The following is a 144,179-nucleotide window of genomic DNA, read 5'->3' on the forward strand; positions in this document are numbered from 1 at the left end:
TATATATATATATATATATATATATATTAATCATCATTTATGAACTAGTGTAATTTTTAATTTATTTAGAGAACAACTTAAAGTTTTGGCTGAAACAAAAAAATGAAACAGTGTATGACTCCTTTGTGATGTCAACACCTGAGGTTCTTTACATTTATCTGAAAATAATACATGATTTCTTGCTGGTGATAGTTATATTAGACAACATGTTTGAATTGCCTTCTCTCTAGGAAGTTATTTAATATAACATTAAGCCCCAGTCAATTTTACTTTTTACGACTAATCAATTACTGTAAGTCATAAACTATTATGCAGCAATACTTTGAATTAGTTTTTAGGCAAACTTCTGACTATCATGGTCATTGTGTACTCCAACATTTACTGGAGAAGCAATATCACACCTTTTCAGATTCAAACATGGAACAAACCCAGAAGGTCTTAAACTAAGGAAAAGTAAGTAAGATTTATGGATAGGTTTGTCTTGAGACTTTTCTCTAGGTCTGTGAATACAAAAATTAGAAAAATGTCACATCTAACTAAGAAATGTTTATTTATCTTATTTCCAAATATACCCCTTTAAGAATAGTGGTGTTCTGTTATATCTACTGCACATAACTATATTTTGGGTAAATTAAATGGTGGTTCCTATTTGAATTGAAAAAACAATAAGGTTATTCATCTTTTAATTAGCTAAAATACAACCAGACATGTTGCTTTTCATGCTACATATTGACAACTTATATCTTCTATTAATGATAACTTTGATCAGCTGTTTAATGCTTGTGCACACATATGTTTCTTTCTTTAGGCAATATACAACAATATAGTTTATAATAAGAGAAAAAGCACAATGTGATGCTAACTTCATCTCTGGCAATTTAGTCCATGTTTTCTAATTGTTTTTTCTTAAGCAAAATGTGGATAAGGATCTTATTCAGCTCAAGTATAATTCTGTGCTTTTAATGAGCTAATAAATAGTAGTTAGAGCAATTGTAGACACTAATGACATTTTGAAGTATCATATGGAGTTTGAATTTTATTAAAACTAAAGATATGTAAAGTATGCATTGGACAATGCACAAAATTTTGTATATGTTAATTGTTAAAGTGTCCAACATTATGTACTAAACTATGAGTTAAGCCTTATCACTGTTACCACTCACTTCACCCCTAAATTTTATGTCACATGCGTGATTATAGCATTGAGATGTACTTTGATAAATAAACTCATTCTGTATTTCAAGATTTCATAAATCTCCTATTTGTCAGATAGAACTATTTCAAATACCAGGGGCAAAATTTCAGGTACAACTGGGTTTCAGCCCTTACAAAACATACAGGACGGGTTGCTATTGCTGAATGTGAGCAATAACTTCCATCATTTTCTGAAAGTCTTCCAAAGTGCACATCAGATCCCAAACCCTCATCAACTGCTGGTACTCAGTGTTCAACACAGCAAGCAAACACTCCCCATGGTCTCTGTGCACACCTTCATTTTTTGTGTGTGTTTCATCTGGGTATACACAGGCTACCTCATAATAATTTCCACTGTGAAAATAAACCGTGGCTGAAAAGTGGGCTCATGTTACTGTTTGTGCTGTTATTTAGCCCTAAAAGCAGTTTCCCGTGAAACAGCAGGGAAGCAGATGATATGATGAAGTGGGATGAAAAGCTTAAAATCTTAGGGGGTCATCTGTGTACCTCATGAGCTTATTTGCTTAAATTTTGATGAAGTAGCTAGATTAGATTGGTTGAATCTACTACAATCCATTTCAGTCTATTGGTTGAAAATGATATATGGTAATATTTCAGAAAGAAAATATTAAAAAAAAACTTCTATGGTGGGATAAAAGCCAAACAATAATAACAGGAAAGCATTAAGCAGTGAAACATATTTACTATGAAACAATCATTTTGAGGATGCTTTTAGACATCTTTACAAAGGAATGAATTGCCTACCTTGAGTACAATGATATTATGCAAGAGACAGCTCAGCTTGCTTATGTGTAGTTAGCAGCAGCTTGTATTTGGTCGTAATGCATCTATTTATTCCAATAATTTTGTTTCTGGAGTAATTTCAGTGATGTAGTACTTACTAGGATGCTTTTAAAATGTCTTTTTCTGTAAATGGAATCATGAGGCCAGACTTTCATAAGTAGATATTAAGAGGAAAATGAGGCAACGGAGAGGTGGCAATAACTCAGTACTGCATTAGGAAAAAACTGGCTGGGCTTGAGCAAAGGAGAGATGTTTTTCTGGTGGATCTGAAGCCCCTGGATGGAATGAAAAGGTAAATCCCCAAATCTGTTCTATAGATGAAAATGGAACTGATATGGAAGCTATAGTCTGATCACAGTCTCATGTAAGTGTGTCCTGTGTATACTACATGCTGACTAGCTGTGCTTTAAAATCTTTTGCACTCAAATTAACCTATAATTCTCATCTACGTTTAGCCATGTGGTTTGGTACCTTTACCCCGGTTGTACCTTGTCATCTTGCTTCCTCTGTATCTGGCTGGCAACTCCTTGCATTAAAATTTTTAAAAGAGCATAAAACACCAAAGTATAGACTGTAGTACAACAAAATAAAACAATTAAAGCATGTCTAATTATATATCCTACATATGTATAAAAGCAGATGCATATACATTAACCTATAAAATTACCTGTTAAAATTTCTGAATAACTGATCTTGTGAAATGTCCCACATTGATATATTTTCTCCTTGTCTCTTCTGCATTTTCCCTTCAACAAAAGTTTTAATTTTCATATAGCATGCTATATTACAAATTTTGGCCAATTGCTTAAATAATTAGTAGTTTTTCTTTTTTGAGATGAAATTGTTTCCACAATATTTAAAATATGTTGTTATAACTTTATGTTCTCAAATATACATTTATTTTCAAGCTTTGTAGCATCCAATCATGTTATATTTGCATTATATTTGACAGAAAAAAATGGTGTAGGAGTGATTGTTAATGAGATAGTCTATTGTAATGTATTTTCTTTTACACTAAATTTTTCCAAAGAAAGTTGTCACGATGGGTTCATATGAAGTAATTAAAGCCCCTCAGTTCCCTACCATATTTATGTCTCAGCTGTCTTGGTCACATAACCGGCTTTCTTTCTTTAAAAATGATTTCTAACGACAAAGCCTTCCCCAGCTCTTCAGATTGTTCTGGGACTCCAGTATATTATATTCATTGTTGTATCAGTCCAACAGATTTAAAGGAAAGGGTAAAATGGTGTTAGCAGATTTTGGCAAATGTATTATTAAGGAAAGGTTACTATACTGCTGCTGGAAGAGCAAGAATATCCCATCTTGTTCCACCTTGTAAAAACAAAAGCATACAGAAAGATTTCCCCATTGTACTCCAGCATGCTGAACCCACACAAGCTGCAGCACTCAGTAAGAATCCTTTCTAATGACTCCTACACAGTCAGACCGGAAACGAAAATCTCTTTAAGAATCCAACCTCATTATTCTCATTTTCTATAATTTAACAACTTCTCATATTATTCTTAATGGAAAAGTCATGCAATATTGAGCAGTAACTGCTGTTAATTTCCTGCTGTATATCATTAGCATTTTGGGGTTGCTGGTGGAGAATAATTAACATGTTCTAATTATCATACTGATTGTCTTTTTTAGCTTATGAGAATATAGTCATATCTTACAATGGTATGTTTTATTGTTTCCAATGATAGTATCCTGTGATAAACAAGACAAATTCTTAAAAAAAAAAAGGAAAAAGGAAAAGAGAGAATGTTTGATTCTCCAGTAGTAGATTTTCTAAATGGTTCAATTTAGAACAGAGTAAAGTAACTTTTATATTTCCTATCAAAAAAACATGGAGTCTTATTTCTGTAGCAGGACAATGCTATCTGTTTTTGCAAGGCGAATCAAGGTTATATTACATTATTACCACACAAGAAAATGTTTTCTTGCATCCCACTCAGATTGCATTTTTTATTCCTTCATATTTTTAAAGATTCATGCATAAAATGTACTATCTATATACTTGAAAGTAATAAAATCGAAGTTGTATTTCAAGGATGGTTAGTACATTAGAATCTTTCTGCAAAATTGTACTTTACCTATTTAATATATTTAAAATTCTTAAAACAACCAACTAAGATCATTAAAACAATATGGAGGAAAAAAATAAATAAAATTAATCTATATTTAAAAAATTCTTAATTGCTGGCAAAAGTCACACATTTTGTGACTAAAGAGATTTAGACAAGGCTAGGTGCCTTACTATTAAGGCCTTTTTTGGTGAAGGCTGTGTTACTACTGGACTATGCAATTCTTTGTAATGGCTGTACCATAGCAAACAGTATTCTTTCATGAAACTTACTTGTAGAGGCATGCAATTCATGCTCACAAATAAGTTCCATGTGGCTCCATGAATTAGTTTTCAGAAAGCCAAAACAGAGATAACAAAAAACAGGAATATAATCTAAACACAAAATTATTCTTCAATATTCCCTGTTTACTTGTGTTGTTTTAGAAAACACCTGAAGCTGAAATAGTAATGTAGATTATAAGAGAAGATAATGATAATTCCTTACCCAACTACCAGATAATATAAACATCTGTGTGTATAGCAACATAAATCACAATTGCTCAAATGGTCTGATGTATCACTAATATTATTATGTTTTCAAGTTCATAGTTCATTTGAATAGCAATGCATTATAAGTTTTACCAGTATTTGAGCTTTAGCCCTCATTGCAAGTGGAGGCAATAATAGCATTTAATTCAATGGATCAGCTAAGCTGTCAAAGTAGGGCATCAGGTAAAATGGTTGGCATATCTTTGAATCAGAGAAGTATGGTTTTACAAATAGGCTGGGAATAAGTTACTATATACCAGAATTGTATGTGTACTTAAGTAACCTTAAGGATGATGGCTGCATCATCCTCATTGAATTTTTCTTCTGCCTATAAGCTCTACTTTGCTGAACTCCCTTAGTTGTTTTGTTTTTTCTTTTATATTTTTTTTCTGATGCCAGATCTATGCATAATGCTAACAATTCCAAAGATAAAACACAAAAGTAACTATAAGCTAGACTGATATTCCTTGAATGACATGATAGTTGACTAAACTATTTACCAAGTAAGCAATTACAACCATTTGTTCACTAGTAGTTGGGAATTACTCCTTGCTGATTGGTAGAGGTGATGTCACAAAAGAAAGAAAGAAAGAAAGAAAGAAAGAAAGAAAGAAAGAAAGAAAGAAAGAAAGAAAGAAAGAAAGGACCTGAGGAGGAATGAGGTCCTAATTGTAAGGTGAAATCTCTGTGAACAGAGCACAGAAATGCACATCTTCAATCTCATATACTCAGTCTGTTGAGAAGGATCATAAGAGTTAGGCCTGCTGGGGAACTGATGCATAACCTCTGTTCTCTAGGGCTCGAGAGTTCCCCAGACATGGATTCTTGGTAGGATTTACTGTACAGGCATTAGTTTCCTCCTGTGGAACAGACCTTAAATCCAATCACAAAGTGGTTGGTTATTCCCAATACATTTATGCCACTATTGGACCCAGGGGCATATCTGCCTGGCCAGTCTTTACTGTAGCTTGCAGTGTTCACAGTTGGGTAAGCCTGTTAATGACTTTTATCTCACAGAAGCCTGAAGAGCACATTCTTAGACTGTGCAAGTTAGCAGACAGGGAAGAAGTTTCCTAATAATTACAAAGTTAAACTTGCAATATTCTGTCATCAGTGGATGATGGCTTCAGCAGTAGTCTTAGCATCAAATTCTGGTTGGAAACCAAGACCAATATCAATACCTTATTTTTAAGGAAAGATTTCTGGGACTCTTTTAAACAATAAATTGAAGGGAGATAAACTATGTCTGGCACTGGACATTTGCATTAACACCAGTGGCTTCTGGGAGTAGGATTTTCTCCCATATAGTGCAGGGTAACTGTATTTATGTTCTTCTTATACATGAACACTTTAGAAGCTTATGAATTAGCATTGGCATACAACTTTTGCAAACTTCCTTAATGCTAGTTATTCTCCTCCTCCTCCTCCTCCTCCTCCTCCTCCTTCTTCTTTACCCTCCTCCTCATCACAGTTTTCCCCCATTTTGTCCACTTTCTTCTTGATAACATCTTTAGTTTACCACACACCTAAGTCTAGGACATTAACACAGAAAAAAAAAGAAAGAGGAGGGTAAAATGATAGGAAATATGTCTGAAAAAATGGTGTGAGGAATCATGTAATTATCTACCTACTAAAATTACATATAATAATATAAGTATGTATATACATATATAGCTTATTTTTTCTATCTCAACTGGCAATGAGTCACCCAAGACAATACACTTTATTTTTTTGGTTGTTCAAGACAGGATTCCCCCATGTAGTTTTGGTTCCTGTCCTGGATCTTGCTCTGTAGACCAGGCTGGCATTGAACTCACAAAGATCTGCCTGGCTCTGCCTCCTGAGTGCTGGGATTAGAGGCATGTACTTTTTAACAAAAGCCCCAACATCAGGCATAGGAAGTCTCCTTTTGAGTTTTTGTTGGGGGATGTCAAAGAGACTCCTGATAACCTTATAGGCAATTGCTGTTTCATTTGTTTGTCTCCCAGAGGATGAAGGTAAATACCTACTGCTGAAAACACCATGTACTTTGGAAATGAGGCCAGTAAAATCACAGAGGACCTGAAAATCTTCTCCCTAAAGATGAACTTTCATGGTAACAGAGGGTGCCATGCATTCTTTCAAAGGAGAAAAACAATCTTAGCTATGAGGCTTATGAACTGAAACAATGGTCAGCATTATACCATATCCTTAAGAAATTGTATCATACCCTTAAGGGCGAAATAGTGGCATGCATATATCTGTGGTAATCAATAGCTCTTTAATTGGGCTTTTGTTAAGATCAACAAGAGGGAGAATATGGCTAGTGTTGGAAAACTAGCTAACGATCTAGGGCTCATGAACTCACAGATCCTGGAGGAGTAACTACAACCTCCACTTTGGTGTAACTCCAAACTACTTTCTTAATATTTATTTGCATTACCACAGGCACGCACAGGTCTCACTTGCCATTAAAAAAAAATGCCTTCTTACAACAGACAGGTAACACTACAAAAAACCCACAATGATCAAAATGTAGAGAACAAACGACCATGTGATGTCCATTGTGAACTGATACATCTTCAACACTACTCCTGCATCCAAAACTCAGAGATGATAGTAAAAAATGGGACTTAAAGTTTGTAAGATCCAGAGGAAATGGATGATTGCTCTAAAATTTCCTTTCCTAGAAATGTCAGAGAAGCTATATCCAAGAAGATTCACCTGGGGACAATGAGGACACCAGTAGCTGGTATAACTTTGACAGTGGCAACATGGGGCCTCAGATCTAGACAAAGAACTACAGGCAAGTAAGGAATGCTGAGAGAACTAGTCTTCCATAGGACTCACAAATTGATTATCCAATACAAAGTGGTCAATGATAATATCATATAAATGCAAGTGAATTTTTGTATTTCTATATTTAATGTATGGATTTTACTTTGAATGTGTATTTTATGGATAAAAATAGTATTTATATTTTAACAATATATATGTTTTATATATATATATATGTATATGTAATGACAATTAATGAAATAAAGCCTATGATTTTGAGAGTGATCAAAATGGGTAACTTGGGGGAGGGGATAAAAGGGAATTGGGGAAATGATATAATTACGTTTTAATTTCAAAAAATGAAAAAGATTTTGATCGTGTCCACTAGGAGTATAAGAAGCTATCTCCATAATTTTCACCAACATGACTGCCTAAACAGGAACTAAAAAAGGACAAGAAGAGGTATGCTAATGGGAATGACAGAGAGTTGAAGAGGCTTCAATTCTGTGCTAAGAACTACAAGCAACTAAGAAATCCCAAGAAAAGAATATGTAGTCATTCTCAGCAAAGATTACAACAGCTAATTGTCCAGTACCAAGTGGTCTGCTCTGAAAACATACATACAGGAAATATTATACCAACTGAGCAGATTCTGTAGGAATATCAATATATATTATATATGTTGTTATATATATAATTAATAAATAAAATGTCTATGAATTTGAAAGAGAATAAGGTAGTGTATATGGGAAAATTGGGCAGGTAGAAAAGGAAAGGGAGATGATGTAATTATATTATAACCTCAAAATATAAAAGAAATGATCTCAAATGAGCGCAGACCATCTCAAAATTAATTTTTAAAAATCTGGGAATGTCATACCTCAATGGTGTCCTGGGTTCTCAGTACTACTGAAACAACAGAAACAACAACCAAACAGTCCGAGTCTTTGATGGCAATGCAGCAAATAGATGCTGGATATCAAAACCATTTAGTAAGAACACAAGAAAATAGAAAACAAAAAAATCAGACTTCTGCGATGTTATTGGAATAATGTGGCTTGCTGTGGCCTGAAAAGAAAGCACCTACTTAATGTTTGAGATTAAGTAAAACACTGAATTCCTCAGCTTTTCATGCTCCTCTGGAATGACTAAGGAAAATATTGATTGCATTTCATGTTTTTACACATTACAGTGATATGACACACATAAAGTATTGATTTAGAGTTATCAGAGAATTATGCGGTAGAAGTTTTCATATTGAAATTATGTTTCTATAACAAAAATTGAAAAATATGATCAAAGATATAAAAAAGTTTAGCATTATAGAACTGCATAAATAAACTGTAACATTGATATAATAATGTAAAACCAAGCAAAACTTTTCAAAAATTCAGAAATTTTTTTATTTTGTTTTATAAACTTCTATTTATAAAATGGAAAAACAAGACAAAGGACATTGTTGTAAACTATGAAAAAACTTGAAGCAAGAAGAAGAAATAGAAAGAACCAAAGCTGGTCTTTCTTGAGTTCTTGCAATTTTCCCCTATTGTTCTCCTTGGCAAAGGTCAGTGTAGAACAGGCAGACAACACGCAGATGTGGCTTTCAGATTCTAATAATCAGCAACACAAAGCAAATTGTAGAAATGGGATGTGGAGTTGAAATACAACTTAGGAGTTGTCATGCATAATTACACTGACTTCACTTTAGTTAACAACATTAAGATATTAGTAATAACATAAGCAAAAAATAAAAGGACTGATATATTTAGTGTGCAAAAAGAAAATAACCATTGAATCAGCTGACAACATTAAAAATGCCAATTTTGAAGTTATGATAACTATGAGGTTTAATGTCAGTACGCAACTTATAACAAAAACTTTCTTATTGCAGGTACAAATCAATACTGTAAAATAGTTGATATCTTAACATCATACCATTTGAATTTTGCCAAAATATAAAAATTAAAATATCACATAGGTAAATGCAACAATTCTCAAAAATGTTTTACACAGGTGAAAAATGACTATAAATAAATAAAAAATTCATTAAAAAATAGCAGTTGAGCAAGCTATAATCCATAGGATCAAAGGATAGAGAGGGAAGGACTAGAGGGAATAGAACAGATAGACCTGATTAGGAAAAGGAAATAAAATAGATGTTTATGGATGAATGGTGGGGTGTCTGGAATGAGAGGTTCATGTGGGATGTGAAGAGGAAAGGAAGTAGTACAAGGGAATATGGGGAGAGACAACTGAAATTAGGGGACATTGAAGGGTTGTATGGAAACTTGATATAGTAGAAACCTACTACAATATATACCTACATGAAGATGATCTAAATGAAATTGCCAAATAATGGGGAGGTCAGAGACTTGACTGGCTATACTTTCTACCAAAATAATTTCTAGTACCAGATTTGGGCTACATCTAATTCAGTTTTTGGGCAAAAGGGACCTGCAGGAATCCCCACCCAATCCAGACTGTTGTCAAGACTTATAGATTGCTTTCCACAAACTGACAATGGCTGAGTTGCTGAAGACAGCATCTCCACAGCCCATTGAATATGGAGATGTCTAGCTGGTGCCTACCTAGATCGTTCATCCCTGTGTTCCAGCTTCTTTGTTACTGGAATGTGCACTGCATGCTCCCCAAAGAAAAATGTAAACATGGATCCAGCCACGGGTACTCTTCATGGGTACTGGTGTACTACTTGCAAGATGTACTAGAGCAACAGTGGTACAAAGCTGGTGGGAGCAACCAACCAACAACTGGTCTGACTTAAGACCCAGTCCACAAGATGGAACCCATGCCAGACATGGCTAGGGTGACCAAGATCCTGAAACTAGATATCCCAGGTACCCAGGGCTAAATCAAAGAGTACTGGTTAAAAAAAAAATGAAGAAGAAGACAGAAGTGGAGGAGAGGGAGGAGTATAAGGAAGAGAGGAGGAGGAGGAAGAAGAAGAAGAACAACAATGAAAAAGAAAAAAATAGTGATGAAATGGCACCTAATGATATTCTGCTTTACTCCAAAATGAGTATTATGTTCAGTCATCATCAGAGAAGCTTCTTCCTGCACCAGAAGGGGGCAAATATAGAGGCCTAAAGCCAGATCCCGCACAGAGTGAGAGAACTTGCAACACTCAGTCCTCAATGGGACATCTCCATCAAATCCCTCTCACCAGAGCTCAGGTAATCCCACAGAATGCAAGGCAGAAAGAATGTAAGAGCCTTAGGATCTGGTGGACACCAAGAAACAAGGACCTCTAAAGCAGCAGAAGCATATCTCATATGGAGCTGGAACTATCTTCAGTCCCGCCCAGGCCGGCAGCCACTCAGACTCAAATAAACACACAGACGCTTATATTATTTAAACTGTTCGGCCTAATGGCATAGGCTTCTTGCTATCTGGTTTTTATATCTTAAATTAACCCATTTCTATAAATCTATACCTTGCCACATGGCTTATGGATTACCAGTTTCTTAACATCTCATGGTGGTGGCTGACAGTGTCTCCCTGACTCAGCCTTCCATTTCTCAGCCTTCTCTCTCTTTGTCCCACCTATACTTCCTGCCTGGCTACTGGCCAATTAGCACTTTATTTATTAACCAATCAGAGCAAACATTCAGATATAGATATGATATGATGAAAGGATAGATTAATGAACCTACTTTTAAAGAGTAAAAACTTGTTTAGAAATGTTTTACATTGCTATGGATTTTAGTTTATTGATACAAGTTTAAACTTAATTTTGTTTAATATATATTTCTACTCTTGTTTGAGGTATTATGTTTATGTAACTCATTTAAATTTTAAAGGATAATTAAGAAATACATATTAATAATTAGTCTTCTATGATAGTCAAACTTGTAGCCATGTTAGTTAAGTTTTCTAGGCATACATAGATATATTTCAGATAGATAGGTAATCTTCAAACACTTTAAAGACCTACAGAGTATGGCATTTAAAATGTTTCAAAAGTTTAGTCTTTCTGGACAGAGAGACATATCTGCTCTTGGCATCACTGATTTACTTCAGAGAGGAGGATGGGTATCAAAGACACTCTACATGGAGTTTATCTTCTTTTTAGCAAAAAATAGCCATTTGGGTGAGAAACTATTCTTGCCTGGACTGCTTGATCGACTGGACATGCAGGACCCATAGGAAGGTGACCACTGAACTTCACTTGGCAAAATAGTCCTTCAGGTTCCTGCTTCACAGAGGAAACTGCTAGACATTCAGGACACAGAGAAGTAACTAAGAGACTCTAGGCTTGTGGGCTGAAGACAGATGCCCCAACTTTACAAAGGAACTTTGAATAGCTGTCCAGGCTGACAGCTGTCTCTGTCTACTCTCAAAAGACTCCTGAAAGTTGCTTGCATCCTTCTCCCATTTCTCAGGTAATATTATATCCTTCTGGGGTCTTTGATGTAGTTGAAGGCTAGATAGTTACAATTTTCCCTAGTTATGATCAAAGATAAATTAGATATGAAACCTTAGACTCACAAATATAGGATAGATAGAATATCTTCTTTAATTTTGCCAATACAAATAGACTAGATATTATAACTATAATTCTTGCTTGATAATTGTTTTGTTATATGTAATTTTACTATTTGAAAGTTAAAACCTTCCTTTTTGAAAAAAAGAAAAGGGGAAGTGCTGTGTGATGTTCTGTATTCTCTGAATGTGTTGCTCTGATTGGTTAATAAATAAAGTGCTGATTGGCCAGTATCCAGGCAGAAAGTATAGGTGGGACAAGCAGAGAAGAGAACTGTGGGAAAAGGAAGGCTGAGTCAGGAGATCCCAGCCTGCCATCCAGGGAGCAGCATATAACAGGCACAGAAGTAAAGCCATGGAATATATGGCAATATCTAGATTAACATAAATGGGCTGAGTTTAAGCATAAGAGCTAGTTAGTGGTAGGTCTGAGCTAATGGCCAAGCAGTTTTAAATAATATTGGCCTGTGTGTATTTATTTGGATCTGAGTGACTGCAGGCCCAGGCAAGACTGGAGATAACTTTAGCTACACTCATATGAACTCACAGAGACTACAGCAGCATGCACAGGACCTGCACAGGTTTCCAGTTTATGGCTTCCAGTTTAGTATTTTTATGGGAATTCTGAGAATATGAAAGAATGGGTCTCTGACTCTGTGACATGTCTTGGCCTCTTTCCTTGTTTTGTCCTGTCCAATTTTGATGTGATAGTTTCTTGTTATATGTTATTATATTTTATCTTGTTCTATTTTTTAAAATATATGAATGAATGGATACCCAGTCACTAGGGTAAAGGCCAAGGATGCAACTGTCATTTATACCTTCTGGGAGAGGGAATATCAACTTGCCCCAGTAGAAAGACACTGGGTATATCAACCACTCTAGCACAGAGTTCAAGTTAGGTGACCAGTGAATAATGGACAGCACAGTTTTTTTTTGTTGTTGTTGTTCATTTGTGTTTTTGTTTTTGCTTTTCTTCTCATTTTTTTTTTTATGTGTGGGTCACACACTGTGCACTCACATGATTTTATTTGGTTAGAATTTAGTGGATGGTTTTTGAGCTTTAAGTGATGATTTCATTTGTTTTCTAGGTTTCTGTTGCTCTGCTGTTGCATGGGTTTTTGATATTTTGTGTCCTTTTTGTTTTTTACTTTTTATTTTTGAGAAAGAACTTAAAGTTAGGTGTGTAGGGAGGAGAAGAGAATCGGGATGAACTTAGAGGTGGGGAAGAAAATGATCAAAATATATTTAAGTTTAAAAATTGTTGGAAGTAGCTGGGCGGTGGTAGTGCACGCCTTTAATCCCAGCCTTCGGGAGGCAGAGGCAGGCAGATCTTTGTGAGTTCGAGGCCAGCCTGGGCTACCAAGTGAGTTCCAGGACAGGCGCAAAGCTACACAGAGAAACCCTGTCTCGAAAAACCAAGAAAAAAAATTGTTGGAAATAATAAGAAATAAAAGATGTTGGTTCTCATCTACAAATAAGAAAAATATAGAGAGGAGCTTAGGCCACATTTAGTGCATAATAAACCTACAAGTATTAGAGAGTAATTAATAACTAAATACAAAGGTAAGTATTTATATGAAATCATTTCCTATGACAGATATTTCACATAACATTATTCAAGGTCTGGTTAACCTGATTGCCATGTGCACTCCCTTTGTTTGACTTAGTGTTTTTGTTTTGTTTTGTTTTGTTTTTTGAAGAAAAGAGATTCTTTTTATTTTTTTTTAAAGACTTTTTTTCTTCATTTTACATACCAACCACAGATCCCCCCTCCCTCTTTTCCCCTCCCCAGCCTTCCCTGCCCTTGACTCACCCCTATTCCCTGCTACCAAAGGGTAAGACCTCCCATGGGGAGTCAGCAAAGCCTGGTATATTCAGCCGAGCCCCTCCCCCCTGCATCAAGGCTGAGCAAGGCATCCCACCGTAGGTAGTGGGCTCCAACAAGTCAGCTCATGCACCAGGAGTAGATCCTGATCCCACTGCCAGGGACCCCTCAGTCAGATTAAGCTACACAACTGTCTCCTCTATGCAGAAGGCCTAGTCCAATCCCATGCAGGCTCCACAGCTGTCAGTCTATAATTCCTGAGTTCCTTTGAGCTTGGTTCTGTTGTCTCTGTAGATTTCCCCATCCTGATCTTGACCCCCCCACCTTGCTCATATAATCCCTCTTCCCTCTCTTTAACTGGACTCCCAGAGCTCAGGGGCTAGTCTCCAAAACATATAAAGAACTCAAGAAACTAAACATCAAAATACCAAACAATCCAATTTAAAAGTGGGCTACAGATCTAAACACAGAATTCCCAACAAAAGAATCTCAAATGCCAAAAGACACCTAAGGAACTGTTTTACTTAGTCTTCTTTCTCTTATAGACAGGGTATGACTGGTCTAGAACTTAGTATGTTCCTGAGTCATTGTACACTCTTAATGGGGCTTTAAATGACAAAAATATAAACCCGTTAAGAGATATAATTGATTCCTTTGGACTCATTAGTCTCACTTGAAAAAATATGTCACAAATTATTCAAGCTTATTAGTTCTTCCAATGTAAACAATAAGAAATGTGCTAATAACTTTAAGATAGAAAGGTTATATGTTCATGAATTGACCATGTGACTGGGATGAAATATTCACTGTGGAGCACGGTTATGTTCTTAGAGTACTCTATTCACTGAGAAACTTTTATGTGTTTTGAAACAGATTTTTTTTTTTTTTTTGGTTTTTCGAGACATGGTTTCTCTGTGTAGCTTTGCACCTTTCCTGGAACTCACTTGGTAGTCCAGGCTGGCCTCAAACTCACAGAGATCCGCCTGCCTCTGCCTCCCGAGTACTGGGATTAAAGGCGTGTGCCACCACTGCCCGAGTTGAAACGGGTTTTATGTAGCCTAGTCTGACCTCAAACTCACTATGTAGCTAAAGAAGACAATACATTTCTGATCCTTTTGGCTTCAGCTACCAAATTTGGAGATGATAGTACTGTTCCACCATGTGATGTTTTTTGTGGTTCTGGACATCAAATCCACAGCTTCATGCATGTTTGGGAAGCACTTTCTTAATTGAGCCATATCCCGAGCCCTATGATTATTTTTTAAAGATTATTTAATATTGAATGAAAAATTATGTGGCAATATAAGAAGAGTAGAGAAAATGAATCAAAATATTTAGGTATATTATGTGGGATTGTGACTGTCTTATTTGGTGTTTTATTGCTGTGAAGAGAAACATTATAACCAAGATAACTCCTATAAAGAAAGTATCTAATTGGGGGCTTTATTATAGTTTCAAAGGTTAGTCAATTGTCATTATGGTGAGGACCATAGTGGCTAGCACAGCGCTATACCAGTAGCTGAGAGATTTACGTCTTCCTCTTCAGGCAAGCAGGCAAATAGATAGATACTGAGCATGGCATGTGTTTTTGAAACCTCCAAGGCCATTCCTAGGGGCAGACCTTCTCCAATAAGACCATATCCCCTCCAGCAAAGCTATGCCTCCTAATCTTTCCTACATAGCTTACCAACTGGGGTCTCAGTATGCAAATACATGAGCACATGGGGGCCATTCTCATTCAAACCACCACAGTGAGGACACTTACAGGCACATCTTTTTAAAATCTTTCATTTTTATTTGTAAATGTTTGCAAAGCAAAGCAGTTACTATTACTGCTCACACAAGTCTCAATAATTAACATTTCATCCAATATTTATGAGCATGGGAAAACAAAATGTAAATGGATGTGTTATTTCCACAAAGTTATAGAAATAACATGACTATGATCTATTGAAACTTAAAACTTATAAAGTTAGTGTCAGTTTTCCTGTAACCTAAATAAAAATAAAAACAAAATTCTTCTTTGTTCTTAAGAAAAAAGACCTTAAGGAAATCTCAAACTTTGAATGAATTATGTGAATTATGGAGTTGCAATGGAGTACGTGACAATTGAACCCAAGGATTTGCACATGCCAAGTAAGTGCTATCACTGGACCATAACACAACCCTGAAAGATAAGTTAGGTAAATTTAATAAAAAGAAATTGGAATGAAATGAATCTTTACCTTAGAAGAAATTAAAACCATCTCAAATATAAAGTAGCTCAACTAAACAGATAGCAATGAAGGACTCACACTATGATGGTAAAGCCAATGTGACGAAATGATGGATACACCAGTGAGTGCTCACATTTAGATAGGGAAAGGGAGAGAATGAGCTTCCTGGGAAGTAGCTACCAGGGCATCAGAGGAAGCTGCCAAATTCTGTTTCCTTACTAGTTTAATAGGGCATTTGCTTAATTTATTAAATTATAGACTTATTTTGTGATGTTTCCATGTGTGCATATAAATATAAAAATATATAATTGAAATAGTAAAAACAATCCCAAAATACTTACTTGCTGATGATCACTGCTAAATTCATTTTAAAGGGAAATGATATCAGATATTACAAATCATTGGTGTAACTATCAAAATCTCTGACATTCGGGAACACTGAAAATTCATTTCAACATCCATCATTTGCTCCGCTCTTACATTTATTTGTTATCCTTGTGTCCATGGTGTGTTTGTATTTGTGTGTGTGTGTATGTGTGTGTGTGTGTGTGTGTGTGTGTGTGTGCAGATGCACAACTGCCATACTGCATGCATACAATCAGAGAACAATTGTGAAGACTCTGTTTTCTCCTTCTCCCATGAAGTCCTGAGATTCAACTCAGTTCATCAAGCATATGGAACAAACACTTTTACATGCTCTACCATATCAGCAGCCCCATATAAGGTATTTTAAAATGAACATTATTGTTCTCCAAATTTAATATTATATTTTAAGCAACAAATGAAATGTAAAATTCTATAATGTTATGCGAAGTATTTGCAAAACAATGCCAAGTTACAAGCAAGGAAAAAAAAAGATAACTAGACTGCTACTAACAACTCTATGGAGGCTACCTAGAAAACAGGACCCTAAGAAAGACATAGGGTTTGCCCAACAACAGAGAAATGGATGAGATCTACATGAGCAAAGTGGGCGTGAGGGGCAGGGGTGGATAATGAAGGGCAAGGGTCCAGGGAAAGAGAGCTTAGGGGAGCGGGAGATCCCAGCTGGATCAAGAAGAGAGATGGAGAACAAGGAAAAAGGGATCATGGTAAATGAAGACCCCATGGGAATAGGAAGAAGCAAAGTGCTAGAGAGGTCCCCAGAAATCCACAAAGATACCTCCAAAATAGACTACTGGCAATGATCAAGAGAAAGCCCGAACTATCTTCTCTGGTGATGAGACAGCCAAACACCCTAACTGTCGTGCTAGAGCTCTCATCCAATTACTGATGGAAGCAGATGCAGAGATCCACGGCCACACCCCAGGTGGAGTTCTGGGAGTCGAATCGGCGAGAAAGAGGAGGGATTGTATGAGCGAGAATTGTTGAGACCACGATTGGAAAAAGCACAGGGACAAATAGCCAAACTAGTGGAAACACATGAGCTATGAACCAATAGCTAAGGAGCCCCCAAAGGATTAAGGCCTGGATCAGGCCCTTTGGATAAGTGAGACAGCTGATTAACTTGAACGGTTTGGGAGCCCCCCCCCCCCCCCAGACAATGGGACCAAGACCTGTCCTTTATGCATAAGCTGGCTGTTTGGAACCTGAGGCTTATGCAGGGACACTCTGCTCAGCCTGGGAGAAGGGAGGACCTGCCTCCATTGAATCTACCAGACTGAGCTGAATCCCCAGGGGAGTCCCTGGAGGAGATGGGAATAGGGTGTGGGCTTGGGGAAGGCGAGGGGGTGGGGGTGGGGGTGGTTGGGGTGAGGGGTTGGGGGAGTTGAAGGAGGGAGGACAGGGGAATCTGTGGCTGATATGTAAAATTAAATTAAATTATAAAATAAATTTTTTTAAAACTGTGAAAAAAAAGAAACAGAGGTGAGAGAAACAGAGAAAAATGCAGGATAGACTCCAGCAGGCCTGGATCCTTATCCACCAGCCCCGAACTTTAGTCCATAGGTCTGTTTATAGCAACGCCAAGGAGTGGAGCGAAAGACCTCCCCCTTGCTAATACAGTCAAGTGTAGACCCTTACAAACACCTGGTACCCAGGCCCTTGGTCCAATCAACCTCTTGTGCAGTCCTGCTAGGTACAGTCACTGGGCAACCTTAGGCTACAACACTAGGCTGAGAATCACTGATACAGGCGATGCTCTTCAGGTTGTATATATCTTGAGTGAGGGGAGAAAGCCGTGGTGAGGATATTCTGCATAGACTCTCAACATCCATTCATGATCCAGAAGGGAAGGTTTCCCATGGGTCTGAGGCTAGAGTACTGACATGGTCACGCCCTGTCAACAGGATGCATTCACTTAGGAATTCATTCACTCAGAGTTTCCCACATGTCCCACAAAATGAAAAATTTAATTAGTACATGATGAGATAAAGCAAACATGGTAAATTTAAATATATGCATTATTTATTTATTTGTTTATGTGTTTGTATGTAGATGTGGATGTGTGTGTTGCAACCACTTGATTCTTTGGGTGAATCTATGCTCTTGTCTTTGACTACAGAGGTGATAAAAGGAAACTTCTTCATATCTTCCTCTATCTCTTTCTGTCTCATTCCCCTGAGATAAGATTGTTCACTGAACCAGACTCTCCCAATCCATGGGTACTTGGTATTGGAATTTCACATCTTCATTCTTGAACTGAAAGCACTTTCCTAACTAAATCGTATCCTCAGATACTATTTTTTTAATTCAATAAGACAAAATTAGTACTGAATTATGAAATATAGGCATATTATTTATTTTCCGTCAAGTCCATTTTTCTAGCATTTAAAAGGTACTGTATCAACTAACTTTCAATAGTTTCTTAACAAAGTTAGTTTTTTTTAGCCACCATACTGAGACAAGAAGGAGGTTGCTGTCATGTCACAAATAAAAACAGCCCCCTTTGCCAGGAAAACTAATTAGGGACACAGTGACTGCCCGATTACTTGGCTTAAACACTACTGTGCTGCCTCAGAGGGACCTGCAGATACAAAACCAATATGCAGCTTCATTTTTCATTAAAGTGTTAAGAACAGACAAAAGGGGTCAAACCACAGAATAATTCACTGCCTTATTCCAGCCATTACTTGACAATGCACCCCCTGTATCTGTTACTAATAAGTGCTTCTGAAATACCCTGGAGCAATCATCCATGAGTCATCTAAACCTTTCTTTATTCAACTGTTTTTTTAAGTCTGTATGTACTTCTTGGGGATAGGATTTCTCTTAATATGCTTGTCATATATTTCTGTGAGACACTGCTTTTAAGTAAATCTCATTAAGCAACTGAAAGGCACTTTAAAATCCAGGATTACAATCTAATCTCCAAGTCAATTCTATGATCTTTTTAAGGCACGTCTGGATTCATCATGGACACAAAGATAGTATGGGGGGATAGGCACTGTACCTGGTAACAGGTGCAGTTTATGGAAAGCAGTGCAACAAGACAGACCTAGCCTTATCTTTACTTTCCTGTAATCCCCAAACTAATACTCATATGGTAACAGCTGTGTCAAGCTTCAGTTCTTTTGGATTCAAACACTCAATATCTATTAAGTCATGTTCAATTATTCTTAATTAAATGATACACACACACACACACACACACACACACACACACACACATATATATATATATATATATATATATATATATATATATATATATGTATATTACCCATAGATACCTCTTAACCAAATTTAAGAATTCATACTTTCAGGCCTGTTTTATTTCTTAATAAGCCTACTCTCACCCCAAGAGTTTGTAAAATAGCAACAGCAAAATAGAATGAAACATCCAATCAGTTATTTGATGGCAAGAGGCTTATGGCCAAAGGTACAATATGACAAAACAGATCCTCTTTCCTTGCTCTTCCTGTCAATCTTTTGCTGATAAAAAAAATGTTTTTTTAAATTGATTTATTTATTTTACTTCCCAACCACAGTTTTCCCTCCTTCCTTTCCTCCCATCTCACCCTCCCAATATCCCCTCTACTCCTCTCAATCTACTTCTCCTTTTTTTTCTGTTCAGAAAAGGTCAGGCCTCCCATGGATATCAACAAACCATGGCATATCAAGCTGCTGTAAGACTAAACACCTCCCCTTGTATTAAGACTGAATAAGAAATCCGAGTGAGAGCAGTAGTGTCCCAGAAGCCAGCAGCAGAGTCAGAGATAGTAACTACTCACACTGTTAGGAGTCCCACAAAAGGACCAAGCTATACAACTTCAGTATTTATGCAGAGGGCCTAGGTCAGTCCCATGCAGGCTCCCTGGTTGTCAGTTCAGTCTCTCTAAGAGCTCAGGTTAGTTGATTCTGTGGTTTTTCTTGTGATGTCCTTGAGCCCTCTGGCTCCTATGATCCTGCCTGCCTTTCTTCAGTAGGATTCCACAAACTCAGCCTAATATTTGGCTGTGGGTCTGTGCAGCTGTTTTCATCAGTTGCTACATTAAACCTCTCTGATGACATTTGAGCTATGCATTAATCTATGAGTGGAATATCATTAGGCATCATTACATGAAAGATTTTTCTTTTCTCCAGTCATGTTTGATTTTATCTTTGGTCTCTAACACCTTCAACCTCTGGGCCCTGGTACTCCAGGGACTTTCAGGTGTGAACTCACTCTTGCCACATAGGTTGGTCTCAGGCTGGACCAGTCCTTGGTTGGGCATTGCCACAATCTCTGTGCTGCCCTTACCCCAGCACACTCCACAGGCAGAATAGGCTGTAGGTTGAAAGACATGTACTTGGGTTGGTGTCCTAATCCCTCCACGGGAAGAATTGCTTGGTCACAGGAGATGGCCACACCAGACTACATATCCCCTATTGATAGGAGTCTTACGCAAGATCATTCTTGCGGATTCCTGGGAGCATCCCTTGTACCATGTGTCTAACTAGCCCTCAATTGCTTCTCCTTTCTAATCATCTCTTTCAGTACTTTCCTGCTCCACTCCCCCCTACCAACTTGGTCCATCATGTTCCCACCCCAACCACCATCAGTTAAACCACAAAATCACTTCTCTTTTCCCTTCCCAGGGCAATCCAAGCATTCCCCCTTGAAGAGTCCTTGTTACCTAACCTTTCCCGGTCTGTGGATTGTAGAATTGTTATCATTTACTTCACAGCTAATATCCACTTTTTTTTTGTTTGTTTTGTTTTTCAAGACAGGGTTTCTCCTTGTAGTTTTGGCACCTTTACTGGAACTCACCTGTAGCCCAGGCTGGCCCCAAACTCACAGAGATCCACCTGCTTCTGCCTCCCAAGTACTGGGATTAAAGGCTTGCATCACCACAGCCTGGCTAATATCTACTTATATAGTATTACACACCATGTTTATCCTTCTGTATCTGGGTTACCTCATTCAGGATGATTTTTTTCCTAGTTCCTTCCATTTGCCTTCAAATTTTATGATGTCACTTTTTCACATCTAGGTAATACTCCATTTTGTGAATGTATGACATTTTCTTTTCTCATTCTTCAGTTGAGGGACATCTAGATGGTTTCCAGTTTCTGGCTATATCAAAGAAATCTGCTTCAAACATAGTTGAGTAAGTGTCCTTATAGAATTATTGAGTATGTCTGGGGTATATGCCCAAGAGTGGGATAGCTGGGTCTTAAGGTAGATCAAGGCCCAATTTTCTGGGAAATCACAATATTGATTTCCAAAGTGGCTGTACAAGTTTGCATTACCACTAGCAATGGAGAAGTGTTCCCCTTGTTCTATATCCTCTTCAGCATTAGCTTTCACTTGTGTTTTTTGATCTTAGCCATTCTGACATGTGTAAGATAGAATCTCAGAGTCATTTTGACTTGCATTTCCCTAATGGCTAATGTTGACTATTCCTTTAAGTGTTTCTTGGCCATTAGAGATTTTCTGTAGAGAATTTTTGTTTAGATAAGCACCCCATTTTTTAATTTGATTATTTGATTTTCGTTTGTTTGTTTGTTTTATACCTAGTTTCTTGAATTCTGTATATATTTTGGAGATCAGCCCTCTGTCAGATGTGGGGCTGGTGAAGATCTTTTCCCATTCTGCAGGCTGCCATTTCATCCTATTGATGGTATTCTTTGCTTTACTAAAGCTTTTCAGTTTCATGGGGTCCCATTTATTAATTGTCAAACTTGGAGTCTTCTATTCAGAAAGATGTCTTCTGTGCCTGTGCATTCAAAGCTTTTTCCCATTTCTCTTTTATCAGATTCAGTATATCTGGATTTATATACAAATAACGATAAATGACAGAGAGAGATATCATGGAAACAAAACTCTTCACAATAGCCACAAATAATATAAAATATTGTGCTGTAATTCTAACCAAGCAATTGAAAGACTGGTATGAGAAAAACATCAAGACTTTGAAGAAATTAGAGAAGATATGAGAAGATGGAAAGATATCCATGCTCATGAATCTGTAGAATTAACTTAGTTAAAATGGCTATCTTTGCAAAAGCAATCTGCAGATTCAACCAGAATCCCTTTAAAATCCCAAAACAATTCTTTACAGACCTTAAAAGAATAATACTCAACTTCATATGGAAAAAGAAAAAGCCCAAGATAGCTAAAACAAACCTGTACAATAAATGAGTCTGGACATATCAACATTCCCTGATTTCAAGCTCTCCTACAGAGGTATAGTAATTAAAAACCTGATGATATTGGCTTAAAGACAGACAGGTGGGTTAATGGAATCAAATCAAAGTATCACATGTAAATCCACACACCTATAGACCCCCAACTTTTTAAAAAAGAAGCCAAAATCATACAATGGAAAAAAGTAAGCATGTTTAGCAAACAGTGCTGGTATAATTGGATGTCACCATGTAGAAAAAAATGTATTGAGCTTTGCTGACTTGCTTGTTTGTTTCCTTTTCGTCCTCTTCTTTTTTCTTCCCCCATTCCCCTCCCTGTAGGACTCTTTCAGGAAGGATTTCCCTCAATACTTTTTTTTTTTTTTTTTTAACCAGAGAACTTCCCAGGTATATCAGGCATCAAAAAACCTGAAAACTGAAGAAGTGTTTCTCAAAACATCTCTACATTTAAATTATCTCCATGTTTACTTACATTGGAAATATTCAGAAAAATATATGCATGAGAATACAGGATTTATTTTATAAAGACACTGATAGTGCCAGAAGCAAAAAGACAACTTAGAGTTACTAAAGAATAAAATTGTTTCTGCAAAAGAGCAATAATCATAAAAGAAAAAAACTATCCTGCACAATTAATTCAAATAAAATACTTCTTTTTAAGGCCAGGTGGTGGGGGCACACACCTTTGATCCCAGCACTCGGGAGGTAAGAGCCAGGCGGATCTCTGTGAGTTCAAGGCCAGCCTGGTCTACAGAGCAAGATCCAGGACAGGCACCAAAACTACACAGAGAAACCCTGTCTCAAAAAAACAAAATAAAAAAATTCTTCTTTTTATGCCTATGACCAAATTTATGGTATCTAAGAGTATAAATATGTTGAATTTTTTCAAAGTAAAATGAAGTAACTCTGGAAGTTGAATGAATACAGGTTTTAGTTTTTCCAGTACTTTCAATTGTCCAATAAAATTTTTATTTATGTAGTGGTGAATGTATAGGCTATTATGATTATTTTCATGAAATCTCATTAAGTTGAGGCATTTTTTTCATAATCTGAGTTCAAAAGCAGAAACAGGATAAGTTCTTCCAGAAAAAAGTACTTTGAGGGAACTTGTGGAACATTGTCTCCATTGTGGCATAAGCTAAGCACAAGCAGTGAGCTGTAAGATGCTCATGGTGTCAACTTTCCTCATTGGGCAGAAACTTGGAGCCTAATTTTCAGAAAAAGAAATGAAAATGTTCTATGTATGAAACTGCATTTGCAATTTTGTTCTACATGAATAGAAAATAAATCAATTACACAGGGAAATTTTGTGAATCATTCTTTACTTGGAACTCAGAATACTCAAGAAATGAATCCTGAGCATATCAAATTGAGAAATACCTCCATTTGGATTCAAAAATCACACATAAATATAATTTTATTCTTGTTTGTTACTTACTAGGAAGATATAAATATTGTGAATTTCAGATATTTTCCTTTCTTCCAAAAAGAGAAAACAGCCTTATAATTGCTTTTGTTAACATGCTGTAGCCTGGCAGTGAATTCTCGTTTTTCATAGATGTGCGTGTGTGCGTGTGTGCTGCGTGTGTGTGTGTGTGTGTGTGTGTGTGTGTGTGTGTGTGTGTGTGTGTGTGTGTTATTTTGTCTTAATAGTGGTATGCTATGCAGAAAAGAGTCAAATTGTTTTATTTCCACAAAATTAACTCTAGTAAGTTGTGCAGTTGTTTTTGCACAACAACAAAAACTGTGATTTTTGAGTCCCAGTGGAAGTATTTTTCAATTTGATATGCTCAGGGTTTATTTTTCCAGTATTCTGAGTCCCAAGTAGAGAATGATTCACAAAATTTCCCTGTGTAATTGATTTACTTTCTATTCATGTAGATCAAAACTGCAAAAAAAAATGTGAATCACAATTAATATTTGATATTTTTTGGTTAATATCCTAGATAAACCACCCCCACAAAACAGGGGATTCACCTCAATATCAAGACACAAAAGTGGCTTGTGATGTCATCATCCTTTTAAACTTTATTCTTTGGGGATATCCCAGATACAAATTTCAGCACTATGAGAAACCTCTCTTTCAGTTGCAGACAGTACCTTTCAGCTGTGCCTCTTCATGGCCTTACTTTAGATCATGCATGGAATATAAGTTTTCAAGTCTCAAAAGGGTATTGATTTTATAAAAAAAAAAAAAAAACCCTATCCTCATGGTTACATAAATCCCTACCGACCAGTAAAAGACCCATCTAAAAATGTCAAGACTTTGAGGATTAGCCTCCTACAAATAGTGCACATGTTTGAATACATTGCTGGCTGATTAGATGTGGCAGTCTGCCAATGCCTAGCAGCATCCTCTAAGCTCAGCAAAAGGAAACTACCTCACTCCCCAGCAAGGCTTCCTGCTCTCTCCCTGCCCTTATCTGGAGAATGTCCCTGGGCCTGGAAAACTGACCTTACCTAAAAGCTGTCTCTAACCCTGAAGCCTGATTCATCTTTAGCTTGACCCTTGACACAGATCCCTGTCAAGAAGACTTATGCTAGGAGCTCTGCTATAGGACCCTACTATCACATACAAAGCCTTGTGATAGGAGCATGCCACTTAATGCAAATTAGGGTTTGTCCCCAGGCTCCTCAATCCTATATATTCCTTATACTCTGGAATAAAGTTGATCTGATTAAACAAACTCTGTCTCCCTGAGGCCTCCCTTGTCTATGCTCATGGGTTGCATACAAAGCTTTCTGTTGCTCCTTCTGCCTCTTTCCCTTTTTAGACTGATGGCTCACTGCCCAAGAGGGAAAGAGGACTGCCCCCACAATGCACAGACACATAGACACAGACACAGACACAGACACACACACACACACACACACACACACACACACACACACACACACACACACACAGGTTTCTTCTAACTCTTAGTCATGTAAATAAGTTTATATAATTGTGTACTATCACCACAATTTTATATTTGTTCCTATGTATTAAACTGTGCCCATAAAAATTTTATTTCTGGAAGCTAATCCTCAATGTGTTGACACTTTTAAATGTCTCTTTTAGTGATTGGTAGGAATCCATGTAACCCCAGAGGGTGGGGTCTTTGTATGATCAATACCTTTTTGAGACTTGCACAACATACGTGATTTAAAGTAAGACCATGAGGAGGCACAAGTGAACACCATTTCGTAGAATCCAAAGAGCTAAAGAACTCCAGACTCTGATTCTGTCTGCAACCTTGATCTTAGACTTCCAGTCTCCATGGTGGTGAGCCAGCTTGCTATTTAAGGTCTTTAGTTTGAAGTAATGTGTTAGCCCAGCATTGCTTGACTCTCAGGATGCTATAATAACCAAAAATTATATCCTGGTCCTAGGTTAACTGAGGAGAAAAAACAACCAAGCATATTTCATACACATGTAGACTGCAAGAACTTGCTGTGCATTTACAACTACTCAGAATGAACATACCTTTAAACATTTTATCTATGTCTTCCAAAATTCATTTTTATGTAATATTATTAAGGATGGCTGGCAATTCCTTATTATTTCATTTATCACTACCTCATATTAAGTTGTAGCATGAATCTTAAAGAGTCTTATTAATAAATCAAACCTGGAGCCAGGTATTGGGGTGAATGCTGGAAGATCAGAGAAGCAGAACAAGCCACAGCTACCTCGCCTTGCCAATCCTTCAGCTGGTACTGTTTCCTCAGACTGGAAGCTTCTGAGTCCTCATCTGAATGGCTCTTAGCTCAACTGTGCTGCTCAAAAGCCTAAAAGCTTAACCAGCCTAGTTCTTGGTTTTCACATCTTATATAACTTTCTGCTTTCTGCCCTCACTTCCTGGGATTAAAGGCGTATATTACCATGCCTGGCCCTTTCCAATGTGGCCTTGAACTCACAGAGATCCAGATGGATTTCTGCCTCTGGAATGCTAGGATTAAAGGCGTGAGTGCCACCATTTTCTAGCCTCTGTATCTAGTGGCTGTTCTGTTCTCTGACCCCAGATAAGTTTATTAGGGTGCACAATATTTGGGGGAATACAATACCACCACATTAAGTGAAGTTCATCAACTGAAATGCTGAATGGAGACTTTCTTTACTATTTCATTCACTACATCTGATACTGCTCCAGTTATGAAACTAAGCCTGAAAAGTGTCTGGAAACATAGTTGGTGCCTTCTGGGGTTCTCAGCTGTGATTTCAGAAGACTGGATCTCTAAGGTAAAGACATGGGAAGACTAAACAGGAAAGTAGCTGACCATAACAAGACAGGAAGACACAACTATTCCATAATTTAAAATAAAACATGTCCAATATAAACACCTTCAATTTTAGAAACACCTTAAATAAATAAGGGGATATAAGAAATCTAATGTGCAGGTGCGTTTGTTGGTCAAATGTTTGTTTTATGTGTTATTACGTTTGTTGTGTGTCACTGAAAATCTTAATTCTTATTCTACATGTAGGAGGATTTAGTTGAGATTGGACAGACTTTAGAACTTGAACATTAAGAGTATTATTGAGATAAAATTAAAATTTCTGAAAAACTTATTTTTTAAATAAAAGAACTATATGTTCTTACACTGAAATGGACTAATTACCTTACATTAAAATTTTTCCTTTGTTGTGTGTTGTAATTACTGCTGAACATTGAATCCAAGGTAAATGTTTATTGTTCATGGCTGTCACTGACAGTTATCAAAACTGTGCATATGAACTGGGGTCTTTGCTCACCACAAAAAATATTTTAAAATAAATATTGTAAAAGAGCGAGGGTAATTTCTGATAACACATGATTTTCAAAGATAATTTAAAATATTGCTTAGTCAAAGAGGTCTAGTTTTAAGTATCTTAAATATATAATCATAAAAATAAATGTTTTATCCTTTTTTGAAGTTTTTCCTCTGTTTCTTCTTCTCCCTAAAGTCTTCTCTAGATTCTCCTGCATCTTTGAAAGGAATATAGCCTGAGAGAGATTTCTTAATGCCCATGTTCTTTTTCTTACCTAAAATACCTTCCAGTCATTAGTAAAGAATGTGTAGTATTATGGTTGAACTTTTGGAAATTTTTTAAAGAATACAACATTTTGATCATGTTCATGCCCCCACCTGCACTACTTTTTTCAAGATACCCCTATGCCTCTCTACTTCCTGTGCTGTTTTTATGTCCCCTGTGTAATACGAATCTTAAAAGGTCTTATTAATAAAAAATAAATAAAAAATAAAATAAAAAACTTGGAGTCATCTATTGGGGTGAATTCTAAACAATCAGAGAAGCACAACAAGCCACAGCTAACCTCACTTTGCCAGTTCCTCAGCTAATCTTGAATCCTCAAACTGGAAGCCTCTGAGTCCTCATCTGAATGGATGTCAGCTGAACTGCTGCTACAAGCCTAAAAGCTTAACAGTCTCTAGTTCCTGGTCCTCATGCTTTATATACCTTTCTGTTTCCTACCATCACTTCCTGGGATTAAATGCATGTGTCCAATGCCTGGAGATTTCTAGTGTGGCCTTGAACTAACAGAGATCCAAATGGATCTCTGCCTCTCAAGTGATAGGATTAAAGGTGTGTGTGCCACCAGTTTCTGGATTCTGTGTTTGTCTAGGGGCTGTTCTGTTCTCTGATCCCAGGTAATTTTATTAGTGTACACAATATACTGGGGGATACAATATCACCACACACCACTGATTTATACATGGGTATAAAACTCTAAGGGTATAAAACTCATGAAACTAACACCAAGCATATTTGAAAAATTTACACACAAGTGCATTATTTTAGAAATTTTATTCATAATATATGTATATACTCATATATCATTATATATTGCATGTAAATATATAAATATTATTATATATTAATTTTATTATATTACATATTTTCATTTATTTATGTATTTTTATGTGTAATGATATTTTCCCTTTATGTATAAGGTGCATGCAGGGCTCAGAGAGGGCAGAAGAGTTACTTGAATCTTCTGGAACTGGATATACAGATGATAGTGAGATGCCAAGTTGTTTCTGAAAATTGAACCCTTCTCATCTGTAAGTGTTCTTAACAGCTGAGCCATCTTTCCAGCCTCTCTCTCTTTCTCTCTCTCTCCCTCTCTCTCTCTCTCTCTCTCTGTGTGTGTGTGTGTGTGTGTGTGTGTGTGTGTGTGTGTGTGTGTATTGTGTATATATTCTTTTTTTTTTTTTTTTTTTTGGTTTTTCGAGACAGGGTTTCTCTGTGTAGCTTTGCGCCTTTCCTGGAACTCACTTGGTAGCCCAGGCTGGCCTCGAACTCACAGAAATCCGCCTGGCTCTGCCTCCCGAGTGCTGGGATTAAAGGCGTGCGCCACCACCGCCCGGCTTATATTCTTATAATGTAGTTTGACTTAAGTTTCCTGGTATCAGAGATAATGCTGCTATCAGAAACCTTAGGCTGAGAAATAAAACACCCAGTACCAGGCATGGTATACCTCTCCTTCAGTTGATGGTAAGGGTTGTGATAGAGATCCACAAAATAACATAGTTTATTGACATTTATAATGGTTACTTACCAAAAATTTATGGTCAGATTCTATTTATAAAGGAACCACATACTTTGACTTCAGGTAATGGAGATATCAAGGTGTTGTTTATCACGAATCTCCCACTCTCCTGGCTATCTCTCATAGTACTAAAAGTTACTACTGGAGCCTGCTAGGAGAAAGTTCATAAAGTGTCCTACCCAACTGTGAACTCTGTGAGCTACAATAGTTGCTTACATATCATGATATGCCTATGGATTCAAGAGTGGTACAGACATTATGGGGAAAGCCTTCTGCTTTCTGATTAGATTTAAGGACAGCTCCACAGGAGCAAATTCATGTCTAGTGCTGAAAATCTGGCCAAGAAACTATTGTTGGGGAGCTCATAGACCCTAGGGGTGAAATTTCTACTATTATTTGGTTAAACAGAGAAAACATCCAACTGCTCTCTAAATGCATACTTGTGCCCATGCATTAGTGCAGCTCTGAGATTTAATCAGGGAGATTCTTTGTTCAGTGGACATGGTTAACACAGAAATTCACAATATGTGAATGCGCAAATGACACCTCTGGGCAGTGAGTTCTCCACCAGCAATGAGACATTGATATCACACTCTCTCACCCCAGGGTTCAGGCACAGTCTTGAGGAGAGGGCAGAAGAACTGTAATAGCCTGATATTGGTGAGGAACAGAGTGAAACATGGTCTTTTGGATGTGAAAGGATTGCTTCTCTCATGAACACACAGCCACTGTGGTTGCCTGCACAAGAACCACAGGAAATCAGACCTGCCAACTTTCCAGCAGGGAGTGGATAGGAGCTCACTAGACCCCATCCCTCATTAAGGAGATATTTAGAGTTGATGGCTTCTGAGAGCTAGTCAGTTTTGTTTAATGGCATGTCTCCTGCTGGGTCACCATGCTCCAGTAGATTGATCTAGTCACTTCTTAAACTGTTTTCTAAGTTCTGAGACCCAACTATGTTATCTGATTTTCTTTATCTGATTTGTTATACTGGAGAACGTTTCCAGAATTGACCTGACAAAAAATTACATATTTTTTTTTTCCTTTTTAAGCTGATTAACAATAATGATAATAATGGTGATGATGATAATAATAATGGACTTTCTTTCCTCTGAGATGTCTGTGTGTGTGTGTGTGCGTGTGTATGTGTGTGTGAAATAATCTCACACCTCATCTTGCTTTATTGTTTCCAGCTGTCAAGACCTTTTCCTCTTGTAGATGTCTGTCTACAGTAATGACTTGTGCAATTCACTATTTGTTTGTGATTTTTCAATTATTTCCAGAGACTTCTTAATTATTTTTATTATTTATGAAAAATTATCATAAGTTTTAGTTTATAGATATTTAAAAACTTATTTTTCCTTTAGTCTCAAGGCTAATGAGTCAGAAATAGGGGAACTGAATTTCAGATAGAATCTACGCAGCTACATTCAAGATGTTTATCATTAATTATCACTAACACATGTGTAGCCTAGCTTCTCTTGCAGACACACCCACCTTGTTTACAATGTATTTGATTATGTCCATAATAGATTGTTGCTGTATAGTTGTAAGTTTGAGGCTCATAATGATCTCCTAGAAGCAGTGGTGTTTCTCATGTTCATTTCAGAGTATGCTTATCTATTTTCTTTAAAGGAAGGAGTCACTCTTCCTGAATATTTCACTCCAGGATCAAACCATGAAGCTCTCCCTTTAAACTAAATTCAACTAATAAATTCTGTCCTTGGGTGGGATGTCTCATTTGCATGATTTTCACACAAACAAGGAAAATGTATATTACTGGATATGTGGGACAGGGAGTGACAATCTGAAGGACTGCTTCACAATTTGGTCTCACAACGAATGTTTTGAATTACTTCAATTATTTCCTTTTTTAAAATACAATTGTTGTCTATCTCTGAATTAGTAAAACATAAATAAAAAATATAATGAATCTTTATCCCAGATACTGCACAACTGTTTTTATATATGATATATTTTTATTATATAACAAATCTTGAGTTTCCATTATATGTTAATCAGTCACACAAAAGTTTATATTTAAAAATGTGTACACATACGTATTAGGAGGATTTTTGTCATAGTATATAATTGTGATATTAAAATTTCAAATATGGTTTTCTATTTAGTCATCTGTGGTGGTATTGTGTTCCCCAAAATATTGTGCACCCTAGTAAACTCATCTGGGGTCAGAGACAGAACAGCCACTAGATACAAAGGCTAGAAAGTGGTGGCACTCACACCTTTAATCCTAGCACTCTAGAGGTAGAAATCCCTCTGGATCTCTGTGTGTTCAAGGCCACATTAGAAATGGCCAGGCATGGGGACACACTCCTTTAATCCCAGAAAGTGAGCCTTTAATCCCAGGGAGTAGTGGTAGAAAGCAGAAAGGTATATAAGGCATGAGCACCAGAAACTAGAAGAATTTGACTGGTTGAGCTTTCAGGCTTTCAAGCAGCAGTTCAGCTGAGAGCCATTCGGATATGAGGACACAGAGGCTTCCAGTCTGAGCAAACAGGATTACCTGAGGAATTGGCCAGGTGAGGAAGCTGTGGCTTGTTCTGTCTCTCTGATCTTCCAGTGTACACCCCAATAGTCATCTTTTGAGGAAATAGTTACTTGCAACAAGATACCTTACACTTTCAATTACATTTCAATACACATATTTTATGTCATTATTTAGTGAGGTTTATCCTCCTATTTAGCATCAAACAAACTGTGACTTTATACTACATGTGGAACATTCAAAGAGCAAAAGGACCCAAGATTTGTTCCCAGAAATATACATACATGTGAATGAAGAACATAATTAGTTTGTGTCTTTATATGTATTCTCTCTGAATGATTAGGGAAATGACTGATAAATGTAAAACAACTGATGCACACATTTGCTTTCTTGTTCTCTATGGTATAAATTATCATAGCAGATTAACAGGATGCTATGTATTAAATTCCATGTTCTTTTTATTTTTTTTCTTTCACCACAATATATAAGAAAATAGCCTAAGGAGCATATTACAGTCAGGTGCATTTTTTTACTTTCTTGCCCAGTATTATTGTATTCTTTCCTTAAAAATAATACATTTGGAATTATATTTCTCTAATTAAAATTATATTTTATAAAATTTGATATATCAAATAAAATTTGAATTATCATATTAATATATATATAATAAATAATATTTAATCATTTTTTACTGTACTTATAAGTAGAAAATTATGTGGATTCTTTGATAGCCTCTGCAATGACAGTGATATTTATGATGTACAAAAGGGTAGATTAAGAATATATTTAGATTTTTAGGGTATTTTGCCTACTTATCTATTCCATTAAGAAAATGCTTCAGTAAGTATCGCTATGATTTTATTCCATTACAAGATTTAGAGTTGATGAACTTGGCTAGTGTCCAAGGTAAACTTAAGAACAGATACTCTGTATCTTTTACTATTCTATTGTGTATTCCAGTCACTCACTGCAGATTGACATAAGCTATATTTTTAATACACGGGCAAATCACTATGTGAATAAGAAATGTGAAATTCTGGAATAATAATCACTGAAATTGCTTCAAACATACTCTCTGAAATGCCAACAACAAAATACAATTAAAAAAACAGAATTAGTAAGACAAATGAGTGAAATCATTAAAGTTGGGCACTAATGCTAACCTTTCTTAAAAGAAAAATAGTAAAAGTTATGGCTTATCATGACCTTTTCTAAAGACACCACCCCAGGCATTCAAACTCCTTTGCCACCACAAGATTTATAACAATGGCCATCTTCAAGTTTCATCCACAGCAATTAATTACCTTTGCATTGAAGGGGTCAATAATTCTAAGTTATATTTTATTTCAATTTGTCTCTTATTTGAATATTTCATGTGGAATTATGCCAATTACTAGAATTATCTGGAAATACACAAATATGTCATTTTAATTCAATGATAAAAATTCGCAAAAATAAAAAATGGAAATATTGTTCCAATAGTACATCTTTTTTCTGCCAGTTTCTGAGATCTGACATAAGGGTTTAATTGTGGACAACCCAGCCACAACCTGAGTTGTTCCTACTTTGTGATGTTGTAGTTTTGTATCACATATAATTTATAATCCTATTTTAGCTGTTACATAATGCCTTTTATATTACTTCAATGTACTACTTGCTTTAATGTCAATAGCACTATATTTGGATTAGAGTCTAAGTAAGACTGATAATGATTCAGGTTTTGAATTGTTTCTTTTCTATTTATTTATAAAATAATTGGTGAGATGGTTGTGTATAACATTGTAGAGCAAACTATTTATATGCAACACAGATGTAACATTGATACTTTTCATTTTTATTTATTCTTCAAGGTATTTTATTCCATTTCTATTTAGGAATTATGTATGATAATCTCAAAATGTTACAGTTTTTTTTAAACAGCATTAGCTTCTTTTCAATTTTCCATTGAATGTCGAGGAAAAGTTATTATTACCTTAATATGCTGCAGTCTTCATAAATCTTATTATACTTTCTGCTAATTTTATTGCTTTTCATGTATTTACTTTGATCCAATTTCCAAAGCATTATGGAAACCAGGTATATTACAGTAATTCAATTTATAGTTTGATTATCTGCACCACTTTTAACTGTTTTAGTTTATTTCATTAACCATTATCACAGAGTTTATTATTGTTGGCTTCTCTTATTTTTAACTTTATTTTAATTAATATTATTTATTTATTTTCTGGTTTTTTTTGGAGGGGAGATTTCTCTGTGTATCCTTGATTATCCTCAAATCCCTCTGTAAACCTGGCTATCCTCAAACTCCAGAGATCTGTGTGTCTCAGTATGCTGCATTCTAGGAGTAAAGGCAAGTGCCACTGCTGCCCAGCTACTTTGTGTCTTAAATAGAGGAACTTTTTTTTTATACTCCTTCAATGAAGGCAATAGGATTTAATGTAATGTATTTATTTCCCAAATTTCCTACTATATTCAATAAATTTTACATGTAGATTTATTTTCAGAATATCTCTCACTGAATTTTGATGTCTTTTTTTTATACTTATGATTGGATATTACTGTATTTGTGACTATAAAGGATAAACAAGATGATTTTAAAGTTTAAAAATATAGTTCATCAAAATATAATTTTAATCTTCCTTTATGATTATTTGAAATCTCTTTATTATATAAATTTTAATTGAAATAAGTGGATGCTTGAATGTTTGTATGTAATTCTAGATGTGATTAAGTTTGTCCATATTGTGAAGATATGTGAAATCATATGCTTAAAAATTTACAGCAGACAGACAGAGTATGAAAACAGCATGATACAAGAGGAACACCAAGGGAATGACAAATAGTGGACCACAATTAAATTTTAAATGTACAATTAAAATTTCTTACATTTATACAAATTAACAATGCTGTTGTAAACCATTTTTTATTTATTGCTGCTATTCTTGAATCTTACAGGCCCCCAAAGTTCATGAGTTGGAGCCTTGCTCTACAGAGGGCTGCTGTTTGAAGATGATGTTGCCTTTCAGAGGTGGAGCTTAGTTGGAGGTTATTACATCATTGAGGGCATAGAACTGAGGGTAACGAACTTCAGTGTCTTATTCATTCTCTCTTTTGTCTCATGGTTACAAGATGAAGAGTTTGCTCAAATTACTCTCCTGACATATTGAACTACCTCACATGTCCTAAAACAACAGAGAGAACTGATCACAGACTGAAGCCTCCAAAATAGTGAGAGCAAACCTGCTTTTATATTTTTCATTTGGCTCTGGTATTTGGGAGACCATAAGCCAATTCTTACATTCATAAACTTTTAACTTTCAGAATAAATCTTTGAAAAACTATGGATCAAGAACTCTGTTTTCCTGATGTACAGGCTGAGAAACAAAGATATTTGAGGCTCCTTCAGAATTAGGACTTCAATCAGTTCGGTCTTGGCTGTGACACATTAAAAATTATATGATTGTATCCCCATTCATAGAGGGATAGTGTGACTGCTGAGAACAACAATGTGCAGGGAAATGATGGGGAGATTCATACCTACCTTTTATGTTGACTGAAAATTAACCTCTTTCTCAGAATGCAGAGCTGTAATTTCAGAAGTCTCAGTCGCCTGAGGTTGAAGTACAATCCTAATTAGTCTTATTAAATAAAAACTCGGAGTCAGATATAGGGGGTGAATGCTGAAAGATCAGAGAAGCAGAGCAGCCAGCCACCAGAAACTTCTTACTCTTTGGTATCTCAGACCAAGTTGGCAGGTATCATGTTTCTAGGAAACCTCATACTGAATGGGCAAATCCTGTCTTGAGGAATCCTCAGACTGAATGTGTGGCAAGATCCTGTCACCACCCACCTTATATTCCTGTCTGCAACTTCCTAGTCTTGGGATTAAAGGTATGTGAGCCACCACTGTCTGACCTCTATGGTTAACTAGTGTCTAACTCTGCCCTCTGATCTCCAGGCAAAATTGGTCAGAACATCAACAAAATATCATACGTGAAGTTGCCATATTGTTTGGTCATCTAATGTAGGAAGTCAAACTTTTTGAAAAATGCAAAGGAGATAAACTAGAAGTGTAGATGGTAGAGAAATTCTTGATAAACTTGTTTCTACTCCCAAATACTGCCTTGCTCTCTGTGTGGATAAAGACTCATGAAGCAAAGTTAAGCTTCCCTGTCTCTGCCCAGCTTCCCTGATCCACACACTTTGAAGATATATAAAGACATTAATAATTGTGTCAGGAATTTTGTTAACTAATAGATAAATAGGACTTTTCTGCTCTTTCCACATGACTTATGGCACAACTAATGTGTATATTTAATGTACTTTTAGCTTTAAAAATATATCAAACTTGATTCATGTAGGTATAGTCATAAAGTGCTTATTGTATAAAAGAACAATCATAAAATAAAAAACATATCTCTCAGTGTATGCTTAGCTTATCAATGTTTTTAATGGGAGAAGTATCTTAATTTTCTGTTTAAAATGTAAAAATAGCATTGTTTTCCCATTTTATCAAATTAACTATAATATCTTTAAAATACTTTATTTTTCTGACTTTTTGTTCCCTGGGATAACAGTGCTTGAAAGGGTATTCTTTCCTTTTCAATTCTTTCCAATTCAAAATTTCATTAATTGTCACTACTTTGCATGATTATTTGGATAAGTAAAGTATACTCAATTTGTAATGTTAGTTGTGCTGAAGTATCAACAAGCCTGAGCATTAATTAGGTGATTAGAAAGGTATTTGTTATGTATTTAGTTGTTATTCTATAACTGTATTATGTTATATTCATTGGTTATTTTTTCTATAGATTAAAAAAGTCAATGATTATGACATAGCGCTTTTCAGATGTTAATTGGACACTAATTATGCAATTTGGTTATGTAAGCAAAACCTAATTATTATTAAATATTAGAATATTTTGCATCATTCTAATTTCAAACTTCTTAGATTTTTCAGTCACATATGGGCACATATTCACAGTTTTTTTTAATCTATCATACTACTTTTATTTATTTACTCATTTATTTTTATATATGTTCAATGACATTCTTTGAATTCAAATGTCATGGAACTTCCCTGTATTTACTTCTACTCCACTGTAGAAGTTTACTGCAACAGACATTCAGTCCTTGACAGTATATTGCATTCTCTATTTCACCGTGTGGATTCTTCATTCTGAGCAGTTCATTTTTTAGGCATTTAAGCCTAAGTAAAGAAAATATAGAACATTTAATCTCTCAAAATATGAGCTTAAATCTAAATTTTACATCTGCAAACTAACAGAATATTTATGTGTAAATATACTATTTAACTCAAAGGTAAACAGTGAAGTCTATCTTCAATAAAGATTTGCAAAAATTTTAGTAAGTTATTTTTGTTAGAAAATTGATATTAGTCCAAGTTTCTAAGAATATATGAAACTCTTGCAATATTTTTTGAAGACTTTTTAAATCCACATTCAGGACAGACCAAAAACAGGAACAAAAATTTGGACAGATCTTAACAACCCATTGAGGTAGAGGTCCTGCCTTCTGTCTAAGTATCTCTTCAGTTATTGATACGGAAGCCAAGATTCAAGGTCCCTGGAGCTGGCCTCAAATGTCTGCCTTCCTTAAGAGCCAACGATGCCATCACTTCAGCTTTTCTTGCCAGAGCCTTTTGTTCCAAGAAGGCTGCAGGTCAAAGCCAAGAATAAATCTTGCCAAATGAATTCTTCATATTTTGGCTTAAAGGAACATGAATGCTTCTTCAGTATCATTGCCAAGATGAAAAAATCAGCTCCCAGTTGTCCCATGGTTTATCTTATTAGGCACAAAAGACATTCAGCTAGGATCTGGCCTGGTATGCTCTCCAAATAGGAAGTGAGGCAGAGATCTGTTATTGTTTTAGGATGTATTCTTACAGTTTGCATAGGACATTATGTGTTTGACAGATAGGACCCACAAACCCACCCTAAATTTAAACATCAATTTTAGAATATCTATCTCTTTCTATTTTATTTATCATTTCAAATATAGACAGGGTAGGAAATGACTGAAGAACAATTAGGTTGGGACCCATGTTGAGACTGTTATCTAAAATGTGTACCTGGGCTGCTGTGCATGCAGATAAATATTCTGACCTAAGCATTAGTCCTTCAAGGTGTGAAATGCAAATTTGTTCTACTGGGAAATGTAGAAGTTTGCTTAAACTCTAGATCTTCCTCCTGGTAGAAAATATCTTTATCATGAATTAACAATACAAAGCTGTTAACACTGAAACAGCATTAAGTCATGTTCCATGTTATTGAAAACTTACAGAACCCTCATAAATATATTCTTTCTACTATTTTCAATTTACTAATGTAGTGACAATCACTCTCCAAACAATGTTTTACATGTATTGATGCTAAGTGTGTGTTTTTTTTCTATTTGATAAAATGTAGTGATCAGTGTCAATATCTCAATATATTTGTTTACACATGATTTAATGTGATAGAAATATAACTCTAAAAGAATGTGTTTATGCGTGTGTGTGTGTGTGTGTGTGTGTGTGTTTGTGTATGTGAGTATGTGTGTGTACTTTTGAGAAAGAGGGATTTAGCACTGCATAGAAAGGATTTATCTATAGAACAGAGAGCTGAATGATGCAGAAGATGGAGTGTACAGTCTCTTCTCTACATCTGAGATTTTCTTTCAGAACTAGTACAACATGGGTCTTAAAATGCTCTCTGTCCTTAGGAAAGCCATCACCAATACCAATCATATAAGCTAAGAACACAATTATGTCAATGTAGAAAGAGTTTTTATTTTATTATAAAAAGTACACTACAAAATGGTTTTGTTCCACTTTAATATACTGATCACTCTTGAATGTCAGAGAATTAGTTATCCATTAGGAAGCAGAATCAAATAAGCAACTCTCTGTCATTGTACCTATTTCTCTTTAGAGAATAAAAAACATTCTGCTAATGATAGCTAATTAGTAAAGATGATATGTATAAGAGGTCAAAATTAATATTAAAGAATAACCTTATTGTCCACATAAAAATACCACTTACTTGACTTCTATGTAATTAAATTTTTGGCATACATTTTCACCTTTCTTAGATACAGACCACAAGATAATTCATTCTGAAGCCTGTGTTTTTTAGGATGTTACAGGGTCATGTGTAGATGTAATTCTAAACGGTCTTATTAAATAAGAAACACAGAGCCAAATAAAGAGTTAAAAGCCAAGAGATTGAGCAGTAGCCAAGAGCTAAGACCACCTTATCTCTGGGTTTTTAACTCTTTATTTGGCTCTGTGTTTCTTATTTAATAAGACTGTTTAGAATTACATCTCCAGTCATGGAAGGCTAAATACTTGTAATCTCTCTACTATTCATTTCTGTGGTATCTTTACTGATTCAATTACACTGTTTGAGTTGCAAGACCATAGAGATTTTGCATATTTATTTTCTACTTCATTACTAACATTTCTGCAGCAGACATACACTTCTTCACAGCAGATTGATTCACATGTGCTTCTTGTATTGTCTTTTCTACTAGAGTCAATTCCTTCTCAGCTTCAGCTGATAATTCTCTTGGACTATTTAATTATTTGTTCCCTTTTAGAGTATTATCCAAATTTTGTAGTCCATCTTTAGGTATTCCCATGATACCCAGTAAGTTGGAAATCTTTCTTAACAATTTTTGAAAACCATTAACAGTCTGCAATTGATCTTTCCTTAGCTGTACCTTTTGGGGTCTAAACTTTTTGTAGCTCTATCTTATATCCTAAGTAAGTAATAGAATCTTCTCTTTGTATTTTTTCAGGAGCAATTTGTAGTCCCCAGTGAGGCAAAACTGTTTTTACTTCTTTAAACAGTCTTTCCAATGTGCCTAACTTTGGATCAGCTAATAAGATATCATCCATATAATGATAAATTATGGATTGTGGAAACTTCACATAAATTATCTCCAATGGTTTTTGCACAAAATATTGGCACAGGGTAGGGCTGCTTAACATTCTCTAGGGAGGACCTTCCATTGATATCTCTTGACTGGCTGGGAATGGTTATAATTAGGTACTGTGAAGGCAAATTTTTCTCTATCATTTTTTTGTAAAGGTATGGTAAAGAAATAGTCTTTTAAGTCAATAACTCTTAAAGGCCATTCTTTGGGTAGCAGAGAGGGCAAAGGTATCACAGTCTGTAGGGAGACCATAGGCTAAATTGCTTTATTAATAGCTCTCAGATCTCTCAGCAGTCTCCAATAACCAGACTTTTTTTAAAAATAACAAATACAGGAGAATTCCAAGGGCTGGTAGTTTCTTTAATGTGTTGAGCATTTAACTGCCCTTTAACCAGCTGTTCTAAAGCTTGTAGCTTCTCTTTTGTCAAAGGCCGTTGTCCAACCCAGACAGGTTTATTAGTTAGCCATTTTGAAAGGTAAGGCTTTTGGTACTTCTGAGTGTTCAACAGCATTTGTGCTCTGTTTATGTACAGTCTGAATGGTTGATGACTTTTTTATAGCATGTTATAATATTATTCCTAGAAAGGTACATTAGTCTATATTCCCTTTCTGAGATCATAGGAATTTTAATCTGGGTATTCCACTGGTGTAACAGATCTTGGCCCCTAAGATTCACTGTACATTTGCCACATATGGCTTCAGCCTTCCTCTCTGTCCTTCTGGCCCTATGTATTCAACCCATATCAAACTCTGTTTTGTCTGAGATAGGGATCCAATCCCTAGAAATTGGACATCTACCCTTGAAGAGCCTAATTCAGATGCCATGATTTTGGTGTAATTATAGTCATATCCACACCTGTGTCTATCAGGTCTAGAACAATGCCATTAATTCAAATTCTAAGCTTTTGTCTTTGTTCATTTATGGAAGTCTGCCAAAAATATTCATTTTATTGTGTTCTTTGGAAATTTTGATTCATCTATCAGAGCTGTTCTATCATCCATTGCAGTACCACTCTTTACATTAGACACTGGGTTATTTAATTGTCCTCGAGAGGAATTTCCTCCACAGTGGCTGGAAATGTTTGGATCACATTCAATTTGGGGGCCTGGAAGAGGACTCTTGAGGCATTTCCCACTGGTAAAGGGTTGCCTTGTTTATCTATTATGGATCTGCACTCATTGGTCCAATGTCAGCCTTTGCCACATCTTTTACATAATCCTGAAGGTTAGGTTCTCTGTTTGGGTTATTTATAGAAGGAGTATTACTACTAGGAGCATCCTGTGTATAGGTTTTACTTATGAATATGATCTGGTATACCATACTTAAAACATTTGGTACCCCAGGGCTTTCTTCCACCTCTGGCAATTGCCTCTCCTATTCAAGCCTCATTACTATAGTTAAGAGACTTAACACTATTATTGTACTGAATCCATTCTTCCAAAGGATCTGATCTGACCTTTAATAGCATAAGTATTCTTTTGCATTCTGTATTAGCATTGTTAAATGCCAAAGACTCATTTAATATTTGTCTTAATTCTTTATCTGACACAGCTTTTGTTATATATTGTAAAAAATCAATGAAAGGTTCTTGTGGTTCCTGGAATATCTTGGTGTACATCTCAGTTGGTTTTCTTGACTCTGGAATTTTCCCCAAGCCTTTAGAGCTGCTGTATGGCATAGGGATATTGTATGCTCATCATAAATGGCTTATACATTCTTGTCAGTGAAACATTCCTCACCAAGAATTTGATCTTGGGAGATCTCAAAACTTCTGATCTTACTCTGTTGTTCCATGTTCCTAGCCTCCTCTTTCAACCAGCTTTTCCATTGCAACTGCTGGCTGTAGATGAATTTCTAAATGGTCTTATTAAATAAGAAATACAGATCCAAATATAGGGATGAAACCCTTAGTGACCAAGGAAATAGTGAGAGCTGCCAGCTAGCCTTAACTAACCACACTGCTGTAGCTTCCCAAGAGAGCTATGTCTTGTCTACCCAGGCTTTTATTGCCTTGCTGTTCTGTCCTCTCATTGGCTCTTAGCCCAGCTACTTCACTTCCTTGTCACTGCCTGTCTGTACAGACCTCCAAGAGTCCATGGTTGGTACTGGAATTAAAGGCATGTGTCACCACCCATGGCTGTTCCCTAGTATGTCCTTGAACACACAGAGACCCTGCCTGCCATGTGATCAGATTAAGGGCATGTTCTACCACTGCCTGACTTCTATGTTTACTTAAAAAATGGCTGGCTATGTCCTCTGATCTCCAGGCAAACTTTATTTATTAACATACAAATAAAATATCACCATATTTCAGCACAAATAAAATATCACCACAGCTGGCTGTATTCCAGAGTAGCTGAAATTGACTGATTCCAGTCATCTTGTATGATTCTTTTTGAGGTAGGCCATGTATTTAACATCTATCTTACAAATGTTGAGTATATGCCATCTGACTACAACTTTCTTCACATGTTTAAAAAATCTCTCATTGAGATTGGTTGTAATATATATTCTACATTGGCTCAGAGTGTCTATTATCTGCTGGCCTCTCATGATGAAAGGATATGCCATTGTATGACAGTCATCGGGAGATGTTGTGACCTGTATGGTCTTGCCCTTCTGCTTATTAGGTCCCTTGTCACACTTACTGAGAGTTTCTTCCAGGGCTTGCAAACAAGCACTTAGGGTCTGTCCCAGTGAGTTAACTTCCTCTGTTGCAAGGGATTCCAGATTTCTCATGGAATCATGCAACCTTTTTTGTTCTTCTGAAACACATGATTTCATAGACCTTATTTTATCAGTTAATAATATTCTTTCTTCCTTATAAAGTGTCTGAGTAGCAACAACTTCACCCTGGAGAGTTATTGCTCTTTTCATTAAGTATTCATATTTATTATCAATAAAATCAAATCTGGCTATATATTTATTATTAATGAACTGAAGTTCTTGTAATAAGTTACCCAGTTCCAAACTAAGGAGCCTGTTATGTAAGTCTTTATTACGACCTTGTAAATTCTAGTTAGCAGATTCCAGAGAAAGAATCTTTTTATGTAAGTTTTCACTGCTATCTTGTAATGTCTGTATCAGTCCCAATAATGACTCATCTTTGTTATTATTATTAAGCCAGTTTTTGAATGCTGTGTGAATTATTCTGGTATATGCCAAAATGGTGCATGCCAGATACACCCCAGGAAGGTCATGTATTTCCAATAAAATGTCATTCATCATACATGCAAAAAAAAAGTTTTTATATTTTTGTGAAGTAATATTTTCTTCCATATTATGAGAAATATTCAAAAATTTTTAATCACTTTCAAGGTGTAAAATTATCAAGTACTCTTACTGAAATGAAACACTGGCTTGCTTATATTACCATCCTTGTGATGGTTTTTGGGGTGTAGGTAGTGTTTTTCGTCTAGCAGGTGTCACCAGTGTAGTGCCAAGTAGGTCCCATTGAAGACTTTGGCTGGCGGCATCTGCAGGCAGGAGCAGAGTGTCCCAAGGACACGTGGGGAGGAGAGGTGGCAGCAGCGCATCAGATCCTCCAGCATTTCCCTGGAGCTTCAGGGCCTCTTTCGACCCTCAGTGCCCTTCCATCAAACAAGAGGCCAATGTGTGGAGTTGAGTACCCTGAGCTCATGGGGTGGAGAGTTCCAGGTGGCAAGGACAACAGCTGGCCACAGTGAACAAGAGCCCCTTTCAGTGCCTATGAGCAGCTGTGAGGGCAGCGCCCTCAGGGAGCCAGCTGGGCAGTGGTAGACCTCACCTCCTTGTCCATTCTAACTGGGCTGCCTCTGAGGACTTCGTAGAGATATAGTGGAAACCGTGGGCTCAGGCAGGAGCCAGCGCAGGCTAAGCAGCTGTACCTTCTTCAGGCAGCTCTCACAGGTTTGGGGACTAAGCTTGCCACGGGACTGGACTCAGCTGCTCCCTTGCATAAAGAATGGAACCAGACAGGCAGAGGTGCTCCTTGGCACCTATGCAGCAAGAAGTCCAATATACAGAATCCAGCAATGTGGGTGCTTGTGCCCTGCTACAGAATCCAGCAATGTGGGTGCTTGTGCCCTGCGAGCTGGAGAGGAGGAAGCAAGGGAAGGAGCAGTACCCAGTGGTTATGGGCTGAACCAGTAAGCACTAGGTCCCCAGGAGGGGTGGGAATTTTAAGAGACAGGGAAGTGTGGAAAGTGTGCCATAGCAGCAACAGAGGAGGCTGAGGGTGGAGACTACCCAGGCGTTTGCCCCATGTGGACGACAGATAAAGCAGGGAATTAACAAGGCAACTCCAAGTAGTTTATCTGGTAGTTAAAAGGAGGTTTATTTCAGGGTAACTTACAGTTAGTAAAGGGGTCAGTTACAGGATCTAGGAGAGGTGAGGTGCAGTCCAGCATGGTTCTCTGCAGAACTCTGGCTTGGTCTGCAATCCGGCATCCAGGATCAAAGGAGCCAAGAGGGCCAGAATGTATGGATCTCTGGTCTTAAGGGCTCCTGTCTTAACCACACCCCAGGGGCAGGTCATAGGAAGGTGTGGCAGTTACCAACTTCCTCACTAGGAGCAGTGCTTCAAGGTCAAAGCTGGAACAGCTACTCACTGCATTAAGATATCAATTTAATTCTGCCTTTTCCTTTTTTGATTTAAAATAACACTGTTCACATTTATGATAATATTTGTTTAGTTTAAGTTTTTTCATAATTAAGTCTATGATTCTCTTGTAAGGCCTAATAAAACAAAAAATTCTAGTTCAAATTGTTTTAAATGATTTAAAAATTCCCCTCCTGGTGGAGTGAGAAATAATATTTTCAGCTAACAAAAGTTGGCAGTAAGGGAAACTGTTGATTTGTGTTGGGTTTAAACTTCTCCCTCAGTGACATTGTAGGTTTAGGGTGTATATTCCTCAAGGGAATTCTTCCAAAGACACAGTTTTGAGATCAGGAAACATCAAGTCTGCCAAGCTTTGAGAATCCCATAGCTATTTCAACCCTGGGCTCTCATGCTCTTCTTACGGAGCTGAGCTGAAGAGTACCAGATTCCCAATTTCTAAGATGATTGATTGAAACTTCAAGGCAAAAATCACAGCACCATTTAAAAACTTATTAACAGCCATAGTGTAAGTCAGACCCTAGGCAGAAAAAAATATTGTCACCTTCAACATGCCATTTCCCTCAGGAGAGCACCATGTATATCTAAAACTGCAATAAATTGTGAAGACCATCTGCCCCCAATTGTTCCCTTGAAGGAAAAGCTCCCCGCACTCTGTACATCTGCAGCACTGTAGGGAAAACGGCCGAGTAAGAACAAATCCTCCAGACACCAAGTCTTAGTATGCCCCCCACATTGGTTGTACACATGGTGTCCACATAAGACACACTAGGAAAAAGTCTTAAACTAGGGTCATGACATGGACACCTGAACAAGAGAACAGTCTGCTCTCAGGTGGATGCTAGATAAGAGGAGCAGAGGTCCTGGCTGCAACACTGTTAGAGACCCTACCCAACCCGCTGTGCAGAATATCTGCATGGGGGTAGATTTACCCATGAGCTGTGCCAGGTAAGTGAAGCCCTCACATCACCTATGATAGACCTAATACTTTCTACATTAGCTCTTAGCCTGGAATCAGACTCCTTCATTATTTTTAATGGATGCTTTAAAAATCTTCCTTTTGCTGCTTTTCTCCTTAATTTGGAAATTAAACATGATTTGAAACTTTCTTAATTGATCTCCACAGTCTCCTAACTCATGGCCCCAGCACATCTAAAACCGTGTTTGCCCTGTGGTTAGAGCCTTAAGGATCCTTTCCTATTGTAAACAATCCTGCTCTGGTGATTCCCATCACAATCAAGTGTGGTCCCCTAAAAAATATGCATGTCTTTCTCATCTCCTTTCAAATTTAATACTTAATTCTAACTTTTCTGTAGCCTTACATTGAGGTGTACTAAACAGGATTCTACATGAACTGATCTGCAACAAACTTATTCTCCCTGAGAATATTTTCTTCCAAATTCCTTGTGATAGATAGATGTAATTTTTCAAGCTCTATTAAGCTAAAAACTCCAGAAGCAACATTGGTTAATATGGTGCCCACTGCTCACAACCATTTATCACCTAGTTTATTGAATGTGATTATTAAATATCCTTGATTCTACATTTCAACAGATATTTTATTTTTTCTCCTATATTTCCAAATTTACTTTTTCATTTTGTTTTTGCTTTTAGAAAGATTATGTACGTATATTACATATTTGTATATATAGAACATATATATGTATACATATATATGTGTGTATATACATATATACATATGCACATGTGTGTGTGTATGTATGTATGTATGTATGTGTCTGCTTATGGCATATGAGGTTGGCTTCAGAGACAAGAAACAGTTTTTAAATACCATGTAGCTGGAGTCACAAGTGTTTTTAAGCTGCCTGATGTGGGTTCTGGGAACAAACTTGTGCCCATGCAGCAAATATTTCTAACAGCTTGAGGCATCTCTCCATATCTAACTGTATAAAGCATATTTCATTTAGGACCATTTCTTCTTTTAAAAAGAATCCACATCTCTTTTTAGAACAATTGTAAACTTTATTAACTTTTCTAAAATGTGATTTGCATTAAATTAATATCAGAATTTTTAAAATTGATAGGTTATCTATCCATGTTATGCTTGTTTATTTTCATTGAAAGGAAAACTCTTCACTTGATTTTTATTCACTGATGAGCTCTTCTTTACCATCACATCTTAGTTGAATATTAATTTTTCTTTACCCCTTTTCAAGAAGTAGTCTGTAAATTTTGCCTAGCTAACAGTGATCAATATTTAATTACACTTTTACAAACTATTTTCATTGCTGGATTTGAGTTATACAAAGCTTGGAATTTTTCATTCATCAATATGTCCTTCATTTGTGGATCCATGTCTGCTACATCTTGAGGATTAAGTAAGTTCTCATCAAAGAATGATAATTTCAGAATATAATGGGATTGAAAACATTAATTCATTCAGAAAAATATAAAATACATCAAAACAGGTCAATAATAATTCTCTTATATAAAATGTATTCATTTAGCTTTTTGTAGATGAAGCTGTCATTTATTAATATAAACAAAGCATTATTTAACTGTGTGTAGTTCTCTGTGCAGATACCACAGCTTCTCTAAAATGGACTTAATGTTTCCTGTCATTAAGAAAATTAAAATTTCAGGCATGTGTTTAACCCCAAATTAAGATAATTTTCCAAGATATTTTATGATGTAACTTAGAAAAAATGTTTTAAGTAACTTAAATATTATGTAAGTGATTTTAATATGTCATATTTAATATTCCCCAAGCATAATTCATTTATAAAATGAAGCATGAAGAATTATGAGTTTACTATTTCTAAAAATAAAATTTTTACTTTTCTTCATTTTTATTTTTAGAAATCTAATTTTAAAAAAGAATCTAGATAAATAACAAATATAAAAAATGTGTTGTAAAACTGAACAATTAAAATTTTAGAGCACTAAAATAATTTTATTTAAAATAGCAATACAAATAAAATGAAATAAAAAATTTAAATCCTTGGACATCTGAGTCAGACAGTTCCCTAGAACCCAAACTATGGACAAGCTGACTTTAATATGTATATTAGTGTCAACATTTTCATTGATTCATAATCCCTTAACGTGTAATAAAATGATTCATTAAAAATGAATGTTTTATGTGAATCATCATTTCTACCCACTTAACCTAAATCCCACAAACAATTTGGAATACTTAGAGTGCTCAGAATCCTTAAGAATTACTAACTTTAATTACTTCTAAATTGAAGGTTAAATCCAATTGACTTCATAACCAGGAGGTTTGAAATATTGGAAAGTACACAGTGTTTGAAATATGAATGCATGGGTTCAAGGTCATGCTTTGCCACTTAGTAATATTTTCACCTGTGGAGAAGTGTTTAACCTCTTTGACCTTAGTCTTGTGAATTAAATATATGAATACTAATGTATTATGTATTCAGATATTGCAATACTGTTTAGGTAAGAGCAAAATGCAAAATGAGCTGAAATAAAGTATCTGGATATTTTAGATACAAAATGATGAATGTATATATTTAATATATTAAAGCAGAGACTGTAGAATGATAAATTTCAATAGGCGACATATAAATTGATGCTGTTTATAGGTCTGTTTTCAATTCTTGTGTTCCATTTGCCTAGGTAACATATCTGAGTACAGCAAACAGATGCTGGGATTCAATGTTTGTGAGGACTGCCACTATTTGATGGTTTGTTTGAGTTCTGTCAAGTGTCTGCTGGTGTCGTTATGGCAAGTGCTGTGAAACTTAAGACACAAATGGACATTGCTGTGGACTGGACTGGGGGCCTGCCTCATGGAAAGAAGTCTGAAGCATCTGGCTTCTACTACATAAATGATGTCTTCTTAGTCATCCTGGAACTGCTAAAATGTCACCAGAGGGTGCTCTATATTGATACAGATATTCACTATGTCAATGGCTTGGAAGAGGCCTTCTACACCACTGACTGGGTTATGACTGTGTCCATTTATAAGTACGGAGAGTACTTCCCAGGAATTGGGGACTGGCATGATATTGGGGCTGGAAAAGGCAAGTAACATGCTGTTAACTAACTGCTCTGAGATAGAATCTATGATGAGTCCTATGAAGCCATTTTCAAGCCCATCTTTTCTGAAGTAATGGAGAATTTCCAGCCTAGTTCAGTGGTCATTAAGTTTGGCTCCAAGTTCCTGTCTGGGGATTGGTTTGTTTCCTCCAACCTGACCATCAAGGGACATGCCAAGTGTGTGGCGTTTATTGCAACTTGCCAATAATATAGGAGGAGATGGATATACCACCTGTAATGTCTTTCGGTGCTGGACTTATGAAACATCTGTTGCCCTAAACACAGAGATCCCTAATGAGCTACTTTACAATGACTACTTTGACTACTTTGAATACTTTGGACCAGATTTCAAGCTTCACATAAATCCTTCCACTATGACTAACCAGAACATAACAAATATCTAGAAAAATTCAAGCAGTGTCTCTTTAAGAAGTTCAGAATGCTGTCCCATGCACACGTGGTCCAAATGCCATTCCAGAGAAGAGTAGTGATGAGAACAAAGAAGACCCTGTTAAAAGCATCTCTGTCTGCTCCTCTGACAAACGAATTCCAAGTGAGAAAGAAGTCTCCAATCCGATTCAGATGAGGAAGGAGGAGGTGGTCTCAAGAACTCTACTAATTTCAAAAAAGTCAAAGGAGTCAAAACAGAGGATAAAATTGACACAGATCTAGAAGAGGAAAAAGAAGCCACAGAAGAGTAGAAAACCAAGGAGAAGTCAGAAGTTAAAGGATTCAAAAAAAGAGGTCCAATTGACCCAATCAAGATCTGTGGCTTTGGCCTCTCCCCAAGTTCCTCACTTCTCCCCAATCTTTCATATTTTTTATTCTCTATTCCTTTCTGTATTTACATAAAATATACTAAATATAATGTCCCCAGGGGATGGAAAGAAACCAGAGACCAAAGCCCAGAGCAGTGGTGCTAGGGGAACTGTTCCCAAAGCTGCTTTGTCTATGGAGTCCCAGGTGTTAGTTTTGAACCCTGTAGGGCCTGCAAGGAAAGAAAACCACCATAAGACAAATTCCCAAACTGCCAAGTGCCTGCTTATGAACTCTGTTAAGATGCCCTTATTAGGCATTCTACAAGGGATACCTGGGCCTTCCAAGACCCCTTAGTTTCAAGATTAGGTAACAGTCATTTTTAGATTGGTTCTGTTTATAGCTTCTAACTGGTCTCAGGCAAGCAGAAAAACTCACATTGCCCTGTCTTCTCACAATTCTGCAGGTGGAGATTGTTAGACTAGCTTCCTTTTTGAGATATTTTCATATTGTGAGACTCCTTGTAATAAAACATCACATTTCTACTAAAAAAGCAAGAGTATAATACAATACATATGGAGATCATGATCACCCCTAATGATATTACTTCATACACACACACACACACACACACACACACACACACACACACACACACATAATATATATTTCAGGTAAATATAAAATATTATGACTCCATGTTGCTTTATCAAACAACCTTGATGTTATTTGTCCCTTATCCCCCTACCCTCTCCCAGATGCAGACCCTCTTTCTCCTTTTATTCTCTTTTCTGCTTCATTTCACCGTTACTGTGCTGTTCCCCATCAAGTGCCTCCCCCACAGTCCTTTTATACTTTTCTGGTTCTGTGGTTACTTCATGTTGTATCTTAGATGTATTCACATCTAAGGGTTTGAGTTAGGAACCACAGATAGGAAAAGACACTCAGTGCTTGTTTTTTCTCTGTCTGGGTTACCTTTTAGTATTCTATGTCCATAAATATATGGGAACACATTTATTGATTTCATTTTTTTGTAGTTGAATAGTATACCACTTTATATATGTACCATATTTTCATGATCCATTTATCTGTTGAGGGACACTTAGGTTGTTTCAATTTCTTAGCTATTGTGAGTATGGTAGATAGGAAGACAGCTGTGCAAGTATTTGTAGAGTAGAATGTGAAGTCCTCTGTGCATATGCCAAAGAGTGTTATAGATAGGTGATATGGTAGTTTCATTTTTAGATTTAGGGAGGATATTTATAATGATTTCCAGAGTGGCTGCACCAAATTGCATTACTGCTGACAGTGAATCCTCCATTCCTTACAACCTTGCTACATTTGCTGTCAGGTCCCTTTGTTTTGGTCAGTTTGTTTCAATGTTTAATTTTATCTTAGCTTTCTTATTGAGTTAAGAGGAAATCATAAAGCTGGTTCAATTTGCATTGCTGAAAAAGCTAAGGATGCTGACCATTTTTGAGTGTTTCCTTAGCCACTTTATTTCTTATATTGAGAGTTCTCTATTTAGATATCTCTGGCCCATTTTTTTTTCATTGGATCATTTCTTTCCTTGACATAATTGATTCTTGGTTTTGGTTTGATTTTAATTTCTTTTTGTTCCTTTTTAAAAATGTTCTTTCTATAACTGGACATTAATCCTCATTCAGTTATATTCCTGACAAAGGTTCATTTTCATTCTATGTTTTTTTTATCAATTGACTGTTTCCATAACTTTACAAAAGGTTTTTAGTTTAGAATCTTATCCTCATACTGACAGATAAGTATAGCTGTCATCACCCATCAAAGATGGCTCTCCTCACCGCAAATGGAGACCATAACAGAAAACCACATCTTGACACATTGATGAAATCAAGAGATTTTGGGGAGCTCAGCAAAAATTGAAAGTATCTACATCACAACTTGTGCATCTGTGACTCAGATAATATTGAGATAGAGGGGTAGAAAGACAAGATTATAAGACTTCACAGGACATCTGCTGTGAATCAGTCTCTCATGTAAATGGCTGAATAAGATCTGGACATTGGCAATATAAAAAGGCATGCTAATTCAATAAGAGGAACACCTCATGGGATCATAACCTTTGGCAAGGATCTAAAAGCAACTGATGACTGCTTTAAAGGACAGTGAGACTAGTCCCAAGTGGTCAACTCTAAAATATATGGACAAATGCTAAGTACATAGAGCCAGTTGATCCTATTTTTCATATATATATGAATTGGGAAGAATATATATAAAACTGGGAGGAAGAGGCTATATTATTTGAGAGTGATCAGGACATGAAAGGAGTTGTAGGAAAGGGACTTGGAAGTGGCTGGAGAGGACAAAATAGGCGAAAGTGATAGAATTACATTTTAAATAAATAAAAATGTATGCAAACTAGGTACATGTGTCATGGAAGCAGAATGACAGACTCTGCAGGCAGAAGAGCAAAGAGACAAACAATGAAAAACAAAGTGGCCATGGGAAGATAATGCAGGAGAGACAAAAGAAGAAGTATAGAGATGTGTATGTGTTTAAATGTCCTAATAAAACTCATGTATGTGTCTTAGATTTTTATTACTTTGATAAAAACATAATGACCAAAACCAACTCAAACAGATGAAGTTTACTTCACTTATACATCCCAGGCACAGACCATCAGTGATTAAAACCTGGGCAGGAGCTTAAGGCAATAACACTGAGGCAGGAATTGATGCAGTGGCCATGGGCAAGTGCTGCTCATAGGCTTGTTTACTATGGCTTATCTTGTTTTCTTATACAATCTAGAACTACCTGTTCTGGGTACCATTGCTCACAGTGAATTGGGCCCTCCCACGTAAATCATCAAACAAGAAAATGCACTATAGGTTAGCTCATAGGCTAGCCTGGTAAGGGCATTTTCTCAATTTAGGTTACCTCTTCCAAAATGACTCTAGTTTGTGTCACGATGACATAAAACTAGACAAAACAAAATTAAAAATGAGGATTTATAAACATTCTAGGTAATGATCAAATATGAAGAACAAAAGATGCCTGTAATATGGCACTATCTCCTAAGTGCTAGAGACAGTGTTGCTAGTGTTACCTCTATGTTTTATACATCATCCATGGCATATAATCAAGAAATAAAGCTTTAGAACTCTTAATTTCAGAGGCACTGCTGCTTCATAGTTCCATATCATCTCACTTTCATCATGACAATGACATGAATGAAAAGTCTAATGACAGATCAACCATGTTATTGATGAGCAAAATGTGGGCCTGTTTAAATGTTAAAATATGTTTCTGCAAGATAGGAAGTCACTGATAAGTATTGCCTGTGTATAGACGGTCGCTTGTTTGCTTTAACTATCACACGAATTTCATTACCCTGGAATAATGTCAGAAGCAGCTCGTTTTTGGAATTGAGTCATTGCATTTTAATACATGCTGTGAAAATTTTCAATTTATCTTCACATGATTTAGAGTATGCAAAATTTGGTTCTTCCATAAATGATGTATTGCATAAGTTGAAATCGTTTTAGAAAAAATACTGAACAATGACTTTAATTCAAATTTCATTATTGTGTCTCTTATCTTTTGTCTTAGGTTAATTTTACTTAAGCTTCATTGAAAGACAAATTTGGAAGTGTGCTGTTTAACATGGTGAACAGAGGTTTTTACTGCTCATTATTGTTTTCATTTAGTCATGATTTGGTTGTCCTGTAACTAGTTGACCTAAAATAAGTAGTTTACAGTCTGTTTTTATGAGTGGAGTGCAGATCAAATCCCTGTGCCCTGTGGGACTGTTCCCAGAGCAGAGTCTCATGTGAAGCCTGGAAATGATCCATCTCTACAAGGCGATCAAGGCCTTTTCAGATAAAGCCTGTCCTTGCTGTTCCATAATGCTGTCCTTTATGAACTCACTGCCGAGCTTTACAATAACACACTCTGATTTTCTCTTTCAAAGAATTGCCACAAAGGATGAAAGAGAAACAGTAAGTTTCTAAAGAAAGGGAAACTTGAAATCAAAACAGTTTGAGGTAATTTTAGGTGAACTTTCTTAAAATATTAGTATAGAATGAACTATAAAATGGGAAAAAAATCTATATTAAAAAACTATACTTTAGTAAGCTACAAACGGGAAATACCATATTATTAGTCAAGCATTCAGATCTATGACATTGAGAATTTAGAATATATATTGTTAATAACTATATATTTTCCTTTCTAGGTTAGAATGTTAAATTAAACTCAATTCATATAGTTCATAGAAATTATGTCTTTCATGTAATCTCACTTTTAGCTATTATTTTCTTCAACTAAAGTTTTTAAACTATGTATTGTGGGACTTAACCCAATGGTTATATACATCTCCCCATGCAGCCTAGGCCATAGTGGTGTATCTTTTTTTTTTTTTTTTTTGGTTTTTCGAGACAGGGTTTCTCTGTGTAGCTTTGCGCCTTTCCTGGAATTAACTTGGTAGCCCAGGCTGGCCTCGAACTCACAGAGATCCACGTGGCTCTGCCTCCCGAGTGCTGGGATTAAAGGCGTGCGCCACCACCGCCCGACCATAGTGGTGTATCTTGTCCATGAAGATAAGGCAGTACCATGAAAAGTTTTACCAATTTCTATGTGGATATAGGATAAAGGATATTTTTGATTCATGAAAAGATAAAAATGATGAAAAAAATCAAACACTTCCCTGATGTTTCACAGCTATGAATTGGAAGCAATTAAAGAGAGTGCCTTTAAATTATTTGCATAATTGATATGCATGTGTGTGCATAATTTATATCCCAGAATTTCTTGCTTTTATGCTTTTTTTTTTTACTACTTTACACAACAACATATTTCTAAATTCCATTCTTACATGAGGAAAACAGAAATGCATATTGACAATATAAAAGTAATTGATATTTTGCATATTTGTCTTACTCCAATTCAAAGACTTTTATTTTGTTTTGTTATATATGTATTATCTTATTATATTACCACTTTTTGATGTCTAATGTCTTATTTTATGAGTATTCTAAGGGTTTGCATAACTATATTGTAAATCTTATAAACCATTGTCATTTTTGAGGTTTTATTTGCAATTGTTTCTTATTTTGATTTGGTTTTGGTTTTGATCTTTCTGTTTACAGGCATTTCTTGACTATTTACCATTCTCTTTCTCCCTTAGGTGGGACGATTAACAAAGACTCAATGGAGAGAGCTTTGCTCTCAGAATTCAGAGCACTGTGCTCCTGAAGAGTAAGCACTTACTTTTTTACTTAAGCCAATTGGATCCTATAGTCTAGGAAGAAAGTCATCTTTTGTTGGAAGCCAGCTACATTAGCTTCACTTGAAAAAGCACTAAAGATATCCTATGGTTGCTGTGTCTATAATTATTTCATGAACTATATTTTGTTCATGCTTCCCCTCCCCAAATTCTTCCAGATCCTTCTGACCTGCCTACACACACATCTTTATATGCTTTCTCTACAAAAACAAAAGAAGGAACGAAAAATAAAAATCAACAACACACACACACACACACACACACACACAAATGAAAAAACCTAACAATAAATAAACAAATAAAGAAACAAACAAATAAATAAATAAATCAATGGAAACCAAAAGCCCATTCCAAAAACCAAGCAAACATGGAGTTCATTTGAGTTGTAAGGTCTACCCTAGAGTATGGTTGATATACTCAGTGCCACACTACTGAAGAAAGCTAATGTTCCCTGTGCGACCAAGTACCAATTTAAAATAGCTTCTTGGTAGTGGTTGGTCTCTACTTGCAATCTCAGTCCTGAGATCCCATTTCCCTTGAACCTGTGGAGGTGTGGTGCCTGTTTCATAGTCTGCATTTATAAGTGACTCTTCTTTCTTAACCTCTTTCTGAACACTAGGATTCCCAAAAGAGGAAATATATAAGAGTGAAATGCAATATTATTCTTTTAACACTTCTTCTAAAAGATAAAATAAAATTGACAAATACATTTGTACATATTTATGTACAAAAATTAAAAATCTGATATTTGACGCATGTATGCATTATGAGATTACCACAACCAAACAAAATAACTTATCTAACTCTTTACATAATTATTTCTATTTTTGTGTATAGTAAACTATTTATGGTCTACTCTAAGCAATTTTTAAGTACATAGTAGATTATGATTAACTATTTTACAAGGCTCTTTGTAGATGTCCAAAATTACCAATCATACATAACTGAAACATTGCTGTGACTTACTCTTAGTAGATATAATTAGGAAAATAAAACTATCTCTTCCCAGGGGTGCTTGAAAATAAGTTCTAGGCTTTTGAGATAATATATACTATAAATTGGCTTAATTCCTTGCCATTTTATTTCTGGTCATTTTCTTGTAAATTTAATGTAGTTTTATCACACAAACACGTTAATGTCTAGTCCATCAAAGTTAGACTCAAAACTTTTAGAAAAAAAATCCAAGATTTTTTATGTATTACTTAAACTGAGTTCTCCATGATTATAAAAATATTTTCTAATTACTTTTCTTTTGGTTACTTTGTTTTGTAATTGTTTTATTATAATGACTTTCTCATGAATTTAAACATTCATTAATTGACATAACATGACTTGGGGATTTATATGCATGTTTTGTGTTTCAGTATTTACATTCTTGCCCAGTTGTGTATTTATTAAATTAGGAGATAACAGTAAAGCATTATAAGATTAACTTGATATAGTAGTTGTTAATGACCAAATTCAAAATTATGGTTTAAATGTGAGATTTCCTCCAGAAGCTCCTGTGTTTGAAGACATGAACCTTTGGTGTAACTTGGAGATGTTGAAGAAATGAATCACTGATGTGTGGTTCCTATGAATTCCAAACAATGTTCTCTCTCGTTCTCTCTCTCTCTCTCTCTCTCTCTCTCTCTCTCTCTCTCTCTCTCTCTCTCTCTCTCTCTTTGCTTTGAAGCATGCTGGTCTTGGTGGACTGTATGTTTAAACCAAGTTAACTGAATTAATGTTTCTCTTTCCCAGTGATGGGGGAAAAAGTTCTTTTCTAAAAGCGAGGTCATCATTGTGATAAACCTGAGCATGTGTTTTTGTTTGTTTTGTTTTCTTTTCTTTTGTTTTTCCTTTGGCATTGTTTCATTGATGTATTTGAACATGTTTGGAGCTTCAGAGTCAAAGAGTGATGAAAGCAAAGTTTAATGCATGAATCTAGTGAGAATGTGGAAGATCAGAACTCCAAAAACAACAACAACAACAACAACAAAAAAAACAGTTCTACAAGTAGAAACTGAGCTCACAGGATGTAAAAAGATCAAAGACAGTCTTGAAAATTTCATTAGAGGTTGTTCATGTTACACGTTGACAAAGCATCTTTTTATGTTCTGCCCATGTCCTAAAAAAAAAAAAAAAAAGATCGAAATTGACTTCAAAATTTGTCGACTCATTCATTTGTCATGGGAAACTTGAAAACAGTTCAGGTCTTGTAGGTATGCATAACTTTTTGACATTACAAAAGAAAACCTATCCTCTATCAAGTTCATGCTTGAGAACTACACTCAAACACGAAAAAAAATATTTCCACAAATCTCGTGTTTTCTTTAAGTGTGTACTAGACTAAAATAAAATCTGCTCACAACTTCATGTAGCCACACACAGCTCTTAGGCAGTGGATTCACCCAATAAAGGCTCCAATGTAAAACTAACAGTGCTTTCTTTGAGAGGAGAGCACCTGAGAGTACCTTTGCAGGTCTTCCCTACTTGAAAACGGCCACCTAGGGAAATATTTTCCTTGTTCAGCTATTTAAGCCACGTGGAAACCAGAGTTGGCTGCTTTGGATATGGCATCTATTGTGGGATATGTTGATCTCACTCTGACACTACTGAGACTGTCAAAGTTTACTTTGAATCAGAAGGTGGAACTAGCTCCTCTCTGACCAAAATTAGCCATAGAGGTTTTGGAAGAGTGAGGATATATAGAAAGACACAGGAAGTAGTGTCGCAGCAGTATGTTTGCTGCCTTAATTTTAAATGCCCTTTTTAGTCCTGTCCCAGTTAAGTTGTTTGTGTGAAAAATGTGCAGTTGGGTTCCAGAGGGTGCTGGGGATCAGTTCCCCTGTGGTTTTTCCTACTTGGAAAGCAGTGTCTGGCTTGCCTCTGGATACAGAGTAGCCATTCCTTGACTCCTGTTGCTAGAGGGGTATATAAGCCCATGTTGGTACAAATAAATAGAGCTGCTTCCCTGACGAACTGAAACTAGGTGTCTAGAGTGCTGTTTAACCTCTGCGTCCCTCGCCAGATTTTGTGCTCCAGCTGTGCGGGCCGCAGCAAAGTAGCAGGGATGGTTTTAGGAACATTCTTGGCCCTTTTGGATTGAGGAAGAAGGGAGAGAAGAGGTCACTGGCCCTTCTCTGCTGTTTCTCTGATCATTCAGGTTTTCACCCCAGTATCTGACTCCTGAGTTTTTATTGATACAGAATAGGCAAGCATTTCAGGCATGAGAACCTACTTTGTTATTTTCATTCATGAAGTACTTGTTTGGGGAAGTGGATGTCATTGGATGGAGCCAGTTGGAGAGAGAGGCCACATGATTAGAGTCCACACAGATGTAAGAGAGGGACTGCCAAAATCAGCTGTGTGTAGATGATGTCACGATGAACTTGAAAATGCCCAAGTAAGAGTAATAGGGATGATGTTCATCATGGTAGGTTTCAGTCTTGTGTAACTAGAGTTTTCCTGCCTGACCCACAGTCAGGACAAATCTCTGTTACCCGCCAGTCCCACAGCCGCTCAAACCCGACCAAGTAAACACAGAGACTTATATTGCTTACAAACTGTATGGCCGTGGCAGGCTTTTTGCTAACTGTTCTTACAGCTTAAATTAATTCATTTCCATTAATCTATACATTGCCACATGGCTCGTGGCTTACCAGCATCTTCACATGCTGTTTCTCATGGTGGTGGCTGGCAGTGTCTCTCTCTCAGCCTTCCACTTCCCAGCTTTATTCTCCTCCCTGTCCCGCCTACACTTCCTGCCTAGCCAATGGCCAATCAGTGTTTTGTTTATTGACCAATCAGCAACACATTTGCCATACAGAACATCCCACAGCAGTCTTGTTTAGTTTGTTGTTTCCTTGTGTTTTTCCATTGTCTTCCTTTGGGAATTGGCATTTACTCTATGTCATTGTATGCTGTAAACATTTCCCTTTCTCACAGTTAAGCTGAAAAACTCACTGTTAAGTTATTATATTGATTCTCAGTAGAGTATGGACTTTGGAATTTAGAACAGTCCTGGAGCTGTAAGACAATGAGGATTATGAAGTAGGGTTGAATGGATTTTATACGACTGAATGGACATTAGTCAAAGTGATCCAAGAATAGACCATTATAATGTGAATGTGAATGCCACTCTTGTGTACTTGATCCATAACTAATACCATTAGGGGTAGATTGCTTACGCTAAGTAAAGGAGGTCTTGAAAATGGAAGTAAGTCACTAGTAGTCAGGTCTTATGTCTTGCAACAGTCCAAGCTCTCAGTTTACTGCCTTTCCCATGTATTTGAATGTAAGCCACACTGGAAGCTCCTGGAATCATGCCTTTCTTGCCATGATTGCCTGCATCTTTTCCACCATGACCCAGCATCTTTCCTTCTTTAAGATTCTTTGGTTAGATATTCTGCCAAAGTGATAAAAACTTAGTTTTTCACAGAACACATGAGGCTTATTCATGGTAATACCACGTTTTTATATATAAAAAAGTATTCTATTTGGATTTATTAAGAATATCTCTGAGCTGGAAAGATGATTCCACAGTTAAGAGCACATGCTACTCTTGCATAGAATTCAAATTTGGTTTCCAGCACTGATATCTGGCAGATGACAACCACCTCTAATTCTAGCTCCAAGGGATCTAATGCCATCTTTTGGTCTCCACAGACATTTGTGCTCACATATACAAGCCCAGACATGTGCACAAATGCTTAAATGTACTTAAAAATACAACAAAATCAGTATTTTAAAATAATATTTTTTAAAAGTTGCAGTTTTTCCCTTCTTGAACAAATTTATTATTTTGTGTCTTCTCAGCTGAAAATTTTACCTTGATTGCCAAAACATCATTGTATTCCAACTGTGTCTTCTTTTGAATATATTAAATGGGTTTCCCAGTAACAATTTTGTCTTGCCTAGAATTTACTTGAAAATTTTGAAGTTCCAGACACCTACCAAGTCCTACAATTAGAATTTTGGCAGTTCTTACTTGGCAGAGAGTATTATATAAGAGAGCTTCACTATTTTTGACATCATTTTTCATCACATTGAAAGATTTTAGTTTTTTGAAAAATCTAAACAATTTTAAAATATTTGAAATATTTTGTGAGCAGGTGAATGTCAACACTACTGGTCATATCCTCCACATATGTATTATCTTAATATACAAGAAAGAACAGATTTACGGAAGTGGTTGTTATGTATGAAGATAGTCACTTCCATGAATATGAAAATATTCAATCATATTTTTAAGATACTCTAAAATTTTTAAATGTACAACAAATACAGGTATTTCTTAAATTTTAGCTTACACCAAAATCATCAATACATGTACTTCTTCCAAGTTAATTTCATGGTTTTATTTAAATGTGCATTTTAAATATTTTACAGTCCAAATTGATTCAAAATCCATGAATTGTATTGTGGGCCATTCTTTTAGCAGTTTTAGCAGTCACCTTATGTTCTTCTCTAATTTTCCTATGTTTACTATTTTTATTTTTTTCATTAAGAAATATAGCATTCCATTTAGTAAGACATTTTATTTATGGTCTCAGTTCTTCCTTTTTTATATCATTTTGTTTACTGTGTGACCCAGTAAATGTATAGGTCAATAGGCTGAGCAAAGAAAGTCCGAATGTGCACTTTAAGGGATTTATGGTGAATTATGGCACATTAAATGAAAATGTTAGCAATTAAGAGGAGTCCATTAAGGAACTTGAAATGACTTCTAGGTGTAAGAACATGAGCAGGGATAGAAAGACATCAGTGTAAGATGGCAGTTCAGTAGTGCTTATACCAATGATGGAAGACTGCTTTCATAAAAAGAATTGATCAGTTATAGATGGAGATGCAGGTATAATACAACAGAATGATTAGGCAAGAATTTAAAATGAACAAAACAGAAATGATGATGATTTTCTATTAAAAAATGGCATAACTTTATTTTTGGAAAATGTAAGACATATTCCCCTTCTAAAAGGAAAATGGGAAAACATTGAAATAGTTTGCCTGTATCAATAACACATTGTGAATATAATTTTAATATAAAATATGAGTTCTGGCCAGACTAACTTGTGAACTGTGTTAGTCAATTACTGTGAGGAGATGACATGACCACGGAAACTCTTACAAAGGGGAACATTTAGTTGGAGCAGGCTTACAGGTTCAGAGATTTAGTACATTATCCTCATGGTGGGGAGCATGGATGTATACGGGCAGACAGGGTGCCTAAAATTGGTGTATCTTGGTCTTGACATAGCTTGATACTCAATTTTCTGAGAAAGCAACATTTTGATTTCCAAAGTGACTGTACAAGTGCAGTCTCACCAGCAATGTAGGAGTGTTCCCCTTGCTCTACATCCTCTCCAGCATGAGCTATAAGCTGTGTTTGATCTTAGCCATTCTGACATGTGTAAGATGCAATCTCAGAGTCATTTTTATTTGAATTTTTCTGTTGGCTAAGGATGCTGAACATTTATTTAAGTGTTTCTCATCCATTTGAGATTCTTCTATTGAGATTTCTCTATTTATATTTGTTAGAGACAGAGACATATAAGGCCAAAATATTAGGAGAAAAGATTAGAAATGAAAGAAGTTATCTGAATAGTTAACATGCTTACATATGAAATAAACATACTGTAAAGTCTAAAATTAGGAGTGTATCAATTTCTTGTTTTGATAAGGTTAGCTATAGTGATAATCCCACTGACTTGGGTTAGGAGTGGAAATTAGTATAACAATTTAATTCATTGTTGAATGTTAATAATTGGAGGTTAATCTAGAACAAGTCTATTATATCACATTATATGACAGATATATTTATCATTTAGATTGGCACAGCTATGTATTTATTAAGATGTACATATTCATTATATTTACAAATGTGCTCATTGTGTCATTGCTATTATATATGATCTTTGAAACTGTAGTAATCAAGACCAGCATATTTTTTTTTTTTTTTTTTTTTTTTTTTTTTTTTGGTTTTTCGAGACAGGGTTTCTCTGTGTAGCTTTGCGCCTTTCCTGGAACTCACTTGGTAGCCCAGGCTGGCCTCGAACTCACAGAGATCCGCCTGGCTCTGCCTCCCGAGTGCTGGGATTAAAGGCGTGCGCCACCACCGCCCGGCTAAGACCAGCATATTTTAATGCATCTGCATGGAGTACTACATAAGACTGTATCAGATTTCATTTCTGTGACAGAAATGTAACTATAGCAAAATTACATGACCATTATATACCTAATATTGAACACAAGTGGACAAATAGTAAATTAATATATTATGTGAATCAATTTACGTGAAAAATTAGCTTAATCCATGTATGATATTTGGAATTAGTGGTTAACTTCTTTTAGGTTTAAGGACATACTGGCAGTAGGATCAGAATTCATCCCTGGGGCATGAGCAGGACTTTTGGAGCCCACTTCTGGGATGGGACACCTCACATAGCCTTGAGGCAGGGGGAGGAGCTTAAACCTGCCTCTACTAAATGTACCACTGCATAGGAGGCCTTACCTTTTTGTAGGAGGGAATGGGAGGTGGGTTGGCGGGGGGGGGGGAGGCTGGAGGGGCAAGAGGAGGGAAGAGAGGGATTTTTGGTATGTAAAATGAATAAAAAATTTTTTCTTAATTAAAAAAAGGACATACTGCCACACTTTAATAAAATAATCTCAAAAAAGTCTAAAGAATGAGAAACTAGTGAGGAGGAGCAACATGGAACTTGCTATGTTTTATCTTTCCTTGGATGGTTGTTTAGTTATTTTGAATATGCTAAATTGCTAACTTATGAAGTATAAATTTGCTCATTTACATATTTTACTTTAATAACTTTAAATCACCATTTTTTTTTTTTTTTTTGGTTTTTCGAGACAGGGTTTCTCTGTGTAGCTTTGCGCCTTTCCTGGAACTCGCTTTGGAGACCAGGCTGGCCTCGAACTCACAGAGATCCGCCTGGCTCTGCCTCCCGAGTGCTGGGATTAAAGGCGTGCGCCACCACCGCCCGGCCTTAAATCACCATTTTTATTAATGTTCCTAATATACAAAAAAGAAGTTGTTGAAAAATTCTACCTACATCCTAAAAAGCATTATTCATAGTTGTACAGTTTTTATTTCTTTATACCATTGATAATATAATGTTCCCTTTTCTTCTCTTTGTTTAATTAACATGATGTGAAAAAATATCCTATTACTATGGCAGTTGGAATATACTGATTAAATCCAAGTAATCCTGGTGGATTTTAGTTATAAATAATTAATCTTGTTTAAAATATTTATATCACAAGTGATAAACTTTATATTGAAGTGTTCTAAATTTCACATTTTAGCATCTCTCTGTGTGTCTCTGTCTGTTTCTATGCTCTCTTTCTGTCTCATTTTCAATTTAGTGTTCATAACTTAAGTTGTTACTATTCAACCAAAACAAATATCAAATAAAATATGCAGGCAAGATGTCATCAAAATAACTACAAACCATACAAATTATTGCATTTGCAGCCTATCCTCATTAGTTAGTGTAACAGTACTTTCCAATTTGAAGATTTAAAATAAAATATTTTCATAGTAACAAAACAGAACAGAATATTATATATGCAGAAACATCCAGCAAACTTTTATGATTTCAGATGGTATAAGTCATTGAAGAAAAATAAAAATTTGAATAGCAGATATAAACATGCAATTATAAGCATTAATTTTTATCCTTCAAACTACTATACAAACTAAACTTAAAATTGAATTATTCCAAAATTATTGGAAGAAAATTAATAATGCTAATGTGAAGAATGACTCTTACATAATATGATTCTGCACAATATATTTCATGATTCTCAAAACAATTAGCTCATGTATTTCACATTGAGCTTCAGTATTGGAAGTCATTTTCCAGAGGAATTCACTTATGCTGGAGTTAATGATTTAGAATGATCAGGGGCTATTAGCATTGGTCATCAGATAACTGTAGGGAAAGTATCACAACAGGAGCAAGTGTTTGAACTTAAATGATTGAGCCTGTGACTTTCTAAACTGTGGCTTGGTACAGGAACTTGTCTCACTTATTAGTTACACAATTGTTGTCTGTTATTAGTACAATTATTTAAAGCCCTATATTATAAAAGTACCTTTAGATGGTGACTCACAAGGGATAAAAGTGAAATGATGTTGTCTAACAGGGAAACTGGGCACTGAAGTTATTCTTGACAACTGCAGATGGGATGAGAACAACACCAGGTATCAAATGGGGACAAATTTGTAAATTATTCTATCGGGACAGCAGAGATCCAGATTCTCAGTTACAGCATCAGATTCTTGAGGAAGGGGTGAAGCCTCAATTCCCAAGTATGTAACAGACACACTGAATAAAAGACTGTGTCATTTCAAATATATTTAGAACTTATGATTGACAAAACTGATACTAGAAACTGAAAATTCAAAAAAAAATATCTTTCTATGAAGAAAGAGAACATGGTCAAAGGCAGAGAAATGATTTCAATAAAATCATGGAAAATAAAACCTTCCCTAAGTAAGGAAAGAGATGCCTATCAAGGCCCAAGACAGATATATATTTCCAAATACACAGGACAAGAAAACAAATTCCTCATATCAAATAACTGTAAAAACAATAAATATATAAAATAAAGAAAGGATATTGGCAACTGCATGAGAGATAGATCAAGTCACATATAAATCACTTCTGATCAGAATAAAAGCTGACTTTTTCATTATGAAAGCCAGAATGGTGTGTATCTGTGTTCTACAAGTTATTAAAGACAATAGAATATAGACCAAACTACTATACCCAGCAAAACTATCACTTGTAATTGAAGGAGAAAGGAAAGCTTTTTATGATTAAAAACAGATATAAGGAAGGCAAATTCAGTAAGCCAGCTCTTCAGAGGATACTAGAAGGAATACTTATATCTAAAGAGAAGTTTAAACATGCCCAAGAAGGCAAAGAAAAATAAATATTTTTTTTTTAGAAAATGTACTCAAAATATATTTAAGAAATATCACAGAAGCAACAAAATAACAGAAACTGTATGCATTGTTCAATAATTATTAATATTAGTTATATCAAATCAGAACAAAGAGACACAGATAAGCATTTTGTATTTGAAAACAGTATATGTCTTTTTGCTGCTTACAATCAATTTAACTCATGATCGACAATGGGTACTGCCTCAGGTTACAAGGATGGAATAAGGTATTTCAAGCAAAAGAAATTAATGAAAAAAACAGACATACCTATTCTAATATCTGAACTTATCACAAGAGGTAAATAAGTATACTAATTAGTCATTAAAAATCAAATAAGATATAGTTATTGTAAACATATATGTACTGAACATAGAAGTAACCAGTTGTACAAAGTGAAGACCACTAGGTTTACAACCACAAAATTACCCCCAAAGAGTGAAGGCAAGTGATTTTAAAGCCACATTCTCACCAGATAACAAATTTCCTGGAAAAAATAACCATTAAAGTGAAACTCTGGAGTAAATTACATCACAAATTAAATGAATTTAACATATCCAGAGAACCTTTCACCCAAACACTAAAGAATAAGCCTCCTCAGCAGGCAATGAACCTTTCCTTATAAAGGACATAAAGCAAGTTTCCACAAATGCATGAAAAGTGAAATTACATTCTGCCTTCAATAAGACTATAATGGAATAAAGCTTGTTATCAATAGAAATAGAAATGAAACAAACTCATGGTAACTAAACAACGTGGTACTGAATAACATTTTGATTAAAAAAAAACAAAGAACAAAGAAATATAAAATTTCCCAGAATTGAATGAAAATGAAAATACAGCATGATAATCAAAAGATATGGAAAACAATTGTCATGACATTTCTATTGCTGTAGTAAAACATGACCAAAAACAACTTAACCAGGAAAGGGTGATTTCAAATTATAGCTTGCAGTCCATCATTCTGGGAAGTATGGACAAGAAAATGGGAATCTGGATGCTGGAACTAATGATTCCTGGCTTGTTTCTTAGCACTTAATCAGTATGTTTCATTTTACATCTTCCCAGGGATGGCATCACCCACAATAGGCTGCTCCCCCATGTCAATCACTAACCAAGAAAATGTACCACAGTCCAATTTTATAGGGACATTTTTTCTCAATTTAGATTGCCATTTCCCAAATAACTAGGTGGTCTCAAGTAGACATAAACCAGTATTTCTTATTAGACGTAGTAGGGGACAGACAAAAATGACTATAGCAAGGAGATCTACCACCACATACCATGTGGAGAAAAGTAACCATATTGTATTTGCTTCCACAGCCATTAGGTCTTGAGAAAAATCAGCCTTAATTTATTGTCTTTGATCAAGGTTAAGAAAAAAAAAAAAAAACTCTATTTTCCTACTCATCTTTGATTCTGTTGATCCCTGTTTGGGCACCATTTCTGTTTTATGACATTTTCTGGAATATAAACACCTGTTTATCTCAAATAGTATAGAGATATCAAAGGAAGAAATTATTTCACACATCTGCATTAGAGAACAAAATAATTTAATATGGTTAGTATCAGCAACATCGATTACTGGAAGGAAGGTACTTCATCAACTAGACTACTAAAAAATTGGTAAAATTCACAAAAGGGTGTGTCCTTGGTGCTTTATCCTAAATGTGGAGGAAGCTTCTACTGAAGGATTTTGAGTTTACTGCTTTTAGGCTCTTTACTTTCTGAGTCAGTTAAGCTATATTACCTTCTTAGTTCTTATGAGCTTCCCCACTTTCTCCTAGAGGGAATGTTTCAACTCAGTAATATCTATACAAATGGTGTGACAACTCATTTTTTTGTCATTTTGACAGAATGTGACTATTACAGATAACCTTAAGTGTAGCTAGAGTTTTCCTGCCTGGCCCACAGTCAGGATAAATCTCTGTTACCCACCAGTCCCACAACCGCTCAGACCTGACCAAGTAAATAAGGAGACTTACATTGGTTACAAACTGTATGGCCATGGCAGGCTTCTTGCTAACTGTTCTTAGAGCTTAAATTAATCCATTTCCATTAATCTATACCTTGCCACATGGCTCGTGGCTTACCAGCATCTTTACATGCGGCTTGTCATCATGGCGGCTGGCAGTGTCTCTCTCTGCCTCAGCCTTTTACTTCCCAGCTCTATTCTCCTCCTTGTCCTGCCTACACTTCCTGCCTGGCCACAGGCCAATCAGTGATTTATTTATTGACCAATCAGCAACACATTTGACATACAGACCAACCAACAGCACTTCCCCTTTTCTTTTCTTAAAAAGGAAGGTTTTAACCTTTACACATCTCCAAAGTCAGCTTGGTATATTTGGGAATTTGGGCGTAGCTTCTCTTACTACTTCCTGCTGGAGGGGGGTGCTTTATCTTCTGGGGAAACAGAAAATTTTAGGATCATGGAGTAGTCCGTGAGGCTGTATCGTCTGAGCCAGTTGCCTTGAAACCATTCTGGATGTTGGATCATCTGGGCCTTGGTGTCACCTTTCAGGGGGTCTTGGCTGGTCAAACCTGATGTATCTTAATCTGGAACAAATCCATAGCCTCTGGCTTTCTGTGGGAACAAAAGCAGAATCTCCTTTCCAAAGCAACCTATCCTTATATCCAAATTTTGAAGTCAAGGTACCTTTAAAATATACATTTTGGCATAACTCAACAGCTTTTACAATCAAATGTTTTTTTGCAGTTAAAAATCCCCAAAACAACACAATCCAGATTCTCTGTGTAATATTTATCTTTACGTGGCTTATTTTTTATATTAATTTTACTGTCTCTTTAAAGACTTTATTTTTTAAAACTATGTATTTGTTTTTATAACTCTATATATCACTTTTTTTGTCTTTTTTAAGCCTACGTATATTTTACACACATTCTAAACTATTACATCTGAATCTGACTTATTATGAGTCTATTGCTTTAAGCTGTAGCAGCTGTGGCTGCTGGCTCCGCCCATCTCAGCTTCCCAACATGGAGGCGGTATTACTGCCAGCTCTGGGAGCCATCATGGGTCCATGCCTTTATCCAAGCAGCATGCAGCCCAGAAACTTCCCCTTTTGCTCTGCACCAGCAAAGGCTAAATCCACCATGCAGCTCAAAGTGCCACTTGCATAGGTCTCATTCCCGCCATACTGTAGATCCAGCGCACACGCCAGTAGCTCAAACCGGCAGCTGCCACTCATTTGAGAGAGACAATTAGGAACTGTTTTTAGCTCCGTTTTAGAATCTTTTTTCTCAGTTTTTAGGTGGAAACTCTTGCCCCATGTTGGGCGCCATTTGTAGCTAGAGTTTTCCTGCCTGGCCCACAGTCAGGATAAATCTCTGTTACCTGCCAGTCCCATAGCCGCTCAGACCCGACCAAGTAAACACAGAGACTTATATTGGTTACAAACTGTACGGCCGTGGCAGGCTTCTTGCTAACTGTTCTTAGAGCTTAAATTAATCCATTTCCATTAATCTATGCCTTGCCACATGGCTCGTGGCTTACCAGCATCTTTACATGCGGCTTGTCATCATGGCGGCTGACAGTGTCTCTCTCTGCCTCAGCCTTTCACTTCCCAGCTCTATTCTCCTCCTTGTCCCGCCTATACTTTCTGCCTGGCCACAGGCCAATCAGTGATTTATTTATTGACCAATCAGCAACACATTTGACATACAGACCATCCCACAGCACTAAAGTATGGAGAGTATCTGTACAGCTTAAAAATTTTACAACCCTGGTAGTCAATACTAACAGTCCCCACATTTTGTCCAATTTGTTCTGCATTGATTAATCAAGTTTAAAACTTCTTTACAAGTTTAATATTGGTTTAATTATATTCTTCAACTGGTCCTTGTTATGTCTGTTTTCATAACCAGTTCAGACAATACACACACACACACACACACACACACACACACACACACACACACACATATGTATTGTATTTTAATCTATAATACCAGTATATTCGACATACTCTAAAATAAACATATTCCTTCATAGAAATGTAGTTTTCCTAAATTATATAAGCTACTTATTGATTCTTCTACTTTAGAATCTGTCTTAAGACCCAAATCCTTTTAGATTTTAAATAATAATTTCATTTAGATTAGCTAAAGATGCAAGATAATTTATGTAGCAATAAGCTAACATCCCCTTTGTTCTCCACAATTACTTGCACGTGCTTCTATTTAAGTCTCAGAGAATGCTATTGCTTTCTATATTAACCCTCTGAACCTCATTCAATTCACCTTTTCCCCTCCATACATCACTACATTCTTAAGTCTTAGCTTTACATTCATATGCTTTTAAAGATTCTGTCATGGCTGTTTTGTTTTGTCAACTCATCACAAACAAGAATTATCTGAGCACAGTGAACTACAGTTGAGAAAATGCCTCCATAAAATCTGCCTGTAGGTCATATTCTCAAGTGCTGGTGGGTGTGGGATGACTCAGCCCATTGTGGATGGTGCCACTCCTCCCAAATGCTTCTGAGGTGTCTTAGGAAAGCAGGCTTAACAAGCCACGAGCAAGCAGTCCTGTAAACAGTATTCCTCCATGGCCTCTGCATCAGTCCCTGCCTCCAATGATGGACTGTGATATGAAACTATAAGATGAAATAAACGCTATTTTCTAAATTCCTTTTGGTCATGGTATATTATCACAGCAATGGAAACCCTAATTAATACAGAAATTGGTACCAGGATGCAGGGTAATGTTGTTCCAGGTCTATTCTGGTTTTGTTGAAAAAAAATTACGGAAGGACTTTTCAAACTTTTGGTTAGACAAGCCATTGAGTACAAAGAGTGTAATGAAATATTGTGGGAACTTAGAAGATAATGCTGAGAGTAGTGAAAATGTTGGAAGCCTGACTTTAGAAACTTCACAGGAAAAATGGAAAGTTCTTTAAAGACTCTATCAGGGTCATTGGACATTGTGAATTAAGATCCAGCAAAGTGAAGCCTTTGCGTTGCTGAAGCAATTAATACTGGTCACCTAGGGCCGAATGAACAGGATTGATAAAACCAAATGTTTTGGGCCAGCATGCTCATGGAAGCTTCAGTCCCAAGGAGGCCAAAGTCATGCCATACTAGTAACTGAAATTAGTAATGTATAAGAGTCTCCCACATGGTACTAGTTTTGAAGACTGCAAGGTGTCATGAACAGCCAATGAGTCCAGAAACTGTGAAAGGGCAGGAGAGGCCGTTGTTGAAGGTGCCATCTCAATTGTAGCTGAAACTCCAGTACTTAAGGATTCATGGAAAGAAACTGAGACTTGGCACCATATAGCAGGGTGAAAATCACTGAAGAAAAACAAAACAAAACAAAACAAAACAACAACAACAACAACAACAAAAAACAGGACAGGTTATTGATAAAAGTGCAGCCTCGTTAAAGAAGATATACCAGAATATTTGAGATGGCAGCACCATGGGACTTCTAACAAAGACAGCAGGAATTGTGGAATAGAGCTGAATTGAGCTTAATATACAATCTGTCTGTGCTGTGGATGGTAAAGCTGGAGAAATTATTCTTTAATGATAGTAGTGACATGGAAGTGTAAGATAAAGAAATGCCTTTGTCCCCAAGCAGCTTTTGATCATTTTTTTTTTAACACAGAGCATCTTCTCCCCTTAATTAAGAAAGAAAATGCCCCAGGCAGTTATTGGCACACGACTTTAATGGCAGCACTCGGGAGGCAGAGCCAGGCGGATCTCTGTGAGTTTGAGGCCAGCCTGGTCTACAGAGCGAGATCCAGGACAGGTACCAAAACTACACAGAGAAACCCTGTCTCGAAAAAAAAAAAAAAAAAAAAAAGAATCTTCTTCACACACATACACACACACACACACACACACACACACACACACACACACACACATATATATGTTAAGACTATAGCATTCTTAATAATGAGTCAATTTTTGATTATGAACTATTCATTTAATAGTATGCATATATTAATGACTGGTGATACAAACATACCTGAATATCTCACTTAAGGAAAGATGAAACATTTTCATAACAGTTTTAAACAAAGAAATAAGTTGTAATTCGTGTAAATAAGTAATGCCTTATGTTCTGGCTACTGTTTTAGCAACTTGAAATAAGCTAGAGTCATCTGAGAGGAGGGAACCTCAGTTGAAAAGAATGCCTCCATGAGACTGCCAGAGTTGAGACTGTGGGAAATTTTCTTGATTACTATACAGGGGCCTACCCCATGTTTTTTTTTGTGCTACTTCTGGTTAAATGGTCCTGGGGTACATAAGAAATGAAACCAATCAATCCTGGAAGAGCAAGGTAATAAAGAGTGTGTTTCCATATCTCTACTTTAAGTTCATACCCCCAGGTTCCTGCCTTGAGTTCATGTTCTAACATCTTCTGATAGTCTGTGATCTAGACATGTAAGCTTAAATAGACCCCTTTCCCTTATAAGCTGGCGATGGTGTTTTATCATAGCAATAAAATCACTAAGACAAATTAACACTCCATAATATAGGAAGGCACAAAATATATTAGTATTTTATGTGCATACATAAATGTGTTGATATACACACAGCATGATATGTTCACATACTGTTAACTTGAAATTTTAAATATTAATATTTGCAATTTATTCAATTACTTTCTGCACCATTTTAAGTGTAAAATAAAATGAGCCTTAGTATAGTCATAGCAATGACCACTAACTAATCTCAGAATATTTTCATCACCTCATAAAGAAGCCTAAATCCATTTACATTCACTATCTAATCATTCTTCATCCTCAGCCATGGTAAACTTTTCTGTCCCTACAATTCTACCAATTTTAAACATTTAAGCAATGTTTTCATACAATTCCTGCTTTAGAGTGTGGCTTCTTTCACCATGTTTTCAAGGTTCATTCTTATAGCTTATATCAATACTTCATTTGTCTTCAAGAATAAGTAGTATTCCCTGTTATAGCTATAACACAATTTGCTTATCCATCCACTGATATGCATAGGAATTAGTACAGTTTCTACTTTTTGGCTATTTTGAATAATTAAATAATAAGCATTCATTTACAACATTATGATCAAGAATTTTTTCATGTGAATGTTGATGATCCGTGTCCTCATTGGGGGATGTCTATTTAAATTCTATGACTATTTAAAATCAGTTATTTGCCCCTTTTTTATTTCTTGTTTTTACATCCTAACCAAAGCTTCCCCTTCCTCTCATCTTCTAAGCCCCCTCCCCTGCCCCTCCCCCACCCCATCCATTCCTACTCCACTGTTACTCTTCAAATACAGGCGGGCATCCTATGGATATCTGCCAACCATGGTATGTCAAGCTACAGGAAGACCAGGCATCCCATCCTCCACCAAGGTTGGATGAGGCAATCCAGCAGGAGGAATGGGTGTAAAATCAGGTAACAGAGTCAGAGACAACCCCCCCGACACCTATACACACTGCTAGGAGTCCCACACCAAGACCAAGTTGCACAACTGGAACTTATATGCACATGGCCTAGATTGGTCCTATGCAGGCTATCTGCTTTTTGGTTTGGTTTCTGTGCACCCTTATGAACCTAGATTATTTGGTTCTCTGGGTTTTCTTGTGGTGGCCTAGAGCCCTTCCTTCCCCTCTTCTGCAGGATTCCACAAACTCCAACTAATGTTTGGATGTGAGTCTGCATCTGTTTCCATCTGGTGCTGGGTGAAGCCTCTCTGATGACAGTTGGGGCAGGTAACTATCCATGAGTATAACAGAATATCATTAAGAATCTTTTCATCTAACTTTCCCCCCTTTTTATTCATGTTTGATTCTATCCTAGGTCTCTGGGATATCCCACTTCTGGGTCCTGGCCCTCAATGGGGAGCTCCCTCTCAGGATTTGGGTCTCTAGCTGTGTCAGTCAGCAGTTGGTCACTCCCACAATTTATATTCCATCTTTACCTGAGCAAATCTTTTTGACAGGACAAATTGTAAGTCAAGGGTTTGTGGCTGACTTTGTATCCTAGACCCTCCACTGGAACTCTTGCCTGGTTGAAGGAAATGGCTAGTACAGCTTTCATATCCACGATTACTGGGAGTCTTAGCTAGGGTCACTCTCATATTCCTGGGAGTTTCTGTTCTAGGTTTCTAGCTCATCCCAGAGATGCTCCCAGATCCTCTCTCAGTACTCTCTCCCTCCATCCTCCCCTCACCTGATCTCACCTGTTCCCATCCCCATTCCCTGCTTCAAGTCTCTTTCCCTCCACTGGCAGTGTCCACTCTACAACCTTTACAATGAGCTTCATGCATCCCCCTCTCCCTTTAAGCCCTCCTTACTTAGCTTCTCTGGGTATGTGGGTTGTAGCATAGTTATCCATTATGGCTAATATTCACTTATGAGTGAGTATATACCATGTTTGTCTTTCTGGGTCTGGGTTACCTCACTCAGCATGATATTTTCTAGTTTCATTCATTTGCCACAAGCAAATTTCATGATGTCATTGTTTTTAAGAGCTAAGAAATGCTCCATTGTATAAACGTACCACATTTTGTTTATCCGTTCTTAGGTTCAGGTACATAAAACTTGTTTCCAGTTTCTGGCTATTAAGAGTAAAACTAGAGCTGGGCTGTGGTGGCACATGCCTTTAATCCCAGCCCTTGGGAGGTAGAGCCAGGAGGATCTCTATGAGTTCAAGGCCAGCCTGGTCTATAGAGTGCGATCTAGGACAGGTCAGATGGATTCAGTACATGTGTGTGAATATGAGTATGTGTATATGAGTATGTTTAACTCTGCATATATGTGTATAAATATTTGTAGTGTGTTTATATGTATGTATATATGTATGTATGTATGTGTGTGTGTGTGTGTGTGTATTTGGTTTTATATGTGTGTCTGTCTGTCTGTCTGTTTGTCTGTAGGGTCTCATTCTCTTGCTCAGTTTGGCTGAGAGTTCTTTGCTTCAGTGATCCTCTTATGTCACCTATAAATATCTAAGACAACAGAAGTATGTAATATCATTTGACTTTATAAAAGAACTTGCTATACAAATATGCAGAGCTTTCAAACAGAACAACAAAATTTATTTGCTTTCAGTTTCATGCATATGTCTTTTCACTAGAATATAAACACTGTAGTGATAGTTTATTTAATCTGTATGTAGCATAATATTGTCCTTAGTTTACAAGTTGGGAACACTCAGAAGTCATAGCAAGCAAGTAATTAGGAGAAACATCAACAGTAGAGATTATAAGAACATTTTAAAACTATCAGTCTTTATTGTTCATACAACATATGTTGCTCATATCCACCCACCACTGCCTCCCTCTGCCTCATCCCAGTGCTTCTGCAATGAGTCCCTCCTACCTTGCCTTTTTTGTTGTTGTTCTTGTTGCTGTTGCTAGTAACATCCACAGTCCTATTAGTTTCTGCCAATTGCACATACATGTTTAGTTATATATTGGAACATTGGTGGCCTATCAAGAGAACCATTTTTAATATATGGTCAAAGAAAGGTATACTTTATTCTGTTTGAGTTCAGTTTGTGGGAAATCTTCAATGTCAATAAATCTTAAATGCCCAGGTAATAGAATCTACAAAGAACCTCCTTCAGGAAGTATAAGATAATCTCTTGTATATGAATATGTGCAAGATATTTATACACACTTCCATTAGGTCACTTTGGATATTTTCCTGACACTGAAACAAATTTCAGGTTCTAGATAACACTATAATATTCTGTTATATAATTCAATATATACATATAAATATGCATACAAATTTCTCATTTATATATTACATACACACATGAAAAATATATTTCTTTAGTTAGTGATCATATATCCATGCATTAAAAATTAATGGAGGCAATGAATATGAAAGAGAGCAGGCATAAATGCGAGATTTTGAAAGGAAGAAAGGAAAGGGATGAATGTTGTAATTATATTATAATCTCAAACATTTTTCAAAGGGAAAATAGGAGAGATCAAGGTTTGATTCCCAAGTCTACATAGAACCTTCCAGAATAATTTGTTTTAAAAGAAGGTTAAGTAGAGTTCAACTTAATATGGTCAATAAATAGGGAATCATATCTAATATCAAGGCTTTGACCAACCACTGATCATAACCATAATATTCCAAGACTACTGAATAAAAGAAATGAAAAAATGTTTTTTTGAAACGGTTTCTCTGTACACCTCTGCTGGCATTTCTCAAACTTGTTCTGTAGAGCAGGCTGCCTTCAAACTCACAGTAATCTGATTGTCTCTGCCTCTTGAGTTCTGGGATTAAAGACATGCACCATCACTACCTGGCAGAGATGAAAATTTTTACTGTCTTGTGCTATAGTACCCACCATATATCATGCCATGCCATATCATACCATAGCAATTGCATTACTATTTTGATATTTAATGGTATTATAATCTATTGTACATCCAGTTGAATAACAGAGGAGCACATAAAATTGTTTGTGGTATATAATAATTTGTGATGATGATAAAAATCTATATTACTGGCTAATGCATTTACTATCATTCATTGCCATTGTAGTAATTCCTTCCCATTACAACTTTAAGAATTTTATTATAAATTGCTATAATCTACTAGGATAATAGTCTCATATATCTGAGGTTCTCCATGTCTTTGATTACACTGGAAGTCAAGTGTCTGTCATGACCACCTAAGTCTATGAAAATAAATTATATTCTGTTTATCTAATGACACAGTCACGACATTATATTTTCAAAAATACAACCTTAGCATTAAGCAATTCAACTTATAGTTTATACAATAATGTACATAAGATATAAGATACAAAACAGAAATATTGCAAAAAATTAGGTTTAAGATATAACAAACAAACTTTACTCTGGGTGTTTTGATACTGTATAGATACTTAGTAATTAACTCAAATCAATTCCCATAATCACACAAATTATCTTCTGGGGGATAACAATAAGCTACAGAGAGAAAATACAAGAAAGAAGCCAACTGAGTTGTCCTAATTTTTTCATTCACTATTTCTTTCAACTCATAAAATGCTTCCACAAGACACACTGAAATTCCTGCTAAAACTTGCATCCAAATTTATTTTAATCCTGAGGCAAATTTGCTTCTTTTTTTTTTTTTTAAAAAAACTAACATTTAAGTGTAGTTAAGGAGGAAAAACAGAGGCGTGAGACAAATTTCACAAAAGCTATATGGAGGTACTGCTATCTACTTAAAACCTCAGATTCCTTTGATTTCTTTGAATTTTTTATAGAAGGAATTTACTATTTAATTTTGTCTTTTCTTCCCTTCCTCTAGACACAGTATTATCTCATTAGGGCTCATTAAGCAATTAAAGAATTTAGTTCCAATTTCATAAATATGAAACAGATTTTAGCAATAAATGCAATTTAATATGGAATTGTGACAAACAACTTTAATGAACTACAAATGGAATGGGGACAGATAGGAAGGGGATGCCACAGGCGTTGGTCTACAGCAAAGCTGCCTATAAAACTGAAGGGTTGGTATTGGAGGGCAGTAGGGGCAGCGAAAATCTTTTACCTGATTTACTGTCCAGAGCCAGCAGGTTTCCAGGGAGTGCATGCTGGAAATGGTAGTATTTGCAGTCTTCTACATTCAGTCATTCAGCTTGACCAGCCCCATTTGTTGAGGATGCTGTCTTTTTTCAGTGAGTATATCTGGCTTCTTTATACAAAAATCACATATCCCTAGGTGTGTGAACTTATGCCTGGGTCTTCAATTCCACGGATCAACATGTCTTTTTATGCCAATATTATAATGTTTTTATTACTTATAACTCTGTAGTACGATTTGAGTTTGGGGGTGATGATACCATCCATTGGTTCTTTTATTATTCAGGGCTGCTTCAACTGTTCCAAGTGTGTGTGTGTGTGTGTGTGTGTGTGTGTGTTTCAATATGAAGATGAAAATTGTCTTTTGATCTCTGCAAATTGTATTGAGATTTTAAGAAGAATTGTGATGAATCTGTAGATTACCTTTGATAGTATGAACAATTTTACTTTATTAATCCTGCTGTTTCATGAGCTTGGGAGATGGTTCCATTTTCAATTTCTTTCTTCAATTACTTCATGTTTTATTATAGACACCTTTATTTTTCAAGTTTGTGTTTGAAATAACTTGTGAATAAAACACAAAATAAAGTATTTAAAAAATAATTAATTGGAATATTTTATGGACAATGGTTTTGTGGTTGAGTTGGTGTCCAGGTTTTTCCTTCCACAGCCTGCAGAATACCTTCTCATGCCAAAGAGACTAGAATGTGGGGGTGAAGGCTCCAGGTAGGCACTAGTTTGACCTTTCTTCATTCATTCAATTGTGTGCATGTTGTCCTCCACAATAGGGCCACAGCTGTCTATTTTCAGAAAGCAATCTTCTGCCTATCATCAGTCTGGGTTGTTTAAACTGGGACCCCTTTGCCCAACAAATCAACTGAAGGTACCCCAGTCCCACCACTGGAAAACATGCCTAGCTACAAAATTGGCCACTTCAGACTCCATAGCCTCCATTACTAGGAGTCCTCATGAGGATCACCCTCATAGATTCCAGGAACTTTCCACTACATTAGGTTTCCATTCTACCACCCCCAGTGCTCCCCAATTCCAGCTGTACCTCCTCAAACTCTTTCCCTCTATCAATCCCCTCACCTTAATCTTCTCACTCCCATCCCAATCTGCCCCTAGTCTACCCACAAAATTTATTATATTTTCCCTTACCAGGAATATCCATGCTTCCTACTATTCCTACTTCAAGAGACCTCCTCTTGACCTAACTTCTGTGGATCTGTGTATTGTGGCTTGGTTATCATTTGCTTAACACCTAAATTCCACTTATAAGTGAATACATACAATATTTGCCTTTCTAAATCTGGGTTACCTCACTCAGGATGATTTCTTTTTCTAATTGCATCCATTTTTCCAGCAAATTTCATGTTGTCATCTTTTTAACAACTGGGTAATTCTTCATTATTTAAATGTATAATTCCTTGGTCCATTCTTCAGTTGAGGGACATATATGTTATTTTCAGTTTCTTGCTATTATGAATAAAGTTTCAATGAACCTAGTCCAGCAAGTGTGCAGCCTTCAAGATCTAGTGGGACAATGATGGCACAGAACTTGTGGGAGTGGCCAACCAACATTTGTTTTAACTTGAGGCCCATGCCATGTGAGGGAGTCCATGCCCTGCACTGCAAAGTGACCTGAATGACCAGGAACCAGACACTGGATAGCCCAGAGACCTAAGGTAGAACCAAGCACAACAGGCAAAAAAAAAAAAAAAAGTCAATGATAACTTGAGGCCCATCCCATGAGAGCGAGTCCATGCCCTACACTGCAAAGTGACCAGAAAACAGATACTGGATAGCCTAGAGACCTAGGGTAGAACCAAACACAGCAGGCAAAAAAAGGCAATGATGTTATTCCTAATGGTATTATACTATACTCAGATTGGTACCATTTCCAGTTGTCATGAGAGAGGCTTCCTCCAGCAGCAGATCATGGTAGGTGCAGAGACCCAAAGTAAGACATTATTCAGAGATTCTAAATTGGAGGTCTCTATCAGATCCCTACCCTCAGAGATCAGGGATTGGGGAACACTGAAGAAGAAGGGGAGGAACGATTGAAGGAGTCAGGACATGGGGGACACCAAGAAAACATGGCCCACTGAATCAAGTAAACAGGACTCACATGGGCACACAGAGACTGAAGTGGCAAGATTGGGGTCTCCTTTGTGTATGTTACAGAGGTTTTCTTGGTGTTTTAATAGGACTCCTAACAGGGGAAGTGATGTATCTGACTCTTTGGACTGATTTTGGAACTCTTCCTGCTAATGGCTGGCTATGTGGGTTGTTTGTCTTACTGCGTCTTTGTTTGTCCTGCTTGGTGTCATCTCTTAGAAGCTTGCTCTTTTCTGAAGGGAAGCAGAGGAGGAGAGTAGGAACGTGGAGGTAGTTGGGAGGAGTGGGGGAAGGGCAAATTATTTGGGGGATGTACTGTATCAGAGAAGAATCATTTTTTTCGATAAAATGAAAGAATATTTCAAAAAAGGAAAATTTGACACTGATATAACTGTAATCATATTATATAACACTCAACATCATATGAATGGATAATTTTGTATGTACAAGAAAGACTATGAAAATTAATTTTTAAAGATTGGTTTATATTCCACATTCTAATATTCATGGAACTGATTTTTAAAGGAATTTTGTTTGTTGCTATGGTTACTTCCTGAAGTATAAGGTGGACATTGGGTTTGACTGTGAAGCACATGCTCCATCCTTTGTTTTCCATTCCAGTCACTCTGTCTCATCATTTCAGTATATATGTACTATCTAAGGTACTGTCATTAAGGTACTATTGTCTGTCTTTCCAAATCCAGCCAAGCTTTTTAGATTGCTTTCTTGAATCTGACTTATTCACTCACTTACCTTCTTAAATAGTTTATGAATTATGAAAAGATCCATTCAAAACTGAGGGTTCACATGGGCCAGAGAGTCAGGCAGAAGATGAGGCAGAAAGACTGTAAAAGCCAATGGGGTTGGATGGCACCAAGAAAAATAGCATTTTTAAGACACAACAGGACTGGTCACGCTGTGGAAAAACTCAACTGCAAATGGATCAAGGACCTCAACAAAAGGCCAGATACCCTGGATCTGAGGATAGAAGATAAAGTGGGGAATAATCATTGGCACAAGACTTTCTTAACTGGGCAAGAGTAGCAAGAGAACTAATACCAACAATTAACAAATGAAACTTCATGAAATTGAATAGCTTCTGCATGACAAAGTAAACCATTACTTTGCTAAAGCAGAAGCCATGCTAAGGAATTGGAAAAGAATTTTACCAATTGCATATCTACTACAGGGTTAATATCTAAAATATATAAATAATAAAACAAAACTAGACATCAAGAAAACAAATAAACCAAATAAAAAAGGGAAGCAGAACTATGCAGAGATTTCTCATAAAATAAAACAGAAATGACTTTGAACCATGTAAAGAAATGTTGAGCACTCTTAGTCATCAGAAAAACAAACTAAAATTGTTATTTTATCTTGCACCAACTAGAATGGCTAAGATCAACAAAATAAATGATAAATCATTCTGGCAAGGGTGTGTGGAAAGAGGAACACTTATTTATTGCTGGTTGGAGTGAAAACTTGTATAGCCACTATGGAAATAAATGTACAGGTTCATCAGGAAGCTTCAAATAGCTCTACCTCAAGATCTGGCTAGAGCACTAATCTTAGTGTTACTGTTACAGTGATGAAACATCATGACCAAAAGAAATCTGAGGAAAAAAGAGTTTTATTTCATGCATAGTCTCAATAAAATTTCAGCATCAAAAGCAATGAAGGAAGGAACTCAAATATAATGGGAACCTGGAGGTAGGAGCAAATGCCATAGAGGCCATAGAGAAATGTTGCTTATTGGCTTGCTTCCCTTGGCTGTTCTACACATAATATCCAGTAATTGAAAACAGCATTTATGTTATCAGTGGATGAAAAATAACAGAAATATGGTACATTTATCCAATGGAATATTATTCTGGTGTTAAAAAACGAAATTATGAACATTTCAGGTAAATGGATAGAACTAGAAAAAAAACCATAATATTGAATGAGGTAATTCATACCTCAAATGACAAATATTGTTTGTTTTCTGTTATATGTGGGTGTTAACTTTTAAGCCCTCGGGAGGTGTGATTTAATCCATATAACCACAAAGGGTCGGTATCAAGTAAGGGACTAGGGGGAAGTGGGAACTCTCCCAAAGAAGGCGAAATAGAACACATACATATGGCAGGGTGAGACTGGAGTAAAAAGGTTAAATTGAAAGGATAGAAGAGTGGGTAAGGAAGGGAGTATAAGGAAGAATAACTAGTCCTAAGGGCCATTTGTGGTACTATATGGAAACCTGGTACTGTAAAAGCGTCCTAAAATATATACATATATGAAAAGAATCTAAATTGAGTCATCAAATAATTGGTAAGAAAATGCCACAACTAGACATATTTATCCACCAAATGAGACCATCAGTGCCAAGAAGCAGTTAATTCCAGTTGAGTCACTGGCCAAAGGAAACCTATAGAAGGCCTCAAACATCTCAGGTATTGCCAAGGCTATTTGCTGCTCTCCACAAAATTATGTTAAGGCCCTATTGCTAAAGACAACACATGTATTTCATTGAACAAGGAGAATTTGACCTGAGGCCTAACAAGGGCCTTTACCCCTAGTGACTAGAGTTTATGGTACTGGATACTACCAGAGGAGAAAGGCAACATCAACCCAGCTACAGACCTTGAAATCTACAATGCTGACCTACTACCTGCAAGTTACCCTGGTGCAACAGTGGCTCAAAGTGGAGAAGCAACCCGCAGCTCTCTGATTGGTAATAAGGCATAGTCCATGATTTGGAACCAATGCATGACAGTGCTCAGGCTGCCATGAATTTGAGACTGGATAGGTCATGGGACCATAGGAATAGCAAATACTATTGTTCTGCTAGAGGAATAGAACAATAAAATGACTCTTTATGACACTCTGCTATAACCATAGATGATCATCACCTTGCTCACCAGTCATCAGAGTACTTTCTTCTTGCAATTGATCATAACTAACACAGAGATCCACACTAGATGATCTGCAGAGACTGGAAGATTTTTGAACAACCAGTCCTCAATTTAGTGTCTTCCTCACACCTTTGTCCTCAGTGTTCGGGGAGCTATGTGAAAGAGGATGAAAGTTTCTAAGAAACAGTGGATGGATGATCCTAAAGAAATGGACTTAGAGACTAGAGCAGCATGTAAAGGGCCTGTACATATTTAAATTGGGTAGGTTCACAGCACTGTATATGGGAAGTGGTGCTGGGATCCCATCTCCAAACAAGAAGGAATTTGTAACTGACATCCATTTGCACATTGAGAGAGAGAGGAGAGAGAGAGGGGGGGAGGAGGAGGAGGAGAAGAGAGAGAGTTAGAGAGGTAGCATGAAGGAGAGAATCTTGGATGAGTTGGGACAGAAAATAATTTTCAGAATATACTATATGAAAATTTTGTCTATAAAATCATATAGAGTTTAAATTATTCCTCTTCCTTGAGCCTAATCTGCCCTAATTTCCTTGAATCCATCAACTCTATAATAGCCTTTATTTTATTTATTTACACCAAATACAATTGATCTGAGGCCTCAATATTTCTACAACTATTTATCATGAAACCCATAAGACAGTTCACATATGTTATGAAACATAATTCAGCAAACCAAATTGTAATATTGAAATACCCTCCATACTAAATGCTATGTACTATTCAATCTATTTGTGCAGATACTAAAACCTATGTGAAATTAAGTTAATTATAAAATAAAATATTAAAAAATTTTTAAAAAATGTTGGAATAATGATTATGACATTTTTCAACCAAGTTGAAAATTCCACTCTTGAGATTGGTTTGTAGAGTGAATTCCATTCTAATGAAATACCATGAAGGAAATAAGAAGCAAAAGTCCTTCATTAGAAGGGACACACTAGGCAGAGGCAGGCAGATCTTTGTGAGTTCGAGGCCAGCCTGGTCTACAGAGCGAGATCCAGGAAAGGCGTAAAGCTACACAGAGAAACTCTGTCTTGAAAAACAAAAACAAAAAAACAAACAAAAAATAAAAAACAAACAAAAAGAAAAAGATTTAGAAGGGACACACTGAGGAAATGCAAGACAATGAGGAATTATTTTAAAGTGATGTATGATCCTCATGCAGATGTTAAGAATAGATGATTTCCATATTATAGGCATAAAATAAATAGAGAAACATGACTGTTAAATGATGAAATCAGAGAGTCTTTCTCAACTTTAGAGTCAATTACTATGAGTATGCTACACCATTACCTGTATCATGTAACTCTGAAGGTTGTAGTACAACATGAAAAACAATACACCTGTTCAAATTACACGATCACTAGTACAAGTTTGTTTTCTAGATTACTTTGCATTTAAAAGTATGACATTTGAACAAAATAGTATCCAAGCTTATTTCTAGTTCTTCAGTTATGTCCTAATGTTACTCATTATTTCCTAAAGATCTATAATAACCAAGAAGCATTATTAAACTACAATGAAAGATTATTAAGTTTACAGTTTGTCCCTTAGCAACCAACAATTATCTATAAGTTATATATATATATATATATATATATATATATATATATATATATATATATATATGGAAACAGATAATTCCTTCATTTGCTGCTCATGATAAGAAAAGAATATGAAATCTCTGGACAGAACCGATGTATATTTGTGACAAATAATGTTTATGGTAATTTTAAAAATAGGCAAATTTATGTAGCAACTGTTTTCCACTAATGGTATCATCTGGTGTATCTTTTTACATTGATGAGGTATTTAAGTTCTCACTGTTTAGAGTCATCATTGGAAAGAAAGAGAAAAAAAAGATTACTTACACTAAATATATATAAAAAAAGTGAGACTCAGAACAACTCTATAGTAGTTTAAACAAAATACATTGTAACATAGAAAGAATATTAATACAGACTTGAATACTAAAATGAAATGAATCACTAAAATTAGATCAATTCCAGGTACATTTTTATTCTGTTCTTTCTGAGATCACATGAATAATACTATATAAAATAATAATAACTTCTTTCTGTTTAATAACTGCTTCTTTATCACCAATTTGTACAAGATGTTTGAAATTTTATTTGCTAGAATTCAATATACAACCTAGGCAGAAAAATTATCTCTTGTTCAGAGTGTACTGCATAAACAGTGTAAACAAAAGAAATAAAAATTGTATCATATCAGTCAAATGCGTATTGACAGAATACACAGGTGAACTTTGTTAAAATCAGAGAAAAGAATGAACATAAAATAAGACAATAGCAAACAGATTTTCTTACTCTACTTCACCTGGTAGCTAAAAGTCAAAATACAACCAGAGAAAATAAAGGAGTGCCTTCCATGTGCATTTTGGACTGACTTTTATGAAAGAGGTTATGCATATTCATCTGCTTCCATCAAAGGAAACAGAGAAGATCCTCATGAGTAAACTGGGGATGAGAGAGGGCAATAGAGGGGAGAGAAGGGCGGATGAGAACACGAGGGAACAGGATGGTTGAGCTGGGGGGGGGGATGGAGTGGGAGAGCAATAAAAGAGATATCTTTATAGAGGGAGACATTAAGGGTTAAGGAAGAAACCTGGAGTTAGGAAAATTCCCAGGAATCTATAATGACGATCCCAGACTAGAATACCAACAATAGTGTTGAGGGTGCCTGAACTGGCCTACTTTGGTTAATCAGATTGGTTACTACCCTAACTGTCATCATAGAGCCTTCCTCCAGTAACTGATGGAAGCAGATGCAGAAATCCACAGCCAAGCACCAGGCCATGCTCCAGGAGTCCAGTTGAAGAGATGGAAGAGGGATTATATGAAGAAGGTAGGTCAAGATCATGATGGAGAAATACACAGAGACAACTGAACCAAGCTCAAAGGAACTCACAAAATTTAGACTGACTACTGTGGAAACCTGCATGGGACTGGACTGGACCCTCTGTATACAGGAGACAGTTGTGTAGTTGGGTCTGTCTGAGGGGCCCTTGGCAGTGTGATCAGGATCTATTCCTGGTGCCTGAGCTGGCTTTCTGGATTCTATTATCTATGGTCGGACACTTTGCTCACACTGATGCAGTGGGGAGGGGCTTGGTCCTGCCTCAACTGAATGTACCAGGCTTAGCTGTACCCCACGTGAGAACTTACCCTGTAGGAGGAGAAGAGGGAGGCGAGTTGGAGGGAAAGGCAAGAGGAAGGAGCAGGAGGAGGGGTGAGAAGGGGATTTGTTGTTGGTGTGTAAAATGAATAAAAACATTAAAAATAAAATATACTCATTGTTCAACCTCTTGGAACTGTCCTTCTCACAATACTCTTCAGCCTCTAATAGTCTTCATTCTACTTGCAATTCATGTAAGACTAACATTTTAAGATTCTGTAGATGAGAGAGCTAACATAGTTCTTGGATTACTGTACCTGGCTTTTTAAATTCATAATCTCCAGTTCTGTTGTGAGCATAGGACAAACAGGATTCCATTCTGTCATGAGATGGAATTGTTATTTCATATTTCATAAGTGTACCACATTTTCTACATCAATCTTTCAGTTCATATACAACACTGAAACTTCTTGTAATTGAGAATAATAATACAGAAAATATTTGACTATTCTCATTTGTAAAGAAATATAAACTGTGATATTACAGTACATTCTTTCTGTCCTATATGGTTAGGTTGTGTTTATTTTTTTCTTTAGGAAAGGATGTTGAATGCTATTGGAATTTATATCTACATCTATTGAGATGAATATTTTATGCCACATTTTTGACACATTATATTGTGTTAAGCATTGGCTGTTTAATTTTGTTTCAGATGGTAAAGAGGTAAAGTATTTTGATATTAGGTGCACATAGTCATTATTGCTTAAATACTGCTGTATGAATTCATATTATCACTAACAGCAATTTAATTATTATATATTGACTATGTTTATCTCTGTATTGCTTACATTGTCCTTTTGTTTATACATTCAACTACTTGTGCTTTCATTTGCGTTCTGTTTCATGGAATGTGATAATACAATTACTCTGAGTCTATGTTTTCCTTAGAAATGAAGTGATCTTCTTGTAAGCAATATATATATATATATATATGTATATATGTATATATGTATGTATATATATATACATACATATATACATATATATATATATATATATATATATATACATACATAACTGTTAACCTTTACTTCATTCCTTGGTGCTTATTTGGAATATCACTCAATGTGTATTCAAAACAACTATTTGAATGTAATTTCTTGATGCAGATATTATGTAGCTGATTTTTTCTACCGTATTTTTAGTGTTTGACAGTTTCATAAATATATGTAATGGCTTTTTATTGTTTTCATACCATAATATCATTCATTATCCCAATCAGTTTACAGTTGGAAAACTTCCTCTGACAAGCTGGCCTTTACTTTCCTGTTTTCTTTTTGTGTGTAAGCAAATGCATTTAATGAAGTGTCACTAGCCTGAACATGGATGGAAGGTTATTATTGGATTAATGGCAACTAAACAAATTGACATCCTCTCCCCCAACATCCATTAATTTTCAAAAGTGCCTCTGAGAGTAATGGGGGCTCATTTTCACTCAAGTCTAGGAATATTTTTACTTCTTTTTTATTTTTTTTTTCAAATTACCCATTCATCATGCAATAGTGTATTTCATTATCATGAAATTGTCAATTTTCTATATTTTTTCTTGATGCTGATTTGTAGTCTTATTACATCTGGATCAGGTAGAACACATAGAATGCATATAATTAGTTCAATCTTGTATTTGTTTTGAATTATGATCTCTTAGAGAACGTTCCGTGAACTGGAGAAGAATGTATAATCTATAGTGTCTGGATGGAATTCTTTCTAGATGTTTGCTAGGTCACTTTATTCTATGGTACCATTTCTTTGCTTGATTACTTATTATCTGAAGTTGAAAAAGCAAGGACAGAATCTCTAACCTCCAAAAGCTAATCAACATTTAATGTGCCCTCTAACCTCTAAATGTGTAATAGAGGTGGAGGTCAATGTGTGGGCATGATCTCCAAACTCAAGATTGTTTATAATTTTATGGTGCTCTTTCTTTGTCTATGTATCTGTCTCTGTGTCTGCCTCTACCTTTCTATCTACTCTTTCTCACTCAGTATATTTGGTTCATTGCCTATAGACCTTTACTTGAGTTAACTGTGGATCTTAAATAATTTAACTTTTGACTAAGATAAGCTGCTTTGAAATGACAACAAATTTATAAGCCCATGAAGAAAGTTAAATAATCTAAAATATATGAAAGAAATTATGCGAGGGTCGAGGGAAAGAGAGTTTGGGGGAGCGGGAGATCCCAGCTGGATCAACAACAGAGAGAGAGAACAAGGAATAGGAGACCATGGTAAATGAAGACCACATGAGAATAGGAAGAAGCAAAGTGCTAGAGAGGCCCACAGAAATCCACAAAGATACCCACACAACAGACTGCCGGCAATGGTCGAGAGACAGCCCGAACTGACCTACTCTGGTGATGGGATGGCCAAACACCCTAATTGATGTGCTAGAAACCTCATCCAACTACTGAGGGATCTGGATGCAGAGATCCATGACAAGGCCCCGGGTGGATCTCTGGGAGTCCAATTAGCGAGAATGAGGAGGGTTTATACGAGCGAGAATTGTTGAGACCAAGGTTGGATAAAGCACAGGGACAAATAGCCAAATGAATGGAAACACATGAACTATGAACCAATGGCTGAGGGGTCCCCACTGGATCAGGCCCTCCGAATGGGTGAGACAGTTGATTGGCTTGATCTGTTTGGGAGGCATCCAGGCAGTGGGACCAGATCTTGTGCTCATTGCATGAGTTGGCTGTTTGAAACCTGGGGCCTATGCAGGATTGTTTGGCTCGGCCTGGGAGGAGGGGACTAGACCTACCTGGACTGAGTCTACCAGGTTGACCTCAGTCTGTGGCTGTGGAGAAGGCTTTGCCCTGGAGTAGATGGGAATGGGGGGGGGGGTTGGGGGGAAGGTGAGGGGAATAGGAGGGGGGAGAACAAGGGAATTCGTGGCTGATATGTAGAACTGAATTGTATTGCAAAATAAATTAAAATTAAAAAAAAATATGAGGCCAGATCTATTTCTTTTTCTGCTGTCTAGCCTGACGACTCTCCATGACCTTCCCTTCCTTGATTTTTCCCCAACAGTGACCCACCTGGGAAGTTAATCATATGCTTGAATTAGTGACACATGTACCTTGGTGGTAACCAACAGCTTTCTAATTGAACTTAATACCAACTCAACAAGAGGAAAATAATGTCCGATACTGGAAACTTAGCCAATTACCCAGGGGTAGTACAGTCATGCAGCTTGGAGAAACATCTATAACTACCACTTTACTAAACCAACACAAGCCCGAAAATCAATATATATATTTGACCTTATGTCCATATACAAGTGAGGTCTTGGTGCTTCATTTAGGAACCTTCTCTCAGCAACAGACAGTGATCATTGCAGAAATCCGTAAGTAATCAAAATGCATCACAATAGATGATACTGTGAAACAAACTCTGTACCTGAGGCTCTGGAGTCATTGTGGAATAGGAGGCCGAATGATTGTAAGAGCCAAAGGATCAAGGAATTTTCTATGACACTGTGTCTCCTAGACATGTCAGAAGCTACCAAGAAGTCTCAGCAGCAAGGGAGAATAGATACCCCTAAGCAGATGGAGACAACACGGAAAGGACTCAATCGTTTGTAAAGAACTACAGACACTTAAGGAATGGAAGAAACAGGCTTCTCCATGGAAAAGAACACCAATCAATTATATAATGCTTAATGATCACTGCTGAAAACATACATATTTGTTGTAATATTGTACAGAACGAGTGAGTGTAGATGAATTTCTAAATGGTCTTATTAAATAAAAAATATGAAGCCAGATATATGGGTGAAAGCCTTAGAGAGATCAGGGAAATAGGGAAAGCCACAGCTAGCCTTACCTCACCAACTAGGCAGCTTCCAAACATGAGTTACTTACTATCTACCCACGCCTATATGACTTGCTGTTCTGCCATCTGATTTGCTCTCTCTGCCCAGCTATATCACTTCCTCTCCATTCCCAGCTCTGTCACTTCCTGTCTGTCTGTACAGACCTCCATGGTTAACTAGTTTTGAAATTTCAGGTATGTGTCACCACACCTGACTCTGATTCCAGTGTGGCTTTGAACACACAGTGATCCTGCCTGCCAAGTGATAGGATTAAAAGCATGTGCTACCATTGTCTGACTTCTTTGTTTACTTATAGTGGCTGGCTATTTCCTCTCATCTCCAGGCAAGCTTTACTTATTAAAGCACAAATAAAATATCAGCACAAGCAGTTTCTATTTAGAATATATATATATACATATATATTAATGGAAAAAACTTATGAATTTGAAAGAGAGTAAGAATGGGTGTTTGGGAGTGTTTGGAGAAAGGAAGTGGAAAGGAAAAATGATATAATTATCCTCAAAATTCAGAAAAAAATGAGTATTCCTCTGTCTTCACTTCCTACGGCTCACCATATTATATACAGATTATGTATATTACCCCCTTTGATGCCTATATCTCTGAATGATATTTACCTTGACATATTTAATAGGAATCATACTACAGTATTTAAAAAATCATTAATTGTGAGCACATATGACATTTTATTGGTATAGTCCTCAAGTTAGTGCTAAAACTAACACACAGCGCTGGCTATGTACACAACATTATCATGACCTCATAGACATGTATAAATGATCAATGCACATTGAACATGCTAAAAATTAATAATGAAATTTTATATAATAGATGACCTTTTTCCCTATTAAATGTGTCACTTTTGCCTTTCCATTTTTCCTGGCAATATAAAATTTAGCATTTCTCTGTGTTCTTTAAGTGCTATAGGGGGGTATTATAGTTGCTGATTTCAATAACTTTGGTGTTTCTTTTTAAATGAAGAGGAAGGAGTGTAAATAAACAATTTCTTTAAATTGGAAAATAAAGATGTTTTGAAATCCTGTTTTATTAGCGTTAACATTTTCTCTTGTAGCCTATTAACATAGTTACTATTTTAATTATCTTGACTTTAGGTTGCTTACCAAAGACAAGATTGGTTAATACAAAAGCAGTATTCTGAATTTTTCATTGTGTTCTCTGTGTGTGCATGTGGACTTGTATGTGCCCACACATCTATGCAGATGCACTCATCTGTGCATTAACACACAGAGGCCACAGGTCAACATCTGATCTTTTTGTCTTATCACTCTCCATGTTATTTTTAGAGTCAGGGACTCTCAGGAAACCTGAATATTTTCATTTTGCTGGACCAGGTGGTCGGTGTGCCCTCTGGATCTGATTATTTCTGCTCCATCTTTGTAAAGCACTAAAGATGAGATACAGACCATCCTGCACCGTGTTTATATAGTTTCTGTGAACCCACCTCATTCTTGGGAGCTCTTTCCCCAGCCCACAGAGTTTTACTATATACTTTCAATCACTGAAATAAATACACAAAATGATCAAATTGTAAAGATAACAGGCTTATCATGGCCTAGAATTTTAGAGATTCTAGCCCATCATTTTTTTTCTCTATTTTTGTTGGCTCCTAGATTGGCAGTACATTCTTTGGGATAATCTAGAGAGGAGTAAACCCATTTCTCTTCACCAGAGAAAAGTCAAAGAACAAACAAAAGAAGAGGGTCCCAAAGTCCTCTTCACAGGCAAACCCCCAATGACCAGAATCACCAGAATCCCCTACATGAGGCCCCATTCTGTGCAGGGTTTTTAGCATTTCTCAGTAGCATTGAGCTGGGCAGCATAGTATAAAATTACTCATTCAAAATGGAGTCATACAGGGCCAAGAATGAGATATATAACCTAGTCAACACCCGAACCCAATCAGCAAAACAAAATCCTGTCTTCATGCCTAGCCTAGCCTCATGTCAAAATGTGGTGGATGTGAGCTCCTAAGATCTTGGGTAATCCAATCCTTCCAGTTAAGTTAGCAGTCAGCCACAATTCTTTTTTTTTTTTTTTTTTTTTTTTTTTTTGAGAATTTCCCATTCTCCCTCAGGTTCTTTCAGCAGGGATTCCTGTATTTCTGCCATTTCTTCAATGCTGGGGTCTCATAGACAGCTCAGTATAGCTTCAGGCACAATTTCCTAAGGATTTCTGTGAAAGAAGAGTGTACCCTGGGGCTCTTTTCTCATTCTCCACCCTGGAAAGTTTGTGAAACAAATTTTCATGCTACCTTTTTGAGATTCTGACAACCACAGTTTTGCTTACTTCTGATAATCCCTCCATGTTACACTTCATTGTCCTAGTGCAAAATGGTGGGTTACTTTTTCTTCCTGATAATATTCATAGCCCAGCACTCTCCTTATTCTTCTTATAAACCTGTCCCATTTTATCAACTTGTGAAAGTCTCCAATGTTTCCAAAGTGATATTTACTGTTGAGTGTTTGAAATCTGCCTGAGGCAGTCAGCTGCAGTCTAGTGTGGCTGCTTGGAAGTTGGATCCTATTTACATTTCATTCAGAGAAACTAATTCATCATCTTTAGACAGTCTCCCCCAAAGTTTCAAGACCTGGACGCAATGCCTTAGTCTTTTATTTTTGTCATGATGTAACATGAGTAGGTGCCAGTCTAAACCTCATTTTTGTATGTTAAAGACACAGTAACACCCTCTCTCCCTGTTTCAAATTCCACATTTTATCAATCATTCCATTACAGCATCAAATACTGGGATAATCCAACTATGACAAGGAAAGATATATTTTGGCTCACAGTTTTAGAAGGTGTGGCATCATTTGACACCATTGCTTTTGTTTTTGTGGGGGGACAGTGGTGGTGCTTGTGTCAGGGCAGCTTGCCAAGGAATCCAGAGAGAACAAAAGGCTCGTGGTATGGAAGCAAAATTTTGAGGAAGGCACACTCCTTCCAGGATACAGTCCAGCATAAAGAAAACGAAGAAACAGCCCCATTAAACTCAACCTTTTAAAGAATCTGCTATCTCTGAATATGGAAAAGCTAGAAAATAACCCTGTTGTGTATGGTCTGAGAGAATAGTGAAGTTTGAAACTAGGGCAAGTTCCTCTATCAGTGAAGTTTATTAACGTATTTTACTCTTCCAAATTACCAGTTGACTCTTCCCTTAGTTTCTCTCCTGGTGGTGTTCCCTGTGGAAGAATGTTGGTGAAGATATATTCTCTCAGCTTTTGTACTATTGTGAATACTTTTATCTCTCCAACAAATTGGGTAATTTTTCAGGTAGAATATCCTCAGTCAACTGTTTGGGCTTTATTCTTTTCTTTTGGTACTGTAAAAATACCATTTTACTCTCAGTGAGCCTGTAAGTTTATGCGGAAAACTCTTATAAGTGTCATATTGAGACTCCCATGTTACTTTTTAATATTTTGTTCTCAGCCTTGAGAATTTTGTCTTTCACATTTGAAAGATTTGTTTAGGATTTTTCTCATATTTCTTTACTTATCTGAGAGCTTTTTGCTCTCAGTTTTAATAAGTTTTAATCATATCCATCCCCTTCCCCACCTCCTCTAGAATATCCCTGTTTGTTTCTCCCCAACTTTGATTCTTTGTGTTCATTTTTGTTTTTGTCTTCTTTTCCTCAAATCCACAAACTCTGGTTTGTGTTATCCATATACTATGGGGAGTGTGGCCACTCACTGGAATGTGATCAACTAACCAGGGGCCAAATCTCGAAACCAACAATTGTCCATGTTCTCAGTTATGGGGTAGGACATCATTCCTATCTCTCCTCTCCATTCTGGAACTATATTTCGCATAAGCTTATGGAAGTCTTGTGTGAGCTGTCACAACGTCTGTGACTTTCTAAGGTCTAGCCTGCTGAGCTTTCTTAGTCTCTGCACTTCGCCCAGTTGTGGGTCCTGTGTTAGTTACCATGCACTGCTGCTTGGTGAGGGTCAAGAGATGTGCTAATCTGAAGGTACGTCTATAACTCATGAGGGGTCCATTTAGCAGCGTGTGCATTCAACAGAATACTGGTAGGAGATTCTCCTTTAGAGTCGAGTACAACCTTCATGAGCCACTAGTCTTTGGCCCTAGTAACGGTGCTGGGTGTGGGTTTTACCCTGTGATGTGGGTCTTAAATACCATCAGAAAACAATCAGATACTCCCATGGTGCCCCTGCCACTCTTGGATGGTAGGCATATCTTGCTAGGTCAGTCATTGTTGTAGCTCACAGAGTTCACCACAGGGTAAGAATGATAACTGCTTCTTTCCTCAATTAGCAGACACAGCATTGTCAAACTTAGCCAGCAGTAATGAAGCTTACAGAGGAGTACCAGTTTATCTCTCTTCCTGAACTGGACACTGGAAACCTATCAATTGGAAATAAACCTTTACGAGCTCTATACTTGCTTATAACATGTTTGGAGTGAACATGGGTAAAATATGTGTGACTTGTGATTTCCCACATTCTATTTATTAGATATTCCCACCTTCTACATTTTTTTTTACTTCCATTGATTCTTTGTGGATTTCACATCATTCATTCTGATACTCCTTAACTTCCCAACTCCTCATACTCACCATCTGCCCTTGTGACTTCCCCCACAAATCAAAAACAAAATTAAATAAAAAACTAAAAAAAAAACAAACCAAACAAAGAAACAAACAAAACAAATGAACAAAAAAGGAAATAAAGAAAAAAAAAGAATACTGTCTTGAAAGCTGTAGTATGTCCCATTGAATCACATATGAATCATAGTTTACTCTTTAGTTCATTCATCTTTAGTTTCAAGTGTTCATTGCCACAAGTCGTTGGTCTGGCTGGAAGCCTCTGGTTCTGCTACATCACAATAATGGCTCCTCTTGGATACCCTGTTGTCCTGGGTCATGGAGATCCTGCTGTTTTGGATCTGTAGGTTTGTCCTCTTCACCTGCTCCAACAGTTCATAGCTGAGCTGGATGTTGGAGTGGGCCAACTCATAGCCCTGTTTCTGGGCCTGGGGGGGTAGCTAGGTGGGTCAGCTCCTTATTCTTCTGTCATTGTCACAACCCTGATGAGTTCTCCAGGACTGCCTTGGCTAGCTCAGATCCAAGTTCCTCACACATCACCAGGGCCAGCTCCACTGTTTTGCCCATGCATGGTGAAAGACCCTATCTCACAATTGATGTTGGGGAAATACAGGGGAAAGGGGCAGGTTCAGCTCTCCTGCTCTTATGCCCCCAGGACCTACCCACATGTGCCCAGGACAACAGGCTCAGCTCCAGTGTGCTATGGCCCTCTCTTCTGTGTCCTGCAGCTGGTGTGGAGCCGAGCTAGTTCTCTCACTCTTGTGACCCTGGGACCATCTCTCACTTCCCACAGGTAGCAAGGGGCAGAGTGAGGGTGTGCAACTTCCCCTCACCCCTGCCACCTGTTGGCAGATGGCGGGGGGCGCTCTGTTACTCTCATGCACCCTGGGCCTGCTAATCTGTATCCCCAACAACAGGGTCAGCGCTAGCATCTTACACGTTTTGAAAGGTTTGTTATTATTTATTGAACAAACCTTTCTACTTCTTTGATATTTTCAAGTATCTTTTAAAAGCCAAATAGTAGATCTGTGCATGTATGTTTTAGTATTTCCTTCAAATTCATGTAAGCTTACTGAATTTTTTCTGCAGTAAACTAGCCTGAGAGCTGCAGTTTTTCCTTCCATTATACTTATTCATTACATATATCAAAATTTTATGTCTCAGTGTATATTAGTTTTAACTCAGGAGGTTTTATTATAAATTATATTGTTTTACTTTGACCATTTCATATATATATATATATTTCATGTAATTTTTATACCTATGCTGTATTATATCCCTTCTAATCCTGTCAGTCCTCCTACTACCTGAGTCCATTACATCTATGTATATCTTTGTTTTGTTTTGTTTTGTAACCAAGTTTATTCAAGCTCCACTACATGCCCACATGTTTGAATATGTCCATTTTCACTTGCTGGACAAAACTTTGGCTATAAAGTGAAAAGAGTTACAGCTTCTTGTCAAGAATACACATGTAGCCTAGAATTCATCATGGAATGGTACAGTTCTATGAGCGCATTCCCATCTGTACTTAAATAACCAAGGCTTACTCTTGTGTTTTCTCATTGGAGGCAATGGTAGCTACCATGGGATCATATTAACAACAAACGTTGCCATGCCCAGAACATAGTATTTCAAAAATCCCTTCTTGATGTCCAGTGGCTCACATATTATTCCTTATTCCTCTTCCAATATGTTTCTTGAGACTTAGGAATGTCAAGTCAAGGACTTTTATTGGATTTTTTTCAAAGCTGTTTCCAGTTTTCTATAATATTTATCATTCTAAGTAATGAATCATTTTTCTATTGATTGTGTCTCTAACAGTTGTTTTATGTTCATCCCTCAGTTTATCTATACTGGCGACAGTTTCTTCACTTTGTTTTACTTTGGAGTGTGTTTTTTTTTTTGTTATTTTCTTGGCTATTGCTGTTTTTGTTGTTATTTTGGTTGTTGTTTGCAATATGTTTTACTGAATTTTTTTTAATTTTAATTTTGTGAGTCTCACTATGTTGTCCAAGCTGTTCTCAATTCTTGGGCTCATATGATCCACTCACTTCAGATTATGAGGAACTGGAAGTACAGACAGAGATAGGCCTACATGCCTACCCAGATGTCTTTCTTTTGTAATTATCCCATGTTTGCTGAAATCCCTTTAATTTTATTGGTATGCAATATCATTTGCATATTATAGAATTAGATATGTATTTTTTGTCTTCATAACATGATTATACTTGTGCTAGCTATTCAGGAATTCTAAGCAGTCTTCTTACATTTCTGAGATGGTGGCCTATGTCCAGAAATTATTAATTTTTTGTTGTATTGTAAATTTTGTACAGTAGAGAGTAATCCCAGAACACACATGTTTACTTGAAATTATATATATACATAGTGGTGTGTGTGTGTGTGTGTGTGTGTGTAAATTGTGTTTTATAAGAACAACTCTTTCTCACAAGCCTCTCGGTGAAGGTAGATTTGGACCAAACACCTTATTTACAGTCACTAATTTATGATCATATATTGAATGACTCTACCTGCTTTTGGGTAATAGCATCCTAGAAGGAATAGTCAGTGTCATATGCTGTGGCTGTGACCTCAAAAGTCAAAAGCCTGTCATATGATGAGCAATAATCCCTCAAGTTGAGTCCAGTGATGGGGTAGTTTTGATTTCTCTACATCAATGATATATCTGGTACTAAGGGGGACTCATGCTTAAACAACTGTAATTAGCATCAGGTGACACCTAATAGAATGAAATCCTGATACACTGGAGTCACATTTCTCTACTGACCTGAATCTCTTCATTATGCTCTACTAATAAAACATATCCTAGAAGTGAGGATCTTTATGATTTGTTCAGTTTCAGATTTGATTAGCCTATCAACAAAGGACCAATATAAAGGTCTGTGCCTACTGTCCTCCCATCTAGCAATGGAGTCTTATACCATGAAATGCTACCAAGGATTAAAGAAAAATAGAAGCAGTTCTTTGAACACTCCATTGACATTAACTAGGCAACAACTGAGTCTCATTTAAGCATGGATATTGGTGAAATTAGGTGCTTGATTGTGCTGCAGGTCAACTCTCAAAGGAGCAATGACAAAGGACAAAACTGGAGCCTGCCTCACCAAAGCATAGGTCTTTTCCTAAAATCAGAGCATCTCTGAGAGTTTTCTGTGAGCTATCTTGGGCAAAGGAACTTATGCTTTTCATTTGGTCTTGGGTTTCAATGTGCTGGGCCTAGCACCAAGTTCCTACATGAACTCAAGCATAGCTCTCATGTCCTTATAGGTAGAATCCAGTTTCTCAGTATTTGGAGAGTAGTGGTGTGGGCAGTCATTAGCCAGCCTATGAACACCATTCTAGCAAGGCAGTACAGGGTTACTGACCTAGGGCAAAGATTTGGGGACATACATGCATATTTTTTTCTTTTCCTTTTTTTACATTTTATTTTTATTATTGAGAATTTCTTACATGTTTATAATGAAACATGAAATATCTACTTCCCATTTTTCTTACTTAATTCCTTGATTGCCTTTATATTCCCACCCCAAACTTTATGCATTTTTTTAATTTTGTGGACCTATGAAGAAGAATCTTTGTGTCATATCGTTATATTAAAATCTAGAATTATGGACTTTCATCTGACTTCCTAAATCCCATGCAGGTAGGTTTGTATGTGGATAGCTGAACTTTTCTTGTATATGAGAAGATAGGAATTGAAATATCTGAATCACTGTCTTGGGTCCTCATGTTTGTAAGTGAATTAGTAAACATTTAACTTGAATATCCAAGCAAAGTCTTATTTAAATATTACACACACATTTTCAGGACAAAGTTAAAGCCATCTTGCCTCCTATGATGGGAACTTTAAATAATTTACTAAATTATAGCGTCCACAACACTTTATAGAGCGCCCAAAGTACCTGAGCCTGATTGACTACCTGCTCCCAAGTGAGCTTACACACTGAGGTGCACAGATCTCTGTTCTCTCCTCCTTTTAAACAAATATCTATTTGATGATGTGTCTTTTTTTTTGCTGTGTTTTTCTCCCTGTAGCCCTTGAAATTGAGGAACAGAAAGTTTTCTGGGTAGATCTGACAATTAAATACTTCAATTCAGTAGGCTTAACGCAAAAGTAATACTTAGCAATAGATTCTAACCTATGGATAAGGAGAAATAACATTGTTTTACATGGAGTTTTAACTGGTTATTTCTTTCTCTCTTTGTCTCTGTCTCTTTGTCTCTTTCTCTCTCTCTCTGTCTCTCTGTGTGTTTGTGTGTTCACATGTGTGTATCATGTGCATGTGTCTGTTCTAATGAACTTGTCTTTGATGCATGTGTGTGGAGCCCAGATGCCGACAGGTGACGTTTGATGTCTTCCTCTATCACTCCCACACTTATTTTATAGACAGTCTTTTGGTGAACCTGGAGTCCACCATTTCAGCTAGCCTGAGAGTGGGCACTGAGAAACTATCTACCCCTGCATGCCTGCCCTATTAGTCCCCCAGTGCTAGATCTAAAGATGAGTACCAGGATATGTGACATTGTTACTTGGATACTGAGGATCAAACTCAGATCCTTATGTTTGTACAGAAAACAAATTATCTGTTCAAGTATCTACTCAACTCTACTTTTGCTTTATGAAAACACTTTCTGAAATAATTGTAGCTGTCTTTGTTCTTAGTAACTTTTGCAGCCAGTCATTGGAGTCACAGATAAACAAGATATTAATACATGGAAATTAGTACGTTTTTATAAGAATAGGAGAATAATTATTTTTGAAAGAAAATGTATTTCCTAAAATAAAGGTGAAGAGTATCTTTATTCTCTTTTTTTTATTTTTGAGATCCTAACATGATTTACATCATTTCTTCCTTCCACTTCCTCCCTCCAAGTCCTCCCATATAACCCTCCCTGCTTTCTTTCAAACTCTTGGCCTCTTTCTATATTAATTGTTATTACATACACAAATATGTAGTAAAATGAATATATATTCCTAAATACACCCTGCTTAGTCTGTACTCTGTTATTTTATGTACATTTTCAATGCTGACCATTTGGTATTGGGTAACCAACTTTTGTGTTTGCTCTTCTCTGAGAAAAACTATTTCTCTCACTCTCAAAATTTCTTAGTTGCCCATAATTTTTTTTTTCTGAAGGGTTGAGGCCTTGTGTTCTTACCTGCACCCACTTTACAAGTCTACTATTGGTGCCCTTGTTGACCTCATTTTGGACAGTCACGTTGATGAGACTATATGGATGGATGCAGCTTCTGATAATACTAAGGAACACAGTCTCACAGCAAATTCAATGATCCTCTGACTATTAATATATTGGTATTGTCAATGTCTTATATCATTATTTGAATGTAGCACTAAATAAATCATGATTAAAAAAAGCTTAAGTATTAGGAATCAAAATCTGAAGAAGAGGATTAAATGATAATTTTAGTATATTCATATATATGCATTTATTCATATATTCACAGGTATAAATAAGTATATCTTGAAATTAAATTATAGTTACATAAAATTCTTATAGATCAGCTGGAAAAATGAGTAAGTGATCTTTACTCATCTAATTGTAACCACTTAAACTCTCTTTTGACGTGATTTTTTTTTTATATTTTTTTTCCCGGTGATCAAGGCAAGTCAGTTTTGGTTTTGATGGTGCTCCTCAAATCTCTGTCACAGGTAAAAACTAAAACAACAGAGTTTTACCTGGAGCAAACACTGAACATTTAGAGAAGGGTAGTTTCATCACAACTAAAAGAAAATGCAATTATTTCATTTAATAAAGAGAAAATATGTGAAATTAGTTCATTTTCATAGATTAACTTTTTAAGGTATGACATGTGTTTAAAATATTCAATTTGCTTACTTAGAATTCATTTGAAAGTGTGAAATATACTTAAATGAAACTATTGTATGTTATATATATATATATATATATAATATATGTAACTTAAATATAAGACATACAACGACACATTGCCATTCTTTGCTGCAATCATCCTAGATGCCAAAGAATTTTAAAGTGAGCATTTTGCTGAATATAACACTGTAAAATGAAAGACATGCTTAATGTAGTAATTTTAATAGTGTACTTTGCTATATTCAGTTATGCCTCAATATGTGCTTGTGGTTATATGCACACTTCTGGAAGGGATTATAGAGTCAGAGCTGGGGTTATAGAGAGTTTTGAGCTGCTAAACATGAATGTTGAGAATCAAAACCATCCCCTACAAGAACTGTATGTGGTTTTGACCAATGAGCCATCTTTCAGCCCATTTAGTCTTATTAAAATAGCTTAATTTTACTCTTAGTCAAAATGTGGCATTTTATCTATATCTGTATAAATGATAGGTTGGTCATGTACAAACTGGTTTCTTTGCGTATTTGTCCGAGGAGTGTTCTTCCTTGACCTTGTATCAGTGAAATTACTTGGACAACAAACATCTAAACTAGTAGGATAGACACTAAGGTTATTTACTATAGAATGTAAAAGTTTAATTAATTAAATTTAATTACCCCCAAAATGTGCAAGAATGTCTTTAACTCCCTCATCTGTTGGAAATTCCCTAAATTTTAATCTTCTTGTAACATATTTACTTGTAATTTAGTTCACGCTCATTCACTAGCATATATTGAATATTGTATTGTTTTAATTTATTCCTTTTCTCTTGGCTTGAAAGCCATTTCCCTCTATCAGTACTTTATATGTAACTTATGGCCATATGATGCTCATCAAAAATAAAAATAAAAATTATTCATCAAAACATTATCCTGTGCCATGTATGGCTTGAGAAAACCCCAGCCTGTGTCCCCATTTCACACCTTGTATATTGGACTACTTTGATTAGTCCCACCTGCCCTGATTTCAACACCCATCTAGGTTTGGCTTTTGTTGGACATTCTATGTACAGGTTCAGTATATCTAGACTCCTTTACCCCAGCCTGCAATTACAATATTTAACATGGAGGTCTATCCAAAAACCTGCAATCTGTTGCAGATATAGCCTCCCGAGTCACTGGAACTTCATCTGCCTATGTCATCTTAAACCATCAGACCTTGCTTCAGACATACAGCCTACACACCATCCTTGTGTGAGGTAGTTTAGAATGTTGTATCAGACTCACAACCAACAAAAGAACTCCACATGCTCAGGTCTCATTGCAGAAACACAAACAAATGAAAATGAAAGGAAAACACAGTATATTTATTTCCAAATCTACCAGTCCTATACAAATATTCTCCAAAAAATTGTACTTAGGTTCAACTTAGCACACAGAACTTAAATGAACAATCATACATTTCATCAATAATGCATGGGGTTTAAAGGAGACATGAACAAAAATTTCAATGAACATAAAGAGTATAACAATAAAGTGGTGGCCAAGGAAATTTAAGATTGAATTAAATGATCCAGATTATTCAGGATAATTCTCAACTAGTATAAACTCAAATTGCTTTGTTAATGCCTATTTTTAGAGCCACTGATAAATGAAGCTCTTACTGATTATCAACGAAAATTCCATTGGAAGCTGACAGAGATCATTGCACAAAGCCACATCTGTTCAAAATACAGACAATGGCTAACCTTAGGGTCTTCCATCCAAATGGATATATTTACAACATAATCTGTTAGCATAAGCATATAAGTCAACAATATGATTCCTTAATGAGACCTCAGCAATGAGAACACCAGTTTGTATTCTATCATTGATGGAAAGAATCTCATAAGACCCAACTCCTAGATGAAGAGCTACAGGCAATTAACGATTGCTGAGAGTGGAAGAATCAATCTTCCCTGGGGTTGAACCCTTTACTTAACTATCCAAAACTAAGTCGTCAGTCCCAAAACATGCAAAACACATTCAATAAATGAACTTGTAGGTTTTAATTATATTGTGTGTACTTAAAGAAAGAGAGGCCATAGATTGAGAAGGAACAGTGGGGACACAGGAGGAGATACAAGGTAAATACATTACACATGTGTGAAATTGAAAACAAGGTTTAAATTTTTTATAAAATTATCCAAATGGTAAGAATGAAATAGGAAAGATTACACACCAGTGAAATTTGTGTTCTGTTGCTTTTGCCTCTGTTTCTTTTAATATTATATAAGTATATACATATATTTATAATATTTCATATATATGCATATATGTATGCATGCCTGTGTGATCATTTGCAGTCAGAAATCTAATTTCAGTGTTGACATGTCTTTGTCATATGTTAACAATGTTGTCCTTTTTACACATCTGCCTATAAAGGTAAATATATATACATTATGTGTATTGATAGAACTTTAATAATTCATATTTATGACATTGCATATCTGCATGTCTTAGCAATTTTATGTAGTCATCCATCTGGAAACAGAAATTTATACGTTATAGTTACAAATATACTGATTGTAATAAAAATTAATGTATTACTTGAATTACTTTTAAATCTATTTGAGACACAAGGAAGTAATGTGTATCACAATTTTTATTTTAATATATATGATTAACTATAACTGCAAAGATGTCTTCTCTTTCCTTCCTGCTATCCAAGTTTCCATTTGCCCAGGGTTTATGGCTCTTTGTTGATCAAGGATAGATAAACTTCAAAGTGATACACATAAAGAAAGCAAGACATGATAGTATACTTGAGCGACCCCAAAGATTCCACCAAGGAACTGATACAGCTTATAAACACCTTCAGCAACATAGCAGGATACAAGATCAACTCAAAAAAATCAGTAGCCCTCCTATATACAATGGACAAAGAAGCGGAGAAGGAAATCAGAGATACATCACCCTTTACTATAGCCACAAATGACATAAAATACCTTGGGGTAACACTAACCAAGCAAGTGAAGGACCTATATGACAAGAACTTTAAGTCCCTGAAAAAAGAAATTGAAGAAGATGTCAGAAAATGGAAAGATCTCCCATGCTCATGGATAGGCAGGACTAACATAGTAAAAATGGCAATCTTACCAAAAGCAATCTACAGATTCAATGCAATCCCCATCAAAATACCAACACAATTCTTCACAGACCTGGAAAGAATAATACTCAACTTCATATGGAAAAACAAAAAACCCAGGATAGCCAAAGGAATCCTGTACAATAACACAACTTCTGGAGGCATCACGATCCCTGACTTCAAGCTCTACTATAGAGCTACAGTAATACAAACAGCTTGGTACTGGCATAAAAACCGACATGTGGACCAATGAAATCGAATTGAAGACCCTGACATTAATCCACACACCTATGAACATATAATTTTTGACAAAGAAGCCAAAAGTGCACAATGGAAAAAAGAAAGCATCTTCAACAAATGGTGCTGGCAAAACTGGATATCAACATGTAGAAGGCTGCAAATAGATCCATATCTATCACCGTGCACAAAACTTAAGTCCAAGTGGATCAAGGACTTCAACATAAATCCAGCTACTCTGAACCTGCTAGAAGAGAAAGTAGGAAGTAGTCTTGAATGCATTGGCATAGGAGACCACTTCCTAAATAGAACACCAGTAGCACAGACTCTGAGAGAAACAATCAATCAATGGGACCTCTTGAAACTGAGAAGCTTTTGTAGAGCAAAGGATACGGTCAGCAAGGCAAAGCGACAGCCTACAGAATGGGAAAAGATCTTCACCAACCCCACATATGACGGAGGACTGATATCCAGAATATATAAGGAACTCAAGAAATTAGACATCAAAATGCCCAACAGTCCAATTAAGAAATGGGCTATAGAACTAAACAGAGAATTCTCAACAGAGGAAACTCAAGTGGCTAAAAGACATTTACGGAATTGCTCAACATCCCTAATCATCAGGGAAATGCAAATCAAAACAACACTGAGATAACATCTTACGCCTGTCAGAATGGCTAAGATCAAAAACACTGAAGACACCTTATGCTGGAGAGGATGTGGAGCTAGGGGAACTCTCCTCCACTGCTGGTGGGAATGCAAGCTTGTACAACCCCTTTGGAAATCAATATGGCGCTTTCTTAGAAAATTGGGAATCCATCTCCCCCAAGATCCAGCTATACCACTCTTGGGCATATACCCAAGGAATGCTCAACCACACCATAAGAGCACTTGTTCAGCTATGTTCATATCAGCATTGTTTGTAATAGCCAGAACAAGGAAAAAACCTAGATGCCCTTCAACTGAAGAATGGATAAACAAAATGTGGTACATATACACAATGGAATACTACTCAGCAGAGAAAAACAATGACATCATAAGGTTTGCAGACAAATGGATGGATCTAGAAAAAATCATCCTGAGTGAGGTAACCCAGACTCAGAAAGACAAACATGGTATGTACTCACTCATAGCAGGATACTAGACATGAAACAAGGATGACTTGTCTGCTACTCACATCACCAGGGAGGCCACCTGGAAAACAGGACCCCAAGAAAGACACAGGGATCTCCCAATGACAGAGAAATGGAAGGAGATCTACATGAACAGCCTGGACATGAGTGGGGGTAATGAAAGGCAAGGGTCGAGGGAAAGAGAGCTTGGGGAAGCGGGAGATCCCAGCTGGATCAACAACAGAGAGGGAGAACAAGGAATAGGAGACCATGGTAAATGAAGACCACATGAGAATAGGAAGAAGCAAAGTGCTAGAGATGCCCACAGAAATCCACAAAGATACACACACAACAGACTGCCGGCAATGGTCGAGAGACAGCCGGAACTGACCTACTCTGGTGATGGGATGGCCAAACACCCTAATTGTTGTGCTAGAAACCTCATCCAACTACTGAGGGATCTGGATGCAGAGATCCATGACTAGGCCCTGGGTGGAGCGATTAGCGAGTCCAATTAGCGAGAATGAGGAGGGTTTATACGAGCGAGAATTGTTGAGACCAAGGTTGGATAAAGCACAGGGACAAATAGCCAAATGAATGGAAACACATGAACTATGAACCAATGGCTGAGGGGTCCCCACTGGATCAGGCCCTCCGAATGGGTGAGACAGTTGATTGGCTTGATCTGTTTGGGAGGCATCCAGGCAGTGGGACCAGATCTTGTGCTCATTGCATGAGTTGGCTGTTTGAAACCTGGGGCCTATGCAGGATTGTTTGGCTCGGCCTGGGAGGAGGGGACTAGACCTACCTGGACTGAGTCTACCAGGTTGACCTCAGTCTATGGGGAAGGCTTTGCCCTGGAGGAGATGGGAATGGGGGGGGGTTTGGGGGGAAGGTGAGGGGGATGGGAGAGGGGAGAACAAGGGAATCCGTGGCTGATATGTAGAACTGAATTGTATTGCAAAATAAATTAAAATAAATAAAAAAAAAAGAGCAAAAAAATACAGAAAATGTAACAAGGAGAAAAAAAAAAAAGAAAGCAAGACAGACTGGAATCTGAGAAAAATATTTTGCCAAGCAGGGATTCAGAAATTCTTTTTGACCCATAGGTAGAATGCACTCCAGAGCTAAACTAAGAAATGTACTGCAAGGACTGTCATGTCCTGTGGGAATTAAGTATCAGAAAATGTTAAGCAAAGTCAGCAGCAATTCATACTATGACAGCAAGGTTTTGACTCTGAAAGCAAATTCTGTGTTAAGGTTCCACCTGTACACTTGTGCAGATAATCTGATGCATTGTATGAATTTACATTTATTTTATAAGTAGCTCTTTGAATATTGGAATTACATGGACAACAAACCTTTTAAACTGTACTGCAAACGAGCTATAAAATTTGTCGTTCTGAAGCTGTGCAGTGGTGGTGCACGCCTTTAATTCCAGCACTTGGGAGGCAGAGCCAGGTGTATCTCTGTGAATTTGAGGCAAGCCTGGGCTACAGAGTGAGTTTCAGGAAAGGCACAAAGCTACACAGAGAAACCCTGTCTCGAAAAACTAGGAAAAAAAATCTGTCATTCTGAAGATTACTGTGTATATGATTGTGTGTGTATGTGTAAATTATCAAAGTGAAATGTGTAGCATCATTTCAAATATATAAGCAACAGTGTCAGAAACAAAAATTAATACAGGGTATTTACTTTTTTTGTAAATTGTATTTAACTTATTCTGTTATAGTGAACCCAGGTCTCAGTTTAATTTTATTTTTATTTCTAGACTACAGTCTAAGTTTTCTGAGACATGTATATATGCAAGATTATAATAATGAATTATGAAAGTGGTGTCAATAACCTTAGTTTAGATATTTACTTTTATTGATAAACATAAATTATAAATTTATATAAAAATTATTTGAGTAAATGTGATTATGTTATGCAGCACCCAAAACAATGAAGATTGTAATTAATGTCTTAGTACACATATAGCTATGTAAATATATTTACATATTTATTACATACATTCCCAAGTATGCATATAACCATACTTGCATAGCATATAAGCAAACAAGTATATAAATATGTATATGCATGAACATATATGTACATATATGTATATAAAACAAATAATCTGTTTTGAATATTAGACATTGTATCTATGATATCTTCCATGCAAAAATATACTGCTGTTCAGATTATTTACATAAATAGGAATAGAATTTCCATACAACCAATATATAAATTACTATATCTTTTCAATAATTTTAGATTACTAATAATATTTAAAATGTAAATGTTATATAAATAGTTGCGATACTGATATTTTAGATAATGATAGGAAAATTAATCTGTATTTTTTGATTATCATATGTGAGTTTTGGGTCCTAACTATATAATACTATCCATGATATGGTTCAAAAAATTGCCAATATAGTTCTCAGATGTTGTGGAATATTATTTTAACTAGGCATACATGTTATGTTTGTTCATATTGTGGAATGATACTTTAACTGTGTGAAGGTGTGTTGTATTTGTTTATGCTGCATTTGTTTAACGATGTAAGGGTATGTTACATTTGTTCATACTGCATTTGTTTAATTATGAAAAGATGTGCTACACTTGTTTCACTTTGCCTGCCTAAGGCACCTGATTAATCTAACAAAAAGCTGAACAATCAACAGCTAGGCAGGAAAAAGGACAGGCAGGGCTGGTGACCAGAGAGAAAAATAGGAGGAGAAATCCAGGCTAGAAAATAAGGAGAGAACGAGAGAAGAAGAAGAGAATGAGTGAGATGCTCAGGGCCAAAAGCCAGTCACAAGGGGCAGTGAAATTTAGGTATATAGAAAGAAAGAAAAGTAAAAAGCCCCAAGGTTAAAAGTAGATTAAACAGGATAATTTAAATTGCAACAGCTAGCCAGAAATGAGCCTAAGCTAGGCTGAGCATTTAAAACTAAGAATAAGTTTCCTTGTCATGATTTGGAGCTAAGAGGGAAGATGTGTTATGCTGTGTGTGTGTGTGTGTGTGTGTGTGTGAGTGAATATTAAGATTAAAAACAAGTGGATGAAACATTACTTTTCAAAATTATTAGTATTTTTATCATTACATATGGAAAGCTTTCAGTTTATTTCATTGAAAAACCAAAACACTTCTTTTAATATTCAAATATACTTATTAATGTCAACTTTGCTGACGTGATCATTGAAAGCACTTATTCATTTTGCTATCTGTTCTGAAATGAGAAATTTAATGAAATAGAATTATTCTTACTTCCTAAGCAGACATTGGCAAAACAATTCCCAACTCAGTATCATATAGTTCTAAAGTTAATATTAATTTCATTGACAATTTTCTACATGTAAATAATAATAAATCAACACCTGTTTATTCCAGATGTGTGCACCTATGTCTGAGTACACATTCTAGAATATGAAGCAGCAAGGATACCTTATGCCAAGTACTGCTTTTATATCATCATGACACACTATATAAATGTTAAATTCTGTTCTCACTGTCCTATGTTTGAAGTTCATATAAAAGTAATTGAAATATGTTAGCTTATATCAATATATCAACATAACACATATGCCAGAATACATACACTTCTATATTAACACATGTGGTTTTTATTGCTTTATATGTACTGCTTTTTACTTTTTTGAGTGTTTTCAAATGAAAATATAATTACATCATATTTCCCTCTCCCTTTCTTCCCACGAATATTTCCTATGTTCTTTCTTTGCTTCCTTTCAAATTCACTGTCTTTCCTTCTCCAATTGCTACATACATAATTACAAAAAAAACTGTTACCACACCTTTCTCAGTCCTTTGAGAGTTCATATATATATATATATATATATATATATATATATATATATATATATGTCAGAACTAACCAACTGGTGTTGAAAAGCTTTTTGTTGGTTGTTTATTTTTACTGTTTACTCTGGCTCTTTTGGGGGTCCCGCCACCCAGCTCACAAATGAATATACAAAGAGACTTATTTCTTATAACTGCATGGTCTTGGCTTGGCCTATTTCTAGCTAGCTTTCTATAACTTAAATTATCTCATTTACCTTTTGCATCTGAGCCTTTCCTTTTCTTAACTCTGTAATCTTACATTCACTCTTACTCTGTGGCTGGATGCCTGGCCCCTCCTTTCCTTGCTCCTTGGTCTCTCTTGTTTTTCTTTTCCTTTTTTTTTTTAAACTGGACTTCAAAAACTCTAGACCATTCAGGTCTTTATTAGACCAGTCAGATGTTTTAGACAAGCAAAGTAACACAGCTTCACAGAGTCATGCAAATGCAACATAAAAGAACACAGCACATTTTTGCATGATTAAAACAAATGTTCCACAGCATAAACAAATGTAACTCATCTAAAAATAATTATTCCACAGCAAAAGCTAACTAAGAGTCTCATCCATTTGAAAGACTAATTCTTCTTTTCTCAACCTCTCAGTTATCTGCAGTTCTTTATTTAGTTATGGTGTCCTATATTTAGTTACTTTCATTTTCATATTAACATATCATTGGTTTTATACTTGTTTGGGTCTTGTTTAGGAAGGCATGTTGTTAAGGCAGTTTGTGCTAAACTTCTATGTCATTTTCAGTAGATTAAATCTCACAACAGATTTCCTGATCCTCTCTTTCTTACAATCAGTTCATTCCCTTTTCAGTGATAATTCAGTTTCATGTGAAAGAGTTTTGTGGTAGACATATCCATTGGAGCTGTGAACCACATAATCAGTATCCTGAACTTTGATTTATTGCTGTATTCTGCAAATATGTCTATTACAAAGATAAGCCTCTTTGATGAAGAGTCAGATTTAAACTTATTTGTGGGTACAATGATAAGTATTTGGAACATAGTTAAGAATCCTATTGTCTTAGTAACCTGTGGTATGAGGTTTCCTTTAACACCCATAACTAGCCCTGGGAAGTATGATAGGTTACCATTACAAAGGATATGTAATTACTTTTAAAAAGTTTAAACTTCATTCAAAGGAAGAATGAGTTTATTAAGACTGTCTTAGTCACTGCTTTGTTGTTGTAGGGAGACAGTATTTGCACAGAAACTATTATAAAGGAAAGAATTAATTTGAAGCTTGCCTACAGTTTCAGAGGTTTAGTTCATTATCCTCATGACATGCAGCCAGACATTGTAGCTGAGAGTTCTACAACTAGATGTGAAGGCAGCAGGAAGAAGGTGGACTGGCTTGGGCTTTTGAAACCTCAAAGCTCACCCCCAGTAACATAACTCCTCCAACAAGACCACACCTACCCCAACAATGCCATAACTCTTAACCCCCTCAAGTAGTGCCACTCCCTGTATTCAAATACATGACCCTATTGGTGGGAGTAGCATTCTTATTCAAACCACCACAAGGACTTACTTAAAGGAGAACCTTTAGGACATTTATAGTTTAAAGAACCAGGTCTATTTTCAATTATATTATAAGATGTTTACTATTGTAGATTGTTCACATTGGTATAGAATACAGGTTTTATCAGTGATGGATACTGAACAATAATGAAACTTTATTAAAAACTTATTCAGAACACTGATATGGAGATCCATAAAATAGGCCCACCTCCAAAAATGAAAAAAATCTTGCATGAAATAGATTAAATGAATTAAGTTTTTCATTTTCACTTACATCGGATTTAATGATTTTCTTGTTTTTCACTTTATAAAGAAAAACAGGTATGCATTAAAGTCTAGTGTACAATAACAAAGATACATGAAGCTAAAAACTATGATTTTTTAAATGTTTTCTAATATTTAGTAAAAGAACACTGTTTGAAAGGATCAATAGTCATGGCAGTTTTTGTAATGATCTTAAAGACGAAATAGCAAAATCTCAACAGCAACAAAACACACATACAAGAATGTATACACACGAGAGAGAGAGAGAGAGAGAGAGAGAGAGAGAGAGAGAGAGAGAGAGGAGAGACGCTATCTAACGAATATCAATGAATAAAATCTAACAAGTTGAGGAATCACATTCCTGCAAAGCAATTGTCTTTGTTCTTACTTAGGAAAGTATCTCTTTGGATGTATGTAGTAAGTGATGCTAAATCCCATTATTTATTTTTAAAATGTGTCCTACTTTTAGAAATACTGTGAATATAATTGATTTCCATTTTTCATTCTTTGTAAACATATACTTTTAACTTTACAGTGACTCTTAATTATGGATGTCTATTTTTATTTATATGTATGCTAACAAACAAACAAACAAAAAATCATGATGTGCATTATTCTTTTAATGTAGCCTAAGTCTTGGCAAGAAAAGTTCTAAAGAAAAATTAATACTCAATCTCCAAGAAAATGCGGTGATTGTTTTCTTTTTATAAATATAATTTTACCATCATTTAGTCATAAAAGTACCTCTGGAAGGATCATACAAAAGAACAGATGAAAACATTCTATAAATTCTAGAGAAATCTAGACTGTATATGTGAATTTAAATAAAATAAATAAATAAAATTTAGGTAAGCAACTCAGAGTCAAGATCCTACAGTATTATTATTTCAGTATAAATTTCATTGATTTTGAGTTAAAAGTCAATTTGGGGTTTTTCTTTCACTAAATTTATGACAAACATGTTAATGATAAAGTTATAAACCTTTTAACTTAGTCTTTCAATACAATAAAGATTTATAAAGCATTACTTTTACCTTTATAATTGGCTATATTTTGTATTTTCCAAATATTTAATCCGTCTCAATTCCACCTTCCTATTCGGATGCTTCATGAGCTGCTTTAGATCCTAATGATAGACTTGAATACATGTTGAGATGCTAATTAAAATGTCCATTGTTTCCAATACAAGTGACAACTTGAAAGTTTCTCTTAAAGTTATAGGACTGCCAGATCTATTTTATATTGTATGAAGTTGATGGTAAGAAAACAAAAGCACTAATCATGAGAAAGAAGAGAGTTACTTTGAAAAATGAAGATATGACCAGGGACTTTGTTATCACTACAATATGTGACACCTATACAACATTATTATTTTCTGTACCACATAATGCTTTTCAAAATGTCTGAATTACACAAGAAAATGAAGAGAGCCGAGGAATGTATAAACTCAGAACAGTTCATTCATTTCAGCATAAAAGCATCAGCCATAAGTTATGGAAAATACTATGCTTCGTTGAGAGACTGCTTTCAAGCCTTGCTACCTAAATTGGATACCTGAAACCCACACAGTGGAGAGGTTGAATGAACTCTCACAACTTGTATTCTGATCTCCACACACCTGATGTGTATGTAATTCACTAAACCTCTACAACACAAAATAAATAATAAATAAAAATAATATTTTTAAGAGAAAGGTAGAGGGGATCTAAAATCTGCTTTGTTACGGTAAGTAGAAAACAGATAGGAATTGCAATTTGATTTTGTAAATCTTGACACAGTGAAGGAGGTTTAGAGATCAGCTTTACTATATTATATATTGTCGCACACTATGTCATAAACAATGAACAAGTCTGTGTCTTTACATTATGTCAGAATTTATTGAATGAAACAATAAATGCTTAAGTAATGGTGATATTAACGGCAGCATATTGGCAAATGTTCTTGCTTTTCTTGACAACACTAACCATGTTAATACAGGTCCATTATTCAAATCTTGATTATTAATATTAATTCTCAAAAATGCATTAAACATCACATGTTAAATATTTTTATCTGTCTATATTTTTGTATATCTGTATATAAATATGCATATATCTATGCTATATGATATATCTCGGTGTATATATATATATATATATATATATATATATATATATATATTCTTGCAATATATATGTAAAGGATTAAAAAGGAAAATATTTTCAAAGAGGCTTGTTAAGCCAACGTTGTGGAATTAGCAGGGATTTAAGACTCTATTGGAGCCTTACTAGGCTTGAAAAGGTGATGTTATTGTTAGTATGTTGACTGTGGGTCACAGATTTGTGAGTGGAGCTTTAGAGTTTTGTATAGCTGCAGAGATAAAAACAACTGTTGAAACAAGAGGAAGCGAATGGGTCTAGACAAAGGAATAGGCACATGGATGAATTTCATATTTAATAGGTGAACGGGAAGATGGGCATTTGAAAATTGAATAGTCCATGTCAACACCAGGGACCCATATGCCATAAGAGTTCTGTCCTTGTCAGTCTACACACACATATTTGCTGATCAGATGATGTATTGGTCAATGCCATCACCATTACAATGTTAATTGTCCACATTTCGGGGGTCTAGGTGAGTGAGTTACTCCCTCTCCTTGGTCTGATGTGTAGGATAACTTCTTAGTCCTCTTTATTTGTTTGTTTGTTTGATTTTCATATTCACAGATGCTCCTACAGTAGAAATTCACCCCATATTTAAAGGGTGGCACTCCTTCTACTCCCAAGAGTAAGTCATTGATCAGCCTATGCTTTGTGGGTGGCTTTGGATGTTGTCTGGTGTCTACCTATGTGCAGATTTAACCTTATACCTTTTTTTTTTTTTTTTTTTTTTTTTTTTTTTTTTTTTTTGGTTTTTCGAGACAGGGTTTCTCTGTGAAGCTTTGCGCCTTTCCTGGAATTCGCTTTGGAGACCAGGTTGGCCTCGAACTCACAGAGATTCACCTGGCTCTGCCTCCCGAGTGCTGGGATTAAAGGCGTGCGCCACCACCGCCCGGCTAACCTTATATCTTAAAGTGAATTCAAAAGCTATTTGTGAAATTGGATGCATTTGGAAAAGGCAAAGTCTGAAAAACGATTGTTTCATATAATAAGAAATAACTTATAGTAGTTCACAAAGTATTAAGAGCACAAAACTACAGAGCAGAGCCTACCCTATAAAACTCAGAACCACCTCCAGACCAAACTACAGTATGATTTTTATCAGATGTTGCTGTGACTATGCCACCTGCCTTCCCCCTAATGATATGATTTATACTTTCTCACTTTTACAAATAACTCTTAAATAAAGTAGACTCGAATAATTTCATGTAGATTGTTTTATTTTGAAGTTCAATTGTAACATAACTCTGAATGGATAGAGAGGTGAAAGGAAAGATCATCTTTTGTTTGATTCTTGTTTCCTCAACTGCAGTTTTATCCCTCAAAATGTGCTACTGAAACTTGTAAAAGTATTTTACACGTCTCTGTATCCATTTTCAGTTCCTCACAATGAATTCATTAAGTTCTCATTGGAATTTACATTTTGTGTGTGTGTGTGTGTGTGTGTGTGTGTGTGTGTGTGTGTGTGTGTGTGTGTGTTTATAGTATTGAGTAAACTCGCTTCCATCCATGCACTGGGTTCTAGAGGATGGACTTAAGAATAAGCTTGTTAATTTCTCTGACTTGCAGTTGTTGTCTTAACTTGTCTTGGAGAGACACGAACAAATGCCTACTCATCCCAGAAAGGACACTATGAAAGACCCAAACAACTACTCCTCCAAAGGGCAGCATGGGGTACCAGTGAGCATATTCAGCTTGTTTACTGAGAAAAGTGAAGTGCTTACAGGATGGTGGGTGTCCCCCAAAAAGCTAAATCACCATAAAGTCCCACCCATAATAAATGATGTCCACATAGAAGCTGCATCATGAAATCTCCCTTTTAGTTAACCTTCCATTATCTATATATTCTAACTTTAAGTATTAACATTAGTAGCTGAATTAGGTTACAGAAAGAGATACATACTGTGTGAGTGCTGTATGATTCTACACTGGCTCAGTCTACTGTGAAGTGTCAGTATCTTTATAAAAAATTCAAATAATATATGTCAACCTTTTATTATAATGAATTTGGACATAAAATATTTTTCCTAGAAAGTATTCATATTATGCTTTTCAATTACAAAAAAATAGTTCTAAATCTTGGTTTATCTTAAACAAATGATATATAAATTGCAGCCTGGGAGGAGGGGACTGGACCTGCCTGGACTGCGTCTACCAGGTTGATCTCAGTCTGAGGGGGAGGCTTTGCCCTGGAGGAGGTGGGAATGGGGGGTGGGCTTGGGGGAAGGTGAGGAGGGCCGGAGGGGGGAGAACAAGGGAATCCGTGGCTGATATGTAGAACTGAATTGAACTGCAAAATAAAAAAAAAAAAACAATGATAGTAATATTAAGAACATTTTATCAGAATAAAGGAAATAAAAGTTTCACATAATTCACTTTACACTAATTCTTACCAAGAACCCAAATAAGCAAGATACGGCAAAGGATCATTGTTCTATGAGTAAGCAGGATGTGCTATTTATACTTATACTAAGGCTTCAAATAGTTTCATCAGCTGGCACATACAGCACTTGGAAGAAGAGGGCTAGATGCCATGCCTATGAAAGCAAAAAAAAAAAAAAATCAGATATTGTCAAAATAGAGAAAGGCTATTTTGTCAAATCAAAGAATGCTGTTAAAAGAGAAACACAAGCTTGCACCACAGGGTTAATAGTTAAAAGAAGAGAATGAGCGACTGCAAACAAAAATTAAGTAGCAAAGCAACATTTGGTTTTTCAGTGTGCTCAGAATCTTGTATTCATGAGCAACCCATTAGCAATGAAATAGCAATAAATTCTGATAACAGAAGACAGTATGAGCACCTATAGCACCTATTCTATTCACTTCCATGATTGAATGTGTTCTTGTTCCATTAAATGTGTGATATTTTGTTTGTGTTTCTGAAAAATAAAGTTTGTCTAGAGATCAGACACTAGCCACTAGCCACTAGCCACTAACAATAGAAACTGGGCAGTGGTGGCTCACATCTTTAATCCCAGCACTTGGGAGGCTCATGCCTTTAATCCCATATACGCTTGTAGTTATCATTCAAATTCATGGTCTCTTTTTTCATTAACTAGTCTCTCTCACACACACATACACACAAACACACACACACACACACACACACACACACACACACACACACACACACACATACACACACACACACATGCAATGCTGACCATTCAGTTTTGGTTTTCCAATCGGTGTGCTAGTCCCTGGGGAAGATTATTTTGGTCTCTCAGCATTTCTTAGGTGCCTGTAGTTCTTTGTGTAAGGTTAGCTCCTCCCTGGATATCTGCCACACATATTAGCATGTCTATTGTCATTATCTTTTTTCAGTTCGTCTTGGGAAGTCATGTTGGTGAGTGCATGGGTGTAGATGCTGACATTCCTGGGAGAAACAATCTTAAACAAACATTCTATTCCTCCAGCTCTTACAACACTCCTCCAAAATTCCACAATAATCCCTCAGCCTTAGTTGTGGGATTTTCTTTATAGTTGTGTTTCATAAGTGTAAATTATAAGTGTTCCTAAGAGGGTCGTGGGAACAGAAAAATCTCGGGGAAATTCCTTAAATAGGGCCAACATTCTATTCTAGCTTTAGGTCATGTACATTACAAAAATAGAGCATTTCCATGTTCTTAAAGATAATTTTTTTCCTTAATAAGGTGATTTCAACTCCAAGATGGTTTAAGATCTGTAAAAATAGGTTGAAAATGAATAGTCTTTGATCTTCCCGTATTAAGTGTAATGGAAGCTGTTTTATATTTTTATTGAAAGTATTATTTTTCAGGTTTTGAATATTTAGTTCAGAATATTTAGTTCCCAGTGCAGAAGCAGGGAACCAGCAGAATGGAAACGTGTTATCTTTGACCCTTGAAGAGAAGGAGAACTAAAAGTACCTCAGATCATTATTTGAGATTCTGATTCTCATGGGAAAGCAGAACATACCCTTGCATGGGCATGAGGCAGACGAGATCCCAGAAGGCCTCTTTGCTCCAGATAACTTTCAGGTGCTCCTAGAGTGCCAAATCAGCTCTGGAGAGGAGGTCCTGCGGAAGCACTTTGAGACCACAGCGGTGAACATGTTATTCTGCTCCAAAGTGCAGCAGAGATGGATGCTGGAGATCTGTGAGAGCTGCATTTGGGAGGAGTCGCTCAGGGAAGTGAGAGACTAGCGTTTCTTTTCCATCATCACAGATGATGTGGGGGACATAGCAAGAGAAGAGCACTTGCCCATGCTGGTGAGGTTTGTCGATGAAGCTCATAACCTGAGAGAAGAGTTTGTGGGCTTCCTGCCCTATGGAGCTGATGCAGAAATTTTGGCTGTGAAATTTCACACTGCAATAACTCAGAAATGTGGATTGAATATGGAGTATTGTCGTGGTCAGGCTTACATTGTGTCCAGGGGATTTTCTTCCAAAATGAAAGTTGTCGCTTCAAGACTTTTAGAAAAATACCCCCAGGCTATCTACATGCTCTGCTCTTCCTGTGCCTTAAATTCGTGGTTGGCGAGGTCTGTTGCTGTGATAGGGGTATCCGTGGCTTTAGGAATGATTGAGGAAGTCTGTTCTTTTTTTCCACCGGTCACCACAGCTGCTTTTAGAATTTGACAATGTGATGTCTGTTCTTTTTCAGAACAGTGAAGAGCGGGGTAAAGAGCTGAAGGAAATTTGCCATTCCCAGTGGACAGGCAGACATGACGCCTTAGTGGATCTCCTACAAGCTCTTGTTTTATGTTTGGATGGTATAAATAGCGACACAAATATTAGGTAGAATAATTGTATAGCTGGAAGATCATTTGTACTCTGTAGTGCAGTAGCAGATTTTGATTTCATTGTTACCACTGCTGTTCTTAAAAATGTGTTATCTTTTACAAGGGCCTTTGGGAAGAACCTCCAGGGACAAACTTCTGATATCTACTTTGCAGCCAGAAGCTTGACTGCAGTACTGCATTCACTTAACGAAGTGATGGAAAGTATTGAAGTCTATCGTGAGTTTTGGTTTGAGGAAGCCACAAATTTTAGGAACCAAACTTGACATTCAAATGAAACTCCCAGGGAAATTCCGGGGGGCCCAGCAAGGTAACCTGGAACCTTAGCTAACCTCGGAGAATTACTATAAAGACACTCTCAGTGTTTCAACAGTGGAGCACATTATTCAGGAACTTAAAGACTGTGGCTTAGAATAAGTTTTGGTTTTACTCAAAAAAAAAAAAAAAAGAAAAAAGAAAAAAAAACACACACAAAAAAAGAAAAACCAAAAAAAGCAAAAACCAAACCAAAAAAAAAAAAAAAAAAGAAGAAGAAGAAAGAAAGGAAGGAAGGAAGGAAGGAAAAAAGCTGCTGAGGCCAGGCATCTGTCAGGGGTGTGTTGGTTTTCCAGTGCTCTTACTCTGGGAGGAAAAGTCAGGAAACACAACAGAATCCACTTACAAGAGTTTTATTAAGATAAGGGAGAGGGACAGATGTGCACAGGCCTGTGGAAAGACACGTGAGTGAACGGGGACTGGGGATCATGGGATCATGGCACCGGCTTATAAGGGCTGGGCCGCGCCTGCGCACACAGGCCCGTGTGGCTATTCTACATATTCTACACACACACACACACACACACACACACACACACACACACACACACACACACACACACACACACACACACACACACACACACACATCACGTGGTTGCGTTGTGCCCTTTATGCAACCGCGTAAAGCCACGGTCCTGGGTCACCGAGACATTTGACCCGGAAATGACTAGGCGGAAGTGACTAGGTCCCGCTGACCATGCGTGACCACGCCCAACTGTGGGGGTGTGTTGTGACTTCATATCAGGGTGTCCCTGAATAGAGGCCTAGTATAGAGACCATTGAGTGAAGCTGTGAAGTTGAAGCCTGGATTGCCTTGGAGAACCCAAGATGTTAGAGATGCCAGAGTTGTGGGATATACCTGCCTAGGAGAGCTGGAACCAGCCCAAGAGGAAGAAGTGTGTTGCAGTCACAAAGCTGAACAGAGTTAGAGATCTAAAGAGCATTTTGACATCAGACACGAAGATGCAGGGTTTGGAGTTGGCCCAGCTGCGTATATGTTAGCAATAGTTAATTTTTTTAACAAGGAAGTGATGTGTGAGTTCTATAATTTACACATTTTTTTTTGATCATTTGAGTTTTTTCTCATTAAAAGAAAAATACCAACCTGGACTGGAGAGATGGTTCAGCAGTTAAAAATCACTTGCTGTTCCTGCAGTGGACCTTGGTTCAGATCCCAGCACCCACATCACAACCATCTTTAACTCCATTCCAAGGAATATGATGCCCTCTTCTGGGCTTCTTGGTCACTGCACACACATTATGCACATAAATACATGCAGATAAAGACTCATACACACAAAAAACTAGACATGAAACAAGGATGACTTGTCTGCTACTCACATCACCAGGGAGGCTACCTGGAAAACAGGACCCCAAGAAAGACACAGGGATCACCCAATGACAGAGAAATGGAATGAGATTTACATGAACAGCCTGGACATGAGTGGGGGTAATGAAAGGCGAGGGTTGAGGGAAAGAGAGCTTGGGGGAGCGGGAGATCCCAGCTGGATCAACAACAGAGAGGGAGAACAAGGAATAGGAGACCATGGTAAATAAAGACCACATGAGAATAGGAAGAAGCAAAGTGCTAGAGAGGCCCACAGAAATCCACAAAGATACCCACACAACAGACTGCTGGCAGAGGTCGAGAGACAGCCTGAACTGACCTACTCTGGTGATGGGATGGCCAAACACCCTAATTGTTGTGCTAGAAACCTCATCCAACTACTGAGGGATCTGGATGCAGAGATCCATGACTAGGCCCTGGGTGGAGCGATTAGCGAGTCCAATTAGCGAGAATGAGGAGGGTTTATACGAGCGAGAATTGTTGAGACCAAGGTTGGATAAAGCACAGGGACAAATAGCCAAATGAATGGAAACACATGAACTATGAACCAAAAAATAAAATTAAATAAATCTTTAATTTTTAAAGAAAAATTAGCAACAGTAAAGTACACAGATCTTAACTATATACAAATCTAAACATTTGAGAATTTTTGGAAAATATAAACACCACTTTTTTAATATCATCTCTTAAATAAAAATATAAAACATTTTTGTGACTTAAAAAAAAGACATATTCTCTGAACAGCACCTCAAAGCTCTGAATGCCTATCTCTGGTATCCTCAGTGATGGGGCAGCTCAAATTCAACACCTCAGAAGAGCTCCATGCTGAAATGCACAGAAGTGACCTACCCAATCCTGACATGCTCTCAGCCGAGCTTCACTGTTGGAGAATCAAGTGGAAACACAGAGGGAAAGATATTGACCTCCCATCCACCATTTATGAAGCCCTCCATCTTCCTGACATCAAGTTTTTTTTTTCCCAATGTCTGTGCCTTGCTGAAGGTCCTATGTATTCTCCCTGTGATGAAAGTTGAGAATGAGCGCTATGAAAATGGATGAAAGCATCGCAAGGCATATTTGCGGAACACTTTGACAGACCAGAGGTCAAGTAATTTGGCTTTGCTTAACATAAATTTTGATGTAAAATGTGATCTGGATTTAATGGTGGACACATACATCAAACTCTATACAAATAAACCAGAGCTTCCTACAAATAATTCAGAAACCATTTAAAATATTGAAAAGATTTTAAAAATGGCTGTTGTCTTATGTTAGCTGATTGGAAGAAAAGCCCTATGGTATAGTAGGCCAATTAAAAACTGTGTACCCTGCGGATAGGCCTCCAGTTGAATGCATCATTAGCTGTTGGTAATCCACATAGTTAGATAACCCTCCTTTGAACTCTCATGCTTTCAGTATCTGTCTGTTCTTGCAGAAGTTGGCATTGGGAGTGCCAAAATGCCTCTCCTCCCTGCTAGTGGCACTCTGGAATTGCTTTAGTTAAAGTCATTTTAGATATAACTTTATCATTGTGGATCCAGTTGTCAGCTGTTGAATTATCAGGTCTTTGAAAAATGAATTTTACTAGAGATACATTTTATAATGTGTTACGATGAAGTATATCATTGACTTTTGATTTGTAGGAGTTTTAGGTATTTAAAATTTATGGTAGCAGCACTTGAAAGGGAGAAGCATGAGGATCACAAGATATAGGCCAACCTGGGCTACACAGTGAGACTCTGTCTCAAAAAAACAAGGGCAGGGGTATAACTTAGTGGAGGACTTGCCCAGCATGTGCAAGCTCATGCCTCAGTACTGCAAGAGCAACAAAGCAACAAAATTCACCTGTGATGAACAGTCACGGGAATTGCAGAAGTTTATGAGCTCAGCAAGCATGTTTCAGTGTAGTTCTGTCAGAATGGAAGGACCTCAAAGGAACAAGTGAATGGCAGAGCCAGGCCCTGTTTCTCCCCATTTGGTTGTTGCTGTTTACATTCCCTTGTTGAGCCCACACTTTCATAAGTTTTCTCACAGGTAAATTCACTTCTGCCTCACAGTGAAGACACAGACAAAGGCCATCCATACAGGCAACTACTGGCTTGTCTGTTTTCTTCTGTCTTTTTACATGAGTATGTCTGTCTACTGCCTCTTCTTGATTTGTAAGCAAAACCTACAAAAATAAATGTTTTGTGGATTATCTAAATAATACAGAAAATATTGAGGTTCTTTTTGGTGAATAAAATCAATTTTGTACAGTTTATTTCAATCTAAATAAAATGTGAATTTTGTTTAAAAAAGTATTATTTTTCAGCTTTTGAATATTTAGTTTAAAAAATGCAGGGAGGAATAATAGTGGCCAATATGTATGTGTAGCTTTAGCTTTTTAAAATTTGGTTTTTAAATTAAAATATAATCGCATTACCATCGCCTTCCTTCTAAAACTTTCCATAACTCATATTCCTTCTCAAATTCTTAACATTTCCTTGATTATTATATATACACACACATAAATATATAAATAAAACATTCAAAGCAATGGTTTGAAGAAAATACCTGCAAAAATAAAGCATCTGAAGGTGTTGATCCAATTCATTGGATTGTGATTTAGGTAAAAAGAAGTCTAAAAACAAGAAAAAAAAAAAGAAAAGGTAAAGGTTTGGGGGAATTATTTGAAACAACAGGGCAATCTAGTGCAGAGAATAAGTGTCAATGTAATATACTGTCACACTATTTCACACACCCAAACACATACCCCTGCCAAGGTTCAGGAACAATCTGAAGAGGTAGCAGAGAGATTATTTTTTTAAAAAAAGAGCTTGGGGAGGACCAGATCAAAACAGTATCTTCTAGACATGACAGGATCACTGCATTAATGCACTTGAAACAGCTGTACTGTCTCCATGAAATACACACTAGATTAAGCCAGAAAACACTCTGTCATGGCAGCAAGAGGATATCATAACTCTTCACCCCCAGTCCTCCATGAAGAGCTATTGAGAGTTGACGGGATAGGGATAGTTGACTTTTAAGGGTTTGATTCCTAGTAACTAGACCATGCTCCAATAGATGGCCTAACACTCCTGAGTACATGGGCAGTACAAATTGGATTCAGTGGTTTATTAAAACAAAGCCAGGATATAGTGAGATTGTCCAGTGGTAACAAGTGTGCAATGATCTTCCAGAAGACCTGGATGTAGTTGCAAGCACCAATATCTGGTGGTTGACAATTACCTATAATTGAAGTTTCAAGGGAAACAATGCCTTCTTGCCACTTCATTCACTGAAGTCACATGGTGCACCTATACACACACACACACACACACACACACACACACACACACACACACACACACACACTAAATAAACAAATAAATCAGAGAGTACTTTGTAGAAAGAGAATAAAGAAGAAAAGGGCAGGGGAGAGGCTTCAATGGCCAAGAGCACTTTTTGCTTTTGCAAAGGACTTGAGTTTTGTTCCCAGCACTGGTAGATAGCAGCCATCTATAACTCTACTTCCAGATGATTTGATAATGTCTTTGACATCCATAGGTACCAGGTAAATATATATTGTACTTATATATTCAGGTAAAACACTCATAAAATAAAATGAAATATGTGTAATAGTTTTGTTATTTAAAAAGGGTATGAAGTTACAGGGGGTGGGAACTTATAGACTGGATTTGGGAGGAGTTAGAGAAAGGGGGAGGAGTGAATATGATCAAACTACTTTTGTGAAACTAACGAAGAATTAGTAAAATACTGTATTTTTAAAATAATCAATCTGCCTGTCTGTTTCCATTTACTCTAAATATAAGAATGTGAACAAAGAATTATAGATCCTTCAGGAAATGTTAACCAAAATTGAATATACATGCTATCTTCCTGTCTAGGGTTACACATCAGTATGTCTACACTCAAACAATGGTGTACATTTAAGTAAGCAATAGTGACTCTAATTGAGACTTTCCCTTGTGCTACAAATGGCCCTCTCCTTTGTTTATTCATATCTTTTTTTGTATTGTAGATGACAAACAAAATTCTTCCTGTCTGTTCTTCTGTTTGGTTTCTTGGAAAAATTTTCCTTGATATCCATTAGTGCAATAAATCCCTTGTGTTGAGATGTGTCTCTCAGTCAGACTAGCTTTATATCTGGCCCTCTTCATCAAAAACACTCAGTGTAAGCCGGGTGGTGGTGGCGCACACCTTTAATCCCAGCACTCGGGAGGCAGAGGCAGGCAGATCTCCGTGAGTTCGAGGCCAGCCTGGGCTACAGAGTGAGCTCCAGGAAAGGCGCAAGGCTTACACAGAGAAACCTTGTCTCAAAAAACCAAAAAAAAAAAAAAAAAAAAAAAAACACTCAGTGTAATCCCTTCATTTCTATTGTGTCTTGACCGCATATAGAGATTCATTACTGCAGCTCATTTACCCTGAAATCTCTTTTTTTCTGCCAGCACATTTCCAGCTAGGTAATATTACTGTTTTATGACATTTTATTTTAGGATCCAAGATTATGAGGATGAAATGCATTGTTTTACACAAACAGAAAGGCTTATCTGGGTTTTCACAACAGGTCTAACCCTTACCACACAGGTGAAAGGCCATCCCATAAAGCTCTGTCCGAAGTTATCACCGGAGCAAACATTCTCCCAGTTATCTACACAAATGTCTCTACTGCATAAGTAAGTAGCCTAGAGTTTCTCACCAAGGGCTCTCAAGCATCTCAGATCTGTTTTGGATGGCTAATCAAATGCATTTAGAATTTGAGATGTCATCAAATTTTAAATCTACTACTAACTATATCCACTCCTCTACTGTAAGAGAAAATGACCTATTCATGAGCTACCAAAGAGGCCCTCTGGCTCACACTTAGCTGCTTATTAATGGCACTTATTCTCTCATTAGCTCCATGTATGGTCTCAATATAACTAAATAGGATCAGACAACCTTGCTATTCCACAGATACTCTTTTCTAATATCATTCAATTTTCTCAATTATCTTTCATGAATTTCCAATTTTGAAATTATTAACACTGTACATTTGAATATTTTTGAAATAATATTACCATTATCATTTTGAACGAACTGACATTTTACAGATGAATAAATGCTTCTTCAATTTTCTGATGGTTCAAACTATGAAACTATTCAAATATAGAAAAGATAACAATTTCTTTTTACAATTTGAGAAATATAGCAAGCTGATTAAATTTTAAATTAAAACTTACAGTGTAAAATTTTAATTTGTTCTATTCAGGATTTACTTTTAATGTTAAATTTTGATATTTTATTTCTTAAAAGATTATGTCTTAAATGTAATTCATTGAAGAATAGTGTGTAGAAAGTTTGTGGTATTATTAGTACAGTATCTGACCATTCTAATTAACAATATTTGTTATTAAACCAAAATGTTCCAGATTATTTATTAAAAATTTAATTGCTATTGAAGATTGTTTGACTATTTATCCAAATGCTTTTCAAATATTGCAATTCAAAAATTGGTAGGTAAACATCATACAATTAAAACTTAAACTATTCTTGCCTTAAATGGTCTCATGATATCATACTGTAATCTTACTTTTTTTAACTTGGACAGTGAAAATATCCCTCTCCTCTTACTAAGAAATTGAACTATCTAAAACCACAGGCTTCTTCCAGATGCATAGGATCATTTTGTTACAGATGGTAACATGGTTAAATTCCATGATCACTTTGATTTGTGTAATCCATTCACCCACTTAACAATTACTACCTTTTCTAAATATCAACACTTTTTGAAAAGTCAGTGAAATAGTAGAATTTAAATCTTCTTACAACAATAAAGACAAATATGAGGAAATGGGTATGTTAGTTAGTTTAATTGAGCCATTTACAATGAATGTCTGTTTCAAAACATGTTTACAAGGTAAAAATAGCCAGTATTTGTCAATTAAATTTAATGCTCCAAGTCCTAGAATTGCTTAATTTTTGGTTGTCTTGACCTTGCTACTATTTATTATTTCACATATTTCAATTCTCTAATTATCCCTAAATCCAGGTGTTTTTGCTCTTTGTACAATCTGAAAGTGTCCTTTCATAATAATTTCTAATGCATATATAAAAAGATTTCCTACTTCCAAGTTATGACAGTAAATATATAAGAGTTGTTATCAACACCCCCAAGGACACTGTATAAAGTGTGCTTTCATGAAAAAAAAGAAGTCCAGTTCCCACATCCCCCAAGGGAAGTTTATTTCCAGGTGATCTAATTCCTCAAACTACATTTGTTGGCAGTTTTGCTAGCAAGGTATCTCCAAGCAAGATGCTGATATGAAATTATTTCATTAAAAAGGAGAATTTCAGAAAGAATTAAAAAAGAAGGCTAATTAACTTGTCCTAATTCTATGAGAATATAGAATAACATCTGATTTTTCATACCTTTATTATTTGTTTACTTAACATTTATTGTATCTTTTACCATCTTTGCACTGACCTAACCATGAATTATTTAATCTTCCCTTTGGATATCAGAATTTCATAAAAAAGCCAGGCAATGGTGGCGCACGCCTTTAATCCCAGCACTTGGGAGGCAGAGTCAGGTGGATCTCTATGAGTTCGAAGCCAGCCTGGGGTACTGAGTGAGTTCCAGGAAAGGTGCAAAGCTCCACAGAGAAACCCTGTCTTGAAAAATAAGAAAAAAAAAAAGAATTCCATAAACAGAAGGCAGAAAGGCAGAACTTCTAGCACCTTCTCAAAGAAGTGTAAAGTCAGACTAAATTTCTTCTCTCTATATCTGTACTAGCAGATTGGCTACTTGAAATTAAAAGTTATTTAATAAAATTTAATGAAATCTATTTATTGAAAATTGTTTTTCAAATGAAAGTATCTATGGCATATATATATATATATGCTATTCTTATCAAGATGTGATATTTCAATTTTTGTATCAGCTTATACTGGGTAGGAATATTCTGAAATTTTTCAGTTACTTTAAATAATTAAATTATAACATCTTAGGTTTCTTTAGTGATTGATGTCTGAGTTTTTTGTCTATATGCACATGAATATATCCAGGTATCTACTCCTTTCTCTTCTGTTTTTTGAAGTAAAACAGCATAATCAAAGTCAACATAAAGAAGAATGAGTTTATTTTGGCTTATGTTTCTGGTTCCATGTGGGTAAGAGTCTGTAGTTGGAAGTTTCTCTGGTCTCGCCTGGCCTTGCAGTCCCATAGCTGCTTATAAAATAATCACTCAGAGGCTTATATTAATTACCAACTGTACGGCCTATGGCAGGCTTCTTGCTAGCTATCTCTTTAATTAATTAAAATTAATTTAATTTAACCAAAATTAACCCATTTCTATTTATCCATGTATAGACTCGTGTTCTGTGGCTTTACCTGCATCCCATTGCATGTTACTCCTTGGACTGCAGTTCAGAATCTCCCGCCACTCTCCTTTCTCCTCTCATTATTTCTCTTGTATTTTCCTGCCTGGCTCCATCCTGCCCTGCCATAGGCCAATGCAGCTTTATTTACTAACCTATGAGAAAAGCCTATATTTACAGCATACAGAAAGACATCCCACAGCAAGAGTCCAATACAGTGCAGAAGTATGGCAACACTTGACAGTCATGACAGTGGCAGTGGAAACCTAAGAGACTACACTTTTTTTTAATATATATATATATATATATATATATATATATATATATATATATATATATTATAATTAACTTAATTTCACCTATCAGCCACAGATCCCCCATCCTCCCTCCTCCCCCCCATCCCTCTCCACAAAATCCACCCTCCATTCCCACCTCCTCCAAGGCAATGTCTCCCATAGGAGTCAACAATACATGGCATATCAAGTTGAGGAAGGACCAAGCTCTTCCCTGCTGCATCAAACCTGAGCAAGGCATCTCACCATAGGGAGCAGGTTAAAAAAAAAACAGCAGCTCTTGTGAGAGGGTCAGGTCACATAGCGTTGTCTCAGCTGAGTTTTTAGGGGTTTGGGAACCTAGATCCAGTTTATCGTCCAGTTCTTCTGGCTGGTGTGGGCTTTACTTGTGTCTGTAGGTTCTGTTCTACCAACTGGTGTGTAGCTGGAAGTTTCTCCAGTCCTACCCAGCAGTGAGGTCCCCCAGTCACTTATAAAATAATCACTCAGAGGCTCATATGAATTATAAACTGTATGGCCAATGGCTTAAATTTCTTGATAACTAGCTCTATAATTTTAAATTAACACTTTTTTTAATTTTTGACAAAAAATGGGGATATGTGATGATATTTTATTTGTGCTCTAACAAAGTTTGCCTGAAAATTAAAAGGAGGAGCTAACCACTAGTTAACCAATGAAGTCTGGAGGTCTGCACAGACAGACAGGAAGTGATGGCGTTGGGCAGAGAGAGAAAGTGATAAAGCAGGATAGAGAGAAGAGCTCACTCTCTTTTGGTGGAGGATTTCATAGGGGTAGATAGTGGCTTGCTGCTCTGCCTCTCTGATCTTTCAGCTTTTACCTCAATATCTGGTTCTGGGTATTTTGTTATAAGACCTTTTAAGATTTGTGTTGCACTGGTCTAGGTTGTACCTGTTCCCACAGAGTCTATTTTTCCAATTCTATAGGTTTTGCCTGTGGCTGTTCTAATTGGTATGGGTGGTGCTTGTGACGACAGGGGCTGCTGATGTTGTGGGGGATGTTTGGACAGGTAGAAGAAGACGATGGGTTTGGTGGTTTTGGGTGGCAGAGTGGGTCTTGCTGGTTACAGAGTCCAGTGGGTAGTGGCGGTGGTGTAATGAGCTGTCTACAGGAATCCTACCTGCTAACTGGCTATTGAGGCTGAGATGGTAAGGGGAGTGGCATGGGATGTGTCCTGGGCCTTAGGGCCTAGAGATAGGGGCAGTTTAGCTAGAATACTAGTCACTCACTTCTTCTTCCAATTGGTGCAAGTGATGCTTGTGCCTCTAGGGGCTGCTGATTTTGCAAGGGATGTTTGTCGGGGGGGGGGGGGTGAGGTGGAAATGATGGGTTCAGTGAGTTTGGACAGCAGAGTGGGTCATATAGGTTACAGGTTCCAATGAGTAGGGACAGTGGAGTGGTTTGCCAGCAGGAGTCTAATTTACTAGTGGGCTGCTAGGGCTCTTCTTTCAATTTTCAGGGGGTGCTTTTGCCTCTAGGAGCTGCTGATGTTGTGGGAGATGTTTAAGCAAGAGAGAGGATGATGGTTTCATTGGATTTGAGTAACAGAGTGGGTCTTTTAGGTTAAATCCAATGGGTGGTGGCAGTGTTGGAGCTGCCTGCCCATAGGAGTCTTACCTACTAGTGAGCTGCTGGAGCTCAATAAGTAAATTAAAAAAAAAGATATTTGTGCAATATACAAAAGTATATAATGACCTGACATTAAGCAAACAAACAAATAAATAAACAAAAAAACAGAATACATTTGTTTTAGTAAGAGCACTATTAATGTATTAAAAACCTCCTTGAGCCTTGAAGATAGCTAGCATTATTACAAAATTTAAAAAAATGTGATGTGCAGTGGCTGGAGGACTTTTGAGATTCATCATCTCTGGAGGTATTGGTGAATGCTTACTTGCATTTGATAGTGTAGCACAAAGATTAGTAGGTGTAATCCAGTTGGTGATAGATTGAGAAACAAGGGGAAGACACTGGCAGGGTTACTTCTTAAGCATGCTTGTTGAGGAGAGTTGTCACTGAATAATTCATCCAATTCTGATGGCTGCCTGTCACCATGAGAATAATCAATTTTTCCCTTAGCTTTAAAAACTTTTTTTTTTGTCAGACAAAATCAGGAGGATGATTATTGTAAAACAGTTTTTCATCGATTTTTTGCATGGCTCCAAATCATTTGAGCACAGACTCTAAAAGCTTCTGTTACGTCCTATAATTTCTATGACTGCCACAAGCATGTAAGGCAGAATATCATTCTCCATCACAATGTACACATATTTATGCCCCCAAATAATATAGGTAATGGATATTACTAGAACAGTCAGGATATAAAAGACACTGGACATTTGAAATACTAGAATTCCCTAAGATTGAGATGTGCTAGAGTGTTGGCTCCAATATAACTTATTGCTTGAGTAAGCCCTCCAAAGGATTCTGCATAGACATTTGAAAGGGAATGCAAATGATGCTCACACTGCTGCTTAATGTACAGTCAGAAAATTCTTTGTGTTTTGATCCAGATGTCTCCATTAATACTGAGGATAATGTAGCACACTGAATATTATCCAAAGTAGGTCAACATCTCAATGCATTCATAATTCTTCACAATAATATGTCTGAATGTTTCAATAGATCTGTCTACCAAGGATAGTGAAAAATAATAGCCCTTTTCAGGGTGTTTATTTATCCAGGTATGGAATGTCACCCAAACTTAAGTTAAATAAAACAACTCTGAGATTATGGGATTGAATTATTGTTCTGTGACATTACATTTTAAAGCAATAACACAGAGTTATTCAAAGACATTTTCAATGATCCTATTAGGAGGGATTCTGAAGATTAAAGCTTTTAGTTCTCAAAATTAATGAATCTCTAATTTCTATTACATTGTTAAGCCCTGCAAGTTAGTTAGAAGCAAGTGCTTCAAATAAAACAAGTGCTTATTCCTTCATTACTCAGATAAAGTGTATATGTTAAAACTTTAGCTTTTGCAAGCCAGGCGATGGTGGCTCACGTCTTTAATCCCAGCACTCGGGAGGCAGAGCCAGACAGATCTCTGTGAGTTCGAGGCCAGCCTGGTCTCCAAAGTGAGTTCAAGGAAAGGCGCAAAGCTACACAGAGAAACTCTGTCTCGAAAAACCAAAAAAAAAAAACCAAAACAAAACAAAAAATACCAACTTTAGCTTTTGCAATATCTTAATATAATCATAATTCTTTATATATTAATTGAAATTACCACTTATCAATATTATACTGGTCAAATCACATTCTAAAACTTAAGCTATGTGTCTTCAAAAGTTAGAATGTCGCATTGCAAGTAGAATTGGGGACAGCTTGATTACTGAATTTCTGTAATGTCTAGTTCTTAGAGAGAAAAGCTCTAAACCTAAATTCCTGTTTAGTGAACATCATGACTATAAAGCTGAATTTAATCTAAGACCAGAAGAATATACCAATGTGTGTCAGGATTTTTGCACTCTTTGCTGACCATCACTTGACTAGCTTATCTGTCCAAGAGCAGTTTGTCCCCAGCTCCATCCATGTCTACCTTTGGGGAACTTCCCACCGGATTAACCTTAAACTCTTCTTTGTTCATGCTTCTTCATGACATAATAATCTCATGTTCTTCCTGCTTCTGTGAATATGGACGTACTAAGCCTTCTTTTTCTTAGGATTCTCTGACCTCATTTTCATAATTATTCTGTTCCTCATCCTTCAAAAATGAATCCTGAAGACCCTTTCCTCTAAATACCTTTCTCCTTGGATTTACCTTGAGTAATCACTTCTTAATTCAATGTCATGTAATTGACCAAGCATTTATCTCACTTTCTCTCAAATAATTTGCATGAATTATTCATTAGGTCTGTGCCCCTTGCTTTCACCTCACTGGACATGGGGCTGTCTCTTGCATCCATTTCTGTCCTTAAGTATATATAGCTTCCTGCTCAATGCAGTACAGTTGCTTAAACATTAAGAATAAATTTAGTGTTGAATATTTATTTCACATGCAAATTATTGCAATTTTTTTAGCACTAGGGTTGAGAATGGTGAAGGAACATACTGATCTATTTCTTTTAGCACATCTCATACTTAATTCCCAAAACAATATAAGAAGTAGGCTGATAAATTATAGGTCAAGAAGCATATAAACCTATGTATCCAATTTGCTTATTTCTAAAAGTACCACTGAAAATGTATAAAGACATTATTATAACAAAAACATTAAAATTTTTGATATAGTTGATCTGAATATTACTTACTTTTATAATAATTTAATGAGGAATATTTGTAATAATTTATACATAATAAATCACAACTAGAAGAAAATATGAGAGAAATATTTACCCATATTGATAATCATTCAAATACAAAAACATCCTTTTAGGATTTACGGTATGTTTGTTTTATTATCATATTCTTATATTTTAAACTGTCATCTCCACATACATATGAATGAGAAATATATTATAAACATGTAAAACTAAGTAAAAACAAAGTTCATTTCTACCAGGATCAAAACTTGGAAATTTATTCATGAAATTTGCAAACAAAAGGAGAAATGAAATTTTATGAATTTATAAAACAATATGGTAACTATTAAAGTATGAGATTTAAAAATTACAGAAATCTCCAATGAAGTTAATAATGTTACACATCCTACACTCATAAATTTATAATTGCATATTCATGCTCCTCATTAGTGCTTTTTCTCTCAATATTAGAGCTGATAGCAAGTGATAGTTATGAAAGAGTGTATCAATACCTTCTTACAAATTATGGGAAGTGGGTATTTTCAATATAAAATATTAAAAACTATAAATATGAACATTTGTATACAGATTTCTTATACAATATATTTTGGTTCTGATTTTTACTCTCTGAATTCCCTGCAGATTCTCTCTGCCTTACCATTTCCCCAATCCATAGCCTTTCTTCTCTCTCTCATTAGAAAATAAACACGAATATAAATTAGTAATAATGATAATAAGATGAGGAAACGAAAATAAATCAACCTAAAGAAGACAGACTAGAAAAATAAGTGCCAAAAATAATAATTTCAAGAAACAAATATAGATTCACACACACACACACACACACACACACACACACACACACACACACACTCATGAACACAGAAATTTCCATAAAGACACAAAATTTGAACTCGTAATATATAAGCAAATGACTTGTTTGGTAAAAAGAAGAAAAGAATACCCAAACAAAGCATTGTAAGACAAAAAATTAAACAAACAGACAAAAAAAAAAACCCTCAAAAGCATACAAATAAAACAGACAAAAAACAAACTCTAAAATACTATTGACTGTCTTGTTTGGGCCCTCTGTTGGGCATAGGACCTTCCCTATGTGTGGTTTGTATACCCAGAGGATAATTTAATTATTTTTTTTTCCTTTGTGAATAGTTATTAATGGGAGAAAGCTTCTAGGTTAGGGATGGAGGCTCCTGTCCACTTCCCCCTACAATAGTAGAGCCTCATATGGCTTAAATACTGGCCCTGTGCATGCTGCTAAAGTCCCTCAGAGTTTATATGTACATCAGTTCATATGTATGTCCTCAACACAACCTCTCTATTCATAAGACTAAGGAATATTGTGGAGGAGGAGAGTGGGAAGATTGTAAGATGCAGAACAACCGGAAACCTGTTAATATATAGTGATTTTTTGGACATTTTAGAGATACACATCCATAACCTCTCTACAATAGGTTCAGAAAGTCTACATAATAATCAAAGCAGTGGAAAAGTCAACACAGATAGTAGGAATTTTATAAGGCACCAACAATATATAAAAAATAATAGGCAATTAATGGTTCCTCAAAGAATGATAATCTGTCTTCTTCAGGGATGAATCACTGATAGGTTTTCCAATATCATGTGTTGAGAGCTCAATACATGTACACTATATGATTTCCATAAGTTGAGTATACATCTATGTATAAATATGCCTAACAATAATAATAGGTATAGAAGAAGATGTCATGAACTTGAGACGTAGGAGAGTGGGACAATGGAAAAACTGGGAAAAAGGGAGGGGAGGAAATTATGAAAACACAGTAGTCACACATGAAATTCTAAGAAAAAATAAATTCTAAAATTGGACAAAAATAGTATTTGCTGTATGATTTATATTGTGTTATTAATTTCTATATACATATTATCGTATCTGAAGCTAAAATATACACAGAATTATATTTGGTTATTGTATTAGTACCTCCTCTAGTGTGATAAAATGCTATAACCAAAAGCAAATTGGAGAAGACAGACTTCATTTTATATTCCACTCCCAAGAACCAGTCCATCACTGAATGAAGTCAGGGCAGGAATGCAAGCTGAGAACATACAGGCAGGAACTGAAGCAGAGGCCAGAGAAGGACCCTCCTTACTGCTTTACTCCTCATGGATCAATCAGCCTGCTTTCCTATATTTCCTACAACCACCTTCCCAAGTATAGCACCACTTAGGGTGGGCTGGACCCTCCCCCGTTAATCACTTATCAAGAAAATTCCCCACATTTTGATTGAAATATTTTCTCAATTATGGTTCCCACTTCTGTAGCTAGAGTTTTCCTGCCTGGTCCATGGTCAGGACAAATCTCTCTCACCTGCCAGTCCCACAGCCGCTCAGACACGACCAAGTAAACACAGAGACTTATATTGGTTACAAACTGTATGGCCGTGGCAGGCTTCTTGCTAACTGTTCTTACAGCTTAAATTAACCCATTTCCATAAATCTATACCTTGCCACGTGGCTCGTGGCTTACTGGCATCTTCATGCTGCTTTTCATCATGGCGGCTGGCAGTGTCTCTCTGACTCAGCCTTCCACTTCCCAGCTTTATTCTCCTCCTTGTCCCACCTACACTTCCTGCCTAGCCAATGGCCAATCAGTGTTTTATTTATTGACCAATCAGCAACACATTTGCCATATAGAACATCCCACAGCACACTTCTCAGATGACTCTAGCTTGTGTAGAGTGGACAAAAAAATCTAAACACAACACAGATGGATTGCTTATGTCACTGTTCTGGAAACAACCTTGATGCCCTTCAACTGAAGAATGGATAAATAAAATGTGGTACATATACACAATGGAATACTACTCTGCAGCAAAAAACAATGACATCATGAGGTTTGCAGGCAAATGGATGGATCTAGAAAAAAATCATCCTGAGTGAGGTAACCCAGACTCAGAAAGACAAACATGGTATGTTCTTACTCATGGGAGGATACTAGATGTGGAACAAGGATGACTAGACTGCTACTCACATCACCAGGGAGGCTACCTGGAAAACAGGACCCCAAGAAAGACATGGGATCCCCCAATGACGGAGAAATGGATGAGATCTACATGAACAGCTTGGACTTGAGTCAGGGTAATGAAGGGCAAGGGTCAAGGGAAAGAGAGCTTGGGGGAGCGGGAGATCCCAGCTGGATCAACAACAGAGAGGGAGAACAAGGAATTGGAGACCATGGCAAATGAAGACCACATGAGAATAGGAAGAGGCAAAGTGCTAGAGAGTCCCACAGAAATCCACAAAGATACCCCCACAATAGATGGCTAGCAATGGTCGAGAGACAGCCCGAACTGACCTACTCTGGTGATGGGATGACCAAACACTCTAATTGTCCTACTGGAAACCCCATCCAATGACTGAGGCAACTGGAAGCAGAGATCCACGGCTAGGCCCCGGGTGGAGTTCCAGGAGTCTAATTAGAGAGAAAGAGAAGTATTTATATGCGCGATAATTGTTGAAACCAAGGTTGGATAAAGCACAGGGACAAATAGCCAAACGAATGGAAACACATGAACTATGAACCAATAGCTGAGTGGTCCCCAACTGGATCAGGCCCTCTGAATGAGTGAGACAGCTGATTGGCTTGATCTGTTTGAGAGGCATCCAGGCATTGGGACCAGGTCCTGTGCTCATTTCATGAGTTGGCTGTTTGAAACCTGGGGCCTATGCAGGATCGCTTGGCTCGGCCTGGGAGGAGGGGACTGGACCTTCCTGGACTGAGTCTACCAGGTTGTTCTCAGTCCTTGGGGGAGGCTTTGCCCTGGAGGAGTTGGGAATGGGGGGTGGGCTGGGGGGAAGGGAGAGTGGCGGGAGGGGGGAGAACAAGGGAATCTGTGGCTGATATGTAGAACTGAATTGTATTGTAAAATAAAAAAAAGAAAAAAATTACATTTTGAAAAAAAAAAAAAAACTTAGCATAGACTCAAACATCTAGTCTTCAGAAATCTCATTTCCAGAAATTAATGCTGAGTTGTGAAACTCGAGATTTATTTGGAACTCGATTTTGTAATTGGGATTTCAGGTATACACAGTTAATAGTGGTGTATACACTATATTATATTATGAAGTATGCTGAAGCATTGAAAGTTGTGTAGGAGTAGTATATTACCCACGTGTGTGTGTAGATGCACACATATGTGCAAATGCAGAGGTCAGAAGTATCTTACTCTGTAACTCCCTGTCTCATTACCTTGAGACAGATTCTCAGGGGTTAGATTGGGGGCCAACAAGCTTAAGCAATCTCTCTGTCTCTATTTCTAACAGCATAAGGGTTATAGATTCATGACGCAATTCATGGCTTTCTACAATGTTGGTGAATATTTGAACTCACACATCCATATTTGTGCAGCAAAAGCTTTTTTCACCTTTTGAGTCATTTATCAGCCCTGTAATTAAAGTTTCAATAAATCTGTTTTCAGGATAACTTCCCACTACCTATTCACTAATTCTGAGGTATTCCCATTCATATCATCCCTGACTGCAAGGGTCTTTACTCAATGACTCAAAAATCATTTTTTTATAGAAGAAGAAATTAACTCTGCCTCTCCATTCAAAACCATCCGCACATAAGAGTAAATGCTCTGAATCAAGAATTCTGACATACATAAATAACACATTATAGATAAAATTAACACCAATTATTTATTAAGACTGTATTAGATGATAAATTTAAAAGTCCAGAGCAATATTGACATTTTATTTTGAATTGATTGGGAAAATGCCATGAAACATATGAATTAATATATTTTTCCATTTGGTAGAAAACCACAACTATTTCATAGTATGAAATTTAAAGATGAATACCACTGAATTCTAAGGAAACGTTACCATTCTTAAACATAGAAGGAGTTAATTAATTTAATACTTACTTTTAGAGAAAGGAAAGTCATGTATCCTTATAGTGTCCATTGTACCCAATAAAAGGAAGAGGCAGTGATATCAATTTTGGTATTCAAATATTTATCAATGTATCATAAGTTAAGACCTCAAACATTCTTAAGTCAATGACTTGTCTAAAACCCAAGAACAGTCTTATTTTCATAGTTTAATTCTATATGTTAACACAACCCTGAACAATATTACCAATATAGTAATTACTGAGAAGTACATATTAGCTATGTTTATGAATTTTAAATTCTAACTTATTCAGTTGATTTTGAAAATAGAGGAATTGTCCACATTAATGTAGTGTTTCATTACATGTATAATGTGTCATGTTTCAGTCAGCTCAAGGTCCCAAGAGGAGTGTATACTACTATCATTTCCCTAAATGTACACATTGTATAACCTCCTTCTAAATATTTATATATGCAACTGTCCAGTAGTCACACTCTCATGATAGTCTTGTCCTTATTCTTGTTGCTCCTCAAAATTATTCCTTATTCAATCATTATCCAAGATAAGATAACAAGTCTTCCACATGCCCAATGTTCATGTCCTTTTTTCTCCCTTTGCTACAACATTTCACTATTCATTTACATCTCCACCAAAATTCAGTTTTCCCCAATTACTGAGCTGCCATCACACAACCTCCTGTGGAATGAGTTTGAACAATATCCTCTGGGCACTTGTTTTTATCCTTCTTTTTCCACCTATCACTTACCAAAGCCTCCAAATTTAGCTCCTAATTTGTCTTTCTTGTTGATTTTATTTTGATCATTCCATCATTCCTCTCTGTATGTAAACATTCTTAGCCTAGTACCCCTATCTCACCATGATTTCTCTCCCCTGTTTTCTTTTATTTTCTCCATTGCTTCCCATAATAACGAATAAAATACTACAATGGGAACTATTGGTCTCCCTCTTAATTTCTGAAACAATTTGTATTTAAGGATTGTACACATCTGCTTTTCTCTATTCATTGTGAGTTTAGTGGTGGACAGCTATTTGTGAAGTAGGCACTGTTATAAAGCATCTCAAAAATCATTAGGATTATTCCATATAGATGTACTGCTGTTTTCTGCCTTTGTTGGAGAAGATACTCTTGGTGTAGGGTATGGCGTATAATGCAGATTCACAACAGGTCCAAATCTTGTGACAAAGTGACCAAGGCACAATTGGCCTTATATGGAACAATTATAGCACAACCTCCAAGGCTTGGGTAACATCTCAAAGATCAATATAAAATGAACTTAGGAGGCAAAGTATGGGAAGGAGTGCTTCAGAACAGTTTCTTCTACATGTCACAAAGATGTTACATTCCTGAACTCACTGCAGCAGTGGTTGCCAGCACAGAACACACACAGATTGGCCCATTTACATTTCTTGATGCATAGTTGAGGGTCTCAGGACATCCCCTGAGGCCTATGAGAAGCTACTTGTTGCTGCAGCAAGTGTCAACATTTTTTCACTTGTGTGACATTGTAGCCACTAATAAATGCTAATGTTCTAGTAAATATACACTCATTCTTGCTTTTTAGGCAACAATAATTAAGCTCAGTGATTCAAAATCCATCAAACTAGAGGTGTCTTGGAGAAGAAGTATAGAATACTAAGATCATCATGCTTAGTTTCTGCATTTATAAAACTGATAAGACAATGATGTTCATTTCACATATTAATGAGGTAAAATATGTAGTGGTATAATAAAAAAGTTGAATACATAGAAGGAAAGGAAAATAGGGGTTACAAGAGGTTAAGATGTTTACAGAAAGGATAATATGGGGAGATACTGAAAAGAGGGAACATAATTATATTTAAATTCAAGGAGTAAGCTTCAAAAATATGGGTTGCACAGCATGATGACTGTAATTCTTGCCTTTTCATGATGTTCTTGAAACACACAAACGGAGTTGATGGGAACTATTTCTAATCACACACCTGAAAAATGAGCTATGTGGAGTAACCCATTTGTTAGTTAGCTAGATTCCCCTGTCTATAATGTAGGCTTATTTATCTCAAAATACTGGGATGGATTCAATGCATTATTTGTTAACTTTTTAAATGAACTTAAAAACCATGACATATCTGGTTGATTTTAGCATCTGGCATCTGCATTTGAAATCTACACAAAATCAGCATTTCTAGAATTTCATTTTTCTTTCATAGACATCACCACATACTGTTACTTGGTCAGACTCATGAAACAATAACATATTCCATTATAAGAAATGATAAAAGTTATATAAAATTTAAGATATTAAAATAGAATATAAAGTATGTTTGTAGTGTGTTTGTGTGTGTGTGTGTGTGTGTGTGTGTGAGAGAGAGAGAGAGAGAGAGAGAGAGAGAGTGAAAGAAAGATGATTCAAAGGTTATTTCACACTCAAGTATTACTTTTAGATATATGTACTTTGTTTAGAGTCTTATAGGAAAATGCTTTTTCAAATATTTAGAATTTTCTGTATGCTTCAAGGAGCCATCCAAAAGGAGAATGAATGAATGACACTGTGAGTATTCCATTGTGAGCATAGTGTGCATGAGAAGATGCTTTTCTACTGTGAGCAGTTTTATGATACTAGCTTCTTAATAGATACTTACATTGTCATGAATATTTTACAATGTCAGAGTCTCAATGTCACCTATATTACTGTTTCTTGGGAAATAGCATATGCCATAGCCTGCTACTCTGAGCTTCTTTTAAAATATCTAATGAAATATTCATTCAGTTTCACATTTTAGAAAAGATCACAATAGGTAACCTTAACATAAAATACATTGAGTTTTATAAAGTTTCTGTTGTACTTTGAAGATCTCAAATTAATTATGAAATAGGTGTAAGTGGACCAATGTAATACCATTCAGGTGATCCACACTTGCTCAAGCACATCAAAATTCTCTGTGAAATAAGACACTTCATGGCATATAGTTGTACTTTGTAAGCAGATTAATATAGTAAAATAAATATATGCCTAGCATTGGGTTATGTTGGAAAGGGTATCTATTTATATACTGTTTTTAGGGTGAAACAATGTAGACTATTCATGTGTCCCTAGGTTGCTTATCACACGGCACACTCTGTAAACGATATTTAGATGATTCAAGCTGTATCTTATCTGAAGGTGTTTTCCCTTTGGTCTAGCCTCAATGATGACAGAAAATACACTGCATGCAACCAAGGGCAGTAAGCTACTAAACAGCCAGTCCTACTCAACAGCAACAACTATGGAACAGAACAATGACCAATATGGCTGTAAAGGTGCAATAAATAATGTAGCACTCATATATCAATGGTAACAACAGTTATCTAACTGGACTTAAGGACCACTCAAAAGTACAAATATCATGACTTTTTACTGCAAGTCTAGCTGGCTTCCTGAGGCTACTGAGGTCATGGATATTGGAAAAGAATCTGCTATTATGACTTGCTAAGCCAGGATAACTCATTGTCACATTATGAATCTTGTTTTATAACTGCAGATAAGTGTTGGTGTCATCCATCATCAAAGAAGCCTTACTTTATAGCAAATAGAGACCATCATGAAAACTGGATGCAGTGCAGAGATCAAGAGATCTTGGCTGTATAAGTTTGCACTCCCATCAGCAACGAAGGAATGTTCCCCTTACTCCACATCTTTCCAACATAGGCTGTCATTACCATTTTGGATAGAAACCATTCTGACATGTGTAAAATGGTATCTCAGAGTTGTTTTGATTTGCATTTCCCTGATGGCTAAGGAAGTTGAAAATTTCTTCAAGTGTATCTTGGCCATTTGAGATTCTTCTGTTTGGAATTCTGTTTTTAGGTCAGTACCCTGTTTTTTAATTTCATTATTTCTTTTTTTTATGTCTAGTTTCTTGAATTCTTTATATTTTTTTAGAGATCAGCTCTCTGTAAGACGTGGAGTAGGTGAAGATCTTTTCCCATTCTGTAGGCTGCCATTTTGTCTTATTGACCATGTCCTTTGCTTTATACAAGCTTTTCAGTTTCAGGAGGTCCCATTTGTTAATTGTCAATCTGAGTGTCTGTGCTACTGGTGTTATATTCGGGAAGTGATCTCCTGTGCCAGTGCATTCAAGGCTACTTATCACTTTCTGCTTTATCAGGTTTGGTGTAATTGGATTTATGTTGAGGTCTTTGTTCCACTTGGACTTAAGTTTTGTGCAGAGTGATAGGTATGGATCTATTTGTATTCTTCTACATGTCGACATTGAGTTATGCCAGTGCAATTTGTTGAAGATGTATTCTTGTTCCCATTGTTTAATTGTGGCTTCTTTGTAAAAAATCAGGTGTTCATAGGTGTGTGGATTTATCAATTCTACTGTTCCACACATGTCTGTTTCTATGCCAATACCAAGGTGTTTTTATTATTATAGCTCCATAGTGGAGCTTGAAGTCAGGAATAGTGATATCTCTGAAATTTCTTTAATGTACAGAATTGTTTTAGCTACCCTGGGTTTTTTGTTTTTTCCATATGAAATTGAGTACTGTTCTTTGGAGGTCTGGGAAGAATTGTCATGGGATTAAGATGAGGATGGCACTGAATCTGTAGTTTGCTTTTTGTAAGATTGCCATTTTTACTATCTTAATCCTACCTATCCATGAGCATAAAAGATCTTTCCATATTCTGGTATCTTTCTCATTTTCTTTCTTCAAAGACTTAAAGTTCTTATGATACAGGTCTTTCACTTGTTTGATTAGAGCTACCCCAAGTTATTCTATATCATTTGTGGCTATTGTAAAAAGTGTTGCTTTTACTTATTTCTTTCTTAGCCCATTTTTTATTTGTATATAATAGGGCAACAGTGTACAATGGAAAAAAGAAAGCATCTTCAACAAATGGTGCTGGCATAACTGGATATCAATGTGTAGAAGGCTGCAAATAGATCCATATCTATCACTGTACACAAAACTTAAGTCCAAGTGGATCAAAGACTTCAACATAAATCCAGCTACTCTGAACCTGCTAGAAGAGAAAGTAGGAAGTGGTCTTGAATGCATTGGCATAGGAGATCACTTCCTAAATATAACACCAGTAGCTCAGACACTGAGAGAAACAATCAATCAATGGGACCTCTTAAAAATGAGAAGCTTTTGTAGAGCAAAGGATATGGTCAACAAGGCAAAGCAACAGCCTACAGAATGGGAAAAGATCTTCACCAACCCCACATCATCTGACAGAGGACTGATATCCAGAATATATAAGGAACTCAAGAAATTAGACATCAAAATGCCCAACAGTCCAATTAAAAAATGGGCTATAGAACTAAACAGAGAATTCTCAACAGAGGAAACTCAAATGGCTGAAAGACATTTAAGGAATTGCTCAACATCCCTAATTATCAGGGAAATGCAAGTCAAAACAACTCTGAGATAACACCTTATGCCTGTCAGAATGGCTAAGATCAAAAACACTGAAGACACCTTATGTTGGAGAGGATGTGGAGCTAGGGGAACTCTCCTCCACTGCTGGTGGGAATGCAAGCTTGTACAACCACTTTGGAAATCAATATGGCACTTTCTTAGAAAATTGGGAATCAATCTCCCCCAAGATCCAGCTATACCACTCTTGGGCATGTACCCAAGGAATGCTCAATCATACCACAAGGGCACTTGCTCAGCTATGTTCATATCAGCATTGTTTGTAATTGCCAAAACCTGGAAACAACCTAGATGCCCTTCAACTGAAGAATGGATAAATAAAATGTGGTACATATATACAATGGAATACTACTCAGCAGAGAAAAACAATGGCATCATGAGGTTTGCAGACAAATGGATGGATCTAGAAAAAATCATCCTGAGTGAGGAAACCCAGACTCAGAAAGACAAACATGGTATGTACTCACTCATAGGAGGATACTAGATGTGGAACAAGGATGACTGGACTGCTACTCACATCACCAGGGAGGCTACCTGGAAAACAGGACCCCATGAAAGACATGGGGATGGCCCAATGACAGAGAAATGGATGAAATCTACATGAACAGCCTGGACATGAGTGGGGGTAATGAAGGGCGAGGGTCGACAGAAAGAGAGATTGGGGGAGAGGGAGATCCCAGCTGGATCAACAACAGAGAGGGAGAACAAGGAACAGGAGAGCATGGTAATGTAGACCACATGAGAATAGGAAGAAGCAAAGTGCTAGGGGAGGCCCACAGAAATTCACAAAGATATCCCCACAATAGACTGCTGACAATGTTCGAGAGACAGCCCGAGTTGACCTACTCTGGTGATAGGATGGCCAAACACCCTAATTGTCGTACTGGAAACCCCATCCAATGACTGAGGCAACTGGATGCAGAGATCCACGGCCAGGCCCCAGGTGGAGCTCCAGGAGTCCAATTGGCGAGAAAGAGGAGGGTTTATATGAGCAAAAATTGTTGAGACCAAGGTTGGATAAAGCACAGGGACAAATAGCCAAACAAATGGAAACATATGAACCATGAACCAATGGCTGAGTGGCCCCCAACTGGATCAGGCCCTCTGAATAGGTGAGACAGTTGATTGGCTTGATCTGTTTGGGAGGCATCCAGGCAGTGGGACCGAGTCCTGTGCTCATTGCATGAGTTGGCTGTTTGAAAGCGGGGCTTATGCAGGGATGCTGGGCTCAGCCTGGGAAGAGGGGACTGGACTTGTCTGGACTGAGTCTACCAGGCTGATCTTAATCCTCGGGGGAGGCTTTGCCCTGGAGGAGGTGGGAATGTGGGGTGGGCTGGGGGGAAGAAGAGGGGGGCAGGAGGGGGAGAACAAGGAAATCTGTGGCTGATATGTAGAACTAAATTATACTGTAAAATAAAATTAAATTAAATTAAAAAAAAGAGGGCAACTGATTTTTTTGAGTTAATCTTGTATCCTTCCACATTACTAAAGATGTTTATCAGCTGTAGGAGTTCCCTGGTAGAATTTTTTGGGTCACATATATAGTATCATATCATCTGCAAATAGCAAAAGTTTTCCTTCTTTCCAATTTGTATCCCCTTGATCTTTCTTTGTTATCTTATTGCTCAAGCTAGAACTTCAAGTACTCTATTGAATAGATATGGAGAAAGTGGACAGCCTTGTCTGGTTCCTGATTTTAGTGGGATTGCTTTGAGTTTCTCTCCATTTATTTTGATGTTTGTAGTGATATATTGTATACCCCAACAAAGCTTGCCTCAGGATCAGAGTACAAAGCTAGCCACTATATTAAACATAAGGGTTAAGCAATGGTAGTACAGGCCTTTAAATCTAGCATTCAGGGGGCAGAGATACATTTGGGTCTCTGTGAGTTCAAGGCCACACTGAGAACACAGTCAGTCATGGTGTCACATGCCATTAATCCAAGCACTAGGAAGGAAGGAGGATGGCAGGGCACAGAAAGGTATATAAGGCTTGAGTAAACAGGAATCATCTCTCTTTAGACTGAGGATTTCGTAGAGATAAGAACTTGTGGCTGGCTTACTCTGTTTCTCTTATCTTTCAGCTTCCACTCCAATATCTGGCTCCAGGTTTTCTATTAATAAGACCATTTGAAAATTTGTGTAACATCTGGTGCCCATTGTTTGTGGCATGAATTCACAGAAAAGATGCTTGCCTGAGGCTCAGACCAGAGCTACACATATCTAGAATCTCAATCTCACCTGGACCTGGAGTCCCTAACCTACTAAGTTTCTGTTGCAGCCTCTCTATAGCAAACTCGCTAGCCTCAAGCTCCAAACACCACAGAATTTTGGCTTTTTTCTCTCCTGGTGGGTTGTGGACTTTCCCTGGATCCCCACTTCCGACTGCGACAACACTGGGTAACTGCCTCAAAACCTGCTTGGGCTTCTACTGTTCTACACAGTTGGCAGAGTTGGTGAGTCAATTAAGATTTCTTAAAGAGAGAAATTAGTTAAAAGAGATTTTTTTCCCCACATAAAAAAATGGGAAACTGTTAGATGAATTGCTAAATGGTGTTTTAAATAAAAAACCTGGAGCCAGATAATGGGGTTAAATCCAAGAGATCAGAGAAATAGAACAAGCCACAGTCAACCTCATCTTACCAGCCCTCAGCCTCCAAAAAGATGTACTCCCTCTATACCCATGCTTATATCCCTTTCTGTTCTGCATCTCACTTCCTCACTCTGCCCAGGTACATCACTTCCTGTCTGTCTGTACAGACTTCCAGACCTCTACGATTAGTACTGAGATGAAAGGCATGTGTCACTATGCCTGGCTCTGTTTCCCAAGTTGGCCTTGAACTCACAGAGATCCAGATGGATCTCTGCCTTCCAAATGCTAGGATAGAAGGCATTTGCTACCATTGTCTGACTTCTACGTTTAATATAGTAGCTGACTTTTTCCTCTGATCCTCAGATAAGCTTTATTAGGATGCCCAATATTTTGGGGGATACAATATATCACCACAGGAAATATTTTTACAACAGTGAGTGTTTGGTCTCTGTTTGATAACACATTAAGCAGACTGAAAATGGAACAACTAAGTGAGAGTATAATTAATGTTGATGGGATAGATGTAATGTCAATTATAAATATTATTTGTTTGATCATTAAAAAAATTGGTTAATATGAGTGCCAAGATAAAAGTTTTAGAGAAACTTGTCAAAATAGGTGATAGAGAAATTCAGACCCAGACAGAGAAATTTGAAGGTGAGCCAATCTCAGCATTGCATTATACCTTTACAGAGAAATAGCTTATGGCTTTCAAAGAGCCAACCTTAATGTATGCAGTAACTATATAGTAACTGTCAAATGCTCAAGGCTGTGTATGAGCTGATTGAACTCCTGTGCAAGTGTTAGATTTAAGGAGATTCAAAGAAGCTATAGTGTCATATGGTGTGCATTCTCCATTCATAAAGCAAATGTTAAAATTGTGGTCAACTTGTAATAGAATTATTCCTGAAGACTGGAAAGATTTGGTTACAGTGGTCTTAGAGGTTGTTCCCCAATTACAATGGAGGACCTGGTGGAAAGATGAGGCTAAGACCATTGAACAATGGAGTAGGGCTAGACATATTAAAATCTCCCATGATCAACTTCTTAGAGAAGGCAATTATGCTGGTATACAAAGACAATCTTTATATGATGATCACACCCTAATTCTATGCCATATGGCAGTCTTGATTGCTTGGGACAGAACTGAAGAATTAGGAAAGAAAATTGAGTCATTTACAAAAGTTATACAAGACCCAAAACAATCCTTCACTGATTTCTTACAAAGACTGTCTTCAACAGTAAATAGAACGATACCAAATTTAGAAGCCAGACAGATAACAATTGAAACTTTGGCATTTGCAAAATGCTATTGCACAATGCAAAAGGATAATTAGTCCATTAAAGACAAGACCAGCACCCATGGAAGAATGGATCTGATATACAATAAATATTGAATCTCATGACCATGATGATACTTAGATAGGAGAAGTGATTTCCAGAGGTTTAAAGAAAAGAAAAACAATAATGTCAGATGTTTCAAATGTGGTAAGCAAGGTCACCTAAAAAGGAACTGTAAACAGGGCATTCCTAGAAATAATGTTTCCTCAAGGAATAATCCCAGCAAAATGCCCCTTCTTTATGGAATATGCAGAAGGTGGGGTAAAGGCAAACATTGGAGTAATAAATGAAGAACAAAAAGGGACAGATAAAGTAATCCTTTGCCTTTGCCATTGTGAAATGTCCTGAGGGGTCTCTTGTAGGTCCCAATGCCAAATTCTGTTCATTCCTTTCCTGCCATCATGGAAGAAACTCCTTCCCAGAACAATTAAAGAACTTAACGCCTATTTAAAAACAAAAAACAAAAAACAAAAAACACACAGCTCAGGGTGATAGAACAGCTATAGAAGAGAGAACAAAAAATTCAGGAGAAACCATAAAGTGATTTTTTTAGAAATCTATAAATGAACAAAGACCAAAATTCAAAATATGAATAAATGACATTCACATTGAAGGTCTTGTAGACACAGGTGTGGACATATCAATAATTTCACCAGAATCTTTGCATCCAAATTAGCCTTTTCAGGAGGAAAATTTCAGCTTTTAGGGACTGGAACATTATCTCAAGTGAAACAGACCATGAGATGGGTAAAATATATAGGTCCAGAAAGACAGAGAGGAAACTGAAAGCAATATGTGGCTAATATAGCTATGAATCTATGGGGCCATGATTTATTGCAACAATGGAATACCCAGATTAACATTCCTTCAATCTCACAAACAAAACATAAACTAACATATGTTTCAGAGAAAAATATATATAAGATATTGCAAAGAACAGTCACTGACCATCCAGGTTGTACATGAACAGGCCACAACTGCTGCTGATTTTTCAAAGACACCATCAGCCCTACTTTTAAAATGGTTAACAGACAAGCTTGTATGGGTTCACGAATGGCCTTTAACAAAGGAGAAACTGCAGCCCTTAGTACATCTGGTAAAAGAACAGTTAAATGTTCAGCATATTGAATAATCAACCAGAACTTGGAATTCTCCTGTATTAGTTATTAAAATGAAATCTGGTAAATGGATAATGGTAACAGATCTAAAAGCTATTAACA

At 36.5% G+C, this 144,179-nt stretch overlaps 2 pseudogenes; both read left to right on the forward strand.

Moving 5' to 3' along the window:
- The first annotated feature begins 15,796 nt into the window (after nt 1-15,796).
- On the forward strand, nt 15,797-97,580 carry LOC128113927 (histone deacetylase 1-like; annotated as a pseudogene).
- Nucleotides 97,581-111,968: 14,388 nt separating this feature from the next.
- LOC128113929 (52 kDa repressor of the inhibitor of the protein kinase-like) lies at nt 111,969-118,021 on the forward strand (annotated as a pseudogene).
- The last annotated feature ends 26,158 nt before the right edge of the window (nt 118,022-144,179 follow it).

The sequence above is a fragment of the Peromyscus californicus genome, unplaced genomic scaffold (assembly GCF_007827085.1).
Source record: "Peromyscus californicus insignis strain IS unplaced genomic scaffold, ASM782708v3 Scaffold_19__1_contigs__length_69161282, whole genome shotgun sequence".
Lineage (NCBI taxonomy): Eukaryota > Metazoa > Chordata > Mammalia > Rodentia > Cricetidae > Peromyscus > Peromyscus californicus.